General features: G+C 39.4%; 1 protein-coding gene and 1 long non-coding RNA gene across 3 annotated transcripts; both read left to right on the forward strand.

The window, feature by feature from the left end:
• Nucleotides 1-17,578: 17,578 nt before the first annotated feature.
• Nucleotides 17,579-50,758, forward strand: LOC133209952 (uncharacterized). The gene is made up of 3 exons (XR_009724814.1): nt 17,579-17,693; nt 49,564-49,686; nt 50,690-50,758. It is a non-coding gene; the product is annotated as an uncharacterized LOC133209952 (long non-coding RNA).
• Nucleotides 50,759-54,040: 3,282 nt separating this feature from the next.
• Nucleotides 54,041-94,810, forward strand: HECTD2 (HECT domain E3 ubiquitin protein ligase 2). 2 transcript variants are annotated; one of them, XM_061348947.1, is made up of 21 exons: nt 54,041-54,762; nt 59,984-60,113; nt 65,154-65,292; nt 67,692-67,794; nt 68,707-68,796; nt 69,377-69,441; nt 70,418-70,463; nt 71,461-71,570; nt 72,783-72,931; nt 74,453-74,576; nt 76,844-76,940; nt 77,832-77,939; nt 80,010-80,142; nt 84,382-84,470; nt 85,408-85,566; nt 86,002-86,076; nt 87,077-87,164; nt 87,426-87,532; nt 88,702-88,817; nt 89,682-89,825; nt 92,200-94,810. In XM_061348947.1, exons 1-21 carry the CDS (start codon nt 54,541-54,543, stop codon nt 92,318-92,320), a joined length of 2,415 nt encoding a protein of 804 aa, XP_061204931.1. In that variant the 5' UTR covers nt 54,041-54,540; the 3' UTR covers nt 92,321-94,810. The 2 variants fall into 2 exon arrangements, with proteins under 2 accessions (XP_061204931.1, XP_061204932.1); XM_061348948.1 differs by lacking the exon at nt 54,041-54,762 and having other exon boundaries at nt 59,989-60,113; nt 65,108-65,292.
• Nucleotides 94,811-138,349: the final 43,539 nt, after the last annotated feature.

A 138,349-nucleotide genomic window follows, 5' to 3' on the forward strand; every position in this document is an offset into this window, starting at 1 on the left:
AGCGATTGTTGCCTTAGGTATTGCAAGCGTGATGGTTCTAGTGTAGAACGTTTATTGGGGTTTCTGGTAATGTTGCAGGGAGCATGGTAATGCCTATGTCTTCTGTAGTCTTCTGTTGTCTTTGCTCTGCTTGAAATTCAGTTGAGTTTTTCACTTTAAATTCTATGGAGATATTTATAGTTCAGTACTTTTATGTAATTTCTATTTAATACACACCTGCTAGTATCGTAGATAACTATTTACTTTCTTGAGGCCTTTTGCATACAGCAAAAAGGAGCCAAATCAGTTTTTCAGAAGCTAGTGTACAGTGAACTAATTCTTCTTAGATAAGACAAAGTGAAAATTCTATCTTGGGATCAAGTATAAAAAAAATAGATGCAAGTCTGTAACTCCTTTGTGAATTTATGTTCATGTATCTTAGTATGTTTCTAAGCATGCTCTGGATAAATCTGCCCCCTCTAATGTTAGTAGGAGTTCTAGCATTGATGACTTGAGGAATCCATATGTAGTTGGGTTGAATTCTACCCTTGCACTCCAAAGCCCATATGACATTCAGAAATAAAGATGCAGTCAGTAGCAGTCTGTTTAGGAAACCTGCCATTGCAGGTCAAGGTTGCACATATTGTGCAGATGCCAGTGAAACCTGGGGAAGCAAAATGTCAAGGCAGCTGCTGCTCCTTTCTGCAGGCATAGTGCACTGACTGTTACAGGCACTGCTTTGCCCACACTGTAGATAGGTACATGTGCTGGGTGCAGGAAACGGTCACCTTTTTGCCCACCCAGTCTATGATGTGCTACTTGACAGAAACAAGAAGATACTCCATGTAGGGAGGGCCCTTCTCCTCTGCAGAATCTGTTGGGAAGCAGAGATTCTTTGTGTGTATAGAGGTCCTCCTCATGGAGCAGTTTGGAAGAGCAGAGCATGCATTATAATTGCCAATCATACTTCTCTTTAGTATATACAGTTGTTTTGTACGGTAGTAATAAGATATTATTTGTAAATATTTACATGCACATACAAATGACACCTTACAGTTTTTATATATTTCACGTGTTTTTATACCAGAATCATCACTGTAGAGTCACTTAACATAAAATGCTTGTTTCAGTTTATCACAAAACTAATGGTAGTACACTTAAGTATGATTTCTGCTTGGTTCAGGGGACATTTTTTTTCTCAACAGTTGTGCTTGCTGTTTTGACAAGTTTGAATAGACTTGTTTTAAAAAGAGAAAACCATTATTTTTTAATCCATTTTAAGTTACCTTACACAGAAGTTTTCATCCACCTAACAGACCCCTGAAACAGGACTCCTTTATATTGGCTTCTCAAGGGCAACTAGTAGAAGATTTGACTGTTTAATGACTTTCTGTATTCACAAGTCAGAGAACCATGAATTCTTTTGATTGGTCATGGATACTGGTTTAGTTCATGGTATTATATTGATGCAACTTAAAGCTAGATTACAGAAGGCAAATCTTCATTTTAAGCATGGAATATACAGACAGATACAATTTAATGTTCCCAGCTGAGAATCATGGCATTAAATGCATATGATCTAGCCACCTACACTTTGTGCATTTCTGATTTGATAGCACAGTGTCTGAATGCTGTTACAATTTAATAGTTTTTGTAGCAGTGAAGTGCCAGTGAAGTATGTATCTTAACTGGGCAGCTTGTGTGACATGGGCATTGCCTTGTTTACAGGATGTTTCTCTCCCATAGACTACATACGTGCCATGTGTTTACAGATATGCATATTTAATTCATCTGTGCCAATTGGGAGTATCTGAACAGGATAGGAATATGCTAATGTTTCTATAGATTTCTATGTGCCAAAGATGGGGTAAAGTGAGATGAGTACCTAAGCATTCCATTAAAACTGCGCCATATGCAATCTTAGAGCAGATGATTGTGTACAGTCACACTTCCTGAGCATTTCCATGACAAAGTGTCACAACGACATGCTTGTAAAGAATAAGAATATAAAATAAGTGTTGCTGCCACTGTGTTGCTATGGCTTTCCCATATTGGCAGTACCTAGCTGTAGAGGAAGAAGACCTAAAAAATGACACACTACTACCTAACCTTGCCATCTCTTACTTAGTAGATTTGGTGTTTTGGGGTTTTTTTACCCTAAAAGTGAAAACCTTCTATCTGATTTTAACTCTGGGGTAACTCATTAATGAAAGTCGTAAGTAACTTTTTGTTGAGCTTAGCTGTGTGCTGCATTTGTTTAGTAACGAACTGTAAATTAGAATTTACGAACGAGATCCTATAATATCTTAAACAGTATGGAATGAGATGGTTAATCAAGAAATGTATCTTCCACCACTCATTACTGCCCTTCTCATGGCTAAGGGCTTAGTCCTAGAAACATATTTTTATTTGGATGAAGTACCAAATAAGATGACTACAGTAATCTAAGTGACTCATCACTCTAGTAGGTACTGTTCACATGAAAGCTTCTGTGATTTGGGTCCTAGGAATATACAACGCTATATTGTGCATACTCAGCTAGCTTGCAGTTATTATGCAAAAAAAAAAAAAAAAGGACAAAAAGTATTATTTTGACTTTACTGAAAATGTTATGTAAAGCAAAGTGCCTGGTTATTAATACATTTTAAACCCATTATTTGCATTCGGCAGGGTAGTATTTGCTTCTGTATTTTATCTATGATCTGAATAGTTTCAGCAAGAGTATTTCATAAACATGCTGTATTGAGAAGCTTTCTTTCATGGCAAACAAGCAGAAAAAGAAATGTGTTCTGTAACATAATTTAAAATTGAACAAAACCCCCTATCTCAGTAGAAACTATTATGAAAAGAATTTTTTATGTAAATTATTTCATTTTCTGAATGTGGAACCCTTGAATTCTGAATCTCTTTTTCTACATAGTTTTCAACAATTTGACTTGACTTTTCTCTTCTGCAGTTATCAAAAACAGTTCCAGTCTATCTGCAGGAGAAAAGAGATTGATCACATTCCTTTTAGATATTAGCTAGGCTGTTGTTCCCTGCTGCAGACAAGGCGATGGTCCAGAGTTCCATCTCATCTCTCCCATGTATAATTGTTAGACATGACTTTGTGAGAAAAGTAAACAATTTTTCCTTCTCTGCTGTTTTCTAAAATAACAACACAGGCCAGGGTTTAGTCCTTTCATTGAACCAATTGCTGAGTTGCATTGTCCCTTTTGTGGGTTTTTTTGCATTTTTATATCACTGAAAACACCAAGAAGCATTTACTCCCCAGAAAAATATATTCTTGTGAAGACTTGCAACAAAAGGAATAGCTTCCATCTCAGACAGCCACTGTGCCTGCTAGAAATACTAGAGAACAAATTGTTGTTCAAAGCAAGCCAGCCCTGTGTCTCAAAATAAAAAGATTGAGCACTGTTTATGGGGGGGCTACATAAAATACTGGTCAATTACATGGACTGATCAAACTCGTTTTTATCCTGGAAAAGACCAAAGGCAGTTAAAATACATGCTTATCCACAACAAATATATAAACAGAGATGTTTAAATCAAGAGCTTGGTCCAGTTTCTTCACTTAACCTAGCCAGGTTAAAGGCATCTGCTTCCATCAAAAATGCATATATCATGCAGAATATTTGCCCTCATTGTACTTCATGCTATGTTAATTTGTTATCTCAGTTAAAATGTCTATTCAGGCACTCTCTGTCCTGTAATTAATTCTAGGTTCTTACACAGCTTTTGCCCATTCCCATACACCACGCTATTTAATGCCCACCAAGTAAAAACATTGAGGAGTTAATTGCACAGGAGGAATCAGCTCATAGATTTTGTTCACTAAGCAGCTCTTGCAGGTTTCAGCAAAGTTTTCACAGTTCTGCAGTTTGAATCTTTTCTAGCTCGTTTGAACAAGTTAATGCTTCCATGAGGTGTTCAGCTGAAGATACTTTGAGGAGCACTTGCAGTCTACTGGAGCATGTTCCAGGATGTGTTCCAAGACACAAGGGGATTGATTCACCCTAAAGGAAATGTGGAAAGCTTCCAACGGCACATTTACCACTAGTTTTATCATATTCTCAGCTGAAACATCCTTCTGGAAGGATGTCCTCCAAAAAACAATCTTGTAATATATTTATTACCATAAATATAGTTATGGTAATATATGTATTTATGGTAATATATAAGCAGATCTGTGCATTTTTTAAGTTACTGTCTACTCTGTCTGTGGAGCAAATTAAAACATCATGTTTCAGAATAAGAAAATGATTAATTCCTGACAGATTCTTCTATCCAAGGTATGTGCCATAAATCCTCTGAATTTAGGTAGCTACTACAATCAAGTAAGGACGTTTCATTCTCTAGTTCCCAATTTAGATCTGTACAGTTTTGGAGTGTGGCAGTGAAATGGAGGAGCTCTGTGGGCAGGTGGAAATGTCTAGGCTATCCTTTGTAATTGCAGTAAAAGACCCAGTTCTGTAGGCACAGGATAAAGGAAACAGTCTAGAATGGAAGATGTCTGCAAGTGGAAGTTTTTGTCATCACATTAATTTCAACCAAAGAGAGGCATCGGTTTGACTTCACATGTTTATCTGAACCATTAAATGTAGTTTTCTTTGAAGTAACTTCTATATGTATTTTTAGCAAATGCTTCTAACAAGGTTAATAATGTGACAGTTGACAGGATGAGGTGAACAGGAGTAGTTACTGTGCATTTTCCTTTTCATGACAGTGAGTGGAAAGCAAAGTAAAAGTTGAGAGGAAGTTGCTATACAACATTACTGCAACAGTAAAACATTTGTGCTGCTAGTTAAAATACTGAGGTTTGTATTAATGATTAAGTTGTAGTAAAGATGTTTATTATCAAAGTGCAAGGCACATATTTTATGATGGTATTCTACTCCTAAAATTCTGGTTTGTATTACATTGAGTATAGTAGACTCTTTTGCTGTTCTATCATTAACTTTGATGCAGTAAAATGAAACACTCTCCCTTTTTACTGAAAAATAATCCCATACTAATTGATTTAAAATTACTGTTTCTTGTCAAATACTTAGTTTTGTTCCTTAAAAAAAGTTTGGGTTTTTTTTTGATAAACTATTTTTATGGATAATCTGATTGCCTGATAGTTCTAAGGGACGTATTTAATACCAAAGGTAAAGCCACCCAGAAACTGACTTGGAACACAGTGGTCAAGTTGCACCTGGAATCAGTCAAGCAGAACTTAACCAATGGTAGCTGCCTGTGTCACCAAGCTGAAAGGTTAGGCACACGTAGTAGTTTCCAGGACAAAATAGGACAGGAAAAAAAACAGCAGGAGTAGCCTGAAAGTTAACAGAGTAGCTCTTTGAGTCCTAGCTCATGTTCCCAGTGAGAAGCACAAAGGCTTGCATTACTGATGTGTCTGCTATACCTGGCCCGTGAACTAACAAAAAACTTCAGTGCGCTGTCAATCCTGTAAACCTTCCAAAGCACAAAATATTCACCAAGCTACTTTGGGGTTTTCTAGTCGTAGTTCAGTGATATTTTGGAGGGTGGAAAGGACAGACTGGGAGGATAATGAGAAGATGTTAAGTATGTTATACAGATTTTTATAGATATTTTTTTAGCAAATGGCATTGCTGTCCTTGACATCAGACTATTGATTAGCAAGAAGTTGATTATTTTACTTGTGCAGTGTGAAATAGAAAGAATAAAGAAATACAAATGTCTTTATTTCCTTTTCCAGGATAGTGACTAACTAAACTGGAAAGTAATAGGACAGTGTAATTGTTTAGCTGACTACAGTATTTCATTCTAAAATCTTACTGATTGTATTTTTTTTTCTCAAATACAAGCTTCTTAGAATAACCATGAAGCAATGCATCATTTTTTCCCTTATTGCAGACGTAAGTATTGAAAGGAAAATATTTTGCATTTTTTTTAATTAATGCAAAGCCTGAATTGTTGGATGTTCCAGGCTACTGAAGAGATGATAAAGAGTTACTGTCAATGGATTTTTTTAGGGATGGGGGCCTAAGTGTCCTTATATAAGCTGTGATCCAAGTTACAATTAAGAAAGGAGCCTACGGTGAGCAGTAATAATGTTCTAATGCTTCCTTGCATTTGATCAGTAGTTACCAGTTTTAAATAAAGCAGCCCTCACAGTACTTAGGAGCTCACAGAACATATTGTGATGTTATGTTGCTAATTTCTTTTAAAATATAAAATGTTTTAAGCTTTTTGTCAAAAGTGGTAACATCATATTACAACTAAACCTTTTTGTGGTTGTAAAATTTAGCATATAAATCATTCAAATTGAAGTGAAAAAAACACAGGTCATTGTTAATGACAGTCTATCCTACTATTAAGAATATATGTATTTTTGTAAAGGAAAAGCACTTGTAGATATTTAATCAGTCCAATATCTATCTATGTTAATGTTTTGAAAAAAAAAGGAAAAAAGAAAACAAAATGCTGCTTAGAGAATCACTTACATATTTTTATTTTTTGTGCTCAAATGCATTTTCTGTTGATTTATGGAATGTTTATTCTGTGTGAAGCTGTATAGTTAGTACAGCTGGGCTAAATGCATTTCTTAATCAATTGTATCTGACTATGATATTTGCTGTCCGATCAGAAGGCTAATTGAAAAACATAGACCGGTGGTGCTGTTTTTCGTCTTTGATATTAGCTTCATCCTGCCTTATAACATTTCTATTTCATAATAATTGTAAAGAATACTAGTATTTTTGTGATGTTTGTGTTTTAATGGGTGTTTCAGGGTATATTTGGTTATTCAGCTGAATCTTATTGTGCTTGTAAACACTTTCAGAAAGTTGTGGCAAAATTTCACGTCAGTTCCCCGGATGGAAAAACGACACCGGATTGGTCAAGTTCAATACTTACTTTCCTCCAAAGGAAACTACTGCTGGGTACATGCATGGACCATGATTGCATCTGTGAGGTTTCTGAGCATTTGTACAAATAGGATTTTTAAAAATCAGAATAGCTCATTTCTTGTAGTATTTCGCAGTTGCAACCTCACCCAACTGCATTCTGATTCAACATAGTGCATTAACAGTTTCAGGGAGAAAATCAACAACAAACAAACGAACATTAAAGCAAAGAATTTTATTGAAGTAAAGAGTAACCACCACATTTGCTTGTAGTTATTATTATACAATCCAAAATGTGTTTACTTATTTCAGTGGGATTCTACGGGGGTCTGCTCCATGGGCCTGATACTAGAGTTAAGCTCTTCAGCTTGACCTCAGTGGAGTTACGTTCTTGAGTTATCTTTGTAAGTAAGACTTGAAATGACCCAGAGTTCCCATTTCCTCACTGAATTTTCTTTCATGGGTGGCTAATATTGTTGAAATTTAATCTTACAATATTAACCTTCCCATAAGAAAATCAGGTTTGCATTGAATGTGTACTCTAGCACTAAAATTCAGCTTGCATGATTGTCAAATTGGGAGGAGAATTTCACTCAACTATCAACACTTGTAATGGCACTATCTCATTAATATGCACCCTTCACAAAGATTTGCAGGTGATCAGCTTTTGATGTGGTTTATTATTTGAATACTGTCAATTTTTTTAGCTTTAGTTAAGAGCTAATTTCTGTATTTGTTGTTGGGAGTCAGCATCTCAGGGTCCACAAGGTAGCCGTTTAAAAACTTAAACCCTTATGAGCTGAGTACAATACCAGTATTGCAGCCTTATATCTTTTAAAGAACCAAATATGTTGTGGATTAAAGTATTTTTCAAAAGCGCTGTAAATTTCACCCAGTTCTACCAAAGGAATTATGTTGTTTTGGTTTTTTTAGTCTGTGCTACAGTCCTTAGAAGCTGAGTGTGGCCCTGGGGAAGAATGAGACACCTATTACTGAGTTAACATCAGTGAGCAGTTTTGCAATTAGGTAAGGGAAGTGCTGGTAGTCAGGGGTGTCCTGCTTCTAGATGTAGAGTGAAGTGTGCCTGTTCAAAGCGGCATCAACATTTGCAAGCAAGATTTATTTTAGAACAACAGCTCATGCAAACTGTGTAAATGGACCTTTTGTTTTGTACATAACTGTACTGATACATAGTGATGTTTCTAAATATGTAACTACCTGTATGGCTCAGTACTGGTGACATTAAATTGATCCATGCTAATGTCAAGAACGTTCACAGCACCTTTGTAACAGTGGAAAAACAAGTGACAATTTGGTCTGACCCATATGCTGCAAGATGCCTCTAGCCCAGCTGGATTAATTTTATGAAAAATCTAGATGAGCAAGAAGTATAACTAATCTGCTTACTAGCACTGAATTGCTCCTTTCTCAAAGCAATAAATATATTCATGTTGTAACATCTGTTGTGCATCCTACAATACGAGTTGTTTTGTTGCATTGTTTCTATATAATTTATTTTGTGCAATAAAAAATCTCTCGTTTTATCTGATTTCTCTCTAGTTTGTAATAATATTCGAATTAAAACATTTACTAGCTTTATATCTTAATCGTGCAGGCATGCTGTCAGCTGACAGAAATGCAGACTAGAAAATGGAATGCAGTAATATTCTGCCTTACAGAAAAATCAGAAGATACTTACATGGCCTAATTTTGTTCTCATTAATGCTATAGAGAGTGTTTCATGTTTTTTGTGGGTGCAAGGCCTGCCTAACACTGAACTTTACTGGATTTGGCACCCTGTTTGTAAAATACAGCCAGGTGTGTTACACAGGGAGACTGTATTTGATGCTTTTATTTTTAAAGTACATTTCAGTGCTTAAACAATCCCTTAGAGCTTCTGCCACAGTTGTTGTTTTCTTGGGGGGGGGGGGGGGTACTTAATGGCAGTGGGTTTTATCATGTCAGATTTATTTTTTTCCTTTCTGCTCTATTTTTGATGTTTTACTGAGTTAATATGGTTTCACTGGTATTTATTGTTCTGTGCACTTATCTTTGATTACCCTTTTTCATGTTGTTGGGGTTTTTAACTCTAAGGTAATGTAATGTGGATGCAAATTGGAAGCTAGAGGGTATCCTTATAAATGAGCCCTTGGTGTGAACCAACAGTCCTCATACTATATACTGAGTTACTGCAAAGAAAAAGAGTGGAGGGAGAGCTGTTACTCAAAAATCATAGAATCATAGAATAGTTAGGGTTGGAAAGGACCTTGAAATCGTCAAGTTCCAACCCCCCTGCCATGGGCAGGGACACCTCACACTAAACCATGTCACCCAAGGCTCTGTCCAACCTGGCCTTGAACACCACCAGGGATGGAGCATTCACAGCTGCCTTGGGCAACCCATTCCAGTGCCTCACCACCCTAACAGTAAAGAATTTCTTCCTTATATCCAATCTGAACTTCCCCTGTTTAAGTTTTATCCCATTACCCCTTGTCCTATCACTACAGTCCCTAATGAAGAGTCCATCCCCAGCATCCCTATTGGCCCTCTTCAGATACTGGGAGGCTGCTAGGAGGTCTCCACGCAGCCTTCTCTTCTCCAGGCTGAACAGCCCCAACAAACTCATACCTTTTATCTGAGATGCTGCTGTGAAACCTGCAGCACCGCCACAGGAGATTTGAGATGTGGTTCACGTTTGGAAATGATAGAAAGGATTGCAGATTAAATCTAAATGACCAGAGATAAATAGTGTTTCCTCTTGTAAGATCCTTGAGGTTAGCAGAAAAAGTTAACAATTGCTTGTGAACACAAAATGTGAACATGTATATAATATATTGCGATACATACCTAGTAATAAATGAAACTTGTTCATGGGGTTTGTTAGTAGTGTTGCCATTTGCTGGTACACAGGCAAAGAGCAGTTGTGGCATCATTGGCTGCTGTGTAACCCAGGCAGCAGAAGCAGTGCACCTCACTGGCTTTCTTTGACCCTTTTTTATGTTGAACATTTGAACTCCAGATTTGTCAATGGACATAGACTAATACTCTCCTTTCTTCTAGAAGTGTTCTTGAGATTCAATGGAAAAAAAACCCCAAACTTTGCATAATGCTTCTATATAATGCTGCTACATTCTTTATGAAACAGAAATTGAACTGTATTCAAGTGCAAAATTCTACCCCAAAATAGTGAGCAATGTTTTCTCAGGCAAGATTTCAATTAAAAATATTGGTGTTTAAATTGTTTTTAATAACTACTTTGTTTCAGGTAGCTAAAAAGAGAATCCTTGTGGGGGAAAAAACATGCATGGGACTAGTAACAAATGCCTGATCAGTCATAAACCTGGATTATGTTTTAATGAAGGAGGAAAGTAAGTGGTGTACAAATAGCTATTTACATTAGGGGAACAACATATGAATGTCCCTATTAGAACTGTGATTCAAATTGTTTTCTATCCTGATTATTTTTTCTCTTATTCTAGAGGAGAGTAGTATGCTATGAAACATCATTATAGGCAAGAGTAGTGTTTGTCAAAAGAAAAGTGCTTTAGTAATCTAGTTTTCATTAAAGAAACAGAAATTTGCTGGCAGTATGTAATATGAGCACCTCGTTCCAGTGGCAGACTTCCAACATCCTCATTTGGAAAGAAGACTGCTGCATTCATAATTCATAAAAGCATTGGCATCCATCCCATTAAACTAACACAGGAAAACACTCTTGTATTCAAAACCACTCTGTCCATCTTTTCTAAACTATAGGTGAAGCTCTGTCCTTTCGTGCAGTACGCAAATAAATACAGTAAGTGCATTTATAGATACGGTAAATAATCACAATAATGAAACTGTTCTTAAGCAAAGCTTCACTTAATACCAGTTTTGGAAACACTAAAAATTCCTTGGATTTAATGTCATCCTTCGGTGACTGAAGATGAACAAGATGTATGTGTCACTGCCCCTGCAGGCTTCCAGTTCTGCTGCCAGTAGCTGCAACAGACTTCAGTGTCCTAGTACATCTGTAGAACTGGCAGAGCTTGTATTAACCTGTATTCTTCCCTTAGTTTTTCTGCCCATATATTTCTCAAAGTGGTATAATTTTATCTCCACTACTTTCTATAATGTGCATTATTCCCATGCTCCTCTCTGTAAACTACTAAAAGTGATGCAGACATAAAGAGAACTGTGTGCTCCTCTTGTCCTTGTGTTGCGTCCAACCTCAAGGTTTCTGAAGGTCCTAGAAGGTGGTCTCAGGAAGTTCACTGTAGCTCCTGTGCTTCACTGATTTATGATGTTGCATTTGTAAACCACCTCTACTTGTGAATAACTCCCTGCAGAAAAATGGCTTTGAACAGCAGATGTAATGATCTCTTCTGAGACATATAATGCATGACTCATGTTAAGAGATAAATTATTTACTTCTGATATAAGGGTGATATAAAATGGCCTAATTCCACAGGACTTACAAAATTGAACACAGTAACTTGAATCTGGTTCATGTGAACAATTTGACTGTCACCAGCCTTGACATAAAAGAATTTTATCATTGCAAAAAATGGCACTTGTTCTAGTGCACATCTGAGGAGTGCTATCATAGCTGAAAAGAATGGATTTCCCACTATTTATTGTAAAACCTACTATATTGACTGTATTGTGTATAGACTATGTCTTAGGTTTTCTAATGCATATATTAAATCGTTGCATACATTTTCTATGGTACAGCATCCAGAACTGGACAGCATTCATTTTCTCTGAGTTCTGGAAAGCATTTGAATCCATTTATAAGGAAAGAAAAAGGGATCTACTTGCAATGGTTACCCCTTGGAAGTAAATAGGATCCAGACTAGCACCTGTACTTCTCTATCCTTTCTTCATCTCCGGTGTTAATTGCTTTATGATGTTAAACAGCAATTTCACTGACTTCTAGACCCTTTCTCTTTCTGCAAATGTTCAGGTCAGGTTGTTCTGCAGTAATGAAAATCCATGGAACAAGAGGGGAAAAGAAAAGGCATGGATCTGCATAGGTAATAGCTGTGTAACTTGTAGCAGTCAATCTGTCCCTCTTTTCATGTTCTGACTGCCAGAGTCTTTCTTCATAGAGCAAAAAGGTACTTCCAGAGTACCTTATAACTAAATTAATGAGCACTGTTAATCTGCTCGAGGTAAGCAATATGTGACCTGTTTTTCATTATTTGAATACTTGCTGTTTTGAAGAGTTCTCTGGCTAATACTTTGAGGGATGAGTGCTCAGAGATGTGAGCGTGTGAGAGGTGCCTGTTCAGAGCATTACCCATTTAATGTGAGATTTTTTTACTTATTCACAGACATTTAAAATCAAAAATGTTTGGTCATTGTGACAGGGTAGTGGAAATTTATGTTAATATAGTAACAAATAAATAATGCTGTAGCTTATTTAGAGAAGTTACACTCTAAAGGATAAAATCTGCATTGTCTTTTTTTACAACCAAAGGCTGCTGTGATTTAATTTTTGATACTTGCTATGAGAATCACAAGGAATTATGTTGCAGCATAACAGCAAGAAACAAAAGGCATTATATAGATGCTTGCTCCTATAAAAAGGCATGTACTTAAAGAGCACTCACACATGTAACATGCACCGTGTATATATACACATTTAGTAATGCACTTCTGGAAATATGAATTGGCCTGCCAGGAGCATGTTCCCCATGTGTTTTACAGATTGTATCTAAAACAAGAAAATCACCTGGAAAATAGATGCTTGCCATGTCAAAGGAATCCACAGTGCTTTGCTGGTTATGTATTTAAAACATACACATGCAGGAGTGACTTTGCCATGGCAACGTGGCCATAGGTGAAAGTAGAATAGAGCAACTTAGCACAAGAAAATGATTCAGCTGCAACTGAAAGATAAGTTTTCAAGGTAACTGTAATGTGAAATCAGAATTCTGAATCAATTCAGGTCTGTCCCCTGACTGGAGAAAAGTACCCAGAAAAACCCTTTCAGTGACTGCAGGGTGAGCTGCTTACCATCTGCAGTCGTTCTTATTTCTGCCTGCAGCTCCTGGCCAAGATCTATTCTATGGCAGACAAATTCTTAGGAGTAAAAAAATTGCTTCATCAGGAAGCACAGAGTAAAATGCTCCACCACTATGAGTCTTAATACAGGCTCATTTCCCAACATGGGGAAACTGCTTAAAGAATCATAGAATCATAGAATAGTTAGGGTTGGAAAGGACCTTAAGATCATCAAGTTCCAACCCCCCTGCCATGGGCAGGGACACCTCGCTCTAAACCGTATTACCCAAGGCTTCGTCCAACCTACCCTTGAACACTGCCAGGGATGAAGCAGTCACAACCACCTTGGGCAACCTATTCCAGTGCCTCACCACCCTAACAGGAAAGAATTTCCTCCTTATATCCAATCTAAACTTCCCCTGTTTAAGTTTTAACCCATTACCCCTTGTCCTATCACTACAGTCCCTAATGAAGAGTCCACCCCCAGCATCCTTATATGCCCCCAGAGAAGCTAAATTCTTTTTAAGTTCCTTGTAATCACTGCTGAATTTTGGGCAGGGGGTGGATGTGGTGGTAAAGAGTACCTGATCCTTCTAACGGAGAGGGCTCTATACTGATTTTCTTTATTCTGATGTCATCTTCTGCTAGTCACAGGAGGAGACTGGCTAAAATTGAATAGCCTGTGAGAAATTCAGTGTTCAGATCTCACAGTTCTCAGCTCTCTCGTTTGCACAGCAGCAGGTCAGGCCAAGAATTTCCAAGCATGTGGCGTCACAGATAGCACCATATGAAGGAATGTTTGCCCATGGGTTATATATCAAAAACTGCATTTCAGTGTATATTACCTCTCACCAATAAATACATTTTTAATATCACCCATCTTACTAATTGCTGCTAAGCCATGCCTGAAGTTAAAACAAATGACAGATATGACCATGTTTTCTAAACATACATTTTATTATTAGGAAGCTTAGATACAGTTCCAGCTACTGTTTGCAGTCCAACATTAGGCATTACTAAAGAAATTGACCTTGTAGATTCACAGGTTTCTTGTTGCTAAATACTTTGGGAGCATAGGTCATGGGAAGGAAAGCCATTAGCTGTGAAGCAGCTATATTATCTGGTCTGTTTTTATTTGCCAACAAGCAACCCCTGAAATAAGGCCAGGTTGGACAAGGCCTTGGGGGATATGGTTTAGAGCGAGGTGTCCCTGCCCATGGCAGGGGGGTTGGAACTTGATGATCTTAAGGTCCTTTCCAACCCTAACTATTCTATGATTCTATTCTATGATTCTATTTGGGAATGGTAGTGGTAGAAAATAACGTGTTAAGGATTGCATGGTTGTGAAGATAAAACATTTTTGTGAGGAAGTAAGCAGTAGATAGTACTTCATGCTATTAATAGCTTCTAAGGAAAGATACCATGTCCCAAGAGCAAAAGCATAGTTGTAGTCTGCTGCAGAGAGAACTTATCTAAACGTGGTCCCCACAGAGGCTGCTGATTGTTTCCATTTACTCTCTAAGTCAAATGTGTTTTTTCCACTTCAGCACGGGATCAATTATACACATCTCTAAAAGCCTACAGGTACAAACACTTCAAATGCAACAGACCACAAGGCACATGCATTTCTGATTTGAGGAACTGAAGGTGAACTGAATTTGTATCTCTTTATGCATCAGTAATATTTAGAAGAGAAAATATCCAGCTTTGGTGAGTGATGACCCATGAAGGTTGCATTAAGAATGGTTGAAGTGACATAGATTCCTTCCAAGCAGCATTTTAGATGCTTCAGTCGTGCTTCTACCAAATTCACAAAGGGAGATGGAAAGATTTTCCCTGACTTCCACAAATAATCAACAATGCCATGCCCATATCCTGAAGTAGTTCTGAGTAAGAATGAGGAGCAGCAACACAAATCACTGCTATCAGCAGAATAGTGTGGATGTATGCAAGGCCCAGGTTCCAGACTGAAACATAGAGCAAAAGAATAAATGCCAAGGAATGGGAGGGAAAGTTTCTCTGTGGCTGTCCGTACTTGCTTAGCTTTCACCCATACCCAGTGCTTTTCTCAAGGGTGGAATCATAGAATCATAGAATAGTTAGGGTTGGAAAGGACCTCAAGATCATCAAGTTCCAACCCCCCTGCCATGGGCAGGGACACCTCACACTAAACCATATCAGCCAAGGCCTCGTCCAACCTGGCCTTGAACACTGCCAGGGATGGAGCATTCACAACCTCCTTGGGCAACCCATTCCAGTGCCTCAGCACCCTCACAGTAAAGAACTTCCTCCTTATATCCAATCTAAACTTCCCCTGTTTAAGTTTTAACCCATTACCCTTTGTCCTATCACTACAGTCCCTAATGAAGAGTCCATCCCCAGCATCCCTATAGGCCCCCTTCAGATACTGGAAGGCTGCTATGAGGTCTCCACGCAGCCTTCTCTTCTCCAGGCTAAACAACCCCAACTTTCTCAGCCTATCTTCATATGGGAGGTGCTCCAGTCCCCTGATCATCCTTGTGGCCCTCCTCTGGATTTGTTCCAACAGTTCCATGTCCTTTTTCTATTGAGGACACCAGAACTGCACACAATATTTTTCATTCAAAGAAAAATTACTTTTTGCCAATTTCCCAAAAGCCCTAAATTTAAGGGTAAAACTCAGTACTGGAAGGCCAGAAGGCAAAGCTCCTCCCTTAGCACCAAGTCCTTCAGAAACATGGAGAAACTGCAAATGTGACAGCAGCAAAAGAAAGAGGGTTCTGTGACTGGAAAATGTCTAATTAAATAGAAAAAACTACAGAAGATTTTAAAAGCAACTCATTGAATTTTACATGACAGTGGAAGCCAAGAAAAGCAGAATAAAACAAAATAAAAAGGAGCTTGTTAGTGGTTTTATAGATATTCTCCATGTGCATTAATATCTGTCCTTCTTCCTGTACAAAGACAATAGTTGAGCCTGAAGCTGTTAGCATAGAATTTACTGCTGTTAATGATCTGTCCATGGCAACCACTCCCTTGTCTCAGATGTGTCTTAAGTCAGGATTTTAGCTGTAAATAGTACCTTTGTAGTGGTTAGGCAAAAAACTGAGCTTAAATGCAGGAGACAGCTGCTGTAGATCAGCTGTTATAGCTGGGAGGAGGTGTAGAGAGTTATCTTAAGGTTTGGAAGCTCCATCTGCGTGCAGTCTGTCATCAGCCCTGACCTTTAGGAGCTTGATATTAGTCAAACAGAGTGACTGCTGACCCAGCCCTCATGACACACCAACCACCACTGCAGCTCCAGCTCTCTTACATGCTAAAGATTTCTAAAGGCACCCTTAATCTCCAGGTTCTATTATTTTCAACAGGTGATGCAGCTGGAGCAGAACTCTTCTGATAGCAGTCATGCTGTGTAGAAAAACTAAGGTAAATTGACCTGACACTCTGCAATAAGTAGAGCAAAGAGTTACTCATTTCAGGAGCTGTTGGTAGGAATGTGCTGGACCTCCACATTTTATACTCATTACATATGACACATCACAGATATTTATTTAAATCATGGATTTTGCTCATGATCTCGTTACCAATTCAATTCAAGCAGTCAATGATCTTGTGAAGCCATGAGCTTTTTCCACTGATTTATCAGCAACTGTGACTTCTATTTGCCCTCAGCACCAGAAGTCCCGCCTGAGAAGCCAGCTGCATTGTGTTGCCAGTTTCCATCCTTTCAGGTTGGATCAAATGAGATACTGACTCAGCAGATCTTACAGAAGATTTTACTGTGATCATCATTAAAGTGCCTTTGCCCTTTTAATCGCAACAGCTCTGCTTGAAATTGCAGTGGTTTACTTCTTTGCAACTGGTTCTCCTGGTGTTGGTTATGTCAGGAGGATGGAAAATCCAGCGCTCACAGGTACATGTAGGTGCTAAGGGCTGAATGCAAGCTGTCCTAGTACTCAATTGCTCCTTCCATATTAGCATAACACCATAGCATTCACAGTAGTTCTACTTTGGTTTTAGCTTCATATCAGAGGCTTAAAATCAGTGGTTCCAGGTCTTTTACACCTCTCTTACATTATGCTCTACACACTGCAAGGATGGATGCTCTACATTGGTACTGAATTTCTGAGTCACTTCATAATATTTATTTCACTCAAGAAATCACAAAACCCCCTTTTCCATAACTGAGTGATTTTTCTTCCTTTTTATTTCCCTCCCACCCCCATGCCCCCTGCCTCTCTGGAGGCCTGCTTCAGCTGTTAACATCTTGATATTATGCCTGAGAACTACTCTATTTCTTTTTTTTTTATTTACCTTTTAATTAAATTTTAAATTTAAACCTTCATTTTCCTGTCTTATTCCAAACTTTATCTAAGGTCAGCTAATGCACTCACTAAATCCTGCTTAAGGGTGTTAGTGCCCCTTCTACCCCAGTGTGATGAACATCCCAAGGATGTTCAAACTGGGGATAACTTCTCTGCTAACTTTGCCAGCTTGTTGGGATCAGGGAAATTGCATGTGGCAAGAATCTGGACCAGGTAAGAACCTTCTGGAGAACAACCTAATTCTAAGCTTTCTTAGTTTAATTCTGGACTTGCTCCTGAACACCATATTCATGTAAAACAGACTAATTAGATCCCAAGATTGTGTTTTTAGTGTATGTTATACTGAACCTTGTTTTCTTATCGTAAAAAAAAGAGCTGCAGAAAGACTGTTGTGTGTTTTCCTTCTGCGGTTAATGCTATTGTGTGTTACTTGCCACAGGTTGCAGGTTTGCAAAAACAGACCCTACTCAAGACGTTTTGAGGGTCTCCCCAGTGACATTCACACCTAAGCTGAAGTAACGCGGCTCCAAGATCTCCTCAGGAGCTCCAGGTAAGGCTTTGCTCTCTTTCCAGTATGGACCTCCTCCTCCTGGATGAAACAGGGCAATGAGACCAGCTCCTCTGTCCCACTGGGCTGATTTCAGAACTGTGGTAATTTGTGTTGTGCACGGACACCTGGTTAGGGTTAATGTCACCTTTGAATTTGTTTCAACAAAACACTATCTATAGTAGAAGTGGGTTGACTCAAGGCATAGTGAGAATGGACCAGAGCTCATTACTGCTGTTAATCTTTGTTCACTAATTAAAGCAACAGAACATGGTCTTGCTCTCTGCACTGCTTCCTATTACAGAGAAAGTATTAATTTCATCCGTAGCAGCAGGAGGACATTGGCAAGAGATGCTTGGATCTGAGGAGGTTTCCGGCTTTGTTCTCGCCTGTTTCTGAACATCTGCTGGGGTAGGTGGCTGCTTCAGGGGGGAGTGAAAATTAACTTTATTGATTGAGTAATTTCCTTTATAAAGGATCTGAAGGGGATGGCTGCCTGCAGAAATAATATTTGTGAAATGGCCATATTTGCAAAATGAGTCACTGAGAAAATAGCATGCAAATCCCCCAGCTTATTTCCAGCAGGGAAGGAACAGAGACGTGCTAGAAAGGGGGACACATGCTGACTTGGAGATGGCAAACTAAAATGGACCTAACAGGAATCTTGCTTAATTTTGAACTGAAAAATCAATCAGGAAAACGTTGGAAGTGGCCATTTCAAGTGCTAAAACTTTTCCTAAGTTTAAAAAAAAAAAAACAACTTTTCCTAAGTTAAAAAAAAAAATTGCACTGAAATGTTTGTGCACCTGCAAATTGTATTCAGAAGTGTCCACTAATGGCCGGTAGGCGAGGTTTTGCAGCTCTACCCTTTACCTACCTTCACCTACTTTTCCTAGGAAAAAGCCCTAAAGGAGAGCAGAGTATTGCATTTAAGGTATGAATAATGAGAGAAAGGAAAAGAAACATCTTTGTCTTGTAGGAGCTACAGCAGCAAAGTACGCAAGGCTGGCGAAGTCTCAGAGAATTAAACTATCTCTCAGAGAAATGCTTGGGTTTCAGACCGCTAGGCAGCAGCCCATTTAATTAGCTACGGTTAGCGTCTCTTTAGCAGCTTTGCCACCGCTGACCTTTCTCATTTGCTGTGGGTCTTTGTGGAGGACATTTTCAATAGTCTTTTGTCCTGGCAGCTGGCTCTTTAAACCCAGGAGCAGACTGAAATAGTTTCTACCTTCTACTGCTAGTTTGTGGATGTCTTGGGTCTCATTTTCTCTTGTGTTCCTGAAGAGATGCCATGGCCTCACTTGGCTTTATGATGATGTGAGGTTGGAGTGACTGCTGGGGAAGTGATAATGATTGCTGTTTGGAAACTCTGGGAGAGAGGAAGAGTCGGAGAAGAGACCGGCAGCAACTGGATGCAAAGTTACATCCTTGCTTTTGTCCTTGGCCCTGGAACTGGGGTGGGAAACGGTAGATGAAACAACATGAAATCTGATATTTACTAAGTAAGCTTTTAAATCTCATGCATTAGTCTGGGAGGCTGCCCATGGAGCAGAATAGCTCTGCGCTGATGCAACTGAAATGTTCCCAGCCAGAGCTAAAACCAAAACATCTCAGCACCAGGAAGGAGTTCACAGTAAGATGTCATAGGGGTGAGCAGCCACTCTGGGTATGCTGTGGGAGCCCCTGTGCTCAGGAATGCCATGTTCTGGGGAGCTCCTGCGACTACGCTAGCAGCTGGGAAATGCTTTGAGGCCTTAGGTGGGAAGCTATAGAAGGTTTACAGCAGTGTTACTCACTTTCACTGCAAATCACTTCCCACCCTGCTGTGTAGTAGTCCTCCCATCAGTAGTAGTCCTCTTTTGAAAATGCATGCAGTAAGCAAAGCAAGCCCTCCTGCTTTGCTGAGCAGCTACACAGCACTGGGAAGGACCAGGTGATGTGGCTGTGCCCAGGCATCAGCATGTGCATGTCTCTTCCCTCTTGGTGGGCACTGATTTACCTCACATCCGTGCTCCTCTTCATGAAACTGTTCTGTGATTGGGAGACAGTGGAATCCAGTCCAGGGAGAGAGGAAACAGCCTCAAGTTGCACCAGGGAAAGTTTAGATTGGATATTGGGAAAAATTCCTTCACCAAAAGGGTTGTCAAGCATTGGAACAGGCTGCCCAGGGAAGTGGTGGAGTCACCTTCCCTGGAGGTGGTTAAAAGACATGTAGATGTGGCAGGTAGAGACATGGTTAGTGGTGGACTTGGCAGTGTTAGGTTTGCAGTTGGACTTGATGATCTTAAATGTCTTCCAACCTAAACAATTGTATGATTCCTAAGGTTATGACAGGAAACCAGTTGATCAGAGCAGTACTGAAGTATAGTGCTGCAAAAATGACCACCAAAGGGAGGATTGCAAGGTGTGAAATACGCACAAAGTCAAGCTGGAGCACAACAAGCTATAATGGGGTGTGTTGGGGATGACCCTTCACTGGGGACAAAGGTTGTCACAAACCCAAATCATTTAAACAAATACAACTGCCCACATGTCAGAGGACATTAGTACTGGCCAGTGAGGGTTCTGGCAACTCTTTAAAACATGATCCTTCTAAGAATAATATTTAAACCCTCTATTTACAGTAAGGGTTGTGTTGCGGCCCTGTACTGTAGAGCATTGTTATCCTTTTTCTGTTTGCTTTAATAAAGATGGATATATCACCCTCATGTCCCAGTGACACACAAATCAGGTTATTTCCTTCTAGCTGAAGCTTCCTCTATGTCTTAATTGGATGTACTTTAATTTGCCTTGTGAGGCTGGGGAAGAGGAACATGCTGTGCAGAAAATCCTGCCCAGTCCTGGTCATGTAGGAAGTGTAATGAACAGGCTGCCTAGGTTGATCCATCAGTTCCTTTGGTCTGCCCCAAAGCCTCCATTTCAGTGCCCATCAGCTTGCAGAAGAAGAGAAAATAATTTAGCATTGCATAAAACATTTGCACGGTACTTGCAGATGGATGAAGATCTGCATTACTGTATCTAATGTAACACAACCATTTAAATGGCCACCATGTTTATAAGTTCCTAACATCTTCCACTGGCAGCATATTCAAAATTTGAAGTAGGTATCGCTAGTGCTCTTCTTACACTAGCCGCATTGCCTTGAGCTGTGCCCTTTCTGTTAGATGCTACCTAGATAGCAGCTAGCTCCTGTCCTGGGGCTGTTAAAGGGAAGTGAGAAAAGTATCACTCCAGATCTCTGTTCCAAAATGGCAAACATTAATCTGCTTGGGCATTGGATTTGGTGTAGAGGGATCAAGTCAGTTACACTTGTATGAAGAGCAACTTCAAATAACCCCGGCTTTGCTGCATTTCCTGTAGTAGATTTACTCCAGCTCTGTATAGACTTCAACAGAGGAACAAATGACTCTTGTTGAGTTGACCACAACTGGCTCCATATGCAAAAAACAAAATCCCACCTTTAAAATAAAAATAAATGAAATAAAAATAAATAAAATAATTTAAAAACCCAAGCCAAACCAAACCAACAAACAATCAAAAGCCAAACCCAACACACTTTATTGTCTTTCAGCCTGCACTCTCGTGTATTTGGGCTTACTTCCAATAGCAAGACCAGCACGTTGTTTTAATCAACTGCAATTATTGACAAATAGGTTAATTCAGTGGTGAGCCATTAAAATGGGGGGACTGAGGAGGAGGCTGAGCATATGACAAAAGAAGAGCTAAAGGGGTGGTGGGTTTGTTTATCCTGGAACAGAAAGGGTTGGGGGGACTCTAACTGCATTATTCTGCTACCCAGAGGTGCTGGAGAGCTGAAAGAGTAATTTCAGTAAACAGAAACTTTATTAAATACTAAAATTCTTTGTAGGCAAAGGAACAGGGGCTCTCACTGGGTTACGCAGCACTGAGAATTAGAATATGCCTGTGTTCCTCTAATACCTGTTTACTGCTAGAAGAAAGCCAGCTTAAGTAGTGTTCATCACATACTCCCCCCTCATTAAATCCCAGGGATTTTCAGTGTTCTTGCAGTTTCTGAACACGTATTGCAGCCTCGGAGCTGCTGTCCTGACAGTGGGTGGTAAAAAATAAAAAGCTTCAAGTTAGAAGCCCAAGTTTCATGGGAACTGTAAATGTCTCAATGAATTTCAGTAGATCTTTAAGCAAGCAAAGTAAAAGACTGCCCCAATTCCTCTGTGTAATCAGTTTCAACATTTATGACTCAGACTATGAAACATGCAATGCTGAATCATTCACTCTGGGCCGAGAAGGAAAATAAGGCTGTGTATCTCACCACAGTCTGAGTAATTATTGCAGGACAGTGGTGGTAGGTTGAACTAAAAATCCTGTTAGTGTAAATCAACTGAAATTAGCAAAACGTAGCAGGCTTGGGCATACTCCATTTCATAGTTTGTTTTGGGTTTTTTTGATTGCACTTTTCTCAAAGCACAGGGAAAGCTGAAGTGAAAATATGTCTGTTTGTGTTGAATCAACATGATGTAACATGGTAACTTATTTCAGATTCTTTTGATGTTTGGCACACAAGGCTGTCAGGTTTAAAGGACTGGAAGGGTCACAGCCTTTCCAGCTCCTAGGCCTTTGCTATGGATGCCTGAAGTGGTCATCGTTTGACACCTTCACAGTAGCCTACAAAATTCAGCACATGATCTAAGCCCACTTTGTGAATATCTGTAGACATTTTTGCAGAAAGATCATGCCCTCAGCCAGCTTTTTGGTAGTTTGATGAGCCCTGAGTAACCCAGGCCTGGTGCCAACATTGCATGAAAAGAAGTTATGGGGGTATCCTGGGTTCAGCAGTAGAAGTCATTTTTCTCCTTCTTAGTAGCTGGTGCAGTGCTGTGTTTTTGACTTTCAGCCTGGGAACAGCACTGATAACACCAATGTTTTAGCTCAGTAATGTTTACTCTGACCAAGGACTTTCTGAGTCTCAAGCTCTGCCAGGGAGGAGGGGAAGCCGGGAGGAAGCAGAGACAGGACACCTGACCCAAACTAGCCAAAGGGGTATTCCATACCACAGCACGTCATGCCCACTATATAAACTGGGGGCAGTTACCCAGAAGGGCGAGATCACTGCTTGGGTCAGGCTGGGTATCAGTCAGCGGGTGGTGAGCGGTTGTATTCTCTTCCCTTGTTATTTCCCTTATCATTATTATTATTGGTGGTAGCAGCAGTGGTTTGTGTTATGCCTTAGTTACTGGAGTGTTCTTATCTCAACCCATGGGAGTTACATTCTTTTGATTCTCCTTCCCATCCCTCCAGAGTGGGGTGGGGAAGAAGGGTGGGGAGTGAGAGAGTGGCCTGCATGGCAGCTGGGCTTGAACCACGACAGGGGGAAAAGTGCGTTTCAGCCAAACACGTAACTGAATCAGGTATGAGACCATTTCACCCGAACTGTAAGGTCAGTGTAGCACTTGTACATGTTGGCTCAATCCAGACCGTGCCAGTTTTATCATAGTGATTGTTAGACAAAATCACTGATTTATTTTGTTTTTCCCCTAACGTTTGAGTCTAGCAGTCAAAGAGCCCGTGCCAAGTCCATATGCTCAGCAAGAAGTTGCCCGAATAATTATCTGAGTGAAATGTCCTACTTCAAGCTTCAGGGAGAAGCCTTCCTGCTGGAACTTGGTCCTGGCTCTGCCCTGGGGACGCTTCCAAGGTGCATTCCTTCAAGGAGCTGGGTATGGCTTGCTGGGTGTGTCAGGTGTGCACCTTTCCCATAGCAGTGGGTGGTTACAGCCTTTGCATAGAAAGCAGGAGATTTATATTCGCTTCCCTTCTCAACCTGAGAGAATTCAAATCCACACGTCCTATTTTCAAGGGAACTGCTTATCCTGGAAGAACACCCTTCCCCTCTCCTCTTGAATGTGTGCCACCAAGCCAAAATTAATTAAAAGCATGAATACAAAGAAACAAAAAAAGCTGCAGGACTGTAAGCTAATGCTTAGGGCACTTGTGAGGAAGGGGGAGTTGTGAGCTGTGGTTCCTACCCCTAAGATTAGTTGTGTTTGGCAATTAAACAGTAATATATGCAAGCATTTCTGGCAGCAGAGACAGTAACCAGAATTCTCTGCTTGCACTGGAGTGCCCTGAGTATGGCAAGTGCTTCCCTGAGCTGTGTCAAGGCTTCAGGAGGTGGGATGAGGAGTATTGCTTCATGAAGGATAAAGCTGTCACCTAGCGACAGACGTCCTGCTCAGAATCACAGCTTTCGTGCCCCCAGACAGAAGCAGCTAAGCATCAGACTTGTCATGAATTAAGAGGACCCTACCTCATCCTCTGTTCTACAAGACAGGCATCATGATGGTATCTGTCTGCATCTGGCAGACAAGCACCACCATGGTATCTGTCTGGGTGTAGAGAAGGTTGAAGCAGAGGTGGGTGCTGAGATTCTCTGCTCTGTCTGAGCTGAGACAGTTCTGGATCTACAAAGTGGTACAGGTCAGGGCACCTGAGCATTGTGAGTGGAAGAAGTAAGTATCTATCAAACTAGGTTCTTTCCAGTGCTAGGAGGCAACCAAGCAAAGGGAGCCTGTGATCAGGTACTTGAGTCTTGCATAAGTCATTCTTGATGTTGCCTTGTATCCTTTTTTCTTTTTTCCATTCCTCACACACATGAACCCACAGGTCTGTTGGTCTGAATTCCCCTTTGCAAAGACCCCAATGTTTCTCTGAAAGGAGGAGCATTTCAAGGAGTTAGGTTTTATTAGTGCAACTAAGCATAAGAAATGCCCTCCAGTATAAGGAAAAATCTAGTTTTATACCTGCTTCCAATTTCCCCATTAATCTAAAGGTTGTCTGTTCAAGAAGCTTCTGATGACAGTGCTGTTCATTTTAGTACTTAGTGATACTAGCTGCTCCTGAGGATGTGTAAGTTTGGCTATAATGACTTTTTAGTCTGGACATGCTCAGCCAGGACATGTTACTGGAAGCAGGATCAGCATTGGCTCGCCTCTGCTGCATTGGCAGGCATTCCCCGTCACCAATGCCTGTTTTCTTTGCTGCTGGAGCCAGAGAGAGGAGGCTGAAATGAAACTTAAGGCTGGCAAGGAAAGAGCGAGGTGTAAAAATGTGAATCTCAGCATTCTAATCACAACTATGGTTATAATTAGTGATACGGTGAGGATAAAATATGCAGCATGCCTGAGGGACCTATATATTCAACTGCTCCTAGATTGCTATCTGACAAGTTAATTAACCACAACAATGTTGAAATACATACTCAGAATGATTGGTTGGGACTGGACTCACTGTTCTCTCATCATAGTGCCATGGTGAGAGCAGAGAGAAACTTAAGGGAGTGAAGAGAGCAGTGAAATGAGGGAACTATTTCTCAACCAGAATGCAGGAGCTCTAGTAAACCTGCATTACAACTGATGTTAAAGATGAGTGAGCTCCCTCCCAACCACAGTCTGGACTCAGAGCTTGCTTAGAGAACTCAAGCCACATGGAGGAAGAGGAAAGAAGTTTTCCTCTATGGCAAGCCAACTTCAAAATAAATGTTTAAAAAAGACCTTTCCTGGTTTTAAGGAGGTTTCTTTTCTTGTACCTCTACTTTCTAATGTCTTCCTTTCATTTTTGTTTTGCCCAAGAGTGGGCACTTCTGAGTCACCAGGCTTTCTGTGGAGGTAAGCAGTGGAATGATGACGGAGCATTTCTTTAGGGTAAGCAGAACAACGCTCCAAATTTGGCTTAGCAAGCAAATACCTTGCTCAGCTGTAGAGGCTCAGTTACGCAGTGCTGAGTAACTATGCTTAGATAGGTCACTATTGTTTCATGTGTGCTGAGAGATTCTGGTGCAGAGGAGTGAAGTCCTTTATCCAAAGGAGAAAAATGCAGAGGTGGCCGTAAATGGCAATTTCTGTCTCATGTGAAATGGTAATGTCACAGCTTTTGTTCGTGTCTTGTCTGCTTGGGACAGAGAGGTGATGCTTCTTTTCAGAAACGGCCCTGAGGAGGAGGACTTGGGGGTATTAGTTGACAAGAAAATGAACATGAGCTGGCAGTGTGCGCTCACAGCCCAGAAAGCCAACCGTATCCTGGGGTGCATCAAAAGGAGCGTGACCAGCAGGTAGAAGGAGGTGATCCTTCCCCTCTACTCTGCTCTCATGAGACCTCACTTGGAGTATTGTGTGCAGTTCTGGTGTTCTCGACATAAAAAGGACATGGAACTGTTGGAACAAGTCCAGAGGAGGGCCACGAGGATGATCAGGGGACTGGAGCACCTCCCATATGAAGATAGGCTGAGAAAGTTGGTGCTGTTCAGCCTGGAGAAGAGAAGGCTGCGTGGAGACCTCATAGCAGCCTTCCAGTATCTGAAGTGGGCCTATAGGGATGCTGGGGAGGGACTCTTCATTAGGGACTGTAGTGACAGAACAAGGGGTAATGGGTTAATACTTAAACAGGGAAAGTTTAGATTGGATATAAGGAGGAAATTCTTTCCTCTTAGGGTGGTGAGGCACTGGAATGGGTTGCCGAGGGAAGCTGTGAATGCTCCATCCCTGGCAGTGTTCAAGGCCAGGTTGGACAAAGCCTTGGTTTAGTGGGAGGTGTCCCTGCCCATGGCAGGGGGGTTGGAACTTGATGCTCTTAAAGTCCTTTCCAGCCCTAACCTATGATTCTATAATTCTTTTTTTTTGACCTGTAGAAGATGCCAGTTAAATTTCAGGTGAATTTTTGTACTGAGTAATCCATAAGGACTTGGCAGAGCTTCAGTGGTGCTCTGCCACACAAGTGGCCTACACTTGCTCACACTTCGATCTCTTTGCAGGGTGTACTGTGATCCCTCTCTCTGTTGCTCCAATGGAGATGGACGGCTCCATGATCTATGAGTTCAAATAACTGAGTCTGTCCTTTTACTCAAATATGGGTATTTGAACTGTCAACCGTAACTCAAGTAAGGAAGTTGCCACTGTTGAAACCACATGACTAGTTATTAAAAAATTGCAAGTGAAATAGGAAGCCTTGTAAGTAAATTGTAGATCCTAGTCAGACCCAGCTTCTTTCCTGTCACAGATAGAGTTTGGCGTGTGGTTTGTTGGTAGAGGCAATGCATGTCTGTAGGAGATGGCACATCATAGATACCCATCATAATTTTCCTTGAATTGTGTGTATGCATTCATTAGAAGGGGTTTTTAAAATACCTTCCAAAATTGCACTTCTGCTTTATTAGTTATAGGGGTGCTCGGCCTAGTGCACCTCTTGTATACCTTGTATTTTTACTATTAAAGGAGCATGTTTGTGGTGGAGGCCCTTTTCTGCATGTGAATGTCAGGGCTGCCTTCATTTCCTGAATAACTGATGAGCAAACAAGAGAATCTCCTCCAAACTGAGAATTAATTGTAGCCAAACTTTAGGGAGCCTCAATGATGATAAGCAAACCACCTTATAAAAATGCAAGTTGAATGAGCTTGTGCTTTCTTCTGCTCAGAGATACACATCTCTGTTTAAACAAAATCTTTTAATCTTTTCAATCACACTGTTTATTTACCCAAGAGCACCACAGCGTGTTCTCCTACCCTCACCACCATTCCTTGTTCTCTGTAAAGCCACTAATACCCTCCTCCAGGAAGAAATCTGGAAGGTGGGCACAGAGCGTTATTAGGAAGCCAATGGAGCCATACTTGATTATTGCAGGCAGTAGAAAAAGGTTCTTTGTGAAAGTATTAAATGTCTCTGTGTTTTGGGTAGATGTTTATAATTATGGAGAGAAAACAGTGAGATTTGGTAGATGTAGCCAAGTGTTCATTTTCGTTTTAATGTACTGGGTATTTCTGATTGAATTAGAAAAGCCTACAATGCTAATAGGCCAAAATGAAGTTATGGTGCAAAAGCCATATCTTGCAGTCCTTAATCAAGCAAATCTCCTAATAATTCAGATGGAAATCTTGCTGTAGGAAGGATCATTTTTTGGCAACAGAATGGAAGAGCTACAGCAAAACACGAATAATTTTGTCATGATTTACTTTCTTTTTGTAAATGACATTTTTCTTATTTGTTTTTGTAACAAGAAATCTTCTCCTTCCTGCACAGCCACAGAGCCTGCTTTAAAACCCATCAACTGTTATTGGCCTGTTTTCAGCTGCTTCTCTTGACGTCAGCAGGGAGATATGGCTCTCCCTGAAACGCATTAAAGTGCTGGATATGAATGTTATAAATACATCAAGAAATAAAGGCATTTCTTCAAAATATGTGAGCAGCAGCTCCTACCTCAGTGGACACCCTGCTACCTCCACTCAGCAATAGGCAGAAGCATAGCTGTTTGGATAGATGCCCTTCTTCTGAGCTGTTGATTCTGTTCTGAAGCACAGCTATTATTCCTAAAGGATTCAGTCATATCAGGTTAAATCTAAACAAAGGAAGGGCCTGACAATTCAGACTAAGAAGCAACATCATTTTACTGCGGAGTCAAAAGTAACTCAAATATTTGCTATAATTTTATATTCCCTGTGAATATTCAGTCATGATGACTGCTTTTTTTTTTCTCCCTTACTGTGCTTTCATATTGAAGGAGATGCAGAGGGTAACCCAGGACACCAGGAAGAAGCTTTTCTTGTAACATGAGATTTTCATGCAGCACGCATGTGAGCAAATCATTTGTGTGCAACTCAGCACAAATAGTCCTGCAAAGACGATCATACTTTGTCACTGATGGAAAGATGATACTGCTCCTCAGCCAGACAGAAGCAGCTCTTCTGATGGCTTGCATTAGTTCATATAGAAGGCATCCCGGCTATGTCTCTAGCAAACAGCTCTGCCTTATTAGGATGAGGCAGTTTTCTTCTCAGAGTCTGCGCTCTCCTGGTTCTCAGGAGCCTGATGAATGGGTAGATACTGATCTGACTCTCACTTTTTTCATGCCAAATTGATTATACTGTTTCGACATAAACTAGATCCCTTTCCGCAAGCTATATGTTGACATTTCTTTGAGTCTAAATATGTATTTTTCTATCTTTGGGAAGGCATAGATTGTGTTCATCGCCATCTGTGGGTGAAAGCTATATTCTTCACATGTTTAGGTCCACAAACAATCCTACAGATGACTATGCAAGAGGGAGGATTTTTATCTGAACCTTTTCTCTTCTCAATCTGCCAGCAGTGTATTTTTAATGTGGAAGCTTCATGAGAAGCTGGCGTAATGTTATTAAACAGTTATTATTAAGACTACTTGGCCCAGTCAGCACTGAAGCTTGAATGACACTGCAAAGTAAACAAGGATATAAAACATTGGGCACTGCAACTTTAGCATTAGGCACATGTCTCTTTTTTTTACAGCAATAAATTCTATGCTTAAAAAAACTGCAGCGGCAGAATAAATAGCTTCAAGAGGATTAATTCTAGTCCCTCTCTTCCTTCAGGAAGCTTAACACGATAAACATTAATTCTTGCAAAATTGGTGAAGGTGTTGGCTGCCACTTGCAGATGCTGAGGCTACATTTAAAATGTCTATTTGCAGGGCAGCTGGTCACTTGCACCCTTCTGCAGCATCTGGGGAGCAAATACCTTGCTCAGGACTCTGACCATGGGGTAGCTCAGCCCAGAGTCAGATGGTCAGTTACTGGGAACTAGCAAAATAGCATTGTTGAACTTAACTCTGGTTTCCACCTCTTGATGTAGTCTGGCCCAAAATGTTCAGGCAAGAAGTTATCGTGATACTTGCCTCCAACTTCAAATACACAGTTTTGCTGAAGCTAGCAAATTACTTTTGTTTGTTCTCTGGTCTATTTCTGCAAACAAAGCAGGACTTTCTGAATACACAGAAAACAACCGATGATATTGTTCCGGACTAGACCTAAGCCGGTAACTTCTGCTTTTAGGAAAAGAAGTCCAACACAAGGCCACATGACTACTTTGAACATTTTGTGAAACCACATTTGTCAGTGATCAATCTTTCCAGTACTAAGTGTAGACTTTCACAGCACCACCTTAGAAGTGGCTCTGGGGTCAGCAGTGAGGAGGGCAAGATTAGGACTGCACTGAGCCCCACTCATTTTGTATAAATCACAAAATAATACTCAGTCGCAAAATGTTGACAGCTTCCCCAAGTGTTTTAGAAATTCTTTCTGTTGCCTAAATTGCCATTACAGCCATAACTAACAAAATAGCAGAATAAAAAAAGAAAACTCCTATTGTTTCTCTGTTAGAGGTCCAAGTAACTGCTCTGGGGGAGCCCATCGTTGCTATAGCTTTTCATTTCTTCTTCTGCGATAAACTGTTAACTCCAGAAGGAAGATATTACTCTTCTTAGACTCTCATTCCAATAGGAGATTTATTTCTCCCAAGGATTTCTATCAGTTCTCTTATCTTTATTTTTCTCTGACTTTTAGCTTTTGTTTCTGTAAGTTTCCCCAGGGACATCCCACAGTACTTCCTGCTCTAGACTCACCAAAGCCAAAGAACACTGCAGCTACACCCATCACTTCCTCAGACAGATTCCTAAGAGAATGCATAATCACCCCTTCTTTTTAGTTCTCTTTCTTTTTTGGCTTGCTGTAACATGTCTAAGTTTTACAGGCATTAGACCTTTTAACACTTGCTAAATTTATGCCATCAGGGATGAACAGTATAGAAGGACTTTAATGGCATCTATTATGTTGCTCTCTGCTAAATAGAACGCAATACCTCCCACCTCACTGATTCCCCTTTGTATCAAGGACATACTTTTAATTAATATAAGTTGAAAGAAGGCCTCAAGCAGAGGTGTTGTCTTGTAAATCATTGAGTTTTTTGGGTCTCTATCTGCAGAAAAAAAGACAGGTTTAGACTATTATATTTGTACAGAGCCTCACTACCTCCTCTCTCAAGAATTATAGCCTTCAGCAAGAAAGAAATGTGCAGAGGGTATGGAAAAAGAGAAGGAAATCAGAGGTGAAACATAATGCTGACCTGGGTAATGTACCATTTCTTTCAATATATATGTTTTTGTCAGCTACTAAAGCTGCTTTCTCCATTGCAAAATGCTTGCAGTAGCAGTGTCACTGCTGTGACAAAATTCTGCTTCCAGTTAAATTTGTAGCACTTTGTAGCACTAACAAAAGTGCCTTGTAGCCATTTTTACAATGATACCTGCTTGAGATAAGCTTGAAAACTGTCGAACATTTCATCCTTCTTAGAGACCGTTTCTTGGAATTTCTCTGTGAAAGCAGAGTGTTGGTTTTCAGTTCCTCGTTGTGGGTTTTCCCTTAACTGTGTAAGGGAGAAAGGACATTTTTCTTTTTTAATCCTCTGCAGTGCTGGTTGGAAAACTGTTTCAGTTTGAGGACGTCCATGTCTGGTCTGAAAAGAACAGATTATAATCAGAGAACCTGAAGACATCTCAAACAGTTGCTAAAGTTTAAATGACTTACAAAGAGTCAGTATAGATCCACTATAAAGCGTGCTCCATCTGGCACTTGCCTTCTTCAGCCTTGAAAAGGATTTGAAAAGGATATTCCCTCATGGTTCTAATGGAGCTGTGCACAAACTGCATCAGGGAAAGCGTTCTATAAATTACAGGGTTTGGGGTTTGTTTGGGTGTGTTGGTTGCTTGGCTTTGCTGTAAATAAGTTTGCATCAAACCTTGATTCCACTGGTTTTAATGAAAGTAATAGTTGCTAAAGTTGACCAAACGACAGTAGTGTAATTCCTACCATAACAGAAGTCAAGCATTAGAAAATATTAACATTAAAATCGAGGGGTGACTGAATAACAGAGGTATTTAGCATAAGATAGGTTGTGATCCTATCTGTTCACTTTTGCACAAAGCACCCAGATTCTTTAAATTCTATTTATGGTAACCTTATTGTCACCTGGCAACTTAGAAGATTTCCCAAACAAAGGCTTTCAGATTTGGAAACACCTCCAGAATGGCCAGTTAAAAACAGTTTTGGTGGTCATCTCTGGTGCGATTTCTACAGTATCAGATACCGGGCTTCACAGCTTTGCAAATTCTATGTCTGAGAGCAAAGGTCACATTTGCTATTAATAATACCTTGCTTACTGTATGAACCACAAAACTAATACCTTATAGTTTTGGTATATATATAAGATTAATGCATCTCTCCATGCATTGCTGCAGTTCTTGGCTTGGGGTTCACTGTGATGAAGGGTCTCTGTCTCATGAGCAGTTCCCAAAGTCTCCATCACTGACTTGTAACAGTTTGGTTACAGTCTGGTCACATCCAGACTGTAATGCATACGAGGACTGGAGCCATCTGCCAAAACCCATCCAAATTCCCTGTGTCTGAACAGTGACAGATGTCTGTTTTGTAAAGCCTGGGTGCATAAATGCAGTCCTGGGGCCATGGGACCCTGTGGTTCAGCTCCCCACATGCCAGAGCTGCTGCCACCATGAGTTGCCCAGGCTTGCTATGAAACCTTAGTCATGGGATGTCCGTCTAATCCTCTGCAGGTGGCTGATAAGGCCATTAGATGGCTTATGGCTTAGCCAAACATGCAGCAAAGACTCGGACATGTCAAAGTGGAGTCAATCATGTCAGCCCTTTGGGGCTTCTGTGATATGTGATGCATGCCAGTGCTCATCCTGCAAAGGCTGATGGAGCTCAGCTCCAGTGCACGTCCATCACAGGGAGAAATACATAACAGCAATAGTGCTAGTGTTGGCTGCCAACCTGAGAAATCCACTGACCGGCGTGGGCCTGCTCACCTTTGCCTCCCTCCAACACATGAACTGGGCTGGTAATGGAAACAATTTACAGGGCAATAACTTTTAATTGCTGTCACCAGTTAACAGCCACAAATGTAGAGGCAGAGCAGAAATGCTTCTCTCATTCTTCCAAGAAATAACTCCCTCAACTGTTTATTTGGTCTTACAGTAAAAAAAGAGCCTTTATAAGGATTTGTTTGAATTTTTCTGCTTGTCTGAGCAGACAGCTGCTGTAAAAAGATGAACATTTTCTAACAAAAAAGGGCAGGGCTTCATTTAATTTTATGAAAACAAGAAAACAGCCCTTGGCTTTGTAGAACAAAATGGAATACTGGCTTTGCTGGGTGCTTTGCTCATTTTGCCCCCATGTTTTCTGATGCCTCCTAAATTGGTTATTCTGCTGTTTAGTGTAGTCATGGTGGTGGTTAGGACTAAAGGTCTAAGTGGATGGCATCTCTCTCCCCATACTGCATTTCTAAGACTCTTTAAAGAGTTTTGAGGACATACTTCAGTCTCATGTAATTTGACCATTTTTTTTCTAGCAAGATTTATAATGTTTTCAATTTTAACTCCATTCCTTTTGCAAATAACAAATTATTTCATGTTGTTAAACAGTGACATTAGAATTGGCATCAAACAATAATCTGATTTTTCTTGGGAAAGATATAACATAGGGAAAAATGTTTTCCTGTGTTACTGGCCTGCTCAGGGCAGCTGAAGACTGGTATGGCATCTAATGTAATTTTATCCCAGGCTTTGCTTGAAAAGTGATGCCTTGCTACACCTCTGATGAAGCCTGAAGTGCTGTAGACTAAGCTAACCCATCACCTGGCCATCTTTGTCTCTGCTGTGATGAAAGGAGGGACAAGAGTGAAACGGCTCCTTCACTGACAGGAGTGATATAGCTCCTTCACTGACAGCAGTGGCATAGCTCCTTCACTGGGAGAATCCTTCCTACTAGACACGTGGTAAACTTTGGTTGAAATAAACAACGCTTGAACTGTGGCAGTCCTCTACTTGTGGAGCTGCTGTGTGAGAATCTTAGCTGAGGGCAGGGGTAGTCTCTTTAGCTTTTAAACTTGACTTTTTATCTTCATGTCTTTCTAACTCATTTAACTGTGAGCCACCAGTACTGGAGTCAGTTACATAGGATGTTCATTTGTGGTGTGTTCATATCTGTTGTGATAATTCATTGTTTTTCTAGGCTGCATGATGGGAAGGGAGAAGTAAGGTCTGTCTTTCTCCTGCCTGCATGTTAGCTATGCCAGGATGGGACGAACAGAATCCAAAATTCTCCCATAATGTCTGCAAAACACTTTGTCATCGATTGGATTCTTTGGAAATTATCATGGGCTTGAAGCAGAGGTCCAGGGCCTGGGTTTCTTCTTCTTTCTTCTACATCTGCTCCACAAATTCCTTGTCTTGTGAGAGTGAATGATCATCCCTAATGATCTCTGCAGACATGTTCCTACTTGCTGCCTATGTCCTTGTAATGTCATAGCCCAGTACTGGATTAGTGCCAGGATTACCATGCATTTCCTTAACATGCCAAAGTGCAACCATCACATAAATAATACCTTCGAATTGCCTCTGTCTTTTTTTGCCAGCCATGTGTCCAAACTGTACATCATTTAGGCGCAATATGGTGCTCTGGTTAAAATCTGTATTGCTGTTCCTTTCCATGTGATCTAACCTGCCCCCTCCACTCTAACCAGTGCATTGCAGCACAGAGCTCTCGCAAGTCTTGTGAAGAACTTAAATCACAATTCTGTTGTGTCAGGAAGAGAAGGCTCTGACTCCGAGATAGACTTGCTCCAGAATGGCCATCAGCCTAGTGCTTAAGCAAGACAACAGACCCAGGGCAAAGCAAGGGCTCTGCCTGGCAGGAGAAAAGGACTTGGCCTGGACATCCCACAAGTGTCGTGAATGCCATGCTGCTGTTGTGCAGCACCTTCCTCTAATTATAACAAGCAGAAGAGCTTTTTCTCACAAAGCTACTCTAAAAAACAACAAAATCTATCTTTCTTTGGCAACTGGTACCTAAGAGCCTGCAGTTTAAGTTCCCGTAATAACATCTACAGGAAGTAAGGAAGGTCGTTTTGTCAGCATTTTACAGATCATGCGATGAGAGCAACCATCCTGCAGGATACAATAGTCCTAATGAAACAGAGCACTGACACAGCTCTTCTCATTGAACAGAACTTGTATCTCTTGGTCTCATAGCCTGAGTGACAGAGGCTATAGGAAAGCATGCTAACCACTGAAAGAGTTATACCTACTCCCCCTCTGTGGTATAACCCACCTGTCTGGAGGACTTTCCAACTTCTACCCCAGCCCATGTAACCGATGGGGTCTGGATCTGCCCTCTCATGCCTGAATATGGATTCAGAAGTCAGGTTTGTATATATATTTTGAAAAGGTACTTCTCAAAATCTTCTATTAAGGCAAGCTAAAAAGTCTACAATTTCTACAGGAAAAAGCACCCATGAAGTATACTTTTTAAAGGCCTAACTGTAGTGAAGAATAGTAATTGCCAACATGTGTATCCTATTTTCAAAATAATCCAGCCAATTTCAGGTAATAAACTGGATCATGTATTTGCTTACAGTATTCTCTTTAAAAGAGAACTCACATTTATAATAATCACACATGGAAATAACTTTATTCATGTCTTATCAGTTATTCATGCTTTTAGAATATTCCTTATTCCAGTTTCACTGAAGCAAGCATTGTTTTAGTTCAGAATGTTAATGAAGAAAGATTACTGAAACAGATTTGTTTGTTAAGCATTGCAAACGAAGTGGGAATTACTTGTGTCCAGTACCAGATCCACCCTGGGCTTTCTGTTCACGTACAACACTGGCATGCCCTTTGCCTGTCCAAAAACTTGGGCATGTGCCAGGTAGGACTTTGTAGGGGCAGCTGAGTGGCCAATATCACTCTCTTTTCCTCATTTATTCCACTCTTTCCCAGAGTGAGCACGTTTCAAGCGTTTGAAAGATCAAAGCGCTGCTGTCACCGAGCACAACCTTGCAAACAATGCCTTTCAAACGCCGCTCTCCACATTGTCCAGATTGCATCATGCCCGTGCAAACAAAGCCAAATTAATGACTTAAAAGTCCCTATGACAAAAGAGTCAAAAGTGTGTACACAGGAGTTTAAACAAGTAAGAACTTGCTGCCAAAGCTGATGGCAAACTTACATTGTGTTCAATTGTTTTTAAGAGAGGCAAAAGAGTTCCAGTTCATTTAAGTCTTACTATGGGTTTAGCCTAAGCTGTCATTGTATCAACAGAAGGAGGTAGGTAGCGATGGATATTCTGCTGGAATATATACTTTCTCATTGTTGTGCTTCAGTTTTCATGTGAAGAATCATTTTCAATAATCAGTCTTTATTTAATGAATACATTTGTTCCCTCTTCAAGTATTTTGCAATCCCAACATAAGTGTTTAACCATACAGAAAGACTTTTCAGTATTTCTGCCTGTTGTTACTCCCCTAACTTCCACATTCCTAGCAAGCAGATCAACTGTGAGATACCCTCATTCCCTTTGAGCACAATGCCTTGCTTCACAAACAGCTTCACTGACATCAGTATATATCCTTGTTATGTCTGGCAACAGCTATCAAACTGCAATTTATCAGCCCAGTGAGATTCTGGCAGTTCCAGCACAGTGACTAGCCTGACAGAAGTACAATTGTTCATATAGTTTATATGGTCACACGCCCAACAGAAACAGCATAAGATGAAGGAAAACTTTGTAAGGGCTAGGGTGAAAGATAAATAGCTATGAACACAAATATTAAAATCTGGCCCTCAATCATAAACAGTGCTGTCTAATGCTGTAGGACTACTGCAAATGTTTTGTAATGCAAAACAGAGAAGCAGTCTTTGGCATTTGAAGATCATCTCTGCATGCCAGGGTGCTTCATACATACAAACATTAAGTTCGTACCCCAGTGGCTGTCTGCAGATAACATTTCAGCTTTGTTGCAGAAATTGTTGCAATAGTTTGTATGGACAAATAGAAAATTTTAAGCCTTGGTTTTTTTCAGCTATAATGTCATGAGGGATTTTTCTTTGTAAGACTTAATCCTACTCACACATCTCCCCAAATGGTCCTACTTGTTTTGCTATTTCGAAAGAACCACCTTACAAGCATTTATCCTTGTGTTTGCTAAATAATACAATAAGAGCTCAGTTCAAATGCAGAGCTAATCCCACAGCATCTTTTCATTTCAGATAGTTTATTATTTGATCATGTTTACTGAGTGTTTAAGAGGCCAAAGTCACTCTTGCAATAGTCAAGGAATGGGAGTTAGTTAAGATCCACATCCAAAACTAACAAACTTGTCAAAACATATACAGTTTGATAATAAGCAGCAGGTTATTTTGTGATGTTAATTCCATCCTCACAGAAATCTGAACTTCATAAAAGTGGGATTGAATTGTCAGCTTTATATAACCGATTACTGTGAATAAGGATGCTAGGCACCTGGGAGACTGGCTGTGGGAATGGGTAAGGGTATGCAAAGCCTTCTAGCTCTCCATCAGAAAACATAGCATGGATGAGCACAGACCATATGTCGGTACTGAGGGAAAAGCTGCCTTGAGTATCTGAAGAAGTGTGGTTCTTGTGAATGCCAACTTTAGAAAAACGAAGTTGACCTACGCCACTCAGCTCAGGGGTTGGCGAATGACTAGTGGAAGGCTGAAACTCTGGCTCTGTCTTCCTTTGAGGTGTTTTCCCAGGTTCAGGCTGGTCAGTGACAGAAAATTATTTCCAATTTCTTGTATCATCTACTGTTCTTTGGCTACACTGGTCTTACTTTATGCTGCTCTGGCAATACAGAGTAGCCATCAGCACTTAATGCCCTCACCTGGAGAATTATACCAACAAGTGGCAGGCAGAATGTGACCATGAGCCCCTTGTGCTGTTCTTTTGTAAGCCATTCGCAGCAGCTTTTCTTATTTGACTTCTCAATGTGAAGATCCACTTGGATGCTCAGCTAGACTTTGAGAACCAGGCAGAAGCCAGGACAAAGGAAGACTTTTTCCTAATTGCAGCTGATGAGAGATGGACTGCTGAAGGCTGAACATGAGCAAAGGAAGAAGAGGGAATTTCAAAGGGTGAGAAGAAGAGTCTGCACTTTGCCTCAGTGTGCACAGTGCAAGAAGGAGCTGTGGTAAAAGCCTCTGAAAGTACATCTGAAACGCTGGTACCCCAAGTGACAGGTTGTACACAACTCATCTTGACCTTGGCCAAGGTACATGGAAAAGATTTACAGCTTTGTACTGCATGTTTTTCCATTTGATTAAATGACATAATTATTGGGCTTGGAGGGGGATAGTATTTTATTATCTCTGGGCACATCTGATTGTGAAAGTAATACAGGGGGAACGTTGTTTGTTTTGGGGTTGTTTTTACTATGACAAGAGAAGTGAGGTCTAGTGGAAATTCTCTAAGTTTAACTCCAAACATGTGGGTGTCTAAGACCTTGGTTCCTTGCTCAGGCAACTATTTCAAACTGACCTGGAATGTTAAGCATTACTTCATTTACAGATACTGCTATGGGAATTTCCAGTATAGAAATTGAAGGTGGCTTTGGCTTGAAGAGAAAGGGAAGTAAGGATTAAATTTTAGCAATCTTGCTCTTTTTTTGCTAATGAGGCCATAGCTGGTTATCTGTAGGGTTTCTAAACCCTGTGCCTCTTCAAACTGTGTCACTTCTTTATGTGGAAGACACTAAAATGTCAAAATGAGGGAATACCAGAAACGAGAACTTTAACTGCCATATGAAGCTAGTTTTATAGTGTTAATGCAGACAATATAGAGAAGTGACAGAATTTGCCTTTAGTATAGGTCTTGTTGAAATAATTAGCACTAAAGAGACGAAGCTTTGAAGAACGGTCTTGATATGCCATGAAATATTCATTTCCAGTAAGTCATTTAAATTAGAAGTGTTGAAAAGGGAAATTGTTCCAAGCTTCTCACAAAGTCTGTTGAACAGTTAGATGGGAATAAGGAAGGGGAGCAGGGAAAGAAGAGTTGTTGGTTCTGTTTCTTTTTAACCTAAAACCTGAGAGAAATACTTGTATTATTGATAAATTCCTTGCTATTTTTCTCATGTAGTCATATGATGCTGACCAAAATTAGGAAGGAAATGTTTGAAATGTGTACCTAAGCCCCTTCTCCTGTTTCAACAATTTGTACTGTGGGATATGGAGTAATATCAACCAGCAAAACTGCATAAGATGCTGGTTAACACTGTGCTGGAAGATTTATTACCACCCAAAACATTGGAAATTTTTCTCATTTGCTTGACTTTATAGTAGTAAACTCACAAGTGAAAAAAAGCATGTACTGTGGCAGTTTGAAAAGTTTCCCTTTGACACTCCTGTGTTGTATCAGACTGCCAGCCAAGGGCATCTACATGTCTGCTTGCTAGCAAAAAAAGTTTTTAGCATTTCTTCTTACTAAAGTGAAATGTTTTATATATATTTCAAAAGCATCCTCTCATTTGAAATTAGATTGCATACATTTAGTTTTACTATGGAAAGGAAAACAAGGTTCACACCACTTACAGTTTGGCTTTGCTTCCTATCACTCACTTCTCTCCTTTTTCAATCATCTTTCAGCAGAAACTCCACTATGCCAACCAATTTTAAGTAGAATTCCTTAAATTATATGAGCCCAAGTTTATTCAGCAGAGAACAAAGGGCACAGCGCTACAGCTCTGTCTGCTTAAGGAACTGCTATCTGTGGAGTTACTCCCACAGACTGGGAGTCTGGAGTCTGACTTACCACGTGAGCTGAGCTCACATGAACCCCGAGTTCATCACAGTTAGTACTTTGACCACAAGACTAGAACAAGCCAAGAGAACGGTCAGATAGTCATTGGAGACATTTGCATCATGAGGGAATGGAAAACTACTGAGGCAAGGACATCTTCTGTCCTTGACCTGTGTTTTCACTTGTACAGCAGTCTGTTACCATTAGTAAGTTTTTATGGGTATTGTGGAGCTCCAGTTTGCATCAGGACTGTGTTACCCTTGGGGCAATACAAAGATCCAAAAGACTTTTTCTTCTGTTTGGAATGCATTTGCCGTGGCTCATGGACAGTGGCAGCAGCCCAGACTATGGCTTATTCTCTTGATAAATCTACACCAGAGCCAGAGGTGCTGGGTTTCTGTCTGCAGAGAGCACCCCCTAAGGTCTAGGGGATCCTTATTAATCCATAGATCACAACTTTGTGGCTACCCAAGAGGGTTCCACAACAGTTCTATAAGATTAAATACTTCAAACTTGCTAAATACCCAACAGTGTCAAGGGAAATTTCTAATTAGACTATAAAAAGGTACTGAGCAAAGTCTTTTGATTGGAAGTGTTCAAGGCCAGATCGGACGGGGCTTTGAGCAACCTGGTGTAGGGGAATGTGTCCCTGCCCATGGCATGGGGGCAGGAACTAGATCATCTTTAAGGTCCCTTCTGCCCTATATCATTCTATGATTCTATTTGGAAACAGTTTTTTGCTAGAAAACAAGAAGCTTTTTTACCCCCATCACCTTCCCTGCATACAAATTCTTCAGATCACTGAGCAGCCTATAGCAGAGTTATTTCCTTATTTCCTTCCATTAGCACTCATTTGTCATCTGTTGTTATCACACACAGCTTGCCAGCTTCCTTTGGGTCTGACTTTATCCCAGTTCTGTACAACATTCAGCACAATGGATTTAGGGGCTCCAGAGGCAGAGATGAATAATGCCTGTACACAACACTGCTAGCTTCTCAAGTGTTAACTCTTGGGAGTGTCAACAAAAATCCAAATTAATACCATTTTACCTCACTTTTCCTTCACATGGGCTGTAGAACCCCTCACTTCAGAGCTGTTGTGCCACTGAGCCAGTTTCCCTCTCAGTAATGCTCCTGAGAAGAATGGGCACAAAGGGAATCTTCTGGAGTGTCATTTCTCATGGGCAGAATAAAAAACTGACAGCCACTTCCTAATGTACCATTGTGCAGGAAAGAGATGTTGCCTATTTCACATGAAGTTTGTTTTCACAGAATAAGTATTGTTCACATGCATATGAAATATCATGATTTTTTAGCTAGCTGTCTTCCTGAATAGTCTTACATACTTCATGAATAGTGCAAAATACACAAACTACTCTTTTCAAGAAAACTCACCACTCTTAAGGCAATGCATGCACAGCCACTCCTGGTAGCATTGAGTCATTACAAGCATAAACACGTGATAAAGTAAAAAATACTAAAAAACCCCTTCCTAGCTGTCATTCAGCACTTTACTAAAATTGATATTTACAGTATAAGAAAACAGAGGGTAACTTTTCCAGATTAATTGTTGAAGTTACAAACCTTTACCTTCATACAGGTTTTGTACTGTTAATTTTAGGAGCGCACCTTTTAGATGCAGTGACAAAGCACATCTATTTTTACAGCGAATAAACGATTACTGTGTGCAAATCTAACCCTGCTGGTGTTTGCATGGTATTATATTCAGCAAGACACGCAGTTCTGTGCACTCAGCATCCCTCTTGCGCATATCAGATGTTGTCAATGTTTTGGCACGGAACTTGTTCAGTCCCACTTTGTGGATCCACGCTCATGGCCCCAAGGAGCCACATTGCTCCTACGGGCAGACTGAGCAGACAGTTGCATCATCCAGCTTGTGCACCTGTTCTGCATCTATTTACTTTGCCTCTTCTGTGGGTGCTATACTGACACTCAGGCAAATAATGGATATTGAGTAGCTTAACAGTAACGTGTAGAGTATTTTGCAACACAGGAGTATAAAAGCACAGGTTTTAACGGTTATGACTAGAATTACTAAAATGCAAAAAAATAGAGAAGCAAAGGAACATGTTTGATTGTTTTTTATAACTGGCAATTTACTAAGAAGCAGATTGTTGTATAATGAAACTACTCATAAGGGTAAAATGGGCAGGAGTTGGCTTTACAGCTCTCTAAGGCTGAAATCTAATCACTTTGGTTAGTTTGTTATTTATCTGGAGCATTTTGTTTATTACCTTATTGTCCTTGACAAGTAACTGTGTATAAATTTCTTGTCTCCCTCTTTTCTGATTGTATGACTGTAGAACCTGAATGCATGAATTTAAATAATTCAGCAGATGCCACTGTCTGTAACCACCATTTCAAACAGCGCCATGGGTATTTTTTTCTAAGAGGGTTGTCGGAACAACTCATCTTTTCTGGCTGCTCTCTTAAACCACAGTCATTGTGTGCCACCCAGAGTTGGGATAGCAGAGGCAGGGCACAGAGTGGATTTGGAGAGGAGGATGAGTCACCATGGTCCTTGCGTGTCAAGCATCCCCTCCCACTCCTCCTTTGAGATGGGTGACTTCAACCAGATAAAATATAAATGTGTCTTCCCGTGGCAAAACACAGGGAGGGAAACAACATCTTCAATTTCTTCATCATAGGTATGATGTGTGGCAGAAAACTGATGCCTAATACGGTGCAAATGCTTACCTATGTAAGTTTTATTTACCCATGACTCACTTCTAAACAGGTCATCTCTTATCCTGCAAGGGACAGAGTCGAGAGAGCGATAAAGAATGTCGACCCAGTCCCATCTTGCTGGCAACACAAAAAGGCTTACCTTAAATTGCTCAGTGCTATATTTTCCTTCTTCTGTGGTGACTTCTACTGGGACTGACATTCCATCTCCCCCTCTGCATGTGATAACACTCTGCATTTCCAAGTGCCCAACAGTATTTTTAGCACATATTGCAATTCCTTAGATGGGAAGCAAAACCACAGTGTGGTATCTCAGTCCTGTGGTATCACTTCAGACCACTGCCAGGAGCTGGTACTTAAGTCATACATCCTTAATTATATCAGATATATACTAGGAAAGCATTCTTTCCCCTGGAAGATTACTGTGGTATGTTGTGTGTCAAATCACACCACAAGCAAAAGATATTTGATGCACCTTTTTTGGGCAGTTCTTGCAATAGAATCTCTGTGTACATTCCTTTTCTGTGCTGTAGGCAGCTGGGCACCAGAACTGAATCTGGGCTCTGAATCTCAGGGGTGACCTGCCTGAGACTCCCCCAGTAACTGATTTAGTTGCCCTTTCCTGTACAGCACCTACATCAGTGTGATGAGTTCCAGCCTTGGAGCTGGTGCCTGACCTTCAGGTGCTGCACTGAGCCACGGCTGAGCCAGGCCCTGCTGCTGGCCCTCACTGTCTTTTTATGGATTATTTGCCAGCCTTTCTTGTTTTTTCCCTGATTTAAACATAACCACCTCTCCACATGACCACACAAAACACCACAGAAGGGGAGTGGTAGGATGACAGCAGGTTGCTGGAGGAGGGGTGGAAAGCTTCTTTGAGCATCAGAAATGGTTTATTCTACCTGAAAGCATTCAGGAAACCACACCACTGCTGACTAGCAAAGAACTCCTGACTAGCAAAGAGTAACCTACAGAAAAAAATAAAATCCAGCTTTTATTTGTCTCACTTGGAGACAAGTACAGAAGAAGCTCTTGGGAACTTGAATGCTCTGGCATCAACCATAATGTGTCCTGAGGGGAAACATTACAGTACAACCTGGGGTTGAATTTGAGGCTAGAAAGAAAGAAACTGCAGTAACTAATAGAGTAATGTGAGCCTGAAACAAATCTATGGGCAGGTATTGTCAGTTTCAAAGTTGTGCAGAAAAGGGTGAGAACTGGATCCTTACTAAAATACACTTTGTGCCCTTGATAGCTCTACAGCAAAAGTAAAAGGCAATGCAAGGCTGGTTTTGGGGTTTGGTTTGGGTTCTTTTTTTTCTTTAAGTAATTCTCATTATGGAGTATGGAGGTGCTTTCTAATTAAAAAAAAAAAAAGAAAAAAGAAAAAAAAAGAAAAAAAAAAAAACCCAGGCAAACACTGAAACATGAATGGCAATTATGTATGAATGCAACAATTATCTGTAAATGATGTCTCAGGATGATAAGAGCAAATAGTGATAGTATAAGGGGTAATGGCTTTAAAGGAGAAGAGAGTAGATTTAGATTAGGTATAGGAAGAAGTGCTTCACTATGAGGATGGTGAGACATAAGAACAGGTTTCCCACAGAAAGTCGTGGATGCCCCATTCCCAGAAGCATCCAAAGTCAGGCTGTACAGGGCTTTGAGCAACCTGGTCTATTGGAAGATGTCGCTACCCACAGTAGGGGGGTTGGAACTAGATGATCTCTAAAGTCCCTTCCAACCCAAACCATCAAACCATTCTGTGATTCTGTGCCAGCACAGCAGCAGCAGATGATATAAGATGTGAAGATCCCCACATTCACAGAGCTCCTAGAGATGGTCTAGGCAAAAACTGAAACAAACATTGATTCTTTTGCCTGAATTTGCTGGGCTGTCTCATTTTTATGTACATTAGAAAAAGATGCAATCTCTATATTTTCGTGTATCTTCTCAAAAGCAAACGGTTTGATAAAAAACAATCCTTTGTGGGTTTGGGTTTTTATTTATTTGTAAAATTAATGTAAAATTTTGAAATTATTAAAAAAGATTCACATTTGTGCAACATTGAGGCTTGTTTTATTTAACAAATATGATTTGGTTCAACCTCAAGGTTTGTAGAGTTAAGAAAACAGATCCCTGAGTTTTCCATAAATAAGCTTTTAGAGAAATAATTCACAGAGCACACAATGACCAGAAAACATGTTTGCTATTTCACAAGGACAACTTAGTAGGAGGGGAAGAGACTTCTGACCAGGTTCCCGTCAAATGATGACGTGAGATATATGACCTTCCTAATAGTATACTGGAGCATCTGTTTGAAGAGCAAACTCCTGCTGGCATGATTTCAAAACCTGATCATAAATTATTTCTCATCTACAGCTGTCTGAAACCCAAAGAAATTAGCCTGGGTTCTTCACATTGTTTCATTCTGACAGGAAGGACTGAAACATTTGCACGTCATGAGTACTGTAGGTAGGTGTTGTTAAATCTTGACTACTAAATAGATCTTGATATGGTATCATTATCTATTATTTTCCTTTTATTTATAGCTATTATGCAGCTGAACATTATATGGAGTAAATTTTAGAGGAGAAATTACTGATTAAAACCTCCAGAAAAAGTGTTGAACATCTACCATTCCTCAGAGGAAAAGGATTGAGTATTGAATATGTATTATGTATAAGCAAATCCTTCAAGTTTATAATCTTGTGACTGGTTTTTATTCATACATAGGTCAGGTTGGTTTCAGTGGAATGAAAGTATCTAAACTTAAAAATATTTGTCTGTAACCATTCTCTTTGTTTTACAAACAGATGGAGCATGCCTCCCCAAGGGGGATAGAATAAAGTAGTCATGCACATTAACTCATACTGGCACAAGTCCTTCTACCAAGAGTAAATTGTTCACTGGAAGAAGTACAACTATGAATTTAAAGATCATGTTAAATGAGTAAGTTCAGGTGAAACCTGATCACAATCTTTGCATCCTGTAAGTATTCTTAAAACTTAGAAAATTAACAAAACCCTACATATTATAATATGAGACACTATACTTAAATATGCTTGCAAATAAGTATGATCAGGGGGCTGGAGCACCTCCCGTATGAAGACAGGCTGAGAAAGTTGGGGCTGTTCAGCCTGGAGAAGAGAAGGCTGCGTGGAGACCTCATAGCAGCCTTCCAGTATCTGAAGGGGGCCTATCAGGGTGCTGGGGAGGGACTCTTCATTAGGGACTCTAGTGACAGAACAAGGGGTAATGGGTTAAAACTCAAACAGGGGAAGTTTAGATTGGATATAAGGAGGAAGTTCTTTACTGTAAGGGTGGTTAGGCACTGGAATGGGCTGCTGAGGTAAGCTGTGAATGCTCCATCTGTGGTGGTGTTCAAGGCCAGTTTGGACAGAGCCTTGGGTAACATGGTTTAGTGTGAGGTGTTCCTGCCCATGGTAGGGGGGTTGGAACTAGACGATCCCCTCCTTTGGAATAGGGTCCTTTCCAACCCGATTCTATGATTCTATGTGTGTATGAGTATATATGCATATAATAAGTATACAAGGGCAGATTGTGTTTACATCAGTCTGCCCTCTGCTGAAGGTGTTGGCAGGACATTCTGCAAGAAAGGCCCTGTGTTTTACAATCTCCGGGTTTTGTTTTCTAGTCTACCAGAGCTCAGGGTTATTATCAGGATACGGCAGCAGGCACTTCTTTGCCTGTGCAAAATGGAGCAAATGGAATCACCTGTGGTTTGGTTTATTCTATGGGGGCAATTTTTTTGCCATTCAACCAGTGTACTGAAGATAAGTTTTCTGAATTGTGGTGCCTTAGACTTTAATACACATACTCAATAAATATCATGGTGGATTTAGAGCTGTCCTCTGCAGTAATCCCTGCAAAAAGATTCTTGCTTGTCTAAATGGGATCGACAGGGAACCACCACAGTACGGAGGATTTTGTCTTCCCTTTCACTGGGCTGTCAAACAATATCTCATCATTTGGTGTCATAACACTTCAGATGTCTTCTGATTTTTTTTTCTTTATGGTGACTCAAAGAGGATAGTTTTGTTTCACCAAAAATGACTGTTACTTATGCCTGTTTCTAGGGCATACCATCTCTGGATTACTACTCCAGTGTCATCACTTGTCTTCTTATTCCTCACTGTTCAGAACTGTTATGTTGGAGAATGGAAGAGGGAGGGAGGTGACACAGTAAGCTTTTGTATAGTTGAAAGAGCCAGAAAACTAAAGCATCTGCAACCACTGCATAAATAATCCATTTGACACCTTAAAAAGCTTTAATTTAGTCTATTTTTGGAATAAAACTAGCATCTGTGCTGACAGCTTACATGCCAAGTTTCAGCTTGATGCAAATTTGAAAAGTCCTGAATAAAAACTGCTAAAATTTAGGAGTGTATAAACACTACCTGATCCTAACTGACATTCAAAGTAGACAGTAGTTAAGCTGCAGTATTTATATAGTACACTACTTCATACCCTGAAAAGATAGAAAGTAATCTCCTTCTTTAGAAGTGCTTTACCAAGTGTACGATTGGGTCACTTGAAAGGTTATTATAAATAGAACTACTTGGCTGAATACAAATGACATTATAGCTTGGCACCAGTGTCTTAGGAAGGAGGCTGTACTCCTGAAAAGCTTTTCTTCAGCAAATCGGACACCTCTATACTCAATAACAGCAAATTCCACAATATCAGCTGAAAATGTGGAAGACTGTGCTGTAAGCACCAGCTCAGCCCTTTGGAGGGAGTAGGGCAATCCTCACCTGGCTTCCCCTATGCACCCTGCCAGAGTGGGCATGCCTGATCAACCCTATTCAGGTTTTGCAGCATGGGAAGGATCTACGCGCATCTTAATGCTTCTTCTGCTGGACAGAGGGTTCACAGGAAGTTCTGCAAAGTTTTTCTCTGCCCCTCTTCTTTTTCCAGAGAGGTCAGGTGGATCAGTGCAGTGTAGAAGACCAGGATGAGCCTATTTTGTCAATCAGATTGAAAAGGAAAGTGATGTCCTGCTCATGCTACCAGCACTGGCCAACAAAGCCAGAGCAGAAGGCAGTCTCAAGAAAAATGCTTCCAGATTTATCACCAGTAGACAGAGTTTTCACTTTAAAAACTTGCGGTAATTTATACAGGGACCTGGTACAGCTGTTTTAATATCTCTTGCTTCTATATGAGAAGTATTTTGTAACTATAGTATTCTCTGCTGCCTTACTATGTGTCTCAGGGACTCCAGTGAGCATGACCCTATTACAGATTACGTAGAGGTGAGGATCCTTTGTGCAAGAAAAGTACAAAAGGAAAACGTGTCTTAAAAGGGAATTATTCAGGAAGAATACAGACATACCAATGCTATTATCTAGACCAATGCTATGCTTTTTATAAAGTCTCCACCACTAGAGTCAAACACTGTGGTGGGTATCTTTTCTTTATACAATGATTCTGTGTGGGGCAAGGGCAGAAAATGTTATTATTAAACACTTTGTGGACATTTCCTATGAAGATGACAAAACAGCATTATTTGTTCATTTATTAAGACAATTAAGTCACCATGACATTAGTTGTGTTTGCATCACTCTTTTTGTTCCACACATACCGAGTGGAGGTTTTTATTGTCGATGTTGGACAAGGAGGTTTTACTAGAATAGTTTAGGAAGGAACAAGTTATGAGTGAGTATGAGTATTTATGCAAAAGAAGCCAGCCAGTACCTGTAAGACATATCCAGATCCTACTTACATTGGTGGATTTTTTTCAGAAGTCCCTTGGGGAGTACATCAGTGTGACTCGCACTGGAGCAACCTGTCTGCAGCGATGTGCCAGTTGCTCAGGGTGTTCCACTGGAATCTACACTGCACAACACAGGGATGCCTGTCTGCTTTAGGCATTACAAAGGGAATACCACATACTTCGTAAAAGATGTAAAATTCTCAACAGTCTTCAAACATCCAGCTCTTACTCCTGCCCAAACTAACATAAGAGATTAATTTTGACTGCCATTTTCTCTATCAGTTCCCTGGATACACATACAAATTATTGTATAAACGATCTGATCCCGTATTTATTATCTCTAAAGCTCAAAATCTACGAATTTCTGCGACGTCAAACACGTCTGTGAGCTAATGAGCAGTTTCGAACGCTAGGCATCAGGAGCGCTTCCGTGCGCGGTGCCGGACTGGCGCTGGAGGGAGCTGCAGCCCCGGCTACCGCCGCCGCCAGTACCCTCCCGCTGCCTACGCAAGCGAAGCATCTTGGAATTACACATTATCCCTCGCTGTCACTTCAGTCCAAGAATGTTCTCTTTTTAAAGCAACTGGGCATTTTTTTTTAAGAATTACAAACCCATGCTAAACAGAAACGTTAATTCTGTCAGCGGTTTACAATTTTATGGGTCACATGATGACACAGGTACAGAAGCAACTTTCTGAATTAAACATTATTGTCCTGGTTTCACCTGGATAGATTTAATTTTTCTTTCTTAGTAGCTGGTACCCTCCTGTGTTCGGCTGAGAACAATGCTGATGACACACCTATGTTTTAGTTCTTGCTAAGTACTGCTGACTTAAGGACTTTCCAGTCTCTCATGCTCTCCCAGTGAGAAGAGGCACAAGAAGCCAGCAGGAAGCAGAGAGAGGACACCTGACCCAAACTAGCTAAAGGAGTATTCCATACTACAGCACATCATGCCCAATATACAAACTGGGGGGAGTCACCTGGAAGCAACTAATTGCTGCTCAGGGATGGGATGGGCATTGGCAAGCAGGTGATGAGCAGCTGTATTGTGCATGACTTGGTTTTCTTGGGGTTTATTCCTCTCCCTCTGTATTTCCTATTATTGTTACTAATTACTTTATTTCAACTATTGAACAGTTCTTATCTCAACCTGTAGGTTTTATCTTTTCCCAAGTCTTCTCCTCATGCCATCTGGGGTGGAGTGGGAGGTGAGAGAGAGTGACCTTGTGGCTCTGTGGTACTTAACCAGCTGGGCTTACACCATGACAGTTACATACTGCCTCCTCATTTGAACCTTCTTTAGCATGGCATACTTGTTTCTTATTTCCAGTTTGAATAGAAATTGGACAAAACTCTGTATGTAATATCTGCCTCTACCTCACTTAAAAATAATTTCCCGATCAGACATGACAAAGATAGAGGGTTATTTCCTACCCTTAACTTTTGTCCTTTGCTATATCTCGGGGCAGATCATGCTACTGATGTATCTTATAAGAGTTTAAGAGAAATTAACTGAAGTTTAAAGATAGAAAAATAAACACCAACTTTCTGGAGAGAAGAAATGGAGATCTCAGTAAATGTTGTGTGGTCACTATGCTAATTCTCTTCACTTGGTGAATTTTCCTCTTGCTGTGACTGCCTTCCAGTCTTTGCATACACTGCATTATCACAGATAACCTCACTCTGGGCATCACTAAAATAGCCAGTGTTTCTAAATTAGAGTATAATGATTTCTTTCAACCCAAAGTTCCCGTTCCATGGCAAGCTTATTCAAGCAAACAAAAAAGAGCCAATTACTAACATAAAAATTAAGCTCTTGCCTAGGCATCAATGTCCATAAGCCGCTTAAGTTACTTGGCACAGATGCTGTATTGCAGCAGTCAGCAATGACAAGGAACCCAAAGTGCAAGTATTATGATGCAGATAAGATATAACTGCTGATTACCTCTGATTACCTTTTCCTTCTCTGTACTAGGAATGCCCAAGCAGGATGCTTCCCAGCTAATGATGTACATTCAATCAACAGTTTACCATTTGCCAAACAGAAAGATGTAATTGAGTATCTGCCAAGACAAAATAACAGCTAGGTAACTTGCATGTAAGTGCCTCTGGTGAATTAGCTGAGGAGTCCTTTGAACCACTTTTCTAAATGTTTATAAACTCTTTAAAAAATGGGGCTTTCCAAGTACTGGAGGACAGCCAAAGGGTAAGTATATATAGATTATACAGAGAGAGCTATAGATTAATTAATCTAATGTTAGTCATAGGGGAAATAATGTGGACCTAGCTCAGGAGAGTTTGAGTGCACCTTGCACATGTGCTCCTGAAAAAGAGGGACATTTTCAGGAACATAAGAAGGCATCTGATCCAAGGACTGAAAGACAGTGAGACAAGCTCAACTTTTGCATAATTTCCTATTCCTAGCAAGAATAATAAACATAATTGGGCTAGCTTGTCAGCAGTGGTAAGTGGATTCACAATCATTTGGATTCTTTAGGACAAAACTTCCCAAATTTATACCTTAGTCCAGCTTCAAGGGAACTGGGTAGCTCCCAGCAGGGGAGGTTGAACAAGGCTGGGGTCACCCCTTACAAGCTCTGAGGCTATGCATACTCAGAACACTCATGACTTGTGGGCAGACATGAATTTCCATCTTCCCTAATGGGTGATGTGTGCAGGTGGCACACAGAAGGGTAGAGCAGCTTGGGCATTAGCTGACCAGGGAGTCCAGAAGTTATGCGGTCTCTGATTCACAAATGTGACAAGCTCTCCAACTGAGTTGGATGAGTAAACAGGTGGATTTCAGTGGCATCTTGCCTGAGTTCTGCTAAAAGGTCATTGTAAAAGATGCTTCTTTGTAAAACATTTCCAGTTCAATGAATCAGGTCTTTCTGTGAAACTGAAATGTTTTGCTGAAAACCTGTTGTATTGGAAAACTCCCAACCATCTAATCTCTCCTACTCCCATAGAGAGAAAATGGGTTGTCTTCAGCCATTGCTGGTTCTTTCAACATTTCAGCCATCCTGTGCTTCCCCTTGGGCCCACTGAGGGTCCATCTCACAAAGCACACATCTGTTAAATAGCCCAAATATTTTGTACAGGGAAGTGCACAAGATGTTTAAACAGTACAAAGAGAAAGAAACGGTACTACTTGATAAAAGAGAGACACAGTGTTGCTGCAAGATGAAAGTGTATCATCAACTGAACAGGAAACTCAGACTACCTTTTCTCAAGGACACAAGTCACTTCAGTTCCTGAAATGCCACTTTGCACCAGGGATTTTTGACACTCTTTGACTGCAATCACTAGTAAAGCATCTGAGGGCCAGGGAAAAACCCGTAATGGGCCAAAACCACTGAATTAAACCAGGTCTGATTTTGACTATGGCTGCATTTTGACTTCTGACTGCAGAGGAACGTGTGAGGTACACTCAATTATTTGTCATGAAAATACTAGCCAGGGAATTTAGCCCTTTTTATTTTTTTTCATTGGTGCATCACTCCCAAATGCCAGTCTCTGTGAGTGTGTCTATTACTTGTAAGCATTTACTAATCATTTGTGAAAAAATGTTAGCATTTGGTTTGTTTCCATCTGTGGCGGTCTGCGCCTGGCCACGTCATTGCACAGAGATGTGCCACTGACTGCTTCCCCTTCCTGACAACTCAAACTCTTTGGAATAGAAGAAACATATTTGTGAATGGTTTTAAAATAAGCTCTCAGGAAGGTTTTGTTCTGGTTGAAAGGATCAACACCCTGCTAAAGCAGAACTGTGCTCCCATAAGTACAAGAAAATACGTTTAGGGTCACGTACAGCCTGCACTTCCTTCTCTAGTCATTCAGGGGTGTACTTATGCTTATCTGAGACAGTAGCATGGCATGACAGTGAGGGGTCCAGCACAGGCTGCAATCTCATCCAGGAACCCATGTGGATGTGTAGGCCCAGGGAGCATGAGAAACAGGTTTAGGTTGAACTTCACCTTTCCCCCACTCACCAAAAAATACTGTGAACTAGCTGGCACCACATGATTTAAGATTTTTAAGCAGCTCAGAAGAGATTAAAAACAAAAAATAAAGGAAAGAGTCCTTGTAAGGATAAAGTAGGGAATACAGTAACAGTTGGAGGTGGAAAAGCAACGACCGAGGTAAGCAAAAGCATTATTAGCCTCAAAGAAAGAACTGGAACTATTATGAAAGGTGATGCAAACAAAAAGCCTGCACTTTCAAAAAGACATTGAGTGTGAGTGACCCTTTGTCAAAGCTCCCAGGCCGTCTGGCCAAAAATACTGATGAAGTCTTGTAAAATGGCAGTTGCATATCCGTTTAATATTTCAATATGTTGTATATCCCACAAACCTTTTCTGTTAGAAGACAGACTATCTTTATCCTATTTTTCTGACTTCTCCATTGGCCGCTACCCTGGTTTATCACTTTGGCAACAAATGATTGCAGGGTTTATGTGCATTGCCTCATTACATGTAGCACTGCTGCACCCAGCTAGCATCCAGCTGCGCTAGCAGATTGAAAGCCAGTTTAGACATGCCTTTCCCAGCTGTGGTTACATCTTTGACTGCCTTGTGGATCTATAAATTAAATTGAAATATTTTTAGCTACAAACCCTAGGCACCAGAGGCATGCTACCTTTGTTAGAAGTAGGAAAATGCATTCATTTCTTTCAGTATGTGGTCTTTCTGCTCTCTTATAAAAATAGGAGGAAAAAATTTAACAGCACTTTTTTGCTTATTTTCGTAATTGTCATGGGTCAAAATACCTGAATTAGTTTAATTCAACATACTACTTCTACTTCAAATAGCACAAGACATTATGGACAGTAAAAACTGATGTCTTTGATGATGCGTTAGCTTTTTGTGAAATAATCTTGCTAGAAAGGCATTTTGATGCTATCAAAAATCAGGCCTTTATTGCTTATTGGAATTAAAAAGAAAAAAAAAAGAAGCATTATGAATTCATCTGTACACTTGCTTCATCTTTGCTTCATCTGTCTCTTTGCTTCATCTCTCTCTGAGGCTCAAGGGAGCAGATCCTTCCATGTTTCAAACTGGCACAGCTCCACCGAACAGCTGTGCCAATTACTTCCAGTTGGGGACTGCCACTGGATGTATAGCTGCTTGTACTCAAGTCATTGCAATTACTATCATTATGTTATTTCTTGGCATGGAAAGGAAAAAGATGAGTGAGTGTTTGGAGGGCTTTGTTTAAGTACAGCAGGTCACTTATTCATGCAAAGCACTGAGAGCAACTGAGAAGTAAGCACAGTGAGGACTGAACTTCTTGGAAAACCAGCTCTCGTATTTAATTTGTAAGAAGACAAAGTGATTTCTTAATGAAACCTAATAAACTCCAGGTCTGCCAGTTCCCTCAAAAAAGGAAAGCATTTTTCTATGTGTTAGATTAACTCTGCAGTACCTATTATGCCCTTGCTTTTATGCAGTTTACAAAGATCTTTACCACAGCTCCAATCTGCAGGAGCTTACTTGTGTAATGCCAATACTGAGAAAAGCCATCATGTGGCTTCATCTATATCTGAAAAACAATTTTGGAGCTTGTTTCAAGTGGTCTGTAATGCTATTCACACTCCTTTGATCTTGAAGCTGGGAGGGGAATTCTTCTCCAGACACAAAATTACAGTGGCCTGAGAGAAACTTGTTTCATCTGGCAGAGAATGGTTTAAAGGGTTTAAATATTCTGTAGCTTAGCATACACAAGCATTGCAACCCTGACACACAGAAGGACTCCCATACCTGTACATACCCAGCCAAGTGGTAGGTCAGTACCCACAGACAAATGCTGCATTACATCTAGTCTGGTTGTTGTATTGCAAGCAGTTCAATACATCCCACCTTGTGAAGACGATTTTTTAATATATATTATTACGGCAAAGCTTTGGCAAGCCTGGGCTCTGACAGTGGGTTCCCAAGACCTGACCAAATGAAGGGCCAGGACCTGCCACCATTGCACAGGCCCTGGCACCACTCTGGCTTTGCCAGTGGAACAGCCAGGACTAGGGTTTTTCACTTCACGTCTGTATTTTCCCTGTCGGAGCATGACTTGAAGCCATGATGAAAGTACCACGAGGTGATGGGGTGAGGTGTCACTAATGGCACAGTCCCTGCCAGCGATGCAACACGCAACCCTGGCCCAGTGTGAAGGAGGAGCGGGAGTGTCCCGCCGGTCCCCACACCGAGGTGCTTTCACCGCAGTGTTCTATTCTACTCTTGTATTTGCGTGTTGCCATGACCGGCTTGCCCCCCCGCCTCGCTCCGCAGGAGCCCACTCGCACGACTTCACTGGGAGGCGGCCGATCCCTGCTGGCAGAAGCACCGTTACCGGGGTGCAGGAGGTAGGTGCCGCAGGGCGCCCCTAGCGGTGCCCCAACCCGGGCCAACCCCGTGGCGCCGCGGTTGCAGCGGCTGCGCAGAGCTCGGCGGTCAGCTCCCGCCGATTTACGCCCGGCGGGCACCGCGGCTCTTCCTGCGCTACGGAGTTTCCGTAGCCGTGTCCTCCGCTGCCCCCGCGCGGCGCCCCAGGTCGCCAAGCGCGTTTCTATGAGCCGCCTATAAACAATATGGCGGCGGCGGCCCCTTTTCCCGCCCGCGGTCTGTAGGTGGCGCGGTGGTTGAGGGGGCGCTAGGGCAGCGCTGTCCGGCGGCGCCGGCCGCCTCCGCTCCGTGCATCCCGCGCTCCCTCTCCTCTCCGGGCCGCGGCGGGGGCGGCAGGGCTGCGCTCCGCCCCGCCGCGCGGGGGTGTCTGAGCGCCCGGGAGCAGCGCGGCTGCTGCATTGCCGCGGCGGCCCCGCGCCGAGCCGAGCGGCGGTGGTGCAGGGAGTGCCTGCGGGGGCTCCTCGGAGCCGGCGGCCAGAGGGAGGAGAAGAGGAAGAGGGCTCGGGTGTCCGGCGGGAGTTGAGTGGCTGCCGTGAACAGAGGGCAGCGGGGCCATGTCGCTGCAGAGCCCGCCGGCGGCCACGGCTGCTGCCGACCTAGCCCCCGACCCGGGCGCGGAGCTACCGCCGGGCGCGGAGCTGAACCAGGGCAGCGCGGAGCCCCCGTCAGCCGAGGAGGGCGGCGGGTGTGCGGAGGAACAGGAGGAAGAAGGGGAGAAAGAGAAAGAGCCAGAGAAACTGCTGCCCATCCCGTCAGCGTCCAGCGCGGCTGCCGAGGTAGGTCTGCGGCCGCCGGCGGGGCCGGGCGACCCGTCAGCCCTCGGGGTGTCCCCGGGCCTGGCCCTGGGGAGCGGGACCGGCTCTGACGTCCTCGCTGGCATCTACTGTGTTTGCCGCTTTATTCGCGGTGGTGGGGGATCATCGTGTTCCTTTTCTTTCATGTTCTTTTCGTCGAGAGGCTCTCATTCAAGTTTCTCAAAAATAACAAGTGCGTCTGTAACTAGTGACATAATGAAGCTATAAATTCTCCATCTACTTATAGTTCTTTAACATTTTACAACGGTCTGCTCTTTCGGGTTAGTCATGACTGAGGGTTTGCAGCTCTGAATGTTCGTTAAGGGTTCTCGGTGGCGGAGGGCTTCAGTTCTTAACACACTTAATGGCAAGACAGGTAACTGGGAAATACTTGTGTATTTTTAACTTTTTCTTAAGAGGTCTTTTCTGGGTTTTGCTGTTGAAACAGAGATGAGAAAACGCTGATAACTGCTGAATGAGTTAACACGGGTAAAAAAACTCTGAGAAGGATGTTTGCCAGAATAATCTCATTTCGGAAACCTCGTCTGAGATTTTTAATTTTACTGGAGTTATGATTTTTCTTTCTGCTGACCCTACAATATTACGAAACATAAAATTTTCCTGGCATGAGTTGAATATCTTACATAGCTCAGTGTTAAAGCTTCCTGTAAGTTACTTCAGTTGAACAACACAAAAATTTTACCAATCCTGTAGTAAGTAATGCAGTTAGGAGATTTTAATTCAGCAGTTCTGGTAATTGTCCGACTTCCTAGAAATTATCATTTTACATAATTTGAATTTTAAAGATTGAGCGCCTGATGTTTGACTGTCATGGAATCATTGTAATGTTAAATGAAGTAATCACAGGCAAACTGCAAACTCCTTTGAGCAGCTCTGCCAATTTTGTGTTTTGCCTACAATGTTCCAATTTTCTGAAAGACTTTCAGCTTTGCAAATCTGTCTGGATGTGGAAGAATGTGTTTGTTATTGCGATTCACATACAGATTCGGTGGGAGAAGTCAGTAATGGACAAGTGCCCAGGAGTTATTTTTACCTTTGAAAATCTCCAATTCAGATTTTGAACGGCAAATGGCAGTCCCTTGGAATTTAGACGTAAGTGCTGGTCTAAAATGCGCTAGGCTTATCAGCTAATAAAAATGAGTGCAAGAGGGCAGCTGTGTGAAATTCCCACTGCCTTAAAGAATGGGGAAACCTTGTTTGTAGCTGACCATCCTTCATGTACCTCTGAGCTGCTGTCCACAGACATAAGCTGTTGAAATTGACCTTTTAGAGAGGAGCACAGGTCTGGCTAGGCACAGTTGCTTGCCTAATGCGTGTGGGATCTTTAATATGTGAAGGGCTTTGTATGGGTTTTAATAGTATGTTACAGTGAGAGAGAGTTTTGTCGGCAGATGTAATAGACATTTCCATAGCCCTGGATTTCTGTGTTTGTAGTAAATGCAGGCTTTGATCCAAATATACCAAAAAGGGAATGTAGGTATGCTTTTGCCAGACCTTTAGGAGTTGCTGCAAAGAAGGTGTTGGACTACCAGTCTGCTAAACCCTAATTGTGACCAACTTACACATCCAGTTTCAGAGCTTTGTGAAGTATGTTTTGTGATTCATCATATATAGCATGATTTCAACACAAGTTCTTGTGTTAAAAGTTCTGATTGAACATCAAAAAATGAGTGTTACTTAGTCCTCTCAAACGCTTTTAAAGAGGGAAATATGTTCTCAGCTTCCTTCTTGTTAAATTAGGGAAGAGTTTGTAACATGATGAAATTCCTGGCTTTTTAAAAAAGTATCTTTGCTTATTCATGGTTTTTTCCCTCCCCCATTAGAATTCCTTTGCTTTAAAAATACATGTCTAGTTCAAATACAGTGATGTGCCAGGTGACCTTAATTTTCATATTCTCTCTGCCTATTATTTCTAAATGTATAGTCATCACATGATGACTGTGGTGATACAGATACTATACCCTGTTTATATATGAAGTGAACCTCAGATATCATGGTCTTTGAACATCTCCCTGGGCTTTGCGTATTTGACAGCGCACTAAAGACCATAGATTTGTGCACTGACATAGCATGACTAGACCTTCCTCAAAAGCAACATGAAGGTATGACACATCCTTTAAGCAGTTTGCATTTTTCCACAATAGCTGTGGAAAAAGTCAGAATTTTAGTAAGTCACTAGATTATTGTGGTAACCCTTTTCTTCGAAGTTCATGTGCATGAAAGATGTCTCATTTATCTGCAAGTTGGAATAAAGGGATTATGTGACTATTGATATTATCATTCATACTGTGGCTTTTCCGGGCCAAGGGCCATTGAGGATGGGGGGTGGGGGGGCTCGAGGGCTTTTATTTATAAGGAAAGTTGTGGAGATTCAATTAGTCCATGGATAAATTAACATGATCTTCCTGCAAGGAATTCAGGCTTTTCTTATGGGCCAGATGGTGATTAGAGACAGTGCCTTAAGGGGTAATGGATTCGAGGTCAATATTCAGATTCTGAAAAGAAACTTGTAGGAAGCTAAGTAACTTGCCCCCTAGTAAGCAGGAACAAGTAGCGGCTTCTGTAAAGCAAAACTGATCCTATGTCACACCTTTCAAGATAAAAATGAAAGGGAACATCCTGTTTTTTGCATAGGCTGTTGCGTTGACAGCTGCCTTTAGGTAATCTTGAGTGGCTCTCAATTCTGCTTGCGCAGGAAGCCTTTTACTCCTGACTGGCCTTTGCTTGCTACCTGTAAATGGGTCTTGAGTGAGTTACGTTAGGGCTAAAGAGTAGGATTTTCAAGAAACTCTTCTAGGTGATCTTTTGCCTTTTCCCAGAAAGCACTCTATGTTCTTTTTGCACACAGTTTCTTACTTTTAAGTCACTTTGCAAACAGTGACTTACTTTCACTATCAAGTTTAACTTCAATAATAGAAAGCATAGGTTTATGAAGTGTAATGCTAGTCCCTCGTCAGTGTTATGGACTGTTTAATGTTTTGGAAAACTTCCACTAAGAAGCCATCAGAGTTGCGAGTTATTAATATGCTCTTAACAGAGCATTAATGATTACTTTGATCTACTTACTCCCTCTAAGCATACTCGTTCTTCATGTGGGGGCTCAGTTTCCTGATGGCAGTATGTAGAGTCTTGGACTCTAGAGGTTCACTGACCTCCTACAAAATTTTGAAGTATGGCATAGTGCTGTACACCTGTCCTAGATAAGTCTCCCAAGAGATGTCAGAGATCCTCACTAATGAGCATGTAGCTTCCCAGTATTTCTCCAGGGCTTTCCAGTACAGCCTTTGTCCATGTGTTTGTTTAATATTTGGAACTGCACTTGGAGCAGGATGATGGAAGTAAATAGCATGTGCAGTTTTTGTTCTTTCTGTTCTATACTATTTTGGTGGCTGGAGTAAAACCTCTAAAGTCGAGTCAGTCAAAAAGGGCTCCTACAGTAAGTCTGTTTCATAAAAGCTCTTTTTCTCAATTATCTATGATAACTCTTCCCTGTTAATCATAATTAGACTAGTCTGAACTCCAGGGGGGTTTTACCTAGGGGATACATTTTGTGACACAGCAGACTAACCTCAGATTTGGATTTAAAAGTCCTCCTTTAGTCAATCATGTCTTGGCATGTTTATTCAGGGTCTGTTTTTCTCCAGTCATGTGCCATGTGATTTTTTTTCTCAGAAGCATCTTCATGACATTTCAAAGGTTATAGAATAATAATCATAATAATAATAAAAAAGTTAATGTGAAAATTATAGCAATAATTATGTTTTATTTGTGAATGTTTGTTGCATATAAGGAATCTGGAGCTAAAAATTGAAACTTGGGATATTTAAAGGCAGAAGTCTTGCTGGTTGCTCAAATTTATAATTTGCAGAGTTATAAGACATGGAAAAATGGTTGTTTGTGCCACAGTAATTTAAAATTCCTGGCAGTGTACCAGCTTGCGTATGCTGTGGTGTAGCAGGTTTATGGGCTGTGTTATTACCCTCCTGGTGGTATTTCGGGATGTTGTGGTGGAAGTGAAGTGCTTTCCTCAGAGCTCTGATGGCATGTCTTAGTCTAAATGTACTACACTTAAGGGAAAAAGGAAATGTATGGGTTTAAAAAAATGATAGAATATTCTGTTAATTATTCTCGATTTTTTTATTCTCATTTGGGGAAATTACAGTTCTGATTTGCATGAATTTTTTATATTTTTTTTTTTCCTAGCTGGGAGCACAGATAGTAGATATCAAGGAAATGAATCTTTAGGTTATTGTAAGGCTGAAAATCATGATGCTCAGGTAGAGTCTGTATGTTTTCTTGAGTTGATCTGCCTTTGCCTGATGCCAACTGATGACCTGGAGCTGAGGTGGAAATTGAAATCTCCATCATGCGACTTCTGTCATCTTGGGCAAGCCCCTTAACCCTCCAATGCTTAGCAGATTCTCTAGAGTGAATAACTGTATCTAATAGCACTCAGTGTCAAACAGACTGATTATCCTCTGGAAGACTGTTTGTGTGATTCCACTTCTATATATTAAAACATATAAAACACTTCTTATCAAAGGCTTGTGCAGACTCCTTGGTGGCAGGACGTAGAGGTACTTAAGCAGGTGTTTTTAGCAGTGTTCGTGAATGTTTGTTGACTGGCCTTTTTTCAGTGGCAGCTGGTGCTGCTAATTTTGAACAATTAGGGGTGTTCACACAGGTAGCTAGTATTTAAATTTTATTATCAAGTTAGCTCACACAGAATTTGTAGCCCCACATTTCAAGTCTTGGGAAATTTGTCTTAACTACTTCAGTATATTAGAGTTATTTGGGAAAAGGAGTATGCAACACTTTCATCGGTATAAACTGAGCTGGATGTAGTGAGGAATATAAAAATATTTAGAAATTAAGATACAGTTAGGATGCTGTTGAAAGCATTTTAATTGTATTGCATTTTCCTCACAGTAATCCAAGGATATCTTCGTATCCTGCAAATTAATACTTAAGTTTTTGAATGTAGTAAAAGGGAATTTTATGGTATTTCTCCTGATTCAATTTGAAACAAACTTGCAGAATCATTATTTATGTCTTATTTAGGCATTAGCACGCTAATTGCGAGATAAAAAGTTTTTAAGTATTCTATGTAATACCTCATGAGTAAGATTACTCTTGTAGTCATGTATTAGCCTTTTATAGCATGCTGTCATCTTAATTACAGGGGTTGGAGAGAGGAGCCAAAAATCAGTTTTCGACTTTCAGCAATTTCATCACAACTATCAACCAAAAGAAAGAAGGCATCGGAAACAGAAATTCTCCTACGCAACTTGTTATACCCAACATCAAAAATGGTAAGAGAATAAAAGCCCTGTGTTACTTAGTTACCAATTTAAGAAGGTGCTCGGTGTTCTGCCAATATTTGTATTGTAGTGCCAGAAAAATCTATAAATATAGATTTTATTAAAGTATGTGTGCTGTACGGTGTACAGGAAGTGATAAACGTGGTAGTTCATCCTCTGTAAAGTTTATGTCATAGAATCTGGATAAGAAAAAGAAATAGACCTGTAGGATGAAATAATCATCTGAAGTTTAAAGGAAAGTTACAGATTCAGGAGTACATCTGCAGTTTGTCTAACTGCAGGCAGATGACAATTTCCCTTAAAATTGTGTCAGAAATTCGTGAAGAAAATCTTTCTGTCGCATTCTGAAGGATGGCAGGGATGAGGGATGTCTAGGGCTTTTAAGCGAGATAGTTGCTGAGAATTGCTGTTTTTCACTGAAGATGAAGGCCAGTGATGACACAAAATAAAATTCACAGGCAAAGACTGTTAATTTCTGAAGAGCAAGAAAGAAGGTGGTTGTGGTATGAGGAAGTAATGGTAATTGATGAAAAGACAGAAAGTGGAGCTGTGTAATCATTAGGAAAGGCTAGAGTCATGAACCCTGATTAGATGATGTTGTGGTTATACCTGAATTTTTTCATTAAATTTTTGGGCTAAGATATAGAATTTCAGTAACTTGGGACTTTTGATAAAAGGCTGCACAAGCATTTGTCAGGTCTGTATTGATCTTACCTTTGAGCAGATCCCTCTCATCCTCATTATTCTCTGGTTCTCTTAAGACTCTATAGCACTCAATGAATTTGAGGCTAGAAAGACATGGCATTAATTAAGAGACTGTTGTGAGTTTGAAACAAAACTAAGGTCAGGTAACCTGCCTATATAGAAATAAATTATTTTACTAACAGCCCAAGGTGCACTCAAATTTATTGAGGAGATATATGTATTCTATGGAGAAATTAATTACTGAAACAGACTTCTCGGCTAAAAATGCTGCTTCTGCTATTCTGAAATTGAGGAATGATGCGTGGTTGGTGGGGTTTATACACATGCTATCTTTCTCAATATGTGTGTATATATATGTACATATACTGGTAATACTTCAGGCTTGAGTTCAAAGAATGTTAATTTCATTGAAAAACAAAAGTGTGGAAAAAGTAGTGCTGGTAAATACAGCATGAAAGCTAGGGTGATGTTTGTTTGCTCTGCATCTGCCAGACATTAAATTGCTATAACAAGTCTTCTAATGCAACAATGATCTGGTATGAAATCTGTATATAAACTAGATTGATCTAGTTCTTTTATAATGTTACAAATACAAGTAAGATTTGTTTGCTTTACTTTGAAAATTTTCATCTCTCAGCAGCTGTGTTGATCACTGAAAATAACTGCTGTTCTAAATTCATTCACCCTATATTTCTTTGTACCAGTCAATTCTGCTTTGTATCAATGAGATTTTCTTCCTCAACGTTTTTGATTGTTCCATAAGAAGTCATGCATTGCTGAATCTTTTTAGTTGATATAACCAGGCAAACAGCCAGCAATGATTGCTTTTTCTTGTCTTGTAATGTTGTGTTATTGCTCTTATTAGCTTAATACACGAAGTTTCAAGTTTCTCCTCAATGGAACTCAAGTGACAGATCTTAATTAACATTTTTGAATGTCAGATGAACAAATAAATCTATTTACAAATAAACCTGAATAATGGCAAAACATACTGACATTTTCAGTATTTATTTAACATACTATTAAAATTCCATTTTAGTCTATCTAATTTAAGATTAATATATTTCTAAGAAAATTGCATCACTGGCAGGGTGCAAGTTGCCAGCTTAGCACCTGCAGCCTCAATTTACTGAAATGAGAAAACAGCTTCTGTCAGCAGCTGTCTCTTCTACAGATGTGGAGAGAATATTTTCCTCATTTCAGTGTATTCAGCTGGTTATAATTCAGTGTTTAATCAATTTAAAATTAGAAGACAGAATGAGAGCCAAATGGAAATTAGTTATGTTTTTCAGAGTATAAAAATAGAAGGTAGTATTCATTTCTTTCAAGTCAGTTTGTCCTGCTTTAAGATAATGATCTGCAATAGCCATCACTTGCATGGCAGGATTGTTTGACACTTTGGATTGAATTAATCTAGTACCTATATGTCCACTTTGGTTTTTAAATTGTTGCTCTTCTCTTTAAATAGCTTTAAATTCCAGCTGTGAGAGTGGGCAAGGTTCCATATCTGTAATTGATGCCATACTCTGGGGATTGAGGGCAGCTCTGATCTATTATCATCTGATGAATGGTGTCTGTGTTAAGTCACAATGACAGTATCCCTGGCATTAGCATGAGTGAAAAGAATCTGCCTTTGGATTTGGGGATTTTGTTAGCATTTATTTCCCCACTGTGATAAATGGAGGAGGCAGGAGAGTAGTAACACTACTTTGATGTTTAGTTAATGTTAAAAAACAACTCTTGAAAAAGGCTTAGAGGGTTCGTAGAAATTCAAACAGGATTTTAGTTTGACTTCTGAGGACATCTTTATTTTACATAGTGCCTTTTATCCCAAACATATGCCGTAATTCATATAAATACTTTTAAAACATGCAGCATAAATCAGACTAAAAAAGCATTTTAAGGATACTTGAGAAGACACTGTCAGTAAAAAAGGGATGTTGGTGTATACTGTATCGGAATATTTTTTGTGGTTTTGGTGGGTTTACCTTGGCTGGCTGCTAGACACCCACCAAGCTGCTCTATTGCTCCCCCTCCTAATCAGGATGTGTGGAGAAAATAAGATGAAAAAGCTAATGAGTTGAGATCAGTACAGGGAGTCCACTTGCCAATTACTGTCACAGGCAAAACAGACTTGACTTGAGGATATAAATTTATTGCTGGTTAAACAAAACTGAAAATTCCTTCTTCCCAGGCTTTAGCCCGTTGTTTCCCATTCTTTTACCTCCTTTCTGCCAAGGGGAAAGCACAAGGAGGTGAGGAATGGGTGTTGCAGTCAGCTCATAAAATTTCATCTCTGTGACTCACTTCTTACACAGTTACCCTTATCCAGCATGGGGTCTCCCTCATGGGATGCAGTCTTTTACAAGACTTCTCCAGCATAGGTCCTTCTCATGAGCTGCAGTTCTTCAAGAACTAGCTGCTTCAATGTGGGCCTTTTCCACAGGGTACACTCCTTTAGGAACAGACTGCCGCAGCGTGGGTTCCCCACATGCCATGGTTCCTGCCAGCAGCCTGTACAGGCATGGGCTCTCCATGGGCTGCAGGTGGTGGTATGCTCCACTGTGGTCCTCCATGTGCTGCAGAGAGACAGTCTGCTTCAGTGTGGTCTTCTTCATGGGAATCCCTGCTCCAGTGCCTGGAACACCTCCTCCCCTTCTCCACTGAGCTAGGTGTCTGCAGGGAGGTTTATCCCCTCTGGCCTGCCTTCCCCCCAATCCTTCCTCTCTTTCAGCTGCTGTGCAGTGTTTTTTACCCTTATTATCACAGAGGTGCTATGAGCACCAATGAAAAAAAAGGCTGAGCTCAGCCCCTCAAAGCTGAGGGGCTCAGCTTTGGCCACAGGTAGCCAAAGTGTTTTGTAACTGACTGTGTCTCATGTAGAGGCAGCCCCATGTCCTCTCACATAGACCACCCTTGCGGCCACCCTTGCAGCCACCCTGCTGCCAAAACCTTGCCACATAATCCTAGATAAACCTAATATGACATTTTCAAATCAAATAGAAAGGTGCAGAATAGAAAGATCTCTTAAAGCACTGCTCTTTATACTTAGAATAGGCAGCCAGATTTATTGAGAATTGTTTCAAGATGCTTCTGTTTCAACAGTAATTCTCTGCAAGACAGAAAACTTACCATTTAATTTTTTATTGGAGAGATTCCATTAGGAGGTTTTAGATGATCCACAGTCAGCTGTAGGTAAAATTAATATGTCAGTGTAGAAAACCTTGTACCTCAGAAAATAGTTGGACTTTGGTGTGGTTGTGCTTGAGATTTTAGTTAGGTGTAAGGAACACCAGTGTTACAGTTTGTATGTTACAATGTTTACGATGCACATTATAGATGCAATAATGGATGACGCTATTATTCATGACTAATAGCTATCGCTCATGGATTGCTCTGTTTGCCTTTCAAATGGCAAACAACAGGATCACTCTGGGTAACTCTAGTTCCATAACATCGTTTGACTTTTTTTTTATTTATTTATTTTATTGTATTCTAACTTGCTTTGCTTGACTTCCTCGTGTTTGCAGGTAGATGTGATGTTTAGAATAGGCACTTTCTTTATGCATTTGACTATAGAAGGCTCTTGGCTTAATGTTCACAAGGTTGAGTATCTACAACTACAATAGATTTAATGAAAATCCTGCGCCACTCATTTCTAAAAGTGAAAATATACATGGGAAAGTATATGTGAAAGAAACTTGGGGTTTTCTCGTGTGATATGAATACTGCTGTATGCATACCAGCATGTGTTATTGATGTAATATCTGTGTGTCTTATGTAAATATTTTGCTGTTTTTCCAAATAATGAGTTGGAACACAGACCACCAGCCTTTTTTCCCCCCTTTTTCTTTTAGCAGTAGCATGTCAGCAATTCTGTTGTGAAAATGTATCTTGGTTTTCTTTCTTTTTTTCTTTTTTCTTTCTTTCTTTCTTTCTTTCTTTCCTTTTTTTTTTTTTTTTTTTTTAATAATAAGCAAATCATTTGTTTGCAACTGGGTGGAAAAGCTCATTTATAGAGTCCCTTCTTTCAGAAGACCTTAGGTAGGAGACTGGCCAATTTTGTCCACCCATTGTTCACAAAGTTATAGTTACAAACTCAGGACATGGTTTTAGTTTCAAAGTTTATATTTCCATTCAGTTAGTTAAGTTTCTATCATGTCTGGGCTGAGCACATAGTACAGAAAGTATTTGGATGAGTTGGGGTTTAAAGTTTTAGAATTAATCAGTGTGAATTTTCTTTTTTTTTTCTTAGTTTCTTTGTATCTGTATTTTACTAACTGCATATGATTGCATTTTATTTATTGGTTGGGTTTTTTTTACAAGTGAGAGACTTACCACCTATATGCCTCGATGTACGACAAAAGCAACGCATCTCTATAGACACACTACCCCAAGAACTGAAAGCACCAATTCCTCCTGAACGTTCCCTTCCTATCCGAACCAAAACTGTGAAGGATTTTCAGTAAGTCACCCTGTGTTTCTAAAAGCATACTTTATTCCTTTGAACTTGCTTTGTGTTGTCCTAATTCACACAAGATTTTGTTAATCTCAAATGAGGGAACTGTTTAGTAAGGCTGACAGGTAGTTAAGTTGTGATGGTGGGATTGATAACTTACTGTGAAAATTGCCAAAATCCTTTCTGTAGTTTGAAGTGTTGTTCTGTTCAAGAAATGGCAAAGGTTGTACTTTGGAGTTAGAAATTCGGTTACTGACATTCAGAGGGTGTTTAGTTTGAAAAAAAAAACCAACATGTATGGCCTACTGTGGGCTAGAAAATCCCTTTCAATCCTAATGTTGTATTTGCACTGCCAGTTTGGTGTGTCCTTTGAGTTACCGGGTATTTGCAGTCTTTGAAGCACTACACATCAGTTACTTTAATGTATAACAATGTACTTGAGGACCCAGAGTGGTGGGACTGCACTATTCATGCTTTATGTTAGAGGGTTAATTTTCAATATTAGTTTTATGGCAAAAACTTTTTTCACATATCCTTGCTGCTTTTGTGATCACGTAAGCAGTGTAAGCTACTCTAGCACTTCTGAGAGTCACCATCCTTTAAGTTTGTGTAAGTAAAAAGTTTTAAGATTAATCAGTCTGTGTATACAACATTTATGCTGCTGCCTTATAACAGTGATTTAGCTAGAAGTAAAATTGATGTGAAATATTGTCTTGCGTTCCACTTCTGTTTTTCCAAATCAGTACAGGCCCTTAATCAAAAATGTATCTGCATTAGATTTCTTTCAGTGCTGTTAATGATACTCAGCAATGATGCTTGATTGGCTGAGCTGGGCTAGCATAAGTCCCCAGCGAAACCACCTGAGTTGTTCTTAACTAGTAGAGCTTTTTTCCATGATCACTTGAGAGTTTTGCTAGCTTTGCTTGATTTATTGTGGACACAAGGCAATAGGGAACTTTTTTTCTCTGTTTCACATAAGTTCCCCAAAATTATGACGTTAACACTGCCATTTGTGGAAATGGCGTTAACTTTGTGGAAAACCTGATGGCATCAAGTGTGTCTGTGCTAGGGAATCCTGCCTGCAATATGTGGACATATATTGGCAGTGTTTCTTTAGTGTGGATATGTTCTTAGAGTGTTCTTAGATGGGTATTTACTAATTCATTGGAAGTATGGTGTTGGTTTTTTTAGCCTTAGCACCCACAGAGCAGCATTATGCTGCTGTAATACCCTCGAGTGTTTTACAGTAGAATTATCTTCATCAAATAATGGGGAGAAGTATTCCTGGGGAGAAGTATTCCTGGGGAGAAGCCTGATTCTTCTATTTTTCCAAACAGATGGGGAGAAAAAAAAAATAAAAAAACCACAGTTGCTCTAAGAAGTGTATGAGCATATACTCTTTACTGCTCTTTTCCATGTTTGAAATTTTATGCATTCAGTGAGGAAAAGGAATGCTTTTTGATTACTCAGTGTGTGTATTTGGTGGAAAAGGAAACGGGTATCACAGCTTGACAAGAGGTGATCCTGTGTTGGTATTTGAGTGATCTGAAGAGCTGATGTTTTTTCTATGTTCAGGTTTTTTGTATTGATTGACGGCTGCCTAATTAAGTAATTACCAAAATTTTTATTCTTTCAAATAAAGTATTAAAAAGTTATTAACATCTTTGGTATGTCCCACTGATATTTATTTTTTAGTATCTAGATACTAGATCTAGTACTAAGTATCTAGTGCTAAGTACCTAGTATCTAGTATCTAGTACTAAGTATCTAGTACTTTTAATATTTAGTATATAGATACTAGTATCTAGTAGTAAGAAATTACGTGAGGGATCCAACTGGGATTTGTATCACCAGCACTGTAGATAGCTAAAAAATCTGCATTAAAGTTTGCCTGGGGCTTGTTTATTTTAAATGCATGGTATTATACAAAAGTTCATATACAGGTACTTGCTTTAAGGTCCAACACTTAAAGAGTTCCTTAGGAGATGTGTACAGTTGCATACAAAGAAGAGAAATAATATTTTGAACAAATGAGAGTTGATTCAACTACTTAAGGAGCCTTTAATAAACTAGTTAGAAATTTTATCGTGTCAATGTGTTTTCAGCATAATTCTGTTCTGCTAATTATTTGTCTTGACATACTGAACTGTGACACCATGAATTAACGTTTTGAATAAGAGACATTGCTCAGTTGTATCAAACACAAACTATGCTTTTGTTCTCTTGTAATACTATGATCTTAAAATGACAAGGAAGATGTTAGCAAAGTAGTGATATTATACCTGTCTCTATTCTAAGTGTGCTTACTAAGAAAGCTTAGAGTTACAGTGCAGTGTAAAGTCTATGTGGGAAGGTTGGAAAGACTGAACCCTTATATTATCAATATTTTAATATATCCTTTCTAGGGATGATGTTGAAAAGGCTAAGTCATCAGGGGATTGGAAAGCTGTTCACGATTTTTATACTACAACATTTGATTCTTTCTTGGAGATAAACGCTGCATTTAAGGTAGAAAATAATTCATAATATTCTTTAGTACTTGCAGTACTTTGTATCTTTGAATTGTTTACCAAAATGTCAGTTAAAGGCTTGTAGCTACTTATTCAAGGCCACTAAGATAGTTTTGTCACAATCTCACCTGTCTTTGGTAGACAATCTGTTATTGCATTGATTTATAGATTCCAGTTTAAGCAACTCTATTTCAAACATATGTGGAACTTTAAAATTCCAGTATGTAGTTCATTTTGTGATGATATGGCTGTGTAGATGATTTTTACACAAACCACATTTTAAAAACATGCAGCAAATACAGATACCCAGGCAAATATGGAAACAGAAATTCCCTGTTGCCAAAACACGTGTGATATGGATTCAAGTAATATAGCTGTTCTTGTGTTGTGATGGTATCCTCAGTTTTCCTTGGGAAAGATCATATTCACGTCTGAAAACTTTCTGAATTCATGCTAAATAAATGTTTCCTGCCTGTTACAGAGCAAAACATGCTTATGGTATTTAATATGGACAGTAGTGCCTGACCCTAGACAAAATAATGTGACTTCTAGTTACTTAACAAATATTTAATGCTTATAACTTTATTGCTCTTGTCTGATGATAGATCTACAATAAAGATGAAAGATGAAAATTTGATGTAATTTGTTATTTGAAAGCCTCTTACATTATTAAAATAGAATGATATGATAATGGTGTTACATGAATATTGCCAATGTGTAGGATTACTGTTGTTTGCTTACATCTTTCACATATTAATAAAAGCATCTTAGATTCTTAAGGGTTTGATAAGAGAAATAATTACATCTGTGTTTTGTTTAAACTTGCTGTTAAACTTTTATTTCTCAAAGATAGCTAAAATATTCAAAACATTTCAAAATCAAATCGCTTCATGTATTGTCTAACTTACAGAAGGATGCCAATTCTCCATTTAATACCACTGAAGACTCTGGAATCGATGCAAATTTTGTGAATGTTGTTTATGATGCCTTATTAAATACTGTAAGTAGAAGGAAAGAATTCATGTTCTAAAACATTGTAGCAATTCTTTCAGCAAAGAAATATGCTAAGAAGCAATTTATACCAGAAGTTTTTCTGAAGAACCTCTCAAAACATACTTAAAATGGTCCCATGAGAATTACCAGAGTCATGAAAACTGCTGTTGTAAAAGGGGATATTTTTGTTGCTAGTAATGCACAGTTTATACTGTGCTAGATCTCAGAGACTGCTTACAGGATATAACATGACTGATGGGGCACTGCATGTTGGGAAATAAGGAAAAAGTGAGGATGGGGTAGTAAAAAGTAGGTACTGTGCCTACTCAGCAAAGGATGGGAGTAATTTAGAAATTATATTTACATTTCTGAAGTTGTTTAAATCATTGAAAGCAGTCATTGACACAACTCCAGGCCTCAGCTAATAGTCTGTGAGGAAAGGTACTTAGGAGTTCGGTATCATAATGCAAAGATTTCTTGGCTGGCTTGAATTACAAGCAAAACAAGCTTGCTTGTTCATACAGTACATTGTATAGCATATATATATAATTACATGAGATATGATTTTTCCTCTCTTTCTTCCATAGCCTCAAGATGTTCAGAAATCAGTCCTAAAAGGAGTAATTAATGGTCTGCTACAAGAATGGACAGGGTAATTATAACAAATGCTTGCTTCCGTGCTGTGTCAGCACTTAAAGTTGATGCACATTTTGTTTTTATTGTTTTAGCTAAAGAAATAATATGATTTGATACAACTTGTTTAACTCTTAAGAGCTTGTCTCCTTTTGGCAGGCAAATATGCTGAAATATATCTTGAACTCTCTAAGCTGATATTGAACCCCTGAGAGGCAGACCCAGGCCCAGCAATACATTCCTCCACAAAATCTCAGCTGCTTGTTGCCAGGGCAATCTTTTGAGCATCTGAACTGTGAGATGAATTAAGGAATTTATCTAAAGTAAAATATATTCTCCCTGCTCAACCTAGGTCATTTTAACCTAGGTAATTCCTTGATCCAAAGTTTACTTCACAATACTGTTCATGTGTGGCACCAGCATAGAAAAGGCAGTGCAGGATGCAGAAAAGGATGGCCCAAAGGCAGATGATTTGGAGATGACAACATTTTTGCAAGAAGCAACTGAAGTGAGAATGGAGTTTGATTCATGAAAAGATATGGCAAGCTTCAGTGCCTTGTTGCGACTTGCCTGTGACCCAACCTTTGGCTGTTCCTTTCTCCATCTTACAGTGCTTTTTCTGTGCTGTTGCTGCATGTGTAGTTTTGGTAATGTAAAAGCCTTGAAACACATAAACACCAAGAAGTACAGAGTCTGCAGTGGAAGAAGTGTATAATAATTCTGACAGGAAATATCAAGCATAAGGCAAATAAACACTTCTGTAATGTCACCCGAGGTAGACAACAGCATGAACTTCCCTCTTCGGAACACTTCTTACTGTTCAATTCTGACTGGGTTTAAGTGTCCTTTTCGGTTTCAGAGGGCAGTGAAGATCCTTAAATATGGTATTCTACACATACTGCAAACAAAAGATAAATTGTAGGTGCATGATTTCATGGCTCTTTATGTATATCATGTATACATATAGTTCTGCTTATTATTTCATTTGTTCACAGGCCACGAACAAAAGATGATCTTAGAGCATACTGTATACTTCTACAGGTAAGAAAAAGACAATATTTTTATTTAAGTGTATGTCTGCTTAGTGTATAATCTATAAACCAGTATACTCTGCAAACAAAGATACTTCACATTTAATTTCCTGTTATAAGAATGCATTAAAATAGAGAAGTTTAGGGTATGCATGATGGGAATGGGAGCTTGATGGAATATGGGGAAATGTTACATAGGTTAAAATTATGAAGTAACAGACATGTAATTGTTTCCTGTCATTTTGTGGGTTGAAAAAACAAATGTTTTAGCAGATTATTTGTTCTATTTAACTTGTTCCTAGATTTGCCTTACTGTTATTCTGTAACACTGACCTTTCCAGAAAGTTTCAGTATATATACTTTTTTATATTGCTGTAACTTTCTCCAGAATTGCATTATATCCAGTAGACTCTAACGAGTCTCACTGGCTGCATTGTCTGATTTCTGCCTGTGTTAGGGTATTACCTTTGCTATTATATTTGATTTGCATTTGTAGCAAATTTCCCCTTTAAATTTTACAAGTGTAGGTAACATCTCTCCACACAAGGAGAGATTTCTGCTGCTATTTGAGAAGATTAGATGGTAATTTAATTTTTTGAGACAATAGTTTTCTGGGGTGGTATGCTAGCTGTGAATTATAAGGAATATATCCTGCTGAAAAGTAGGAATGTGTTAATTCATACATAAGAGAAAATAGGTTTGGACTGATATGCAGGAAGACAGGAGCTATGAGAAACCTTATTACTTAGATGGAAAGCACATCACTCAGAGGAGTATAATTTATATGCTATGCATTAAATGATAATCCAGAAAAATCTATTGGGTACTGCCTTTATTACCTTTGGGCTTTCTTTTGAAACTAAAAAAAGAAAAAAAAAATCATACTTTTACAAGATAGAAGATATGTACTTTTCATTTGAACAAGAACAAACATAAGAAAAATTCCTAATGACTTTTTTCCCTTTCTGCAGTTTATTAACCTAACACATTTTTTTAATCTTTTTCAGAATCCTCAATTTAGTAACACTTCTACTTATGTCATCTATGCTCACTTGCTAAGACAGATAGCAGCCTTAACAGAAGCTGACCATCATTTCCTAGTGCACTGGTCTAAAAAGTAAAAAAAATTAAAAAAATAAAAATAAAAATTCCATTTTTAGGATTACAATTGTTACTGTATTTCCATTGATGTTGACTGTTTTATAAATTATATGAAAGTTAATTTAATTGAGTACAGAGATTGTTTTTGTTGTTTTCAAAGTACATTTGGGCATAGTCCACTAAGTGATACTGATTTATAGATGCAAACTGTATATAATGTATAAAAATGAATATCTTTATGCAAAAAAGCCTTCATTCCAAAATAACTTTTTAAAGTTATTTTTCTGTAACATGCAAAATACTTATGTATGTAAACTTTTCAGGTACATGTTTAAATGCTATTATAAATACACACATCTTTATGATCTTTGTTTAAATAAAGGCATGTCTTGGATAATTTGCAGAAGATACTGTAACTTTACTGTGTTTTATGGAATTCACAAATCAAATCAAGCCCCTGCTTCATAGTGTAATGGAAGTGGTGAGAGAGTGTAGTTAGGGCATTAGATTTGTTTAATTAATTGAAGTAATTCTTAATAGCACATCACTAACAAAGTCATATGGGGTAATCACCCAAAGAGTAGCTTTTAAGAATTGGTATGCTGATTGCCTTCCTCATAATAATTGTGCAAAAATTTCAGTGCGGTGTAAAAATGAAAAGTTTGAATGGCCATATTCACAATTCCCTGACCTTTAAGGGGTTTTCTTACCTGCAAGGTTGGAAATTATATTCCCCTCTCCCTACCCTGTAATATATCTAGATTTGCTTAAATATGTGATAATATATTTATTTCATTTGTATCAGTGTTTACAAATATTGTTTACCCTCTTGATTAGGGATGCAATAGGCATATCAATGTTTTTATTCTTAAAACATGTATCAGAAATCTAAACCATTAAAATAAGAGAGCTCTTATTTACAAAAGCATTCTCTAATACATGTGCACATGTGTATTGTTGTGATATTATGGAACTGGTGCACATAACTTAAAATGTGCACTTGTTACAAGCTTAAGTACTTTCCGTTCTTTGTTCAATAGCACCGAGTGTCTCAGAAAAACCCCAGACTTCTTCACTACTAAAAGCATGCTTCTTAAACTTTATATTTGGCATTTGTTTTTATGTATAGGGCATGTTCTTTAAAAAAAAAAAATAATTGAAATTTGATAATAAAAGCCCTAGTGTGGACAGTGACTGTGTGAGAGTAACTGCAACACGTTTGTTTTAGGATTTCACAGAAGAGGTTCAAGCAGCTGGTGGACAGGTTACTGCAATTTATTTCTTTACGCTTGTTTCCTGCAAAACCTGAAGAGTTTCCACCTATGGTGAAATGTACCTGGTGGATTCCATCAGCAGCTAAAGTCTTGGGTTTATTTAGTAGGTATTTTTCTTGAACTGTGTATGCATATGTATGTGGATATATATGTACATTTCTTTGTATGTATATACATAGGAGGGGGAATAGTTTATTCCTCTTCTGTTCTGGGTGAGATTTACGATGATGGTGGCACAGTACAAAGTACAATAATATGCCAAAAAGTGGTAAAAAACAAAAGACATCTTCTATTGGCAAGTCTTTATATTTGTTTCCTAGTAAAGGATAATTGCTACGCATCATTTTCCTGTAACAAGTGAACATCATTCAAACAAAAATCCATGGAAGTAACTGATGCTTAGGGTTTTCCTTAGTTTTGTAAAAGAAACTGTTTTAAATGTGTAATTCCCAGAATTTCTTCTATAAGTGGCTTAGCCCCACAGAAATATTTGGCATCTAAGAGAAGCTAGGCAGTGTATATGTCCAAAACTACAGCTTAAAAAAAGTAAGTCCTTGTCCTGTTCAACCATAGAACACAGAAAATATGACAACTGCAAATGCAGCCCTTCTCCTCCAATCATCCCAAACAGCTTAGTGATTAGAACATTTGCTATGGAGATGAAAGGCTTAAGGTCAGTCTGCTTTTCTTGAGGGGTGAAAACATTTTCTTCTCTCTAAGAGAAGATGAAACTACCAAGTGAAAGTTAAGATTGGAGTGAGGACATTTTCATTTCACTGTCAACTTAAAACTGCTTAAAAGCATTCTGCACAGTCCTGCCTGTCCAGAGTGGCAGCTTAGATAAAGCTCACCTGTATCTGAAATAAACATGTGTTGTCTAGTCATCTGTGAAACAATTTGTAATTCCATATTCCTGGGAAAAGAAATATTTAGTAATTCAAAATACACTACTTTCTGACTGATCAAAAATTAATCATGTTTAAGTGGATTTACACAAAACTTATTAGATATTTGACATTGTGTGAATGAAGCACATGTCGTTATACAAATATTAAATAATGAGATAGGCAGCTTAAATGTGCATTGGTTTTCTTGATATGGTCATTTTTGTATTGGTGAGGCTAGCTGTTATAGTAGTTACCTGAGGAAATAGGTGTATCTTTGAATACTATGTTTTATGCCACCCTCTTTCCATCTCTTTTACAAACAGGCATCAAACTCAAACAGGTAATTGTTACCTGAAAACCATGTAGATGTTATATCCATAGCTAGGTTTAAAATTAAATGACGATAATTAAGAAATCCATCTATCAAACTGTTTTTTCATTGATTTCAGCAGAAAAGAACTCTATGCATGAAACCTTAACTTAGCTTATGTGATTACGTGTCATTAAGCATTAAATTGAGGTTCTCTTATCATAAATGAGCTGAACTAGGTAATGTTTTCTACAACAGTTAGTATGATGTCATGTTACACATGTTAATCTGCAGGTAAGACTGAGACAAAGTTATTAGTATCTGACTTGGTGTAAAGCTTCTGAGGGCACTGGTGCCCAGGATACCTAGACAACAAATGTGCTGAATCCAGGCAGTAGTTTAAAAGACTTTTGTGTTTTCTTTGTAGATGCTGCAAATTGTCTGATCAGTCCTCCTATTATTTCATATACGGATTTCTACAATTCTACACTTGATCATATTGATCTTATGGAAGAATATCATAACTGGCAATGTTACGGAAATTCTCACAGGTAAAAGGAATAAGTGGTTGTTTCTTGTTAATTAGTATTTCAAAACACTATCTACACTATGTATATCATGTATATCTATCTTATAGCGTGTATATAGTGTATGTATATATAACCGCATTAAATATTGTATTTTATTGGAAAAACATTGTATAGCTGCTACTTGATATACTTAGTATTGCATGGATGCAAGACTGAATGCAATAGATCTCATTCTGACTTAACTGGAGAAAAGATGTAAAATATAGATGATAATATGAGTTTATTATTTACTGGCATAGACTTCTAATTGTGTCTTACTACTAACATATAACCTCAAATACATTCATAGAAAGTGGTGTGTGTATACTTACTACTTAATGATGAAAATGTTGCAACGTGTATATATGTGGCTTCAATCCTATTTGCTCCACTAAAATCAGTAGTACTGTTTCTGTTACATGAAAATAACATGCAAGTTAGATCTTTACAGACTCAAAGCTTACAAAGGTATTTCTCTTCTTGTAAGAGGCAGCCAGGAGTGTGATTTAGAAACATCTAGAGACAGGCATTTTATCTTACTGCTAAAATTTAAAATCTTAGTGACATTTTCTTAATAAAAATGTTTTGTGTAGCTGTATCTTTTAGCATATTAGTATGTATCACTCAGTCTTTACAGCTTGAATCACAAGATCAATTAAAATTCCCCATATTTCAAGACTTTTCAGTAAGCTAATGTAAGACATCAGCCAACCAAATATAGCTTTTTGTTTATTGCATGTCCAATTTTCTTTGTCTTTAGCAGCAGTTGAGGAAAACTTCACATAATTTGCTCCACTAAAGTAGGTATTGTAGGCTAGGTTTCTGTCTGATACCTGATATTCTGCTTGGGAAGGAATTAAAAACAAATACATGGGGAAAAAAAGGCAAAAAAAGGCCCCATCAAACCCATGACACATGATAGCAGTAAATGTTCAGTAGGTTTTGCATAGTCTCAGTCCAAGTATTGGAATCTGAATGTTGCTGAGCTTCAGATTTACTTTTTTTTTTCCACTGGCACCATCTGGCTGTTTTGGCACCCACATCCAAACTTACAAAGGGCTGCAAGATTTCCACCTGCTCCAGTTCTTTTCAGTTAGCTGGGACACTGGGAATTCAATATATGTCAAAACAAGGTTTGCTTGGTACATAATTTCTGGAGTAGCTGAAATGCAGACTAGCTGTATTATTCTTAAAGTAAATTTAATACTTTTACTTTGTTGCAGCCACACTTTGTTCTAATTTTACATTTTTTAACTCTGTATCGTTCCACTAAAAAAACCCCAAACAAAACAACAAAACAACAAAGAATCACAGTCAAGACTATATGCTTAGAACTAAGGTCAAGTAGGAGCAAGTCCTGGTTTACCTTCCACATGAAATATTTTGAAATACATAATTCTTCAAACTAAGTTAACACTCCTTGGTAAAACATTTTGGATTAGGATGTCCAGGACACCAAATGAGAATATTTTGCTCATTTTCCTTTCTTTCCTAGCAACATCTGAATCCAGAGCTTCTCACAGGTAGGATTCAGGGTGCACATGCAGTTTGGATTTAAGATGCACACATAGTCTGAAGCTCTGTATTTCAATATGAACTTCTCTAGGTGATGCATGAGCTGAATCACCAAAAAAACCCAACTTACCAAAATAACCAATAAAAAAAAAATCTTTTACCTTGATGATTTCTACAGTTTTTGGAATTTATTTGTATTATTCAATTGCAGTGGAATGTGGGATCTGATATTTTAGAAGCCCTAGATGGTTGTAACTTCAGGTTAAATCTAAAGAACCTGTGGAAAATCAGTTCCTTTCAGAGTCAGTTCTGCAGTAAATAAGCCAAACCAACATTATTTCTACTCAGTACCTAAACATGCTGCACTGAGCTGCTTTTCTTGTATTTAATAACATATTATAATTTTCTTTAATTCAGTGTAGCAATTAAAATTTAGTATTTAAAGCAGATGACTCTTTATTAGGTCTGTTGATAATGATAAACAATAAGAAAGAGCTTTATTGAGAATAAGTATTATTACTGATTACAGTTTCTAGTAGTATTTGCAGATAGGTTTGTTCTACTGAGTTATGTATGCAATGCAAAAAGCCCAGCAGCTATTTGCAAATTACTAACAGTGGAGGGAAGTAGTTAGGGAATCATAATGCAAAGATTCACTCCTGTATTCTTAAAAAGTAAATCATATGCTAGATGCAAAAAAAAAGGAAATATTTTATCTTATTTTCTCTTGTTAGGTTTTCTTTCTGTCAATACCCGTTTATTATTTCTATAGCGGCAAAAAAGGTTATTATTCAAAGAGACTCAGAACAGCAGATGATAAGTATTGCACGGGTAAGTCATTTAGTGATAAATGTTTGTCTCATCCAATTGGTATTTTATAAGTTTTTGTTAGATTGATATTACATACAGCTTTCATCACAACTTCTAGAATTTTGGACTACCCTGAAAAAGAACTTGAGCAATTTTACTATTACCGGTCTGTAACTGTCCATGCTGGACTCTCTCAGGCTTTTTCATTTTAAAGTGCTCAGTTTCAGAATGTTTCTAAATGCCAGTGCTGTGGAGAAAATGACTGTAATTATTTTTTTCTTTTTTTTTTTTTTGAGAAACCAGAATAATGTTCTAGCATCTTAAATTAACAGGATAATTAAGGAAGAGAAATTCCATGAGAATTTGGACTGTTACCTATATAATTCCATGAAGATATGTTGTCATGGCAAACCAAGATGTAACACTATGTCCACAAGTCACAGAAGAGGTATTGCTTCTGGCCAGCCTCTTCTGTTTCGAAGGAGACACTGTCTCCCTCTTTCAGTGGTCATTTTGTTCAGGTGCTAGGTGATACTGCTTTCCTTGGTGCTGAATGTAACACCACCACCTGTGGCACCATTCCTGTCTTGCTGGATGTGTTTTGTGAATAGCTAATTAAAGCACAAGCCAGTCTCTGAAGTCCTATGTGTATATTTTTAACTACTTGTGGAGTTTTATAGGTGGCTGTACAGTTGCCATGTTCTTGTTAAACTTTCTGATAAGTTAGTTCAAGTATGGTATAAATACTAGAAAAGAAATTGCTCTCCATCTCTGAACATATTGAAGCAGCTAGCATATTAGGATAATGTAATTTATGCAAGATACTAAGGCCTTTTTACATTAAGCAAGTGCAGCACTTTGGCTTATAAAAGAAGGTACTGCATGTGTGACGTTTCTTCTTCATTCAAATAGCAAAGCCTTGTGGATAAAGTATCTCGCAGACAGAAACCTGACATGAACATGTTGTTCCTAAATGTGAAAGTGAGGAGGACGCACCTTGTTAGCGATTCACTTGATGAGGTAACAGAAATGTAATTAAATGGTGTGTTGCTGCAAAATAGCTATTGCATGTGGATTTCAGTTTGATAAGTCATATTTAAATCTTTCTGCGCTAAGAGATTGGGAATATGACTATATAATGCTAAATAAAAGAACTGCATCACTGTCACAATAGCAGTGCCACAGAGTAAATTGGGTCAGACATTTTTAACTTTATTTGCACCCTCGCAATGCTCCATAGCTAAGCCCACAATAAACATACATGTTTGCATGCCATGCAGTATGTATTTGTGTTTGCAGTTTTTGTGTTAAGAATACAGTGAATAATTATTAGGTGATGTAGGACTTGGTTCCATGATAGGAGCATGAATAGTGACTAATTACTAATGACTTAGTTCTGTTTCAATTCTTGGAACATTTTTATTCTTTTCACAAACTTCTCTGTCCTAAAAGAATTATTTTAGGCTCTCTTAAGTTCTTATCTTGATTTTAACTAATTCCTCACATTCTTGCATGTAATTTTTTTCCTTTTTTAGAAATGAAACAGATATGTCCATTAAAGTAGGCAGTTCCTCAGTATCCACTGAATCTTGCTAATTAACATTACGTAATAAAATCTCATTCTTTACTCTTTCACAACACTAAAACTAGCCTGATGGTATTGAAAAATAAGTCCAAGTGGTAAAAGCAAGACCAAACAAGTTCTGATTACTAATCTTCAGAAAACATAAACATTTTTTTTTCCTAGATTAAAGCCTATTTTGACCTCCTCTCCTAAGTTAGAAGAAATATAAGTGGTAATACAGCTTTCTCTTGGGCATTGTAGGGGTTTTTTTACCACACTGAAATTACCAAGAGCCACTTTAAGAGCTTTGATAGCCAAAATATTCCCATACTTATTTCTGATACTTCCTCTGCCCATCTCAGGGATGTGTAAGAATGCATTATATTATCCATATTCTCAAAAGTGTGGAGAATGGAAGATGGGAGATGTCTTATTTGTATTTAAAATTTAAAAAAAATTTTGCAAAGGAAAATTACTTTAGCTAATAGAATCATAGAATCATAGAATAGTTAGGGTTGGAAAGGACCTTAAGATCACCAAGTTCCAACCCCCCTGCCATGGGGAGGGACACCTCGCCCTAAACCATATTACCCAAGGCCTCGTCCAACCTAGCCTTGAACACTGCCAGGGATGAAGCATTCACAACCTCCCTGGACAACCTATTCCAGTGCCTCACTACCCTAACAGGAAAGAATTTCCTCCTTATATCCAATCTAAGCTTCCCCTGTTTAAGTTTTAACCCATTACCTCATTAATAAATAGCTTATGACAGGTAATACAAATACCCGTGTCATAAAATTTGTGCAACAGGGATTTTCTTGAGCTGCTAATATCGAAATTCTTTTAGCCCATGCATCTTCCTGACTGATGTAAACACTTTCTGTAGAGCTGGACAGTAATTAGTGGTTTAGAGAAAAATTTTGTAGGGAATTCATCTGAAGGATCACTGCTAATTGTGAAAGGCTATAATCTATTTCATTGCAGGTCTTTTGCACACCTGGCTGTAATCCTGTATCTTATGATAAAGAAATGAAAAGAATTTGTTACCATTGTCTAAAAAACAGTTTTATTTTTACGTATTTCCCAAACAGCTCATACTTGCTGTTAGGTATCTTAAGCTGAAAGTAAGGCTGTCCAAATACTGAAAGTTTTAGATTGCTCCTTATTTCTAAATATCTCCAAAGGGTGTCTAATTTTCTTAATTATTTTTTTTTAATCTATCATTTCTTCCTGGCAGAATGTCTCCTGCATCTAGTAGCTTATTAAGTCTGTTTGCACATCATTCTTTTGAAACCTAGAGAGCAGCACCATGTGCAAGGTAGTTTATGATATCAAGTAGTCATGATCATTTTGCTTCTGCAATTCAGTCATTGTTTTAATATAGTTTAGACCTATTAGTAGGAGATTATGCCAATTACTAGTTTAAACAAAGCAGGAGCAGTAGAGACAGATACGTTCACTACGGCTACAGGTAGTGTTAATAAGTTAAATGTCCTTTTTCTTCTTCCCTACCTATTTTGCAATAGCTAGCAAGGAAGAGAGCAGATCTGAAAAAGAAGTTGAAAGTCACATTTGTAGGGGAAGCTGGTCTTGATATGGGTGGCCTGACAAAAGAATGGTTTCTTCTTCTGATTCGCCAGATTTTTCACCCAGATTATGGTGAGTCATACATGTTCTAAAATGCAACATGAAAATATTTTTTCATTTACAAAAAAAACAGTCGTGGATAGGAGTTCTTCATTAACCTAGTATTAAGCAGATTTGTTATTAATTTATGAAAAAACAAAGCAGGCAAGTTAGAATTGCATATAGACAAGAAGTTTTAGCATAGAGGAAGGTAGAAGAGACTGGAAAGTCTTTGAAGAGCTTTGAAGATGCTGGCTTTGGACAAGGAGGTTCAAGCATTGCTGAAAAAATGAAATTTTGCTTCAGTGCTATGCCAAAATTAGAGGGTGGACAAATTTCTGATCAATTGAAGGGTTTAGAATTAGGATTCAGCTCTTTAAGACTTTAGTCATGTTAAACCTTGTTTCAGAAACCAGAAGCTCCAATGTTCATGGTTTATTAGTATCCCTAGGCTAGTATCTTACTACATATTGGATATGAAGCAGGGGGATTTGAGGCTAGCAGTAGATTTTTCCTTAAAGTTTTTCCCAAATATATGTGTGGTTACGGTGTTTCTATCTCTATCAGAGGCAGGATCTTGATTTACCTTCTCAGATGTGCAAAGGACATCATTTCATGGAGTAGGTCAGGGATAATTTTAATCTGTTTAATTCAAATGGAATCAGGACTTTGAAAGGGTTGTTTCCATTTCTCTTCTGAATAGAAAATTTATTAGTTTTCTGTGAGTTTTAGTGAATTGCTAGACCTAATAACAAGCTAAAAAGAATAAGCAAAATGCAAGCCACTGAATCACTGACAATTGTCTGCCCTTGGAAATATTCTAGAATATATGTGTGAATTCATATGTTTGGATTTAAAAATAAGCTTATTCCATTTAGCTTAATATGTTGTCTGGTTGCAATTGGAATATGATGTTCTTGTTCCAAAATAGGAAGAGACATACAGCAGCCTTTGAAATAGATGGTTGTCATGGTTTAACCTCATCCAGAAACTAAGCCCCACACAGCCACTCACTCACTGCCCCCCCACTTCCCAGTGGGATGGGGGAGCGAATCACAAGTGTAAAAGTGAGAAAACTTGTGGGTTGAGATAAAGACCATTTAATAAGTAAAGCAAAAGCCATGCATGCAAGCAAAGCAACATAAGGAATTCATTCATACTTCCAGTCATCAGGCAGGTGCTCAGCAATCCCCAGAAAAGCAAGATTCCATCGCATGTAAAGGTTACCTGGGAAAACAAAACATCACTCCGAAAACCTTCCCCTTCCTCCTACTTCCCCCAGCTTTACATGCTGAGAAGACATTATATGGCATCAAATATTCCTTTGTCAGTTGAGGCCAGCTGTCCTGACTGTGTCCTCTCCCAGCTTCTTGTGCATGGCCAGCCTACTCACTGTGGGGTGGTGTGTGAGAAGCAGAAAAGGCTTAGACTCTGTAAGTACTGCTCAGCAGTAACTAAACTAAACTAAATAAACACAGTTTTCAGCACAGATACAAGACACGGCCTCATGCTAGCTACCATGAAGAAAATTAACTCTATCCCACCTAAAAGCAGCACAATGGTTTTATCAAATACTGAAGTAGAGATAAGGCCAAAATTATTTGTATGCCACTGCCATCCTTGCCTCTTTCTTCTCATACTGCATTTTCTGGTTTTACATTGCCCTCAACTGTCTTCATATTGCTAGTTTTCCTGGTTTTTGTAAGTAGCTGTAGTTGGATGCTGTTTCTGTGCTATTCTGGTAAACTGCTGACTGGCTTCCCATGTATCAATGGTTTCCATTTGCACTGATAGTCTTCAAGTTCTAGCACTATTTCTGTGATTAGTATTGGTAGAGGTTGAAACTTTGACGTGATATATTCTGCTTGGGGTATCTGTATGGCCAGTATTCTTAAAGTGGTGTGATATGCTCTCAGGAGAGAAAGGTCCTTCAGTCAGGTACAAGGATGGTATAGGCTGATGTGAGACTGAATGAAATAGCCTGCCTCTGCTGTTACCAGGACCTGTGAGCCCATAATGGCAAAAAAAAAAAAAAAAAAAAAAAAAAGGATTTTCTGAGTAAGTAGGAGGTGGGAAGACATGAATTAGAATTCACAAATAAGCAGTTCAATCTTCTTGTTTTATATTGCTCTAGATGGATTTGGATCAGGGCTTTTTCCCCACTCTAATATTTCTCAAATGAGTCAGCATTCCTCAGCTGTGCATGGAGAAATTACTGATGTTATAATGGGTTAAAGTACTTCCAGGCTGGCTCTTAAATTAGAAACATTGATTACCAGGGACTTCAGCATAACACCTAATAGTCATTGGCAGAATGCAAGAGCTTGTCTGTCTTTGCTAGAAGCATTCATGTCCCTTGAATGCATGGTACTCTGTTGTTTATAGGACTCCTTTTAAAGGTCCAGAGCTTTAAGTAATAAATGTATCCTCAAATCTGCTGAGATCATTATTTGCCTATAACCCTTTTTCTAGTAAAAAAGGTTGCTATGTGGAGAAATTACATTGGTGATAACCTTTATAGGAAATAATTTATTCTGGAGAAAGCGTTTTGTAAATTTTACATTTGTTAGTAAAAATGTGTTGTCAGCAGAGCTTGGCAGCTGATGAGTTTGGAAACACATGTGAGTAATTATTTTTTTTTTCACCTGCTCTGGCAGACTTCCTTGTTTAAAGTGTGAATTCTTTCATTGATATATCTTATCAGCCAAGTGTAGGAGGAGTTCAGAAATGTTCTCGTCCCTTGGAAAAGGACTGTATACTCTGCTGTCTTTAATGTTTAAGTTGCAAATAATGTATGTCAGGAGCTTGTAAGTTAAAACATAGAAAAAAATCACTGTTACTACCCTTTGCAGGTTAGCTGCAGATATAACTCCTGAAATTAAAGAACTCCCCATTAACTCTCTTGTCTGCCCTCCTGTTCGTTACAGTGCTTTCTTCATCTCAGTATGGACAATTAGTAAATGGTATATGAGATCTGTTTTGTTCCAGCATCACTGCCACCTTTCAGTATATATGAATCTTGCTATTCCTTACATGGAACTGTTTTGTTGCTTCTCATAAAGGCACTGTCTAAAGCTTTTATGATGAGCACCTTTTTGAGCTAAAGTTCAAAAGATAAAGTTCAGGAGAGTAGCGGAGGAGGGAATATGAAGGCAGAGTTTTACCTGTAAATTTTTATAAGTCCGAGATGTCCTTGAGTCACCAGTTGGGTTTTTATTCTTTTTTCTTTTTTTTTTAATCTAAAGGAGTTTGATTTTTCATTTAAATATTATTTTTCCCCGATTTTTTCTTCAAACACAGATGCAGTGAGCTACTGCTTACAACATGTCCTTAGAGCTGTTCAGTGCTTTGGTTTGTACACTGCGGAAACAATAATAAACTGTTGTGCCATTCAATCCCAACAAATTAAAACCACTTATCACATTTTATCCAATATACTGCACTTCTGAAGTTGATTTCACTGGTAGTGCTCACTTAAATAGTGTTTCTTGCTTCTCTGACCAGTACATCTAGGCATCGGAAAGCTGGTTATGTGGTTTCATTACATAGGTGTTTACTTTCTATCACTCTTTAAAACAGAATGGTCCACAAATAGCAGTCAATCTAGTCTATAATGATGATTTCAGTAAGATGTAGCTTGTCATTTAGACCAGTGAGTGGCTTTTTTAGGGTATTTGTGGTTTGATTTATTTTATTTTTTTTTTTACTTCTCTGATATTTTCTGACAGAAAATATGAAACATACCCCTTTGCTGCTAGTGTATGTATAAGATAAACTTTTTAGAGCTTTCTATTCTAAGAAGGTAAATCTTATGCTATTTGTACTATGGGGCTCATACCAGCATTTTTAAAGACTGTCATCTGCTATTGACCCAGAAAGGGAAGAAGAAATGGTTTACATTGCAGCAAGAAAATTTTTGGTTAGACAATTAACGTTTCTGGCTTCACTGATGATGAAGTACAGTGAAGAAACAGATTGCACAGAGACAGTGCAGGAATATCCATGACTGGAGGCGCTGAAGAACTTTGGTTTCTTTCACTCCAAAGGGCTGAAGGGCTTGAGCCTGCTTTGGTCTTGGCACTACCCTTCATGGTTCTCACCCAAGCATCTGCAGGCTCCTGACGTGGGTGGGAAGATGGGGCTGAGAACAAATGTGGAGATAAGTCTGCTCCTAGGAGCACTCTTAAAGTTGCGTGTTTGAGAAAGGTGAGGTCTTGTATGACTTTTTATTGAAGCTCAGGCTCTGTAAAGACCACTGTTCCTGTTCTGCAGGCATGTTCACCTACCACAAGGACTCACACTGCCATTGGTTCAGCAGCTTTAAGTGTGATAACTATTCTGAATTCCGACTGGTTGGAGCTGTATCCTTTTATGTGTGCTAAACGGTGCTAAGCACACAGTCATTAAATGACTTGGTGCAGAGGAGAAATAAGGCATCAATTAAAGCTCATTCAGTTTTGTATATACAAGTGTGTTCCATTTTAAATGTATAAAAAGAATGTCATAGAAGCAAGTGAACTAAAAATAGGAAGCAAATGGTGGTATGTGGGTACATGGTACATTTTACAGTCAAAAAATTAAGATGTATGTACTTACAACTCTTTTTTTTTTTTGTAACTGAATGGAAGCAAGTTCATTTCATAGGTTTTCTTTTGCACTCATATATTAAGTTGTCAGACACAAATGATTAATGGTAATATATTCTTTTAACTCCACCAAGATGAGATGGTGATGTCCCAGTTTTACTGAATGTAGTTGGACCAAGTGATCATTGTAGGTCTCTTCCAACTGAACTATTCTCTTCTAGTCAGAAGCTGGTAAAATTTTTGGTGTAATTTCAGATTTGTTTCATGAGTACACTTAAATGTGCTAGCTGATGAGCTGTAGTGCCAGTGTGGGTTTGTCTTTATGCTTTTAGATTTATTTTCATAAAAATCCTATATTGAGCTCTCTCTAGAATTTTGGGATAAAAAATAGATATCTGAAGTTCTTCTTAAAAACCTTTTTCATAACAATACTTTGAATATTTTTTTCTGGAAATGATTGTATAGAATATTATGAAAAAGATTATCAAGTGTTCTGTCAATGTGCATCATTTGACCACTTCAACAACTACTTAATTATAGTACAGAACTGCATTTAGAATTATCAGTCATAAAAAAATATAAATACAATTCCTTCCGTTTAGCATATATTAGAGTATGCTAAGTAAAATCTTAAAATACTTTTCCAAGTTTGCTAAAATATTAACTATAATAAAGACGTGTGGAGTTTGCCCTTAACGTTTCACTTGTATAGCTTATGGGACTTGCTGTGTATAATAGCATCACTTTGGATATTCGTTTTCCACCTTGCTGTTACAAGAAATTATTGAGTCCTCCCATTGTTCCCTGTGATCATAACACACTTGTAGGCATCTGTGCTGTCACATTAGATGACCTGTTTCAGATTATGCCTGTAAGTATAATGTTTTTAAGAGGCTAAAAATTACTGAGTTGAAACCTGTTTTATTTATATTCAATGTTTGGATGATAATCTGTTTGAAAACATTTTTTTTTCCAGTGCAGGCTGATAGTTGCCTTTTCTTCTGAAATCCTCCACGTTTTCTAGCATAGCAGAATTTTTGTTGATCTGCTTGAAGTTAGAATACCAAAATAAGATAGGAGTATTCTAGACACATTTTCCAGAGTAAAAGTGTGAGTTTGTACTTAAATAAAAATAAATAAACAAACAAATACATAAATTAAGCAGTGAATTTTATTTGTGTACATATTTTGAATATACGGCTTTTCCCAAAATCCTTTCTGTATAAAGTGGTGATTCTGGCACATCCTTGCAAAGTGCATCACTTAGTTTTGTAGATTTACTGAAGAGTTTTTATTCATGTTGTAGGAACTGGCTCATGGACTAAGTGAACTTCTATCCTATGAAGGCAATGTTGAAGAGGATTTTTACTCAACCTTTCAGGTCATTAAATACACAATTATAAGTGATTCTCAAACTCGGTCAGTGATTTTTACCAATGTTTCTTCAGTGGAGTGGCCTACTACTCTGTGATTGCTGATTGTTTGGAATATAACTGCATGGACACTAAAGCTTGCCTCAGGACCAGTCTAGTCCTGGAGCACTAAGGCATATAGATGCTGGTTCCTTTTAGAGGCTTTAAGCTGTTGTCCTCTGGCAGTGCAGCTTGATCTGAGTGCTGACTGCCAGGGTCGCATGGCCAGCTGCTGGTGCTTTTCCAGCTCTTTGCTTGATCTGAAATCGCCTTGCAATTGATGACCTTGTCTGTGGAATTATTTGGCTGCAAAACAATTCCTTTTGCGAACTCAGATGCTAGCCAAAGCTTACTCTGGTTATTTTACATGTTTTTTTCCTGGAAATCTCCCTTGAACAATAGCTTGTTCAAATTACAGTAATTTTGCCTGACCTGTATGTCTTAACTGTTACTTCAATCAAGAAAGCCTTTTTCATTTATTCATTGTTTTAGAATACATACTAGTTAGTAAAATTTCCTGCTGGCTTGTGAATGTTTATCGGACTAGTATTGACCTTTTTTTTTACCTCAGCTTTGAATTACATTATTATCAGACCATATGAGAATTTTAGTTAAGTGGGTACTTTTGAGTTCCTAGGTGAGCTGCAGTGCAACAAGTACCTTCTTAATTGTATGTGATGCTTCAAAATTGTTCTTTTCTGTTAAAAACTCTGTGGCTCCAGAGCCTACAGGTTAGTTTGATATGGCACTGTGTAACAGGGTCAGTTTTTCTACTTTGAATACCAATTTCTTGAGCAATTTTTGAAAATTGTAATATTTAACTTTTAAAAACCCCACAACCCTCAGAATTACAGCTTGTGCTAAAGAGAGAGGTGGAGGAAATACATGAAATAATAAATACAAGCTTTGTAATTTGTGGGTATAAAAATGTATTTTCCAGTATTGAACTTGCCTCCTCTTTTTCTCCAGGTTTTTCAGGAAGAATTTGGTGTTATAAAATCTTACAACTTAAAGCCAAATGGAGATAAAATTCCAGTCACAAATCAGAATAGGAAAGGTACTTCAGTACATATTAATTACACATGTTGGCAGGTTTAAGTTTGTCCTTTTTTTCCTTCTTATAAGCCTAGGTTTTCTTTAACAAAGTGTGAAAATGAAGTTACTGTTGGCCCTTTCTGGTATGCCTACCAATTTTATAGTAACTAAAATGAAATATATCCATTTTTCTTAATGCAATATAATTTGTGAGAGCACAACAAATGATTATTTAAAATGATTATATTGTAAAACAAAATAAAATGTTTTTTTCTTTTTTTAGAGTATGTACAGCTCTATGTTGATTTTCTTCTCAACAAATCAATCTACAAACAATTTGCAGCTTTCTATTATGGATTTCATAGTGTCTGTGCTTCATATGCATTACTGGTAAGAATAAAATTAAATGTGACTTTTCTATTTCAAATATGTGACAATGACATCTAAATCACACAAATTATGCTGGATAATTTTAGGATTCAAGAATAATATTGATTAATTAGTAGTTGATGAATCCAACATAAACAGAAGAAATTAAGCAGGTAATCCAGCTGGTCTCCATAGTGTTCCATTAAAAGCAGATAAATAAAACTCCACAGGTTAGATTTATTAGTATGCATTTGCAGATACTTCATGTGCATGTTTATAAGGATTCTCTGTTTTCTCTACAGTTATAAACAGCAGAGCAACTGTGACTGTGCTCTTAAGTGACTCCTCTGAAAAAGCTTATTACTTTTTGCAGGCAGAACACACAGTGAGGTTGAGATTAAACATTCTTCTGTATTCAGTCCTGTTTGGTGGTTGGAATGCCTTCTGTAATTTACATCATGCCCTGTGCAGTGAGAAAGAAAATTGCAATTTCCATGAGATTTGCTTCATTCCTGTGACATTAGCCACATATGACACACTTTCAGCAAAGTGAAATGGGACTAACTGCAGGGAAGGTTCTGGAAGGAGAATGAAAATCCATTGGAGTGCCATTACATGTTCCCATGCAATTTAACGATGTTGTAATAAATGAATAAATAGATTCTGCAGGTGTTAACCTTTAGCAGTTGTTAAACACAGTTTATTGTTATGTGTGTTTGCTTTGCGCAGCAGTGTGTACAACTAAAAGTCAAGTTCTGTCAACCACCACTACTAAGCAGCCTACACTGGGACTTTTCAGTGTAAATGAAATGGGAGTTGTAGCTAAAACTGAGATCAAGACTCTCCATCTGAATTCCATATGTGTACAAATTTAATTTTCTTCCTGACCCATTTGTAATCTAATCATATAGCAATTGAGTCAGTGTGATAAAGGTTAGAATGAAACAGTGAGGAAAAAAAGAAATGTATTAAAATATTATGTTATCCAGTAATCTGCTTTTTATTATATACAGTAGTAAGATTCTTGAAAGTACTAAGGAATTAATTTTTCTATAAAACAGTTTGTGTTATAGATTTATATTGAATGAGATTGTTTGGGTTTTTTTCTGTAATGCCAAAAGAAAAATTGAATCTGAACCTAGTAGAATCATTGCTCATTAAGAAAAAAAAAATAAATTTAATTCTGGCAGTTACTTCGTCCAGAAGAGGTTGAAATTCTTGTCTGTGGCAGTCCTGAACTGGATATGTCTGCTTTACAGAGGAGTACCCAATATGAGGGCTACCAAAAAACTGATCTCACTATACGGTAGGCTTAATTTTTTTCTTTATAATTACTGAGTTTAAAAGCATCATAGAATGGTATACTAGGTTGGGAATAATCTTCTCAAGGACAATCTGAGTATGATTGAAGTTTTATAAACTGTTTCCAAATAAGACAAGGACACTATTAAATTATCTGCAAGTAGGAAGAGTTAGATCCTTAATGGCATAATGTGTTGCTGGATACCTTTAAAAGGCTATAATGAAGTTGAAAGGGAGGTAGTTTGAAAAGAGTAGCTTCAAAACCTGCATAGTGAAGTCTGGATAACAGAAATAAAACTCAGACTTCTAAATATGCTTGTTCTGTTCCAAGTCTATTTAATACTAAGGACGCTTGTATTAATGAGTAGAAGGAATTTGTATTTTTACAGAAAAACAGGCTTGGGCATCATTTTACAAGAAAACAGTCCAGAATTTTTAAAACATTTTACTTGTCCAGTCCTTAGGGATTCATTTAACCTTACATTTTAGTATACTACTGAGGTCCTATATATTATAAGTTCTCGGTAAGTGACATTCATAGAATCATAGAATAGTTAGGGTTGGAAAGGACCTTAAGATCAAGTTCCAACCCCCCTGCCATGGGCAGGGACAACTCAGTCTAAACCATATCACCCAAGGCCTCGTCCAACCTGGCCTTGGAACGCTGCCAGGGATGGAGCATTCACAACCTCCCTGGGCAACCTATTCCAGTGCCTCACCACCCTAACAGAAAAGAATTTCCTCCTTATATCCAATCTAAACTTCCCCTGTTTAAGTCATGTAGTACTTGTGGTTGTATTATCCTCACAGTGTTTTGTCACGATATTGCATCTTACACCATTTTCTTCTCCCTCTGCCCTGAACATAGATACTTTTGGGATGTAGTGCTTGGATTTTCTCTTGACCTTCAAAAGAAGCTGCTGCATTTTGCTACTGGAAGTGATAGAGTACCTGTGGGAGGAATGGCTGACTTGAATTTCAAGATTTCAAAGAGTGAAACATCCACTAACTGGTAAGTAATTTTCTGGATGTTTAAATATTTTTTTGTTAAATTTTTTCCTGAGAACCCTTATTGCTCTTGAATGTGTTTTTTAAAGAGCAGCAAGCTAATATATAAGGAAGAAACTGCATGGAATTCTTTAGTTTGTCTTCAAAATGTTATTATTGATTGAATAAATTCTGCAGGTGACCATCTATTACCATATTGATTCTTCAGTCAATGTTCACATTTGAGGCTGGGAATTCTTTATTTGTAGAGATCCCTTGCATCTTTTCCATTCAAATAAATGATTTATTATTTCTAACATGACTGCTGAGCTAATGGAAATATACTGTGAATCACCATGAATTTTTCTGAATTCAAGTCTGTCACTATGTATAGCAGCCCCTGAAGCTGCAGAAAATGCTTGCATTCTTTCTTGATGGTCCAAATAAGAGTTTTAACACGTATGGCTGAGAAGTTGTAGCATTTCTTTAGGGTCTCTGCTGAGGAAGTATACACCTGATACACAGGTTGCTCCGAAGAAATAGCATCAAAGCAGCCTTGTAATTTTGTTGTGAAGGTTTAATTGTTCGTGCCAAGTTCTTATGCTTCTGGTAGTGTTTTATTTTGTATTGAATTGACTTGAGAAATTCTACGTATGTCCCAGCTACTATTTTCCTTCTCAAGATTCTAGGAAGTCAGTTTAAATAATTTGGAGAGCTGTATAGAAAAGCTCACGGCTAAGCAGTAATTGCTGCTAAGCAGTAATTATTGGCTTTACCTAGAGTTCTCAAACATTTAGGGTAATCAAAATACTTAAATGGAACTATATTTTTAGACAAAATTTTGTTGGGTTTTCTGTGGAGAGCTGAATTAAATGCATAAGCAAAATAAATTTTGGGGTTGTTTTTAAATTTGATTTATCTCAGTACTGTGGTATTTCTAATGCTTTATTCAATGAGCTAATAACTGGTTCCAGTAACATGTTAAAGGAACATGAATATCTAATGCAAAATAAAGAAAAATCAACCAACATTGAATCTGTTAAGTCCATTCTCCTGTAAATTGTTCTTTTTCTTAAAAATGGGAGTGTTTTGAACTAGCATGCATTTTAAAATCATGTAGGTCTTTATTTTGCAAGATAACTGTTGCAGCCAGACTGCCTGTGCAGGGATGAATGTAGACATGTTGGCATTGCATTGCTCACACAATTGGATCAAATAATACAACAGCAATAAGAATTGCCAAATGAATATCCAGTTTCTCAAATTTCCAAATTCTGAAGCACGTGATTCCAGTCTGATAATAGATTTTTGCTTGCTTGTTTAAGGGGCGAGGAGGGGGGAAGTAGATTGGGTATCCAAATCTGTGGGAATTCCACCTGCTTTCAAGAACATCTGCTGATGACCAAAGGCCAAGATGCTGCCATGCAAAAGACTTAAGAGCTTTAATGAAAACAGAGCTAGAGAGCTTTTGAGTCACCTACTAAAACTTAAGTTTTAAGTGGCCAAGTTTTAGAAATTTTCAGTGTTGGGTTAATTTCAAATCTCAGGTTGAGCTCCAGCTCACTGCCTTTCTCCTCTCTCCCCACAAGTAATCAGTTGTAGGACAAGGACAAGCCCAAGTCTATATCCTCAGTGTTCTGCATGTCACTTGAGAATATAAAGGGCAAGAAGATCACATAGGTTATTGCCTGTAGCTATGAAGCAGGATGTTAGTGGCATCTCATACTGATGGCAAAACAAATGCTTCTGCTAGTGAAGATCAGTTCTCATCAAACTAATCCATTCTAGTGAGTGTAGCTTCTAGTGTTTGTCAGGCAATCCTAAGAGGTATCTGCAATATATTTTCAAACTCAGCTCTCAGAAAAAACTCACAGCTGAAGGTGTTGGTATGGCTAAGATGAAAATTTATGAACTGTTGTTTTTCTAGGGCTTTAATCAGCTCCTCACTACTTTGCACTGAGGCATGTGTCTGTAGGGAAGTGTTTCACCAAGCTGAACTTGGAGTTTCATATCCTTGTTTCATCTAGGTGCCTTTATTCCTACTGCAGGACCCACCTTCTTTCTTCATGTTGTGGGTTCTGATTATACTCAGATTTTGTGTTTGGAGAAAAAACTGATTTTGAAGTCATGTGGTACCAGAAGTTTCCAAAACCTTGAAGGAAAAGAAAGGCAGGCAGGCAGTTCCAGGCAAACAAATTCACCTGAGATCCATATTGCCACCAGCAATGTTATTTGTGTTCAAGAGAATTTGAACCAACAACATGAGGATAAATGTTCCTTTTACAGGGTTTGTTATTTAAGTAGTGTTTAACTGAAAACATGTAGGCAGTTGGCAGTGTTCTGCTACTGTTGTATTATTATGATACCTGTTTTATTGGGGTTTGTTTTAATGATCTTAGGTTACCTGTGGCCCATACCTGCTTCAACCAGCTTTGTCTCCCTCCTTACAAGAACAAGAAGGAACTGAAGCAAAAGTTGATCATTGGAATTTCAAATGCAGAGGGGTTTGGTCTAGAATAAAATGAAATACTTCAAGAACAGCATTTTTATGTAGCATTCACTCTTCTGATTGTGCCTTTAAGCTTTTTGTTGTTATGTCTCTTGATACTGTGCCAGTCTTACCCAGTGTAGATTTTTTCTTTTAATTAAATATGAAGTGTATTTTTTTTTCCTGAATGGCAATACATTTACTGCTTGCTTTGTCACAGAAAGTAGCTTTCTTTGTACAAAAAGCTAGTCCATTTGATAAACGAAACCTGACTAAGACAATTTCTAAGTTATAGTTTATTTCTGGTTTTATTTAATAGCACTTTATCATTAATCATAATTGCTTTATATTGCAGGTATCCTACTGGGATATAGTATACAGAATATTTCTTTATTAGCTAATCCCAGTGGTAGAATGTTTTCAATTAACATGAATAATAGGAAAAAATATAACATACAGCATGTAGCCATATTTTCACAAAGGCAAATAGGAATTTTAGTCTTTATAAAATGTATGCAGTTTTAATATTCTGGTTTTCCTTCTCAATGAAACAGGCTATCTAAGAAGCATGTAAATAACTGCCTGTGGAAACAAATAGGGTTTTGATAGTGCCATTTACTGCTAAAGAAATATTTTTTATGAATAAGAGGTTCTATATTGGATGGTTTTGGATGTTCTATATTCAGCTTTTACACTTGGCTGTACAAGAGTGTTAAAAGTGAAAACCTTTTTCAGTTTGAGGGGATTCAGATTCAAACTACAGGTGTTAAGCAGCTTGTGTGTTCATTCTTTGACAGCAAACTAACCAGATCTACTGTAGCGTTATAGTAAACAGAACTAGGTATTTAAAATACATTCTACATATGGTGAAATATTTCAGGAAAAGAATTAAATCTGCAACACATGGAAAACTGAAAGTATATCATGCTATCATTTTTTTTTCAACAACTTTCTTAAAAGTCTTAAGTAAGCTGTGACAAAAGTGAGTACAATAACATTTCTGAAGAATGTTGAAGCTTTCATTAACTTGAAGGCCAGCATTCAAAGACAATGTTTTGTGGTTTTCACTGCACAAACTACATGAAAAGAATTCTTGGTGTGCCTGCTCTGAGTTAGTAATTAGGAGCTGGGGGAAAAAACTGGTTCTAAAATGCAGATGTAATTATAAGTCTGGGTTTTATTCATTAAATGGAAAGACTTTATCAGCATGCAGTACAGTACTTTCTTAAATATGAATAGCTGCTGTGTGTTCTATAGATTTTTCTTTTAGCTGAATGAGGCCCGGATCATTCAAGACACTTTGGCATCTGTCAGCTATCCGCATTGACCTTCTGGGGTATGGATGCTTAAATATCTTGTGGAGACTGTACTCAATTACTTATTTGCAATAAGGGTAAAATATCTTACTATTCTTGTTTTCCCTTTCTGTATTATTTGCATACAACCAACATATTTATATATGATGAACAAATTAATCTTCCTAATTCATATTTTCAAAGCCATTGTGGATTTTCTGCAATAGCTGCGTGTAAATTTTATTCTTTTTCGTAGAGAAGGTACTGGTGATTTTACTGTTTTATTAAAGCAGAGATAAATAGTAGGATATTTTAAAATATTTGTCATTGTATTCATTGTGCTCTCCTTGAAACTGATCTGAAAGTTTCCATTGACTTTAGCCTGGAAGAAAACTAGGTTAGCATGGAGGGTGTTAAAAGCAGCACTTTGCACTTGTGCATTTTACATTGCTTTCCCAAATGTAGATTTTTTTAATAAATTTTGATTCCCCGGATGTCAGATACTAAGAAATAAATGAAACTTTCACCATTGCACTGAATGAACTAAATAGCTTCAAGCACTGTTAGATTTTTAATAGTGAAATGTGGAAGTAGGTAAGAAATCTGGAAACAAAGGCATGCCCCCCTTCCCCTCTCTGTAGAATTGGTTTCATGGGCGTTTGGCTTATGAATAAATAGCTATACAGTTTATCTGAAAACATGGCAAATTAGCCAAAATATTTTTTTATGGCATAAGTCCACTTTTAATAACTATTTATGTATTATTGTTAAAAAGAAGCTTTTATCTTCTTATTTTCACTGAATTGCACTTTGCCTTGGGTTTAGTTTTATTTATCGAAGCTTTTTTGATTTACTGTGTAATATTACCTCAGAATTCTAAAAAGGCTATTGTATTTGCATCAGTTTTTAAATACGATTGTCATTCAATGACATTTTATATATTTCCTGATGTTGATAAATTAAATAGTAAATTTTGTATTTGTTAAATGAAAGCATTGCACTGTATTTATGAAATAAGCTCTGATCATTTTAAAACTTTTCTTCAATGATGTTTTGCTGTTCTTGTCTTGCCCTGTAATCCAGCAAGTCTTTTTTTATCTCCATCATTGTTTTGTACCGTACAAAAGAAATCTGGTTTGTATAAACTTGTTCATTACTAAGTATCTATTTTTATGTATTAGAATTGTGCAGTCATTAAATAAAATACTTAAATTTCTGGCCTCACTTGTTTAATTTCAGACTTCCATAATTCATCGTAATGGATTTAAAAACAAGATCAACTTATTTGCTTTTGTCTTATCTTTCTTATGCAGAGTTTTCTTTGCAGTAACAGTTTTGCTAAAATATTTCATATCCCCCTGAAAAAGATAATTTCAGCTACCAGACATACATCCAGGAATATTTATAGTCACAGTATCACAGTATGCTAGAGATTGGAAGGGACCTCAAAAGATCATCTAGTCCAATCCCCCTGCCGGAGCAGGAACACCTAGATAAGGTTACATATTTATAGTCAAAACTACAGGTGTTCCAGTGCATACCATGGTGTAACAGTGCTGTAAAATAGCATGGATCCTCAGCTTGATTTTTCTTCTTTATTTTTTTAATTTCTTCAGTTGCAAAGTTTCTTTGAGGTACAGGGAGAGACAAAGCCAAGTTCTTGTATGTTTTCTCTTTTTCTGACTAATTTTAACACTAACATCGGGAGGGACAGGTAACAGGAACACCATGCTTTCCTATGGACATAGGTTCTGATCACAGGACTAATACCTGACCAGGTTAAAACTTGCCTTGTCTCCTTTGTACCACTCCACGTTACCTACAGATGGCAGCAAAGATGAGGATTGAAACCACTTAATTAAATGCCAGACTGTCCTTGGAGCAGACAGTTTGTATATCACAAATAATTGCAGATTAACAAAATCAGTAAATACAAATTGTCTTCTAGCAAATGGATATGGAGGAAGGAGAAGCAGTTCGTTTTATCTGTTGGGTTTTAAAAATGTTTTCTTTTTCCATGAAGGCTTCCCTAATGTCTTGTTATTGTCAAACAGAGACTGTGCCAAAGCCTCAGGAAGAAGAGGCTTATTGTTACTGATCTCTAAACAGTCAACAGCCTCAAGACTGATAATTAGAAAGAGGTTTTAAAACCTAGACTGCTTTGTCCTGTTCCATCTAGGTATCAGATGGCTGGGGCTTAAATTTGAAATTGATTATTTTGGCCAGAAGTGGTGAAGTTCCTTCTCTGTAGTTGTAGTTGGTGATGGTACTGGTTGACTTGCTCCAAAAGGAAATGCTATAACTGTTGTTACTTTTCATAGTTCTGGTATTTAATATTCTTTCAGGACTGTTCCCTGAAAAAAATGGAATATTTTAAAGGTCCCTCAAAGCTTCTGTTTCTGTGTCCTGACGGACTGACTGTAAGAGCACGTGTTTTACCTTGTAGAACACCTAGTTCTCTCTCAAGAAGATCTCTTTTTCATTTGAATCAAGTAATTTTCAATTCTGTTTGGACTTGTTTTGCTGAAGGATCTGTGCTGTTGCATTTGCTGTTGAAGTTGCTTGCATTTTTAAGCATTCATACTGTCTAGGAAAATGATAACAGGATGGTTTCAACTACTGCAGCTATTTTTCTTGTGTTAGAAATGGTTTAATTCATAGTCTGGTGGATTTTGTTGTTAAATTAATCGCAAAAAAATGAGCCCTCAAAGAACTGCGCCTTTCAAATTGTTAACTAGATTCTTACTAAAGTCTTTAAATCTCAATAGCTTTCTGTAACGGGAACAGGTATGGCAAGGGTTAATATAGTTTGGAATTGTTAGTGCATTCATAGCTCTGTGATGGGTATTTGATTCAAAAATAGCTTTTTCAACAAACTGCATATAGAAAGAACTCTGAGGTCAAAGAAGATGGAGAGATTTTGTAACTGAGGACCTGATAGAGTACTTGCACATTAAACTCTGAAAGGGTGGGAGAAATTCATGTAAGGCAGGCAGGACCTATCAGAAGTTCATTTCTGAACTCTTCTGCGGTACTAATGTTAAATAACATTTATATGAGTAAGAATAGGATAGATACATTAATGGGTTTACTGCATGTTTCAGGAGTTTTATGTTCTACCACAACAAGGTTTCATTTACAATATTTTTCTTTGGTATCAAGTTTTATGAATTTGTATGTGTAGAATGATGAACAGACTTTTTCATAAAATGTTTTCTTCCCATGGGAGTTGTCCTAGATTATGTAGATGTATGATGGTCAAGTTTAATTTATGGGCTTCGTGTTTATACAGTGCTTTCATATAAATTATGAGAAATGCATCTGTTCTCATGGAGTCCTTAATATCTTTACACTAGCATCTCTGGTGGCTACCACACTATGGATAATAGCAATCCAGGCTCTGCTAGTCTCTGTAGGTGTGAGACAAGGCATTATCAGAGCAGAACTATTCATAACTATGTGTGAATTATTCCAACTCACCTTGTCAGTGAGTGAGTTTACTCAATGTACATTCAGGCTTTTTGCTCTAGCAGAAAGATAGAATATTCATTGATTTTGCTATTCATTTTGTGTCAGCAGCAATACTGCAGGAGGCAGGAACAGTGTTTTGTCCACTGGAAAATCAGTCTAGCTAGGTATAAAGTAGCCAAAGCACAGTCATTTTGAAAACAGTCTGATTTAAATTCAAACCTGTGGGTTTTGGTTGCCTTCTGGTGATTTTAAGTAACCTCACACACCTTACTTTCAAGAACTGTGGTGGCAGCATGTATACTGCTGGGGGGGGTTAATAGTTGGCATTGATTAGTAGAAAGGAATCGGTAGATGGGCCAGTAACATGCCACAGTGAGCAAAGAAGGCCCTTAATTTTGTCATCTCACTCATCTACTTTATAGAGGGATCTTTGCCCAGATCTTTCTGGATTCCAAGATGGAGGAGTATCCTACTCAGACTTTAAAATTCTCTGACAAAAACATGTTCTGCGATACTAAATGCATCATATTAATTCTTAAATGTTTCACTTCATTCATAGAATAATAAATTAATCATGACAAATAAAGGTGACCTATGTAAAATAGAGATGAACATACCAAAGATTTGTTGCAAAAGAAAAATCTACTTTCTTATACAGTAGTTCTTTAAATTGCTTTTGAGTTGCAGAAATCTAATTCCCTTAACTGGTGAAGTTTAATTTTTTTTTCTAGTGATTAATGTCTTAGAGACTTTAAGAACTGAAATTATTTTTCTTTAGCTCAATTACCATGTAAGATAAAGCCAAAACTGGAGTAAAGGGTAACATTTTCCCATGTGCATCACTGTAGAGTGCTTACTGCATTGTTCAATTTAAATCAATAAAATGTTCTGCATCACTTTTCTTTCAGAATTCTAAAATTTCTGGCAATGTTAGAATTTCTTTTACAATGAAAGAAAAGCTTTCCCAAGCACTGAAAGCACTTGGTATTCATTCAAACTGCAGCTTTTGAAGTAATAACATAACATTTGTTCCTGTTGCATATAAACAACCTCATCTCTTTCTGTTTTGGGTGGTTTTGTTTTAGGATTCAGAATCTAGTCAATATCCTATTTGTGCATATTGGTTGGAATGCATTAAGCTATTACCCCAAATGGCACATTCTGGAAGATGAAAACTCTTGTTCCAGTAGCCAGATTTTTTACTGAAAATCTGTGAAGAGGATCCAAGTTAATATTTTCTTACTTTGCTCTGTTAGTTGCCAGACAGGGGCTGAAATCTCCTAAGGTATTACAACCAAGCTGTGTTTGAATTGCCTTGGGGATGTTTGGTTTTGTCCTGTTGATCATCTCCGAGCACATGCTTGCCCAGTTTCTACTGGTGATGGGTTTCACATGCTGACAGATTTTTTTTAATGTGTTTCTTACACTGAAATATTCAATACCCATGAATTCTTCCTTTCAGGAAGTGAACCCAGTTTCTTCAGTAGTCTGTGATGTTGGCCATGATCTCACAGGTACAGAAATAAATTCTCCATGAATTCAGTTTAGAAGACCCGGTTTTGTTTTCATATACTTGATTTTAGGAGTTTAACATCATCCTGTAATCAAAGCTGATCAGGCAGCACCAACTCAGCTATGCTGAGAGCTGTTTCTTCTGTTTCTCATTCCACGTTTTTTTGTATAAACTACTGTCCGCATGTAACCAAAATGTAAGAGATGCAATAGGAGAGAGTATTTATATTGAAGTGATAGTGTTGGAATTTGAGCTTTTTGCTTAAATTCTCATCCCCATTTGCTAGCTGTAGTTGTGTTTTCATTAGTATCTGTTTACAATGGGTACACTGCAACTGTGAATCTGAAGGTGTAACTACTTGTGTTGTGTTTCATATCTTTAGTATTTCTAAAGAAAATATGAACTTCCTGGGTTTCCCTTCCTTGTCTCTGGAGCACCAACTGATGCATTGAGGCTTCAATGTTTTATGGTGCAAAGGTGCTCCCATTTTCTCTTTTGCCCTTGAATTTCTTCTCAATTTATTTGTTGCTAACTTTATTAGCAGAGCTTATTAATTATGTATGACATAAGCACGGCTGTTATGCTTAATCATGAATGCAGTTAACATTTTCATACTTGTAGGTGTACTGTGAATAAGAAATTACTGCTTTCACACAGCACAATCAATCCCTGGCTAATTTCTCCTGTCATTACTTGCAGCAACAATCTGCATTCTTTGCATAACGATGCAGCCTTTTGGTATGCTCAGGACCTACTGCCGTTCAGAATAAAACTTCAGAATAAACAATATGCAATTGCAGAATGATAAGAAATGGAAGTTTTCATATAAAATTTCCCTAGATTACAAAATTATTCATCCCTTTGGCTATTTTTGACAAATTTCACATGCACACTTTTTTTCTTAACCAGACCTCATTTTTATTTCATATTTTATGCAGACATAGGCTAACTTACGGGAACTTTCACAGAAATTTTAGAACTGAGTTGTCACTTAGATGTATTATTTGTCTACGTCTCTTGACAGTCCTTATCCTAGCTATATGCAATATCAGTCCTCTATTTGCAGCACATTTTCATAAATCAAAGTTATTCTAATATAAATGAAGAAAACAGATAAAGCTGTCAAGAAAGTATAATGAGCTGTTGTATGTTAAGGGTGCAACTTGTAAATGTGGCTTTGACTTAAAAAAACCCCAAGGACTGGTTAAATGGTTCAAGGTAGTGGTAGGGGGAGCACAAAGAATTCCTATGCTTCATCTCTCACGTCTGAGGAGCTACACAGAGGTTACATACAGAAGACAACATTTCTGGGAGAAAAATCCCTATGGGATAACATTAGACGTTTCAGATCAGTCATTGCAAATTGATCTCTTCTTCCTTTTTCTTGCAGTTAGTTGCTTATTTGAATTACCTTGGAGATGTTTGCCTTTTTTCCTGTTGATCTTGTCATAGCCCATGCTTACTTAATTTCCACCAGTGACAGCTTTCATGTGCTTTCAGATTGTCATGAATCAGATTTAAATTGAGCTCCACTTATGAGAAATCAGCCAAGACTCATCTTGGGCCATGTGAAATCCTGCTCTATTTGACAACATTTAGAAAGCTAAAGAGTTAACAGTGTCTATCACACGTCTGTCTCAATGGAGTGATGTATAACCAAGTGTGATCCCAGCGCTACTGGGAGATCTTGGTCTTTGCTCAGTGAGTGCCACAGACTGCTGCTGCTGCTGCAGCAGAGCCATGACGCAGGCTGCTGGCATTCAGCAGAGCTGTGCCAGGGCAAAGCAAGCTGGCTGTCTCTTTGCAGAGGCTGCAGCCCTTTGCTTCAGCTCTCTAAAAGCTTCTCAGCTTTTTCACTTCGGAGCTGTTACCACTTGTGTTAGCCAGTGAATGCAGGCTTGATCACTGCTGAACCTCAATATCTTGCCACTGTATTCCGTGGTTGATTTCCCAGCATTGTTCCACACGTTGTGGTAGAAACTGGTAAGTGGATGTTAGCAAATAAACTTGAATTTTTGTTTAACCAAATTGGTAGGATTAGTAGGTCAAATATCAGTCATTTCTTTTGAAGAAAATAATTATGGGAAAAAAAGATTACCAGTCCGCCTTTTTTAGGTTTCAGTTTTCATGCTTTTTAGCATATAGACATACAGCTGTCCTGAGAATGTAGTAAATGCAAAATCCTGATGTGCTAAATTTCTGCAATTAGCATTTTTCCTTAATTGGGTGCATGTAGGTATCTCTGTGATAACTTCACACAATTTGCACCCCAGTGTCTTTTTGGCTTGGGGTTCAAAGGAGAAAACCAGACAGCAGAAGACTTTTGTGTTTTGGGCAGATCTGATGCCATTGCCAAGTTGCCAGCCGGGTTTTTAAGCTTTTTCAATCAAGGCAGTGTTGGAAATGTGCAGTGTTGAAATCATAGCTTTGTTTTAAATGTAGCAGATTAAAAGACAACAGATAGCAAACACTGTCTTAGAGCTTTCTGTTAGTAAAGAATTTTTCACATAGCTTATCAATCCTAAAAGCAGTGATATAAAAAGAATGTGGAAATGTATTGCTTAGATCAGAGCATCGCAATTATTGAATATTAATAGTTCAAACAGCTAAATAAACATCACGTATTACCCTAACATTTATGATGTTAGGATAATATGCTCTAATGGGCGTTATTTGTCTATTGTATCTTGTGAAACTGAGTAACAGCCTTTCCAGTCTCCCTCAACTACTTTTTTAGCATAGGTGGATTGTAAAGAGAGACCCACAGAAAACACTGAACCACATACTGGCAACTTGCTCATAGCAAAAAGAGTTCATTTATTTTTGTGTCTTGAAGGCAGTAGATGGATTTGTTTTATTTTGGTGGTTTCATTGGTGGGGTTCCCAGACTGCCCACAAGCGGAGCCCAGGATGGCTTTGGCTGAAGGGAAATAAAAAACAAGAGGTAACTCCAGGGCAGTGTTCTAGTTTGTAACTACTCCCAGCCTTCAGTAGACGTCTAGCCAGTAGTGTGAGTGCTTGTTTCACTGGTGGCTTAGCTTTATAGAAAATGTGTCTGAGTTTTTGCAGCAAGATAAGCTAACATACATAAATATATATATACTTGATAGAGTGTCCATAAAATACAGCTACATACTTACATACTCGCATACTTACAGTTATTCAAAGCTTTAGGAATCCTCCTTTGCATCTTCAGAACCTACCTGAGACTTCATTTGCTCCAAACTGTAGGTAAAATTTAATGGCTACTTTCAACTCATGAGCTTTGTGGGGAGAAATATTTGATTCACTAAGTGAGGGAGGTGTCATGGGTTTCCATCCTTTCCATTCAGCACTCAAGTTGTCAGAGCATTTACCAGCACAGGGGAACTGGCATTCAAGTCTTCTGAGGGCAGGAGTTGAACTTGTCTTGCTTGAAGCCGTAAGCTCCTGAATCTGTGGTTTGCATCAGGCAGAGAGAGCTTGACCCTCTCCTATTCCAGGTAAGCACACTGAGTTCAGTGTGAACTGGGGCCTTCTGCTTCCTCACCTCAGGAAAATAAACCATAGAATCATAGAATGGTTACTGTTGAAAGGGACCTTAAGGCTCATCCAGTTCCAACCCCCTGCCATGGGGAACTCAAAGCCCAATCAAACCTGGCCTTGAACATTTCCAGGGATGGGGCAGCCACCTTCTGTTCTTTGGGCTGAACAAGCCCAGCTCTCTCAGCCTGTCTTCATAGCAGAGGTACTTCAGCTCTCGATCATCTTTGTGGCCTCCTCTGGACTCGCTCCACCAGGTCCTTGTCCTTCTATGTTGTGGTCCCCAGAGATGAACGCAGTACTGCAAGTGGGCTCTCACAAGAGCAGAGTAGAGAGGCAAAAATTACCTTCCTCAACCTGCTGATCATACTCCTTTGGATGCAGCCCACCTATGACTGGCTTTCTGGTCTGCAAACACACACTGCTGGGTCATGTTGAGCTTCTCATTGACAAATACCCCAAGTCCTCCTCAGAGCTGCTCTCAATCCAGTCTCCCCCAGCATGTATTTGTGCTTGGGATTGCCCTGATTGGCGTGCAGGACCTCGCATTTGGCATTGGGTGGGCCTTGGCTAATGGGAGTTGTGTTTCCCCTTTTCCAGTCAGTAGGAACTTCACCAGTGGGCTGCCATGACTTCTCAGATATTATGGATAATGCCTTGGTAACTTCATCTGCCAGTTCCCTCAGGACACATACCTCATCAGGTCCCATAGGCTTGTGCACCTTCAGGTTCCTCAGATGGTCTCAAAACCGATTTTGTCTTAACAGCAGGTAGTTCTCCATTCCTCCAGTCCCTGCCCCCTAAAACAGCCCCCACTGCTCTTTTATCTTGGTTTGATCTCAATCTTTGTTTTCTGAAAATGTGGTTTGGTGGTTAAAACAACGTTCTGATCGTGTTCAGGAGTCGTGCCTGAAAACCTCCCTCCTGCTTGCAAGGCAGTCCTGACCTAAGAGGAGGACAGAAGGGGCTGAGAATTGGAAAGCATTCTGCAAAGTGCGGTAAGTCCAATACCGAAAGTACCATCATTCTTTGAGTCTCGGTATGACATTTTCCTCAGCAATGTGCAAAAATAAGCCAGAAAGAACTTACTGGCTGAAAATACAGAGAATACTGAAAGCCAGCATGGTAAGCTAACTTCTTTTTTATTATCAAACTCAGAAAATGTCATGATTTACTGTATTATTAACACTATATTCTTTGGGCTGAATTTAAGTGTTTTATATAACATCATAAGCCTTCAAATAAGGCCTGGCCTGGCCCCTGGGACCGTCAAAGGGCTTTTATTCTCTGGGGATCCTGCCTTCTCTCTGGGGAGGACTGGGCAGAGTCAGGCTTTGAGCTGGAGAGCCACTAAGTGGAACAGGCAGGGAACATCTGTTTCCCAGGTTCAGCTGCCCTTCACATCAGGTGTGGTGTTTATTTCTTCATGCCAGTTTATTTGCAAGCATTTTCTTGTGTGAGAGCAACAGACCTTATCACCAGTTCTTACTTGATGCTGCTTTTCAATATCCCGGTCTGCATTCCGCACAGTGTATAGTTAAGTCTGTGTAAGCAAGTGCAATTAAAGGCATTCTAAAATTTCTCCTTCTATAGCACATGGAGACATCTGTAAACGTAATTGTTTAGTGGGTGCTTACAGAAGCCATGCAAGGCAATGGATGCTTATGAATGCTTTCTAGGCCATTTTTTGTCTGCACAATTCTGTTCTGGATTGCAGATATTTAAAGAAAGAAGTTTAATTGTTCAGTTTGATGAATGTTTTTTGCAGATTTTTGTTAGCAGAAAAAACTTTGCACTTCAAGTGCTGGAGGAGAGATGTCTATGGCATTCTGAAATTATTGAACAGACTCACAAACAGGATTGAACCCAGCCTGGGTTTCCTGAATTCTGGTTCTCTGTTCTACCTGTTAGCTGGGTTTGGGTTGGTTTGTTGGGTTTTTTTCATATAGATAAATGAAATATAGACAGCTTTGAAGAATAATGTGTTGAAAAATATGCATTTGGAATCTTCATGAAACTGAATTTTTAATAAGCTTTCTAAGCTGAAACTAATCCATTTTGATTATAAAGCTTGAAGCACTTTTGCAGAGATAGGTGTTGAGAACACTCTGCCATTTGCATTATGAAGCATAGCGTGTCCTATTGAGGCCCATGAAAATGCTCACTGATTTAAGCAGGCTTTGGATGAATCCCATATTTGCCAACTTGTAAAAATGTGTCAATGTACAACTCGCGTTTTGACTGTGGAAATTCCAGTTTGACAACCTGATTGGCAAAGACTTTAATACAACTACTTACATGCTCACTAGTTTACAAAATATGTTCCCCAAACTTAACAACTTGATCATTTATTCTTTCCTTATTTTTGAAAATCATAACTTTGTCTATAGAATTGCAATCTGCACAACGGAAAGACATTTCTGAAGCTTTCATTTCTAATATTTTCTCCCTTTATCATGTTTGGATGTTTTGTGTTTATACCCAAAACACAGAGCACACCAGAAACACATAAAGCCATTACCCCTCTGAATATTCCTAAATTATCTTATTATTAAGTTACTCTTAGGGTACCCTTGAAACACAAATACCCTCCGTTTTAATTGAGGAGGTGGGTTTTTTCAGATATCAGAAGGCAGAAAGTGCTTCTGCAGATTGTCCTCCCCGCATTGAAGTACTACAACACCAAACATTATGCATCTTTTTCAAGGGACCTCTCGTTCTTTAATGAACTGCTTTTTATCAAGACAAGTAAAATAGATTGAAATGCTCTTATAACTCCGCAGTCTGAGGGAGGGATCATAATCAGCTTCAGGAACGCTGTGGTTCTGAGTATACTAAGGAGAAACATCATCAAAACAGAAAAAAGAAAATCGGCATGAGCAATTGTGCATCTGTTTCGTGTGGGTATATATGCAGCATGTATTTAAACTTTTTTACATATATCCTATTCAGTAAGAATTAATAGTACCATAAATTAGCTGCAGCAGTTCTATGTTAGGGGTGAATTGTGCCTAATCCCTTTCTGATATAACCTCCCTAGGTGCAGATGAAATTCTGCTGAGGTGAATTTCAGCATTTCTTAACACCAACACTACAGGACTGTCTTCAGCGCAATTACCCTGAGGATGTGGCTGCTGCAGAGTGTACAGACCCAGTCACTCATCTGCAGGCAATAAACCTGCATATGAACACTAACTTCCAAAACTGTCTACTTTTGAGTGTTTCTGGTGTTGAATGATCAGTCTGAATTGATCAAGTAAACCAACGTCCAGAACAGGCAACCTTTGCAGTTTCAGCAGGTACGTGTTTGCATTGGTATCTGAATTAATCACCTTTGACTTCATCAAAACCGTATTTTGTAAATGCTTCTAATGCTAAAAGACTTCTTTCTTTATTCTGGTTTGGGTTTTTTTGGCCACTAATCACTTAGTCTGTTGCTCTTTTTCCTTCCTTTCTTGATAGGAGATTAGGTGTTGGCCAGTTGTCCTCTAAACTTGAAGAACTCGGATTCTGTCCAAGGCAAGAAATGTTCTTGATAGGTTGATATGGAAATCATGTTTATTGCTCAGGTCATGCATACTGTCAGCAGCAAAAGCTGTGATTCACAGCACTAGCAGAATGACAGCCATTTAAACAAGCAGAGCCATTCTAAAGGTTTGAGTTCATGCTGGGCAAGAATCTGCCCCAAGCTTTTACCTCCGCATTAAACCCTCATTCTAATGTGAAAGAGTGTTTGCTCAGACAATTAAATAAAAATAAATAAATCTGTGCTTAAAAGCCCCTGAAAGGTTTTAATCTATGGAAGCATATGCAGTCTTGCATTACACATTTTTAAATCACTATTAAATGTTTCCTATTCCATTATCTAAGGCCAATTCACCACCTAATTATTTCACCTTTTAATTAGTGCATTCTTGAAGCACAGTAGAGATTCCACTCAATATTGGGATTTGTGCATTATGAACATCAGACTCTGGCATCCACTATATAAAGATGGGTTGTTGGGCTCTGCCTCTCCTGTCCCATCAGGTCCATCAGCAGAAGCTTTCTCCTGGCAGAGGGCTGCACCTTCAGTCCTCATCCCAGGGGTTGCTCCCTTGGCAGCACTGCTGCACTCCTCCAAGTCTTCTGGCAACAATCTGCAGGGAAGAGACGGAGGTGACCCACCATGGCTGCTCCAGGACAGGGACAAAGCGTCTTTGTGAGTTGGATTGGATTTGCAGCTGAAGGTGCAGGCTCTGGTATCAGTCTGCCCTCTCAGTAACAAGGCTCTGCCAGCAGTGTTTGTGTGACTTGGCAATCGCTGGGCACACTTTAGGCAGGTGAAAATGCTATTTCAGACTTTCTTGAAGCACCTTTCTCATATTCTTACTGTCACAGCTTCCTGCAGGTGCTTCTCTTAAAGGCTAGCATGCAAACAGCTTACAAAGAGGTGGAAAATGAAGTGAAACAAACCAGATTTTACTTTCTTTTTGTATAAAATTTCCTACTCTGTGAATTTAGATTCACATTAGGCCCTGACTCTGACAGTGACTACTCCTGAGTCTCCCGTGAGCAGAGTATTTGGCTGAGCCCCCTTACCTGCTTCTCTCTGCAGCAGCAGGACTTCCTGAGCAAGCATAGACAAACCAGGAGGAAAATGGCAGGCAAGGTGAAATACCCTTTTCTTTCCTTGTGCATTCCCAGGTGCTGTATTGTTACCAGTTCAGTAAGACCGCACATGACCACAGGATTCAGAAGGTAACAAAAACCAACTCATCTATCAGGTGCCAAGAAAAGAAAAAACAACCCATCAAATGGAAATGGCTAATCTGACACATCAGCCACAGCACATGGTAGAAGCCTGCTCATTCCTCTGCTGCAAATTTACCACTGATGAGCAAAGCATCGGCATCTTGAGTGGCCTAAGAGGCAGCATTTCATGCAAATTGTAACGTCTTGGATATAGCAATAACTATGCAAGGACTTCATTAGCAAGGCCTGTCCTGTTTCCCTAAGGCCAGTTGTCATAGCACACTTGATAAATCCGATCTGAAAGCTGTGTATCTGATGCTAACTTATCTTTTCCTATGCCCTTTTCCAACCTCCACAAACTTTCTGCAAAACCCAGATGGAGATCTAACTGCTGTTCTGCTTTTTCAAGCTTGCCTCCAAAATAGTATTACAAAAATCAAATAAGAAAGTAATGAAAATACATCTTCCTGGGAGGGTGCATCCTCTGCGGGAAAGTCAGTTAATGCAGAGATTAAATGCAAAACTGATACATGCATGATAAGTCTGGATAATGTAATTTGCAAAATGATACTGTACTTTAGATGCAGGCCCTGATACATTTTGTGTGTCTGCCTTCTGTAGGGGAGAAGTCTCTTGTGTACCATTGAGATGCCAAAGCTCTTCTTTCCAGCAACGAAACACAGTCTGTGGCTATGTCAACCAAAGCTGGTAAAGCATCTAATTATTTAATGCCCACCTAGTAAGCTAAGAAATTCACTGGTATTCTGGGACTGACAATTGGTTACTAATTCTAATGCTTCCACTGCAGCTGTCATTTTTATGAATTAAGATACAGATCTGGCTCTGAATTTAACTCATTTCATACCATAAGCAAAAAACATATTTGTGGGAACTTAGTATGACAGCGTGCATTCACATTATGTGATATATCAGTTATTAAAGTATCCTGGGAAAAAGAAATGTTTTCAGGTGTGTTTAATGGGCAAACATCTAAAGATGCAAAGGTAGTAATCTTTGTCATCTTGCAGTACTTCACTGAAGTGCATTTATAAGGTAGAAAAAGAGTATGTTTCATACAGCTGTTAAATTACAACAATAAGAGTGGACTTTATTAAAGGTGAATTCTAGTTCAAGTATGAAATTGACGATTTGCAGAAGGAAATAATTTCCCTGGCAATCTTTATATAAGTTCAAATGATAATTTAATGCTTTGTAAGTAGGCTTTTCAGGCTTGGTGCAGAACTATCCAGCAGGTATACAGGTCTAAATGAAAAGAATGAGTAATAATTCCTGGTAAAATTCTGTAGACATTATCATTTTTGTGGGACTGTTTCTATAAAATTACAGCTTCTTTTTTGTATTCTGAGAGGTTTTTTCATAAAGTAATCACAGTTTTTAAGTTTCTTTCTGTTCTTTTTTTTTTATTGTTCACAGCTGTAAGTACACCTTGGAGAGCAAGTGGGAGTGGTTTGACAAGAAATGAAGCATTTCAGTGATGAAGTCACTGGCCTGAAGCTCTGGAGATCTGAAATCAGCAACTGGCTCTGTACCAGAGCTTTTGTGTCACTTAAAGCAGGCAGCAGCTGGCACCCAGGCACAGCCCTGCAGGGCGCACAGAGCAGACAGGACAAGTTGGACATGGAGTGGGGCTCTGGGCAGGGCTCCATGGCTCCACTTTACCTCCTCTGCCAGCCAGGAGATGCAGCAGCAGCCCAGTCAAGCCCAGAGACTCTGAGCTGTGCCAGGCAGTACCACCACTGATGTTAACCCTGATTTAGGCAGCCTCACCAGCATTCCACTGACCTGCCCCAGCTCCTGTTTAGCTGGTGAGCAGACCCACACTCCTCATGTAGGACTCCCCCAGGAGCCACAGACCCCCACACAGCTGTACTCACCCACCCTCAGCGGGGGTCGTTTTAGCTCTGTCTCTCCCCCCAGAATTCATCCCAACTGCAGCAATATTCCCATCACTCTCCCATAGCCTTTCCCAAAGCTCCAGTAATGCTCTTCTAATCTCAAAGCACATTTCATTGCAGCTCTGAGCTAAGTCATCCAGATAGCACCTGCATTAAGGGAGGCAGACACATATCTCTGTAATAGGTAGACATGATTATTCTGCTTTCAGGCTTGTCCTGGGTTCAGCAGAATGGCCAATCTATTCATCACGGTCTTGATGATCTACAAGGTCTTTTTCAACCTAGTTGATTCTGCGATTCTCTGATTCCCCGAATTGCAATGTTGTGTAGCAAAGTTGCATGCAACATTACTTTGTAAACATCCATGTGCTTCATTATCACTCTGTTTTAAAAGCCAAAGGCCTTTACCTGGGAATTACAGTGTGTTGTGAATTTTCTTGAATGAGGCTGCAACAAGATTGGAAATTATCAGCCCTACAGTAAATCAAATAATCTCTCTACGCTTTGGTTTCCCCATCTGAAAAAGTGAGACCAGTGTAGGGGTTTGGTGAAAATTCCAGATACTGAAAGATGCCAGACGGTGGAGAACTGCAGAAGATGCCCTCTTGCTTGCTGAGTAGTCAGATAACCTCACTGGTATTAACCTTCCTCAGAAACATTGCCTCTGGATGCAGATTATTATTCTAAGAACATACATGTATCTGAAAGGAATGATGGTGCACTGAGTAGAACAAAGATCGTTCTGGTCTTATAACAAACATAGCTGAGCTTTCAGCTGGGGTGAGAGTGTCTTGAAGCCAAAATAAACACACTCTAGTTTTTCTTTGGCCTTCCTTTGGAAAACTAGCTGTGCACATACAGCTGCCAACTTCTGTTGGCTGAGTTGACACGCTTCTTACAAATGCAGATTTAACTCAGCCAGAGATTACAATAGACTTTCTTTGCCTTTATAAGGTTGTTTCATATTTCTCTGCGTCTAGCTCAGCCTACTCCCTGTTATGTCTTCATAGATTAAGAAACAAGCTTTCTGGCTTTGGGCATCCTTTGTCATTTCTTAAAACAGTGTGGCACTGACAATTTTATGCTTACGGGGTGCTAAGCCAATGACTTTTAGTCAGTGGGTTTTGAAATGTGATAGTGCCAATATAAAAAGAGTGATGATGCATAAGTACTACAGCAGCCTTCTTTTCAGCCTGAGAAGTATGTTGTTATGGGTAATTCTCCCCTAAGATTGATCCATATCCAGCTTTTTTATTCTTACATAAGCAGCAGACTTTTTTCACACACGGAATAATTCTTTGTTCAAATCTTCACCATTTTTAAGCAGAAGGGTGTCCATATCTCTAAAGAAAGAGTTTTCTCCAGGACATGCTCTGTTAACACTGCATAAGCAGAACAAGTCTGGAAGCCGGAACACACATTTTCTGTACTAAATGGCTTCTCTCTTTACCCAGGACAAATTGACGTGCAAATGGTACATGACTATTAAGCCACATGCAATGACTACCAACGACCTTTCATTTCTACTCTCTGCAATGACAAATGCCACTAAACACTGGGTTTTTTTCTCCAGCACTGTGGTTCAGTGGTTAAACCTCTTTGACAGATGCAATAGATAGAAGCGGAGGTACAGTCAAGCAGAAGAGGCAACAAAAACAGGCAAGGAAAATGTACTGGGAAATGTTAATATAATGTAATCAGCACCAGTATTTGTCACCAGTGTATTCTGCTTGCAATAATAATTGCTACTTTTTCCATCCTCATGATATCAGTGTGGTCCCATACCAGTGCCTATGAAAACACTTTTTCTGTGCACTCAGAATGAATCCAAACCAGGATAACACAAGGATGACGTGTACCATTACACACTATGTGTATTTGTCTGGCATGTGTTAGATTTTCTTATTTACCAGTTCTAAAGACTGGTGCTTTCAAAAGATGTCCTTTTGGGGTATTTTCCTAATTCAGGTATATTTTCCACAAAATTATTTTAGCTGAAATCCATTAAAATCCTGGACGCATTGTTGTAACTCACAGTAACCTTTAAAATCCAAGACAAATTAGTCAGGAAGTAACAGCAAAATAACATATTGGCCAAAGTAAAGTATTAAAATCCTCTGATTTGGAAATGCTTCCTTCCATGCCAAGCACTAGCTTGTCCTCTTTTATTTTAGAAGTCATTGCAGGCAAGTACATAGTTTGTATAGTAAGAAAGTTCAGCCTATCTCTATATTTGAGTCTGGGTTTCTGCTATAAACCAGCATTATCTCAGGAGACTGTTTTATTTCTCCATGTAAAGCTTTGCAGAGAGCACATAGGATAATGTCCCAAGTCTTCAAGAGTCAGCATCGTAATACCGCACATTTCCAGCCAGCCTCAACCTTCATTATTCCTGGGTTAAAGCAAGGTGCTGGGGTGCCAGGAGTTGCTCTCCTTCCATTTTACCAGGTTGCCTTTTGCCTGCCACCCCTTCTTCACCACAACAGCCCTTCTTTCTCTTCAACAGCAACCAGTAAGGTGCAGTCAAGTTTGGATGGTCTGGCATCCCACTTGCTGCAGCCCTGGCACTGCTGCTAGGATTGTTAACACCACTGAAGTTCCCTCTTTGTAGACACAAAATTCCCTGAAGAGAGTTTAGCAGAACCAGAAAACAAGGTTGCCAAAGGCTGCAAAGGGCAGAAAGGGTTGGGAATGTCTGGGGAAGAAAACCCTGAAGCTGCTTCAAAAGGGGAAAACTGGAGTCAGGAAAGAGTCCAGCTCCTGGGGGCAGCCCCTGTTTATCAGGAGCTCGTGGATTTTCTGTATTGGCAATCTGCACCATATTTCTGTGCTTTCCATATCCTCGCTGACTAGGGGGAAAGGAAGAGAGACACCATGAACCAATAACAATGTGTGAACAGGCTGGCTCAGCCCACAATCAGGTTTATCTGCCTGCTGAAAGCAAAGACATTTTGATACCAGAGGTATGGCATAGGTAATCCCATCCAGCTCTTCTTTGCCTGAAATGGTTGAATATTTGCCCTAGCTCTGTCTTTTCCTTTCTTTCAGCAATATCCATTTACCTCACATTAAAGTAAACAAAATAGCTCATTTACCTAACATAAGCCTTATCAATGTCTTATCTTTCCAACCCAACCAATTAATCCCAGTCAGAGCTATATTAGTCCGCTACTGGATAAGACACAGTAATTTCTAGCCATACAAATTATGCAGAATGAATATTTTGGCCACTGAAGCAAAAACAACTTGTACTGTTTTCTTAGTCCTTACAGTTCAGGACAAATCAGGTAAGGCATTTGCTTTTGGATGGCAAACAGCTGCCTCTGTTCACTTAACCAGGAGGACTAACAGCTCTGATCAAACTCAGAGCCAACAGATGGGTTCTGACTGGCATCGTTCAAAATTCAGGGCTGCAAAGACAGGCTGCATTTGGAAGGGCCATAATACTCAGCTTCTGTGTTTTGTGTTTGTGTTGCTGTGGATCCTCTCTGTGTCTGAGTCCATATCACAGCTGTGTACCTCTGGGATATGAATATTCATTGGTAACATGCTAGTGAAAATTTATTATGTAGTATAACTACCCAAGGTTGGCTTTGGTTCCAGTGTTGGCTGGTGAGACTGACGGGGTGTTACAAGCAGCACTAGGCAGTACTTTGGCTGTTTGCAGATGAGTCTGTGTTTTCTGTACCCAGAAAGTGGCTACCTCTATTTGAGCACATACCAGCTTTCTGGAAAACCATGGCCACCTGAACGCATGGCTCTTAGCTAAATAACCATAATATATGAGCTATGAAGATTATATATTTTCCTACTTTTGCAATGAAAGTTTTGAACATACACACATTTACTAAACAAAATCTTTTTTTACTGTTCTTTGAGATTGGAAAAACTAAACAGTTTCTCATGGGACTGAAATGACAATAGGACTGCCTCTCAGTTAATGATTTCCAGAATACTTCCATATTTAATAGCTAGTAGGGATGAAGGCAGAACGAAAGCCACATCGATTTCATTTTTGGCAATACTGTCTTTACAGAGTTTTAAATACTTGCTTAGAGGCCAATTGAAATTCTTGGTTGGGAAGGCAGGAGAGGAAGGGAAGACCTCTAGTTCATGACATTAGTTCATTAAACTGCAGACTGTTTACATTTTTGTTTGCTAAATGTAGAAACAGCCCATCTCTCAGCTGGGAGTGGCATCTGGGAAAGTGTGTTGAAATTCAAAGAGCACAGAGCAAAAGAATGGCTTATTAAGCTGCAGCAAGGGTAGTCCTGTGTTTCTGGAAGACATTATGGGCAAATGTCTTCTAAAATATATTAAGAAGAAGAATCTTGTATTTCATAAGTGGTTTGTGTTGTTATGTTAGTTGTTAAGTGTCATATCACAAACTCCAAGTTTACACATGCTACTGAACAGGGCAGATGGACTTGAAGCACTGTGTACGTGCTGACAGGCTTTGGTGGTTAAGGACTGTTTTACTGAAAGCAGAGCTTCTTCAGTCTGCTGGAAATTCGCTTTGTGGCATCTCCAGTATGGAGCAGAGGCTGAAATTCACTGCAGGGCTTCAGAGATCCCTGTCAAATGTTGGTGATGCCTAGGGCCTCTCTACTTGAGATATAGGGGAGGGTTTATCCTTTCAAAGAAATATAATTGAACCCATGATACTTTCACTCCAGCTCTAAAAACATAGGAAAGCTATCCACTGCTGGCTGTCTTTTGAATTAATGATAATTGTATTTAAATGTGATAAGATTTCACTAACAGGGTAGCAGGAGAAATCTGTGTCATACACAAGGTACATAAGTGGGGTGAACACTGATGTTGACACTGGCAACAAGTAATCTCCTAAAATATTGGCATGAGAGGAACCCTCAGGGGCTTTCATTTGCTGAAAGGACAATCTGAGGTGGTGTTTCTGAATGAAAAACAAAGCACAAAGCTGTGGTGCCATGCCTCGAGATTGCGCAAGGTGGCCCAGGGATGGGGAGGAACCATGCAGGGCCCCAGTAGTAGACAGCAATATTGCCATGTTCAAGGGCCTTGCTCCTTTTCCTGAAGCAGGAGGAATAGCCTTCAAAAGTTTAGGAAATCCTAATGCAAATTAAGGGGAATGATTGTCCTGCTCTTCCAGATGAAACCTTCTCAAATCTGTGCACTAGCGCAAACTACATTGACAATAATGGACCTAAAAAATGTACCTAGTGTTTCCCTTCACCTTCCCAGCTGCAGAGAAAGGTGAATACAGTGCACATTCAGGCTCCCATTTGACAAGGTACTATCTAAAGCTGACCTTTAAAGCTTAGTGTGGACTAAAATTCTCTCTTCCATAGTTGTAGCTGTCCACATCTGGGTTCTGTGGTACTTTCAGCATAAGCTGCATGCTTAAAATATGGTACAATTGTACTGGGAAAGGAATGAGAAAAAGGGGGAATGAGAATATCAGTGCCTTATATCCCAGCGCCAGCAAGCAAATCTCACTATTTTTGAAAACAGCGTTCATCTCTTTAAGTTCATCTTAAGAGAGCTGAAGCAGAGGATTGATTTCAGCAGCAAATGCAGACCTGAATGAGAAAAAATTCAGCTTTTGATTGTTCAGCCCCATCCTGTGGTGTCCTGCCCATCAGATAGTTATTAACACCGCAATTTAGTAAAACATAAAAAGGGCTTGGGCAATTCCCATTTTAGGTCAACAATCTCAACTTATCATTAGGGTAAACTTGTCACTCATTTTTTTTTTCTTTTAACTTGAAAGGTGCTCAAAGAGGACAGCAACTTTTAGTGAATCGGATCCAAGAGACATTTCACCATGCTCAAGGCAGACGTTATCAAGAGGGATCATTTGTATTGGCAGCCCTCCAAAGGTTACCCTCTAACTATGCTCAAATCAGGTTAGTCCCACAAAGAACTCCTACTTTGTTCTGGGCATAGCTTCAAAGTCTGCAGACACACAAGCTAGAAGACGACAGTTAAATTTTAACTGACATTAGTTTCTTTCTGATCTATTAAACTTGGGTAACCTGTGATTGGCAAACACATATTTTTAGATATCTGCATGTTAGTAAACATATGGAGGATGACTGAGAAACTTCTGCTCCCCTGAGTTTTGAATGCAGCTTTTTTAGTAAAAAATGGGAATGGTTTCATCTTTAATGGATTGTAAGGATTCTTTCTCTATTGCTAGCTAAGCATTATGCTGGTGTGTCTTAGACAATCAGCAAACTTTAAAAGTCAGCAATATTTTCTTACTTTCTTTTATTCTATTCTCCCATAAACGGGAGAAGCTGGTACAGAGCTCTGCCAGTCATCAAACTTGGATTTAAAAAAAGAAATGGTGATGCTTGTTTGCTCTTCTTTTACAAAAGGAACTTTGCAGGTGAGCCACATAAACAAAGCACCAGTTCTGGCATTTAATTTACTCTCTTTGGGTATTTAGAAACTTATCTGTGTGAGAGAGTTGTACCCTTTCTGCATTCTTGCACTGGGGTTTCTGCAGCCTCCTCAGTATCTCTTGTGTAGGAGCTGGGGAGTCTGGGGGGAAGAGGGGATCTGAGACTTTCATTGCAATTGTAACAGTGAGAACTGCTCTTTATAGTCCTCTCTGTGTGTGTAATATTTTTGTTTGGGTTTCTGTTAATGAAAGTTGAGTGAAAGACTTGGGGGCGGAGAGGGGTTGGTCATGTCTGAGCCCTGATCATTGCAGATTCAAAGGTATAGTCCAGGATGCTCCAATGCATTATCAGTGCCAAGGTTTGCTTCTGTGGGGATGTGGATCTGCCATGCACTCCCATATCTGGCTATCTGAATTAGGGTGAAAAGCTGGGATCACATACATTACAAACATCACCCTCCCTATCTCTAGAAAGGAATAATGTACCACAGGGAGCAAGTTCTTTCTTACTTTTTTCACATGAAGAAGACCTCAGCATAAGTCTAAGATTTCACTTATAAGGAAAAGAAGTCAACAAAAATGTCAATGACAAAATAAGTCATTGGTGGGTTTAGCCAACTTAGTTTTACTGATTTTCATTTAGCATGTATTTAACACGGCTCTGTAAAGCTCAGCATCCTCTTTCCCCAGTATCTTCAGTCTTCCTTCCTGAGCAGCAGTTTTCTGAAACACATCACTTTGTCTGGCCTATCACTGGTCGAGCATTTGTTATTCTAAAAGTATCCTCTTTGTGTCTAAAGGGATTTAGCCTGGCTGCCTGACAAAAGGCTGCAAAAAAACAGCCCTCAGCTCGCTCCCATTCTGCCATATGCTGTGTGGAGCCCAGGCTCCCACTGCCCAGGCATCTGATGGAAAGTGCTGACAACCTGCAGCACCTTCACTTCTGAAAACTGCCAGAGTCAAAGGGAAAGACTGGGAGGGGGTGGGGAGGGTATTTTGTTTCTCACAGAAGCAGGAAAGGCAGCAAAGTGGGCACTGTAACCTGATTTCTTGCAGCACCCTGTAGATGGACAAAGAGGCTGCACAGACCTAATCAGTGCACAATCGACAAGATAAGCACTCAAACCGAAGCAGGTCTCTTAAGGCCCTCTGTTCATGTGCAGCCCACTACATACACTGACTGGTGCCCCCGTGACACAGTGAACTAGAACATGCACCACTCAGCTGCACATGCCCTCACTTTCTGACCTAAATTAAAATTCAAAACAGGTTTGTAAACTTCAGTTCTGTGCCCATGACACCCAAATCTTCCCCTGTAGTCAGAAGGAGGTGGGCACATTTTCCATATATTTACAAGTATTACTGAAGTTTGGCATCATGTTTGCAGTTGTACTTCAAGAGGTTTCTTTGTTCTTAAAAACTTTGTAAACCCACAGACTATAAGATGCACCCATACTTTTTTCCCTTGTGAAGACCAATATGGCAGAACACTCTAGGGAGATATAAGGACTGTACAGGGCTGTTTTGTGCTACATATTCTTTTTCTAAGGCATTTTTATATCTTTGAACAGAATTGTTGAAAGAATTTAACAAAATACACCAGCTGGTCTTCTCACTGCAGGATTTTCCTACATGGTGACAATGCTAAGCAAAACCCATGTATTTGGTAATATTTTAAATTTTCTGAGGCTAAAAGAACGTGATGAAAATAATGTGCTAAAAGATGCGCTAAGATACTTAAGTTCATTGTAACATAGGTCCCATACAGCAATGTGCTTTTATAAATTATAAGAATATGCTTTATATAGAATAGACCATTAACTAAAAAGCATTAAAAAGAATCTAATACAAACATACTACAGCTTAAGCCAGAGACTTTATTGAATTAGTTCCTAGTTGGAAAAACATAGAATCATAGAATGGGTTGGGTTGGAAGGGACCTTAAACATCATCTAGGTCCAACCTCCCTGCCACAGGTAGGGACACCTTCCACTACAGCAGGTTGCTCCAAGCCCCATCCAACCTGGCCTTGAACAGCGCCAATGATGGGGCAGCCACAGCTTCCTGGGCAAACCGGTGCCAGTGCCTCACCATCCTCATAGTAAAGAATTTCTGCCTAATATGTGATCTAAATTTAGCCTCTGTCAGTCTCCAAGGAGACTCCAAAACCTCTCTGGTTCAATTACCCAGCAGTGAAAAACTGTTTTATTATGTTTAAGGGAAATTTCCTGTGTATCAGGTTTTGCTCATTGCCTCTTTTTCTGTTGCAGTCCTGTCACCACAGAGAAGGGTTTGGTTCATTCTTCTTTACTCCACACCACAACCATCAGGTATTTATAAATAATGATACAATGTTCAATTAATTACTCTCTGTGTTGTCAAGTCCTTTCTAGAATCTGTTTCTTCCCCCATTCAGTGACTACTGCCTGGCTTCTTCTGTTTTGGACAAATTTACTTCCGTTTGCATCATTCAGCTTGTCAGCTCATGCAGATTGAATTGTAGCAATGGGATGATTGCTTTACAGTTTGCCAGCTCTCCATCTTCATGGTAAATTGTCATACATGAATTTAAATTGTTTCTGTGTTTGAAATTTGCTGAAGTGGTTTGAGTGGAGGACTGTACCAAACTTGGTTTTGTGCTTGCTCTGAAGTCCGTGTTTCTCTGCAGTGCAACAATAGAGAAGAGTAGGAATGGAAAAGAGGCAGAGGAAGAAGGGATGCTGATTGGACGACCTAATTTGGTCATGGACTCATAATGATTTGCAGTTGTTTACTCTTCTCGTTTGGTATTTCTACACTACAAGCACATTTTACTTGCAAGATCTGGCAAAGGGATGATTACTGCTTATTAATACAGCTTTTAATACTACTTATTCAAATGAGAGATTAAGATAGAAATTAACTGACAGTCTACCCACAGTTGCACTTTACAATTCATAATGCAGTGCATGAACAGAATAGTCTATTCTATAAACATGCTCAGGTTTCACTAATCTATAGGTCTTAAATAGATAGGCCAGTGACTCAAGGCAACCCTGCTAAAAAGATGCTGTAGTCATGGCTCACAAAAGCCCACTAAAGTCACGACCAAAAAGTATGAGTCACGTCAGTGTGATCCCTTTGCCCTTCATCCATGCAATGGGCTTTAATCTGACTGCCTTGCTGTTGGTGGGAACTCGAAAAGTGCCTCATCTCCCAGGAAAGCTGTGAGCTGCTAATATGCAACCTTAGGTTGTTGAACTCAGCCTGAACCCTATTTATTTTTACTCCTGCAGAGAAGACATGAATTATCCTTTGACACCGGATCTGAGTAAGTGGATGCACTCTGTGTGATCACATTCTTTCTGTTGCAGGAGGCAGCAGTAAACTCCAGTGCTTCCTCTCAGTACTCTGTTCCTATATATATTGCTCTGTGGCATGGGTATGCTTCCATGGTCATGTGGGAAAAGTATCGTATAGCTTGAGGAAAAGTATGTAAGAATAAATCATTCTCAGAAAGAGAGTTCACAGCTGAGCAAAGCTGGCAGGTCCTTGCTGAAAATAAATGGCATGCGTTGCATAGAGTCTCTTATGCTACCTGCAGTAACAACAAAGAAGGGATATTGGGTACCAAAAATACCCAATATTTTGGTTCAGTCACAAATGAAAGGCAGTTTTTGTGGGTAGCAGCCTCACTCTCACACATAAATAGTGGACTGAGACTATTTCCTTCTCCAAACCTGAGTTTCAAGACTCTGATCTCAGTTCCCCAAGTTCAGGGACTTTCCTTTCCCCATGTTTCCTTCATGCCAAGAAGGATGGAGCCTGCTCGCTGGGATTTGGGCTAGTGCTGTGTCTCTGGTATCTTGGTTTTCAGTCCACAGTAGAATCTCAAGGGAAGGAAGGCGGCAACTCTTTCTCCCCTCCTCAAAGCAGCAGTATCAGACTTGTTTCTGTGATGGTCACTATATCTTTAGCAAATGAAGGAACAGAAACCTTGGAGGTCTAAAGCCTAATAGAAAGTGTTGCGATGCTGCTCATTTAGTCAGCTGTCGGGAAATCCATTGTTGTCAGATGTGATATACTTGGCTCAGTAAAAGGAGTGTTCCTTGGACATACCAGGGCAGCTCTTGTGACCTGGTTTTAACCAGGCAGGCAAGATGTAATATAAATCATTGCTTTACATGCTAATAGTGGAGGGACAGCAACTCAGAAGCTAAGGAAAGGTAACAGGGAAGGATGTTTCAGCTACTATGGTTCAGGCGAGGAACTGGGGCAGAATGCCTAGGTGCTTTTAGATGCTCAATATTCTTCGTCTTACCTCCCCAGTTTCTCTCCATAGAGCTTGCAGAACCAACCTGGTATATGCTTTCCCTAGATAATGTGCCCACTGACATTGAATAACAGGGATAAAATGAAAGAAGGGCAAAATGGGGAGTGCACAGCATCCAGAATCACTGAATGATAGGAACTGAACACAACCAGGTGACAGAGCTGCTTCTAAAAATGCAAGAGCTGATCTCCAAAAAACAGAAGTATTTTTTTCAAGCCTGAGTGACTTTCATGCCTTTCTTACCACTTCTCTGAGCAGTTGCTAGCTTTTTCTTTCACAGTTTCTTTTGTGATGTCCCAGAAAGGAGATTTCAATTCTGCTGTCAGCTCCAAACATTTCTCCTGATGCTGAGCATCAATCAATCATCATCTAGTCAAATCAGTAAAAGCTAATTCTCAACTGGGCTTTCCCTCTACTTGCATAATATTTTGCTGCTGTTCATAAGAGGTTTCCTGGTGTTCGTCCCATTTTAAGAGAGTAATGCTGAGCCAGCTTATGCATACAAACTCCAGATATCTCCATGTCTACCGGTGGGCTTGAGACTCCATTCCTTTAGCTCTGCTGCAGGCTGCAGCAAAACAAATTGATCTCCAAAAGGAAGCAAAATGGAGCTTGATTTATTTGTGCAGGGTTCAACCTTATTGGTAGCACAATGCAGCCCTTCTCTCCAGGTCTGACTAATACCCACGTAATAACAAGTGCACTTTGCAGAGTGAGCTGAGCAGCAGTGCAGTGGCAACAGCAAGTCTTGACAGAGCTTGCTAACAAGCAAAGAGAAACACTGCAAAATGCAACTCATGGCAAAAGAATTGCTACAAGAGATCAGAGGGAAAAGAGATGAAGATGAGTATAATCACTTGAAAATCGTACATGTAGTATAAAAAGGAGAAAGAGCTTTAAAAAAAAGAAGGCATGTAAAGGAGAAGGTAGTGTGAAAGAAGCAGCAAGTTAATAAAGGTAGACTGGATTAGTTCTGTACACAGAGTGGCTGCCAGAGGAGGAAAAGAGCAGAATGCAATGTCCTTTCTTTCCGGAGTCAGTCCAACATGGTATTGCAGCACCACACATGGATTAGGTCTGGATTAGATCCAGTAGCTGCAAAGGTGATGGAAGCAGGAATTCATTTTATGTCCAAACTTCCATAAGCTCAGCAACTTTCTCTGTATGATCTAGTAATTGCTATCTGCAGACAAGGGCCCCAGATTAATCTCAATTACCTGAAGCATAAGTGATTTGTTTGGCTTTGGGAGAGATGGTAAGTTGCTGAGATCAGACAGGGAAGCTGTGCAGTATTTTATTTGTAATTTGGTTCACAATGTTTGAATTGTCATTAAACCTTTTTCATGACTCCAGCAAAGCTCAGAGCTAATTTCATAGTGTTACAGACAGTTTGGCAAACATCTGTCAGTTTTTCCTGGAAATAAATGTATTCAGCAATAATGACAAAAGTACTAAGGAATAATCTTGTGAAAACTAATTGTACAAGCCACCAGTAAAATTTCAAGCAAAGGTATCATCTACAGCTACTTTTCCTTTGCTAGTGTGATGATGGTAAGAATGAAAATGCCAACAGTAATTTACTTTTTGGGAGCAAAAAAGAACCCACAAGGCTGAAAGACAAGAATAAAATTTGCACAGTTAATTTTAACAATCCTGCATTACTTTTCAAGAACCAGGCACCCCGGCCATGGCTCAATGTTAGAGCAAGGTGTGTTCTCTATTGCAGCAAAGTGAAACCCTAACCTGGTACTGCACAAAGGCAGCTTCTGCTTCTCAGCACATCTGAGATACATCTGTCAACTTTGCAGCAGAAACTACACTGCCTATATTACTTGGAAGCATCCTACCCACCACAGCTTCTCAGGAGTTATATATACTTTCAAGTAATTAGAGGTTGTTTTATGAATGTATAGTTAACAGAGAACAAAGGCTGGCCTTTTTTGTCAAATAGTAAAACCATGAGCATGCAAATGGTGTGTTTACAGATAAGTGACAGAAGAGACAGGTGAAATTTCAATCTAATTTTATCACACAAGTGCTGAATTGTATGGTCGGCAAGTGCAGTGTACATATGACAGCACATTCCATATTTCTGGGTTTTGACAAATATTTAGGTGTACCTTTATATTTGCACATAGGCCATGTAAGCTATTGCTGTCAGTGTATCTGGAGTGTTTTTTTACCAAGATATTTAAATACAGATTAGAAAGAAAACCAAAATACGGCTCTTTAACTGTTCTGACCTAAGCAGCTGTTAAGGACAGACAATCATTTCAGCCAGCCTACAGCTCATTAAACAGTGCAGGCTGCTATCCAAAAGGTAAACTCAGAAAGATCCACAATTGCACAAAGCAGCAACTTGTTAAAGCAAAGGGAGATGCAAAATGAACTCTGTGTTTCAAAACCCTTCAAGGAAAACCTGTGTCCCTGTTAAGACAGCTCCTACTGTTTCTTTTGCATTACATGGTCATGAAAAAGACCCAAGAAGCAAAGTGTAGTATATACACCTGTGTCAAGGTGGTTTTTGGTGGAGTTTATTCTGTGGGCATATTGCATAAAAACATTTTACTGTCAAGGGAATGGAATATCTGCAGTGCTGATGGCAGGACCCTGGACTGCCGTAAATGAGAATTCTCAGGTAAAATCCCAACAACTGCAGCTGCAAAAGTACCTACCCTCCTAACATTAAACTCAGCTCTAAATAATGCTAAGGGCTGTTTCAGGTCAGCCCAGTTTTAATCATCATATCATAGCACACCACAGAATGATTAATTTTATAATTTTAAGGTTGTTTGGGTGGTTTTTTTCCCTTCAAACAGAAAGATGGAGCTGATCACTCAGCCTAAAGAGGGTTCCATGCAGGAAAACTGTTTCCATGTAAGTGTATTATTTATTTTAATCAGTATTTTCATACAAAGTTATGCCATAACAGCAGCTCTTTAACTAAGATATGTCAAATGGAAGTCTACTGTTTCTCTAAGCATTTAGAGCCCTTCCCATATCCAAAACTGTCTTCCCAGTTATGGTTGAATCAAATAGACTGTGCTCAAGAAGCAGGCTTAGTATTAAACAACTCTGCTAATTGGTCACCATTGTAGCACTGTTTACAGTTGGTTTCTATGCTGCCTCTGTTTCTCTCTTAAAAAACAAAACTGCATATTTACCATAGAAACTCTCACGAGCTATATTAAACAAAAACACTCTTTAGAAAAATGGCTACTTTTAGAATGCTTATAAATATTTATATGAGACAGACCCTAAACAGCACCTTAGAGACTACTCTCTGTTTATATAAACCCTTCTTAATTTAGAAAATATTGATTTGATAGACTGAGACAGACATAGCCAACAAACATATACTTGAGAAAACCACTATACAGTCCCCCATGACCCAAGTTTCCCCATTTGTACAGCATTCAGCTTTTGTTTCTGATTCGCCTGCTATATATTTTTATAACTGTATTCATCATGAGTTTTCATGCTGAAAATGCTGGAAATTTGCTCAGGCCCAGATGTTATAGCTGGAAGCATACAGACAGGTCTTTTCAGTCCTGCTCCCAAAGGGTTTCTACACAAGACCAAGAGTCAATCAGCAGATGCAGGGCTTCAGGCGGTGAGTTATAGGCAACAGATTGTGTGGTTAGCACACTGGCACTCCCATCTTCCTGAGCTGCTGCTGCAATAGAAACCAAATAGCTTATTTACAGCAGTAAAAAATGTATTTGGATTGTACATGGTTCAAAAGCACTTTTGTAACTAAGACTTCATCTGGGATTATTCCAACCTGGACTGCTGAAAATTGAATCCAGTAAAGAATAAGTCTGTTTTCTTGCTGGATATGTGTCCTCCTCCTATCACTATATGGTCACGCAGGAGGAACCATACAGGTGAGAAGTAGGACAGGGCAAATTTTTGGTGGCGCCTTGCACTTGGATTAATTTAGTGCTGTTGAGAAACATCATCCTAGAAATGATTTCTTTAAAAGTGTTTTTAAAACTCGATCTTGGTCTCATATTCTGCCCAGGCCAGATGATTATCTCAGGAAATACATCTGCCATCCGCAGGTTATCATTGCAGTTGGAGGCTATTTTCAGTTGTTCTTAACCTAAAAAGATACATTTAAATGTTAGTTCTATATACAGGCTGTATATACAAGAAGACCATGCTGCTGAAAATCCTGATGCCATTTGCAGATTGCAATGGATTGTGCACTAGTGTTGCCCACTTAAAATCACTTTTTATTATCACAGAATGGGACATATCCCACAGCATGGGACTCTCATTTTCTGATCAAAAGGAGCGGTTACCCACTTCCCTCATCTGTGAGCAGGTTCAAACTGGGATATGGGAAAGAAGGGAGCGGTTGAATTTCAGAATCTGCACCCAAGCCCCTAGCAGTAATGGCGTTGGATTGCCCAGTTATAATGAGGCCACATCCTGCAAAACAGAAGTATTGTTTAGCTAACATTTCCTATCCTGCAGCAGAAAACGGGAACCAAGTTGACCAAAGACCTGATTAATGAGAAGTTATTTCCCAAGTTGCCATGTCCCATTAAGACAGCACGGTATTGTATGCACTTGCATTACTGTACTTTTCCCCAAGTCTGAGCCCAGTTTCCTGAAATGAAAGCAATTTCACACAAATGCGAAGCGGCAATGTGAGGAGCAGCAGCTGAGGTTTCTGGGTGCACAAATACCATAGCTGGATCTAGTTTTAGTGACACAGATTGTGGGAAAGGGCAGATCTCCTAGAAGGATTTTTAAGCTTGCATGATGGGGGCGAAGTGTAACTGAGCTACAATTAGATCTGCATTTTCTCTGAGATATCCCGATACTCTGATATCCAGACTGTCCTGAACTGTCCTTGGTCATGTTCTGTGCCTTAGTATTATAATAGTTTGACAATATTCTTAGCAAATTTACTTAGTTAACCCAGATAAACCCAAACTCCCAAGAACTGTTGAGTTTGGTGGTTTGCTGAATCTGTGTTTTCATAAGCATGTTTATTTTGGTGCTTTGCCCATCTGCTAGACCTCTCATTACTTTTTAACTTTATTGCTTATTTGTTGCTCTGTACATAAATCAATGATAGTGTCGTATGGTTTTGACTGCAACTTTTTCTGTATATATCTGGTTTACATGGGATAAATTCAAGTCACTGGGTGGAACAATGAATTCTTCACAGAACTACCCAGAAAGATATTTTTCTAAGTTATGAGGAGGTTAGCACAGGGTCCTACAAAAGTATTTCACTGAATGCTGCTGTCTCACTGGCCCTTTCTTGATTTTCTCTAGAGAGAGTGAATCGTGGAATCATAGAATCATAGAATAGTTAAGATTGGAAAGGACCTTAAGATCATCAAGTTCCAACCCCCCTGCCATGGGCAGGGACACCTCACACTAAACCATCTCACCCAAGGCTCTGTCCAACCTGGCCTTGAGCACCGCCAGGGATGGAACATTCACAGCCTCCCTGGGCAACCTATTCCAGTGCCTCACCACCCTAACAAAAAAGAATTTCCTCCTTATATCCAATCTAAACTTCCCCTGTTTAAGTTTTAACCCATTACCCCTTGTCCTATCACTACAGTCCCTAATGAAGAATCCCTCCCCAGCATCCCTATAGGCCCCCTTCAGATACTGGAATGTTTCTCATAGCATAGCACTTGTTTTTCACATGCATTCACTCCCTCATTAAAAGCAAGAAAAGCTCCAGAACTCCAAAAGAGTGTATCTGGGGTTCGAAAGAGAGGAAAGAGGGGTTAGACTTGTGTGCACTGAGCTTAGTGATGTATAGGGGAAATTTTCAGAAGCGGAGGGGAGCATAAGAGCTTACTCACAGTTATTCAATCCTAACTTATGTTGTCATGCTGATGAGATGAGTACATATGATGGATGGCTTAGATGCAGCTGTGCTTGCTGCCATGAAAAAAGGTTGCAGCAGAGTGTCAGTGTTAGTGCTGGCTGTCTTCTATTTAAGGTCCTATAAGCAGCGCTGTCCCAAGAAACATGGAGCACTTGGGACTCTGTGTGTAGCACAGAGGTGATACTGGCCTGTGGGTGGATTGCAGGTTGAAATGAAGTTGTGCATTGTGCGTGGAAGAGTACTTTCTGGCAGTAGAAATGTAAGTGTGGGGTCAACCTCTCACATGGGCATGTGGAATCCTTCTCCTGCTAGACATCAAGCCTAGGACAGCAGGTTTTCAATGAGCTCCAGCAAGGAAAACCTCTCACTGAACACGGCTGATGGGCTGCAGATAGGGAAGGGTGCCTATCACTGTGCCTATTACTGACACTTCTGGCATTTCTCCTCAGCTCTTAAATGGCTTTTATTTCTTTTTTTAAAGGCTCATGTAGCAGTCCCAAGATATAGGATATGAGCATTAGATCCCAGAAGCATGCAGAGTATAAAGGGCAGACTGCAAGGCTTCATACCCTTCATTTTCCAAAGAACCGCATCTGTCTTCTGAGCCTGCAAGAAGTTAAAATTGACATTCCTTCTCCTGCTCTTCACATCTGTGCTTCTAAACCCGCAACCTGACCCTGCATATTCTGGGGGGAGCCTTTGTGCTATATAGGGGCCTGGCAGAAGATCCAACCTTCACTTCCCTCCCCTGTTTGTGAAACCTTGTATAGCCACGGTGCCTGGCAGTCTGCCTGTCTGCACTGCCCCTCCAGTCCCACGTGTAAGGCTGGGACCCAGACTGACCTCGGAAAAGGTCTGGAAAACAAGCTGGATAGCCAGAAATGGGGCTGCAGAGGGCCAACAACCTGTAACTTCAGAGCAACCTACTCTGCTGCTCAAAGCCAGGGTTAAAAAGAGCACCTCCTCACCTGGCTGAGGGGTTTTAGCCTGGGGCCAGATCCAGACAGTGCAAGGCTGGCTTAGCATACTTTTAGTTCCTTTCAGCCTCCCTGGGAAGGGTGGGAAGCCAGCTGGGGTTCAGTCTTTGCCAGAGATGTAATTTCTTCTTTGTTACCCAATTCTGTTGTAGCTCACTGCTCTATTATCCAGGGTAAGGATGATGTGGGATAACCTAGATAAAGCAGAAGACAATATAAAACATATGTAAATGAGGCTATAGGAACATACTGAGTGTGTTCACCTTTACCATCAGCTTTCTAAAGAGAGGAAGAGCTTTTACTAAAATTAGGTAAAGCTATGTCTAGATGAGCATAAAACATTTTCACTTATGAGCTCCATAATAAAGGCATTAGCTGAAGGCAAGGCCTGATTAATCCACAGTTTAGGTAAGTGTATGTACATTCCAGATGATGCCCCATTTTTTAATGAAAAAGAAAACCCTGTTCATTGAAAATGAAACTGGAACATTGTTTAGTATGGGATCTGTTGCAGGATCTTCTGGGAAAGGTAATTTTGTCCTTATGGTACTGTCCAGTAAAGTGAATTTATGAAGACGTATTTTGTTATACCAGCATCGCTAAATCAGATAACCCTTTATTTCTTATTAGGGAAAATTATGTGTGGCATCTTGACTACATTTAGAACAAGATATTTATCAACAGAGTTTGGACAAATATTTGAGAGTAGACTATCTCTAGCCATTGTTAAATGCTCAATAAATACGCATGCTTGGAAAAAAGTTCACTTCTCACACTGAAAAATGTTTAAGAACTCTGTAAAACCACGTAAATAAATTAGCTGTATTTTTTTCTGGAAAAGGCAAATACTGTACACATTTCAGAAAAGGATTCTGTCATTTTCTCTGTGAAAATCAATTTCCTCTGAGTGTAGAGAAGCTGTCCATGGATCCCCTTTATCTCTTTAACTGCTACTTCAAGTATTATCAAGGGCATATGGTAATCCTATTATGCATCTACCTTTCTTTCAAAAGTGAAGGGAGAATCAGAGATCTAACAACAGACCCCTTGCTGAAATCCAGTGCAAGCTTCGTTGCATTTGAGGTCCAGATCCAGGCATCTGAATGCCTCTGCTTCCCTAACTCCATTTAGCTGCTGCTTAAGCCCACATGCACATGCAGTTTGCAGCAGCTTCAGCTTCTGTTGTCAAATGTTTCCCAAATGCCTAGTTCTGGAACTGCATGCCCCAAAGGTACCTCAGTTGTGAGAAACCCCAGCAACTGAGCATCTACTCCCAACTTATTTCTGTTGCAGGTAAGTGGATAAGTACATTCCCCCCAGATAGCTTCAGGAATTGCTTGTGCATTTTATCCAATGGCAATTTAAAAATATTTAAGTATTCATTGGGCTACACCAGCCAGGTTAGAACTTTTAACAGCAAGCTGTTAAGATATATCCATTTTTTTAATTATGTACAAGGAAGCTTTATGCCTGTGGTGCAGAGTGGAATATCTTGAAAAATGTGTTTCTGAGCATTCCCCCTCAGATCCAGAGGGAATATTAGCTCACAGGCAGCACAGGTAATGACTTTAGTTTAAACTTGCTCAGATGTCAAAGGGAACCAAACTTAATATCCTCCATTTGGGTTGAGGTTGAGCTAGTGACAATCTGCCACAGAGTGGAAGCTCTAAGACACCAGTGGCCACAAGAGCTCCCTTTGAGAGGCAAAGAGGGAGGAAACAGTGGAGTTATCACAGCCAGGCTACCAAAATCCCATTTCCATGTAATCTTAACTCTCTCTCTGCTGTCTTTATATCCCTCTTTCTAATTCTTTTAACAGAAACTGGAATCTTGAAAGGAGGTAAGTAGGTTTTAATTCAGACTTTGAGAAAGGAATCAAAAGGGGAAACCCCACAAGCATCAAGGCATTTGGCAGTGCTGAATTAAGAAACAGTTTTAAAGTACAGTTAAGTAGAACACAAAATAAGTTTGTGGAGCAAGGCTTGACACACACTTTCATATTGGCTAACTTAAATGATTTACATGACCATGTAGCTTTTACTGAGGGATTTTTGAAAAGCTTTATTTCCCCTTAACAAGAGCACATGCAGTCTCAGTTCTGAATTTAGAAAAGTTACTGCATGATCAAGACCCAGCTCCATGTCTGCTCTTATATCTGACTTCCCCTGCATGGCCACAAAACTCTCATTCCACTCGCATCTTTCCCTACTTGGCATTCAGATGGTCTCTTCTGCTTACATGAAAACCCAGCACTTTCATTCTGACATGCCTTCAAAATATTGTCAGCCTTAAAGAAAACATTTGCAGAATGTAACATCTTTGTACTTAAGTAAACAAATAATGAAATGTGATTTTGTAAAATTAGAATATCCATAAAAAATACTGTATTTATTAGCGGCTGCAAATGCTGTTCAGGGTATTCAACACATATTCAGGAGATAAGGAAAAATCATCCACTTGGCTTTAGAAAACAGTGAGAAGACAGCACATAGTTGCTGTGAATTATTTACAGGCAAAGTATGTGAAGCATTGCCACAAGCTAGGAGTTGGTCAGTCTCATGCTGACCCTTTACTGATTTGTACTAATTATCACATAATTAGTAGGCTTTGTTCAGGAAGGTAGACCAGAAGGGGAAGATATCGACAGACAGGGTCAGTGTGCTGTAGAGGAAGCCTGCAGACTTACACATCCTGCAGAACAGTCTAGTCTGTGCAGCTCAGTCCCATGATTTCATCCTCAGCCTCATAAATAGCTACCCTGAAGCTATACAATTTTAAAACTAAATTAGAAATAGTTACATTTTGGAAGAAATGCTTTTGACTTTAGTTTGCATTGCTAATTACTGTAATTTATAACAAACATTAACTAAGACAATCACACAATTAACTGCTGCGTCCTTTTATGATACTGGTATGCAGTGCTATTTTGCTCTTGTTTTAATGGATTCTGCTACATAACCCCATAGTGGATTCATTATATAAATCCGATCTCTTTTGTTCAAAGAGTAAATTTTAACTCTGCAGTTAGACTGACATCAGCGTGGCATGTCTCTGTGATACCTAATCGTCCATCTGCCTCCAGCTTCTTCAGAGCAAGTAATAAGCTAGAAACAGTGAGAAGGCAGGAAAAAGGCAGAAAACTGGAGCAAAGGTTTAATTGCTGGAGTCTCAATTGTGCCAGGATAATATACTACAAGCACTTATCAGAATAAACCAATTTCTAGCTACAGTGTTACGTTTTGTGAGAATTGAGAGAAGAACATTTGACAGGATAGACAAATGTGAAATTGCTCAGAGTGCTTAGGTGCCATCCTTACCCTTCCATACTGCTTTAATTTGCAGTCTGTAAGTATAATGGGGTAGCATATTTCAGGCCACCTCAGAAAGCCTTCAGGATAACTACCTATTACAGGATCACTTGTGACTGTGAAAATGGGACCTAGTGACTCAGGTGTGATGACTTCCAGTGTGATATTGCTAATAAAGTGTTCTGCTGAATCACCTTCACCTCCTTCACCATTGTCTTTCCTAAAAATGAAGAGTAATTACTGCTGACTCACATGAGCATATACAGTCTGTGGATTCCAGGCAGGGCATAAGGTGAGAATAGCTCCGCTGCAAGTGTGGGAATTTGGGGATGCATGAGAGGAAAAATTACAGGGAGTCCAGGACAGGAAATGAGCACGATTGCAGAATTACTGTGTCATCTGACCAACAAGGGCTATCCGAGAGAAATCTTAACTATTTGCAGCATGTTCAGCATGGGGTGACAAATCCAGCTGGAAATCAAAACCAGCTCCTTCTACTCCAGAAGCAATCTTTGCAGTAAGAATATGTTTGTTAATTGTGTTTGAAACATTCAGCAGGCCTGCAGAAACATGAAAACGGGTGAAATGGGTTAGATCAGCTACACCTTTACACCTCCATCTTTTACTCCACTCCCTTCTGAACAAAATTCAAATTTGATTTGTAGCTCTGGCCCTTGCTGAATGGAGTAACCCCCCCCCCGTGAAAATAGCAAGAGATAAAAATATATGTATTTCTCAGTTATGTTTCCAAATCAGTGAAATTATCCAGAGGCTCTCAGCACTCATCTTCCTGTCTCTGGACCATCTGTCAAATGTAGGAGTAAAATGGATGTTTAAGAGGAAGCAGATGCTGGCAGTACAGCTATTTCAGTGTCTCTCTCCTTAGAGTAGAGGGGTATTTCCTTTAGCAGTGCTAAGCTGCAGCCCAACCCTCACTGACCCAGCTATCCCCTTAACCCAGTGTCTGGAGCTGGCTGGGCTCTGCTTGGCAGCCAGTGTGGGAAGTGAGGAGCTACGGCAAGCATTAAGGACCGGATGGTGGAAAATATCCAGGGACTCCAGTCCATGCTCTGTCCTTTTCACTTCAGTGCTGCTTGCCAGTTTGAGAGGCAGTCAGTCACACACGTCCCACATTTATAGAAGTATGGACACACTTAATTTGTATCATTATGTGAAGGGAAATCCACACTGTCCAGGAAACCATGTGGGCTCTTAGCATTGAAAAGGAATGCCCTTTGGAGAAGAAAGGATGCTTGGACATAATGGACCAAAGTCGCTCTGGCAGGACTGGCATCAGGTCAAGAGGAATTGCTCTACAGGCACTTCTCCCTCACCAGCAATGTCAGACCAAGCCCATTGCGTAGTCACAAAACCAGCATATGCATAGTAACATCAAAGATTATTTGGAAAAAGCTGGAATTTAAAATCAATTGGAAAAAATACATTGCAAACCACTGTGCAGATTTGTCTCCATAAAGGCACACAAATAAATGCTTACATAAAATACTGCAGGGGCTCCCATGCTGTTCTGCACAAACTTGTGACTCAGAGCAGGAAAGGCAAGAAGTTGCTCTGACAAAAATTGAAACCATAGATAAAAAAAAAGCCCACCACTGTCTCAAGATTATTTTAAGCCTGTGGCAAATGACCCTGTGGCACGTAAACCACAGGTTACGTGCCTATGAATTGCACTGCTCTATTTACCAAAAGAACAGTGCAAAAATAAAGTTAAAATATTAGGAATTTATACTGGTTTCTAGTCACGCCAGAGTGGTGGTAACCCTGGTGTCTGAGAAGATCCTTCAAAAATGTTATGAGAGACCATTTTTGTAAGTACTGCTGTAATAGCTATGCCTTGAGCGTTTAAAAAATACTCAGTAAACAAGATGAATTGGAAAATAGGTAGAATAGTGTCTGGAAAATGTCCATGGGCCACTTCAGAGAGCAAATGCTAGAGCTGTTAATAATGTCCTGTTAGGAGTGGAGAAAACACACTCCCTATTCTCTTTTTTGTTTTAATTAAAGATTTTTAGTTGTACATCAGGACCATCCAGTGAAAATAATTTTCCCATCTGTTTTCAAACCACTGTGACTGCTAACAAGCGCAGATATCAGTTAAGCTATAACCCAGTCCTTTTCCTGGCCAAAGGGCTATAGAGAGAAACATTTTCCTCTTGTCTCCTGAAATAACACTTGAACAGGTTTCCATGCAAGATAACATACAGCAGTGAGCATTTGACAGAGCTTCTATCCGCAGCTTCCCCCTCCTCCGGCTGCTCCTGTAGCTCCAGAGGGACTTTTGCCTCACTCCCTCTGGGCTGCCTGCAGTGGGCTCTCCTCTCCCCATTCTACTCGCACAGCAGCTGCATCCCTTGGGTCCTCTGGGCTTTACGTGCAGGCCAAGGACTATTTTCTCTGTTGCTAATCTAAAAACAGAAGGTGGCAAATACGCTTTACATTTTTAATTCTGCACGTCAGCGGTGCCTGGCATTAAATCCCAGGGCTGAGAACTCTTTGAAAAGGCTCCCAAGAGGGATAAGCAAACACCAGAGCAGCTAATATAATCCATATGGAAAACGAAGGGGAGGGAAGTATTCTGCATCTGGAATTCACTTTGCTCTGCTCTCACTGTCCTAACATGATAATTAACTATAAATATATATCTCTGCCTAACTGTTCCTTGTAAAAGCATTTCTGCTGAATGTTTGTCAGTGGCTTCATCAGAGAAAGGCATTAGTCCACACCTGTGAACCATAGGTCCTTAAGGCTAACATTTTGCCTTTTCTAAGGAGCTTTTAGCCCAGGGAAGGTGACTGATTATTGAAAATTACTACACTGGCTTCTCTTTTCCTATCACTGCTATGCCAATAGAAAGCAATTATTTCCCATATTACCGCAAGAGAAAAGAAAGACTGCACCTACCAGGGCAAACAATTTCACAGACACCATGACCCTGAACTCAGCTTAGGTATATGCCCTGGGCAACCTCCCAGAGCAGTCAGGAGCAAGACATAAGCTCTAATAACTAGCTAGCAAGGTGTGATCTTGGAAACAAATTTCATCTTTCTTTTTTCCCTCTCTGAACAATGACTGAGGTGAGAGAATGGGAAAACCACTACAACCTTCACTGTCAGTTAGCTGCTTGAGGTTATAACTACGTGACACCTTAAGCTGCACATGCCCAGAATGTACATTTGTAGCATTTGTATGACATTTTATACTTAAGAAGTAGCACATTTTTCACTGGATAGAATAAAATACAGTGTTATGTATGTAACTGATCTTGAGAACAGGAACATAATATTTGACATTGGCTGTCCACTGAAAATATCAAAATGCTATGTTTTTCTAATTACTAGCTAGAAGGAATATGAGAGTTGAGTTCTTCACTAATCAGCTTCTCATGGATTTTGAAATAGAGGAGTAGAGTCTTCACTGGTACTCATCACAGAGTGTATTGGCCAATCGCTCTCTCTTGCAGCTGAGCAGAAACACCCTGTACCCACACCTGATGCACTAACAAGGTCACACTGCATTCAGCACAGGGCCAGGTGTTTCTTCAGAGATGCCTTGATCTTGTCCTTTTGTATGAACCAATGTAGTTAAGTTGGGCACCTGGTCCCAGTACAATTGATGCCTCTTTTGTTTTTCTCCAGCATGCTAAAAGTTTGATTTGGAGAGGAATGAATGTCATTCAGTTATTTAGCAAATAACCGCCATGTATACCATACAATCAGCATCTGCTTCTCCACTTTTCTCAGCTGTTACTAATGCAGCACTCAGCACCAACCCGCCCCTCCCAAACTGACATCAGGCCTTCAGAAGATTCACTTCAGCAATAACACCTATACCTAAAGCATTGTTTCCATCTCCTAGTGCTGGGGATGGTTCTTAGCCTCTGTCTTAAGGATCTATGAGTGGGCCTAACTCTGTCTCAATTGCTGGGGTGTCTTCTATCAGCAGACTGCTCCTGTGCACTGCAATTGCATACTGCCCTACTGCCCTTCCTGTCAAAGACAATAACATACCTCTGAAAATAGATATTGCCCAGCAATTCAGCCACCGACATTCTTTCAGAAGATTCTGCTAGGTAAGAAAAGGAGGATCTTATAGCCTGATAGAAAAAAAGAGGATGCTCTGTTGGGGGGTTGGGGGGGAATGGCTTGGAAATAAACATTTCTTGACTTCCTGATGCAGAGCAAAGGGTAAATGCTTTTGCTCGTCCAGCTGCTGAGGTGGTAGTTACAGACACAGAGACCATATGCTGGTCTTGGCTGTGCACCTTTGAGGGCAAATGGGAGGATGGGACTCTTCCAAGGAAGCAATGAAGTGGAGCAGGAAATGTTAGGAGCTCTTCTATCACTTACCTTTGCTAGACGCAAAGTTTGAAGGGTATTCATATGTGACATACTATTGTCACAAGAATACAAAGTCATGTTTAACTGTACAATGTTACCCGTTTGTTGTGTGCTTCTGTGCCATACCAGTGTGTGGCCTGAGCTTTTTATGGGTAGCTGAGAGGGGAACAGTAATGGCTGTGGCTCAACTCTGAGCTTACAGACAGATCTGTTTTCCTGGATTTGCTGCAGTGCTCAGAGCCAAGTCACAGACGTCTCTGCTGTACCATACCATAATATTCTTGACCTGACTGACGTGACCTGATGGGCCTTCAGTATGTAATTAGCTTTAAAATGAGGAATAGAACTAGGGGTTTTGCTTGTTTGTTTGGTAATGCTGTGGTTTTGTGTTGGAGGTTTTGCAAATCTCTATAAACTCTATTGTAACTGTTGGGTTAAAGTAAGGCAGCCGGATGCTTTCAGAAGCTGTCTTCTGGTTAGCTGTTGAATTAGCTCCAGGCATAGGAAACTCAGGGGAGATTGTGGGTGTGAAGGCAGGAGGACAAAGGCAAAGCCTTGCAAAGAAAAGCCTTCTAAAAAACCGAAAGCACACACACAGACAAAACAACCTCACTCTGAGCTTTTCCTAGTTTTGATTAACAATATTTGCTGCATACTATGGATTCATCTGCTAAAACAATATTTTATCACACGAACATCAGTAAGACACATTCTTAAAAATATTCAGGTATTTGCTTTTGATATTACAATTTCACAGATTTCATCTCATGTTTAACTATTGTTGCGTGTGTGATTGAGGGAAGGAGGACTATTTAAGACAGAAGCTGTGCTGTGAGAAGCATTTTGTTTTACCACTTCTGCGGGAGAGGGGAGTTGCCATATCAGAACCACTGCCACCCAGTCAAGTGCGAAGTGGTGGCCATTTACATAGATTAACAGAATGATTTGGGTTGGGAGGGACCTTAAAGCTCATCCAGTTCCAACCTCCTGCCATGGGCAGGGACTCTTTCTACTAGGCCAGGTTGCTCAGAGCCCCATCCAACCTGACCTTGAACACTGTCAGGGATGGGACAGCCACAGCTTCTATGGGAAACCTGTTCCAGTGTCTCACCAGCCTCACAGTGAAGAATTTCTTTCCATTATCAAATCTAAATCTACCAGCTTTTATCTTAAAGCCATTCATTCTTGTCCTGTCACTAACTACGCTTGTAAAATGTCCCTCTCCAGCTTTCTTGTAGGCCCTTTCTAGGTATTGGAAGGCTGTTTAGAAGGAAGGCACTTTCATATTGCTCCTAAAAGCAAGTCCAAAAGTATTTAAAATACTATGATTATCTGAAATATGAAAAGATAGCATAGGTATTTCACCAACAACACCTCTGAAACAAGTAATTTAGGTTTTTATTTTTCCCCATTAATTTGTTTTACAGCACAGTAAATTGTGGACCATTTTCTTTTCTTGCAGACTGCTGGTTTCTGGTATATGATGTTTGATTGCTTGTTTGATACTCATTCCTTTCCCCTGAATCAATTCTGGTTGTTAACTTATTGTAACATAATCTTACCGACAGTCACTCCCGTCAGAAAGCCCAGTCGTTGGCTGTTGAGCAACGTTATTTTTACCCCTGTGCTCAAAGAAAGATGAGAACATAACACAGACACATGACTGCTGTATGCTTAGTGCACTGTAACGCCTAGAGTATCTTCCAATGTTATCAGCAACTGAGCTGACCCACAGAGCTTCTATTTATGCTGTGTGTTACCAGAATTAACCCTGGTATTTTCTACCTTGCTGTTTGAAAGATGCATTTACAAAGATCAACACTGGGCCACCTGCAGTGAATACTTAAAAACTAAAAGTCAGTCTGCCTTTTCTGCACAAATCCTATCAAGATGCTGTGACTTTGTCACTGAAGCAGAAAACACTTTTCTTCACGTGGAAGAAATGAAAGTAATCAACATAATGACTAGTCCAGGAAAGAAACAAAGGCTGGGTTGTTGGAAGCAGTTTGCAATACAGGGAGGAGCAGCAGGAAAAAGATGAATATTTTTAATGGAGGAAATGCCATCCTTAGGCTAAACTGTCAGTGAAGCATATCACTGATTAAATCTGCCCCTGCAGAAGTCATAAGCTTCACAGACAGTCTACAGAGTGCTACAGAAACAATACATACATTCCTGAGGCCTTATTGTATGAGACAGATGAGGTCAGTTGAGCAATGAAAGATGGGTACTGAGCTGTTTTCACTGGTGAAGCTGAGGAACACACCACAAAGCTTTTACCAGAGCTAGCCAAGAATGGTATTTCTGCCTTAAGGAAAATCCGAAGGTCTAACGGGTTCCTTTCCAAACAAGGATGAAAAGCTGAAATGGCAATTCTTCATGAAATGAAGTACAACATAGCTTAGAGAAGGGATGTGGGGAGAGGAGCAAAAGCTGTGCTTTGCTCTCAAGCACTTACTGGCTATTGCAAAAAGAAAGCAAGTTTCCTCCTCTTGTCTACACAGAATAAAACAAGCAACTAGAAGCTTAATCTTAATTGGGATAAGACTTCAGCAGCCTCTTTTAAATTAAGGATAGGAAACAATGATTGGAAAGCTTGTGGAGCCTCCATCACCAGAGGGCTGTAAGAACAGGTTAAGCAAGTGCAGTCAGGAGTGGCTGAAGTGCAGGTGAATCTTAAAACATGAAGCGAGGCCTCTTGAGAGGGTTTAGCACAGCCTTACTTCCTTCTATTTCAGCCTTGCTAAAACATTTTATTCTTGATTGCATTTCACTTTAAAGCTCGGAAGTGTCTGGGAGGGATGTAAGTTGTTGCTTTATGTATATGTAAATACTGTAACATATTACCATTAATTTACCAGATTTACTACATAAATTGTGGTAATTTGTTTAGATCTATATAATTACAGAAAAAGACATTCATTAATTGCCTATGAAAATTCTAATTATGTTCTCAGGAAATGTTCAGATGCTGATCTTCCAGGGTGACAGATCTTTGTTAATATGAAGCACTGGCAAATCTCACTTTAATTTTGCATCGTAAGACTAGGCCTACCTTCACAAAAATGATTACAATTACTAAGAACCCAACCTGAAACACTTAGGTTTGAAGAATAAAATCTGTAAATACTGTGCCACCCATAGGCTATAATTGAAACTTATAGGAAAGTTATACAGAGGTACAGGAGTGAATCCAGCAACCCGTTCTGTCACCTTACTGCTGGAGATACAAATCTACAATGCAGCTGTAAACGTGACTTTCTATGGGAATGAGATCATGCTGTAGGATTGCAAGCTGTTTCAAGGACTGCAGCTGCTTTATACCTTCAGTTTTTAAACAGGATGTGTCTGAAAGAGCAGCATCTAAGATGCATGTTTGAATCCCCTCGGTAAGGCAGTTTTCTAAGAGTGACACTTTTTTTTTTCCCCAGTGTCTGATAAATACATTTGTAAGACTATTTTTTTCTTTCTCTAGTTAATATACCTTGGTGTTGCTAACACCTTTCTTTAGGAGCTTGTTACCTTTTTGATGGATGTGAGCTGTAGTGTTAAACACAAGTTTTGTTTTAAAAGGGTAAGGAGTGATATTGCATTGATCTGATAGGGAGCAGAGAATGGGGAAATCCTTTGCTCCCTCAACTAAGGGAGGGCTTTCGAGCTGCTGAGTGAAACTGTAGCACCACATTGCTTCTCTGCTAGGCAAGTAAGATCTTACAAGACATCTTAAAGAAACTGGCTTAAAACTAAAGCTTGGTCGAAGTAATCTGTCTCTGGGTATTTTTAAGTGATTTATGTTTCAGTCAAGAGGATAACAGGTAAGCATTTTCAGTTGTGATGGCTGGTCACAAAACTTGGCTGGAGGATAAGAAATGCTCCTTTCCTCATGCTAGGAGGTTTGGCTTTACCCAGTTGCCATTTATCTGGTTTGCTGAAGCAAAGTCCCACATTGAGGCAGAGGAGCCTTCAACCCACTGAAATTGTAAATCTCTCTTCAGTTCACTTTTTTCTAGAGCAGGGAGCTGGTGGTGCAGTATAAGTATAGATCATAAGAGCTTCTGCACAGCAAGACAGTGTAGTACTTATCATAGAATCCCATGCTGGAAGGGATGTTAAGGATCATCTGGTCCAACCTTCCTTGTGAAAAAATAATCTAGACTAGATGTTCCAGCACTCTGGCCAGCCAAAGTGTCTACTGAGTAGAGTTTGAGATTGGTAGATGGCATTGGAAAAGGGAGGGCTCTGGGTCTAGTGCAGGCTTTGCAATGTGGAAGTTCTGAATTCATTCCCCAGGTCAGAAACATGCTGTTAGCACGATTTTGCTGTTTGGGAATTGATTTTTCATAATTAAAACTAGATTTCTTGCTTTGAAACCATTTGGAACAGATTGAACTAAACTGAATC

This window comes from Neopsephotus bourkii, unplaced genomic scaffold (genome assembly GCF_033783945.1).
Source record: "Neopsephotus bourkii isolate Nb327-2 ecotype Australia unplaced genomic scaffold, CSIRO-AGI_Nbou_v1 NB_379, whole genome shotgun sequence".
Taxonomy (NCBI): domain Eukaryota; kingdom Metazoa; phylum Chordata; class Aves; order Psittaciformes; family Psittacidae; genus Neopsephotus; species Neopsephotus bourkii.

Bases quoted from the DNA above. Each gene is read 5' to 3' on its own strand.
- HECTD2 (XM_061348947.1), top strand. From the start codon at position 54,541: ATGTCGCTGCAGAGCCCGCCGGCGGCCACGGCTGCTGCCGACCTAGCC. The intron at 86,077-87,076 runs GTCATTAAATAC...CTTTTTCTCCAG, and splicing joins ATTTTTACTCAACCTTTCAG to GTTTTTCAGGAAGAATTTGG. The intron at 89,826-92,199 runs GTAAGTAATTTT...TAATGATCTTAG, and splicing joins AGTGAAACATCCACTAACTG to GTTACCTGTGGCCCATACCT.